This window comes from Eleutherodactylus coqui, chromosome 6, assembly GCF_035609145.1.
Source record: "Eleutherodactylus coqui strain aEleCoq1 chromosome 6, aEleCoq1.hap1, whole genome shotgun sequence".
Classification (NCBI taxonomy): Eukaryota; Metazoa; Chordata; class Amphibia; order Anura; family Eleutherodactylidae; genus Eleutherodactylus; species Eleutherodactylus coqui.
This window is the reverse complement of record NC_089842.1, coordinates 92,765,184-92,909,362: the sequence shown is the minus strand read 5'-3', so window position 1 is coordinate 92,909,362 and position 144,179 is coordinate 92,765,184. Positions and strand designations below refer to the sequence as shown.

Here is a 144,179-nt window from a genome sequence, read left to right as displayed (position 1 = left end):
GGAGTTGAAGTGCTCAGTAGAATGCTGAAATATAGAAGGGCAAATGATGGCTTAATGGGGGGCATTCCGGTTCTCTTAGCTGGAGCCTTTTGGAAAACTTTACTAATCATGCCAGGGAAACACGAGCCGGCGAAGTAAGGTCATGTTTAAAATCTTCCTATTTATGGACTTCTATTCAGAAACTCGCCCCAATAACAAATATGAGAGTTCTATTAAGAGGTGACACTTCCAAATGATATATTTAAGAGATGCTACCTAAAATAGGAGACAGAGAAAACTCAACATTTGAGGGTAAAAACATCATAACACCAAACTTAGCCTTAGTGGTGACATCACTTAGAGAATTGACTGCTAAGGTGTACCCCAACATCTCTGACATCAAAGCGAAGCCCATAAATTGGTTATGCAAATGTGCGATTTTTTTTTTTTTTTTTAACTCCCAAATACGATAAAGCAGCTGCAGTAGTAATAGTGACCCCCCTATACTGGTCGAAATAGTAAGTGACCCCCTATAGCGGTCGTAGTAGTCATAGTGACTCTCATAGTGACCCCAGTAAAATAGTGACCCTCATAGTGGCCCCAGTAATAACAGCGACCCCAAAAGTGGCCCAATTGGTAATAGCGACCCCCACAGTGGCCCCAGTAGTAATAGCGACCCCACAGTGGCCCCAGTAGTAATAGCGATTGCCCCAGTGGCCCCAGTAGTAATAGCAACCCCCTACAGTGTCCCCAGTAGTAATAGCAACCCCCTACAGTGTCCCCAGTAGTAATAGCAACCCCCTACAGTGGCCCCAGTAGTAATAGCAACCCCCTACAGTGGCCCCAGTAGTAATAGCAACCCCCTACAGTGGCCCCAGTAGTAATAGCAACCCCCTACAGTGGCCCCAGTAGTAATAGCAACCCCCTACAGTGGCCCCAGTAGTAATAGCGACCCCCCACAGTGGCCCCAGTAGTAATAGCGACCCCCACAGTGGCCCCAGTAGTAACAGCAACCCCCACAGTAATATTAACCCCCTCAGCAGTAATAACCCCACAGTAATATTATCCCTCTCAGCAATATTAACCCCCATCAGTAATACTAACCTCCACAGTAAAATTACCCCCCCCCCCCCCTCAGTAATAATAGGTCCCCCCAACCCATATGCTTACCTCCTCCTTGCTGTCAGCATCGATCCCCCTCTGATCGTGCTTAACCCGGGGGCACTATGACGTCAGTGTGTGCGCCCGGCACTCTTCCTCCCTGAGTCCTCTCCTGCGGAACTAATGAGCAGGAGACTCAGAGTGTGCGCCCGGATGAGCACTAACAGTGTGATTACCAGTGGGGAGCTGCGTCACCCCAGCTGGTAATCGCTTCAGTGGTGAGCGGCCATTTGCACTCCGCAGGCCACATAAAATTAGGCAGCGGGCCGGATTTGGCCTGCGGTCCTTGTATTTGACACCTGTGACTTATGGCATTTTCCCCTCCCTGAGCTTCTGCAGTCACCCGGGTCACGTCTTCTCTAGCATGGCCGGCTTATTTTGAAGTTTGTATTCCTCAAATTTCTTCCGGCCGGGCAAGTGAAGGTCAGGTCCCTGTGCTGTAGTGTTCACTGGCTAGGAAAGAATGCTGATCTATTGCTGAGACAGCACGCATGAGCAGTCTCTGCAATAGCTCGTCACTCCCCTTGCTAGACTGTAAACTGTGTGATGTAACGTACATTGCCGACAGGAAGGAGAATGCCTGTGAATGTACATAACCTCACAGGAAGCAGAAAAATCAGCCAGCTGGAGGTGAGGTTACCTCCCTCCCCCAGAATGCAGGAGACCATAGAAGATAGGTGAGGTGAAGATCTGGTAAGTAGACTGACAAGGGAGGAATAGGTAAGCATAGAATTTTTTCTTTTTAATGACAACTCCTTTAAGATTAGCGTACCAGTTATGTTACTAAGTAACCTAAACCTTCCAAAATTATGTAATGGCACCAAACTGCAAATAAAAGTTTTCTATGTCGAAATGTTATCGAGGCCACAGTAATCGCTGGATGTGCTAAAGGGAAACTGTATTTGTACCATGAATACCATTAAACCCACTGAGTACCCATTTAAGTTCAAAAGACTGCAGTTCCCCCTCAATGTCTGCTTTGCAATGACCATCAATAAATTGCAGGGGCAATCGTTGAAGATAGCCGGAATAAACTTGAGGAAGGACTGTTTTTCACATTGTCAGTTCTACATGACTTGTCCCAGAGTGAGTTCCGCCAACAGTCTGGTGATCCTTGCACCTGAAGGTAATGCTACGAATGTAGTGTACAAAGAGGTCCTTCAGTAATCAGGATTAGTGAAGGACCTCTCATGATAGAGGTATGAGAATGGTTTATATAATAAAGAAACACCAAAGACATATGATAAAGAAAGATGACCGTTGATAACAAGTTAATTAGCGATGGGTTAGCAACATAATTATGAAGATAGTTACAATTTGTATTATCTAGAAAGCATAATATGAATTTCAAGCGGACGAAGTCATGGGAAAAAGCTAGTCATCCTATGAGAATAGAGTCTTTAGCGACATTGTGCAGGAGTAAAATGGTTAAACTCTATTGCACACTTTTTTTTAATAAAGTTGGTGCATCTTTGGCCTCTCTGTGCACCAGAAAAAGCAAATCTGTGCCAGTTAGAAACTGGCACAGATTTATTCTGTAATTTATGTCACTGTGTAACGTACATTATAGTAAATCTGTCAGATTGTGTGCGGCCTTGCTTCGTTACACTAAGCCCTTCACAGTTTCCACAAAAGTGGTGAGCAAAGCTTAAAAATGAAAAAATGTTTTGCAAATGCTTCATGCAGCAAAATCGGCAGCTTATTTCAGCCATAGTTCTGCCACAAGTATGTTGAGGAATTTCCCCATAGAATCTAGCGGCATGTGATTGGCTCCAAAGTAACCTCCACACACTGGAGGATTCTCCAGTACTTTGATAGTACGTCCAACTTTATGTGGCCCCCTACTGGCACTGACTTACACCATCTGTCACACGCCTCATACTGGGATAGGAGGACTCAATCCTTTTATTTGCTTCTTCTACAAAGAAAGTGACTATTTGGTCTGTTTCCCAAAAAATCTTTCAGCATAGATATGCAAATTTCCTATCAATTACTGATTACTTGATTTCAAGTAGTTATAAAATCAAAACGTATTGGAATATGTTTTATGTGGTGACCACACATTAACTAAAAAAAAAAAAAGATTTTTCCCTCCTGCAGAATCTCTGCACTCCTCCAACCATCAGAGGGCAGTGAAACCCAAGCTGGTGCTCACTACACAGAAGCACAGCTAGTGCATGTTGGAATTTGCTAAAGCAAACAGTGTTGTGACTGTGCAAAGTGCTTGCAAACTTTATCTAGATCCGCCTACTAACAACTTAATTTTGAAGTGGTGCAACAATTTAATTGAGAAAGTATGAACCTGTGATCAGAGAAAGGGACATTCAGACCAGTCTCGAAACAAGTTGTTGATGGCATCAGTGAAGCCTTTTTGAGCAGCCCCAAAAAGTTAAGGTGCAAATCTAGCTGAGAGTGGCCCATCCTGCAAAGCACAGTAAGCAAGATCTTACACAGTTTCAACCTTACAAGTTGCAATTGGTCTAAACATTACACCTGCAAGAAACACAACTTGAATTTTGCAGGAATCTCCAGGAATTAATGGAAACCTGCTATCAAAGATTATTTTCAGAGATGAGGCGACCTACCACATAAGTGGAAAGTCAACAGGCACAGTGTCAGGATATGGGGGAGCGAGTATCCTCATGCCACCCTTAAATGTGACTCTCCAAAATTAAGATGTTTTGTGCCATATCGGAGCGGACGGTGTCTGGCCCAATTTTCTTTGAAGGACTTACCATTACTGGCTAAAGTTACCTGGGAATGCTAGCCTATCAGTCAATCCTACTACTAGCTGCTGAAGGTCATGACTACCTTTTTCAGTAACATAGGGCACTGCCGCACTGGCATTTTGCTGTCTGCCAATTTAACACTTGTCAAACAAATGAATTGGCCATATTGGACAAAATGGTCAGGTGTTCTGCATTTGGCCCCCGAGATCACTAGACCTAATTGTTTGTGATTTTTTTTCCATTTGGCGGTACGTGAAGAAGTGCATGGACCCTGGATGATCTCCAGGAACGCATTACAGAATACTTATTTAACTCTCAGTGCTGCAAGGAAATCCCTCTCCAGAAGGTCAGGTGTCTTGGAGACCGTGCAGCATACAAAAACACCTACAGAACCTCCAAGAGAAGCTGGCCAGCCTACGACAGTGGAAGAAGGAGGATCCTCGCCCCAGAGCTTCAAGTCACTCCACTTTGCTTCTGTTGGGTCCTTGTAGCGGACAGTGCCAATCATCCTTTCCGGGAACCACATAGCTTAGATGAGGATTCATGCCGTCCAAGAACTCTGATGGTCATAGAGCCCACCTATCACGTTGTGATTTTGCTGGCCCATTAGCTGGACTAGAAAGTACTGTCTCCTGGTGTCTCAGTAAAGACATTGGGTTTTTTTCTTAGCTTTAAAAGCTGTACATGTTTTAATATGTTATTTTTACTTTTATGCACAGACTGCATTTGTGTTATGTTATATATTGTGGGTTTCCTGGGCATGTATAACACAAGCATTGAGTATATGGGTTTAAAGGGAATCTGTTAGCTGGAACAAGCTGTCCAAACTGCAGGCATCATGTTGTAGAGCAAGAGGAGCCGAGCAGATTGATGTATAGTTTTATGGGGAAATATTCAGCATTTTATTCATTTATATCTCTGCACATCCTGAGCAGTCCAATGGGCGGTCCTATCTGTGACCCCTAGTGCATACAGGGGTAACTGGCATTCACTGATAGGACCGCTCCCTGGACTGTTCAGCTTAGGAAGTACAGAGATATAAATGAATAAAGTACAACGTATACTGAATCTTTCCCCATGAAACTATCAATCTGCTGAGCTCATCCTGCTCTATAAAGTGCTGCCCCAAACTCTGTCTCTTTGCTGCAGCCACTGTTTGGACCAAACTCTCCACTGATGCTTTGGGAGATGTTCTTCCTCTATGCTATGTGCACCAGGATTTCTGCTGCCGGACGGCGTTTGACTCAGCTGATCATTGTAGCTCTCAAAGTGGCAACTATCCTCTTGACCAACAACTGTAAATAAACAGAATAGAGGCATTAAATGGGGATAGAGTACACAGAGATAGTGCTATAATACTACGAACTTAGAAGCGAGCAAGCTCACCTTAGCAATGGTACTGTTCGTTCTTGCACATATTCCGTCAAGAAAGCAGAACTTCCAGGTGACCAAGTGAACTATTTACATGGCTAAAGTAGTGAAGTAATATCTGGCAGGCAGGTGGCAATGCCAGGTGGCTCTGCATTCACTATTACGAACGCCTTGATAGAGCCACATAGCATTGCCGCCTGTGAGACATTTTTTCTCGCCAGTCGAGAGATAGTACACTTTCTTTGAAATCAATAGAGCTGAAATGGGGATCACATACCAAGGGCCACAATAACCAAATGGACAAGTTGAAGTATCCTTCGAAATAGTGAGCAAAACCGTCTTGCAGGCATCAGCACCATGTAACTCTCCATTCTGAAAGCCTTTCGATCACCATTTTGTGGGGTACTACAACATGTTTGTTCCCTGCAACGTGGAGGTATGGTAATAGTATACAGGACGCTACTGGAGGCTACATGGGGATCGAGTAACAGAACATACAAGTGAGCAAACTTGGCTTTATAGTTTGAAGCATTTACTCCTGTGAAAATGCCAATCAAAGAAGAAGTGGCAGAACTTACAGGCCACCGAATGAAGTAGTCCTCGTTGCAACAAGCAGTATCCCTTGAAGTAGGTAAAAGAAGCGGCAGCGTCATGTGGCACTTTACAGATGATTGTAATGGCGAACGACCCTCGCGGCTTTTATGTAGTTGTGGTGTACATCATGACGTACTTTCGATTATTCAATGATTTAACAGCCAATAGTTGAGCACTTTGTGGGCGTGTTAAATACCCGCGTTTGTTCTGCCGGCAGCCTATGGCAGAACACTTCATTGTGCACAAAACTACGCCCTGACAATCATCCCTCCCCTCTGTGATCGACCACACAATGGCTGTTTAGACAGAACAAATTTCAAACGCCGAACAATTTTTCTTCCTGCAGAAAATGAACGAGGATCGAGTGATTTGTTGTTCATCATTTAATCGTTATGCTGAACGATTTGCTTTCATTTTCATTCGTTTAAACTATTTTTTAACGTAATCATTCCGTGTAAAAGGGCCTTAAGAATATTCCAATAAGGTGACTTTCTGCAATCGTCAGAAAACAAGGCCAGTTTTTGTGCTCACTCTGCATATATAAGAAATCTAGTTTTGACCACAATGGTTCATTTAAGTGAATAGGACACGCTAGAGTGGCAGACAAAGCTACCTATATGGACGAGCTGCTTGACCCCCACTGATCAAACACTGATGACCTATCCTAAAGATTCCAATATCATACAGAGGCATACAGAGTTTTGAGATCTAATTAGCCGTTGTTTTCTAATAGTGCTTCATGTAGGCATTTGTCTGTCTGCAACAGCTGCCAAATAGGTAAACATAATACAAAGTGGAAGTTACCTTGAAGTGGTGTTTTTCCTTCACTGTAAAATCACTTAATCCAAGTGTTCACCGCACCTATAACCTAAATTGATGGGCGTTGTCTCAAAATCAGGAATGTGCGTGTGTGTATAGCAATATAAATAAATATAGCTCAAATCTCTTTTATCTTTTTCCAGCTGGCTAAGAATTGCACCTTCCCATTGTTAAAGGGGTTTTCCTAGTTATCTTATAGTTTTAGGTCCCCCATGCCCAAAAGTAGATAAAATAAATATGCTCAGCATGGCAGCAGATGCTGTGGCATCTGGCAGGTGACATAACCCGGGCAGAAGGCCTGGTGACATCCTGTAAACCTGTCAGGTGGGTTTCTAATATAGTTTACAGGATGTCAACAGTGATGTCCCCGTTGGACCTTCTATAGGCTGCAATGGTCACCTGGGTAAACGACCTAAGTGACCTCTTCAGCACTTGTTAACTGAAGACGAAAGAACTAGGAAAGTAGGGCAGGAGAATATTGTGGCAGCGAGAGGTGAGTACTGAGTTTACTTTTTTTATATACTCTGCATACCCACATTGCCACCAATTTTCTCGAAAACCCCTATACATGCCCATGGGAAGACAAGGGGATCTACCAATGACACTAAATCTGGCTATAGACTTCAGACTGACCCCCCCCATATACCTTCATGTTTGGCCAAGCCGAACGCACGGATATTCTAATCCTGAATGGTTAGAGGGGTTTAGCCGGTGATAGACAGCTCTGATGTCGGCTTGTTTACATTCCATGACAACAGAGGATCTAACACATTGAAATTCAACTTTCCCCTTACATCGGGAAGTCGGGACCCCCCCATACAATAAGATGGGCAGTTAAGCTGGTTTAGACACAATGATTATCGCTCAAAAAATCTTTTGAGTGATAATCTTGTGCTTTTTACAACCTTGTGCTCTGAGCAGAGGATGCAGAAGATAAGCGAGGTGGCCCCCTTCTGCATCCAGCTGTTCTCTGCTCGGAGCGCCCAGCTGCTACACAGCCGAGAGCTCTGAGCGGAGGATGCAGAAGACAAGCAGGGCCGCTCGTCTTGTGCATCCAACTGTTCTCTGCTCGGAGCGCCAGGCTGTTCCTCAAACCCAGCCTGTCATCAGGGAGCGGTATACAGCTGAAACAATAGTATCAGCTGTATCACGCTGTGAATTCCTGATAACTGATCTTTCAGCACACTGAAAGACAATGATGAGCGACAGCTTAACGAAAACTGCACGATGTCAGTGCAGTTAGACACAACGATTATCGCTCAAAAGATGGCTTTGAGTGATTTTTGAGCGAAAATCGTTGCGTCTAAATCAGCCTTTTTACTCCTGTTGAAATCTGCAGGTTTGATCGACATTTATACAATTTGTATTGATAGCTTTAGATTGTTTAATAATATAAAGAACCGTACTGGTAGAACTCTTACATGCCTTCCAACAATTCCATGTCCGCACCTGCATGACAATACAAAGTAAGGATCCACCCTTGGAGACGTTATTCAGACTATTTAAGGCAGTTTATAACTCATATATCATACGCATTGTTGTCTTAACCTGTAAGAAATGTAATATTCTCTATTGCTGCCCTGCAGCAGATGATGGGAGATTAGATCTTTATGTTTTTGGCAGCCTATATTATTGGGGGTTGTCCCGAGGCAGCAAGTGGGTCTATACACTTCTGTATGGCCATAATAATGCACTTTGTAATATACATTGTGCATTAATTATGAGCCATACAGAAGTTATAAAAAGTTTTTTACTTACCTGCTCCGTTGTTAGCGTCCTCGTTCCCATGGAGCCCGACTAATTTTCGCCCTCCGATGGCCAAATTAGCCGCGCTTGCGCAGTCCGGGTCTTCTGTAGTCTTCTATGGAGCCGCTCGTGCCAGAGAGCGGCTCCGTGTAGCTCCGCCCCGTCACGTGCCGATTCCAGCCAATCAGGAGGCTGGAATCGGCAGTGGACCGCACAGAAGAGCTGCGGTCCACGAAGCAAGAGGTTCCCGGCGGCCATCTTCACAGGTAAGTATAGAAGTCACCGGAGCGCGGGGATCAAGGTAAGCGCTCCGGTAAGCTGTCTGTACGTCCCTGCATCGGGGTTGTCTCGCGCCGAACGGGGGGGGGGGTTGAAAAAAAAAAAAACCCGTTTCGGCGCGGGACAACCCCTTTAATGCAGCTCTGTTTCTCCTACTTATACAGTAGCACATTGACTTGTACTCCAACAGGTCTCTGCTTTCATTTATTTTCTTTGAGGCATATCAGAAACCATTGGCCATTGTTGGGAGTCAGGGAGCTGGAACCCCTACAATCCCTAGAATGAATGAGCTGTAATACTGTATTGAGCATCTCATACCTTTTGACTCAAAGCCTGGATGTCTCTAAGCTCTTGAGGGAATCTCAACATTTCTGATTGTGGGGATCTGACAGCTGGGGAATATCAAGTCTGTATCACCAAAAATAAATTGTATGGGACATTTGTGGCAGCGTCTACTTTGTGAGGGAGACTTAAAGCTCATTTCGACACAACGATCATTACTCAAAGGCAATCTTTTGAGCGATAATCGTTGTGTGCATTTATACGGTAAGATGATTGCTCAAAACTCGTTCAAACGGTAGTTTGTGACAGTTTTGAGCGTTCACTTTGCATAAACTCTTAAATAGCTAATTAGCTACTTAAGAGCTTATTATTCTGTAAATGAAGGCTCCTGCTGTATACAGAAGAAAGCTTGAGCGCTGTCTTCTGCATACTCCTGCTGCGGTTTCAGAGCTCAGCTAGTATCCCGCTGAGCTCTCCGAGGTGGGGTATGCAGAACACAACTGGAGTGCTCTTTTCTGTAAGCTCCTGCTGTGTTCTCCGAGCTGGTTACCAGCTGAAACAATAGTATCAGTGGTATCCCACTGAGAACTCAGCGTGCGGTCCTGATAAGACTCATCGGTGTCTTTGAGTTAGCTGAAAGACGATGAGCGAATCGTTAACGAAAACTGCACGATGGCCGCGCGTTTAGACACAACGATTATCGCTCAAAAGACTGCTTAGTCTCTAAATGGCACTTAAGTAAAGGAAATCTGCCACCAGTTTTTTTCTATTGGAGAACAGCATAATGTAACAACAGAAACTCTGATTTCAGAGTTGTGTCGCAATTTTATGAAAAATACTGCAAGGAAAAAGGCTATCACAAGCTGAATCTGGAGTCCTCAATATACACTCAATCACTGCTGATTGATAGCTTTCTTTCTATGTATAGATGTAGTGAGAAAGCTGCCAATTAGCAATGGGAGTGTCAGGACTCAAACCTGCAACCCTTTCATGCTTCATTAAATGCTTCTACTCATTGAGCTATTTATGCCAGATAGCTCCTCTGAGTCCTAGCACCTTGTTCCTCATCCCTTGTCTCCTATTCCATGTTCCTTGTTCCCCTGTCTAGTCCACCCCGTGTCTTTTACTTTCCCTAATTAGTCTCATATATAAACCTGGCCCTGTTCCCTCCTTCCTTGCGTGTTTACTGTGTTCTGAACCTTTAGTCCTTAAACCAGCTCCTACATCAACCTGCTCAAAGAAGACTTCTCTGTGTACCGACCACTAGCTTGTTCCCGACTACTTCCATGCTTAATCCTATGTGCTGCTTGACATCTCTATGTACTGACCACTGACTTGCTCCTGACCACATCTCTGCTTAATCCTCTGTACTGTTGCGACATCCCATGTACCAACCCCCGGGTTGCCCGACCTCACTGCCAGCCCTTATTGGCTGTGCCCAGGACTCCAACCTAGTGCTGGAAACGCTACAGGGAGGACAGGCAAGTAGAGATGAGCGAGGGTACTCGGAAAAGCACTACTCGCTCGAGTAATTTGCTTTATCCGAGTATCGCTGTGCTCGTCCCTGAAGATTCGGGTGCCGGCACGGAGCGGGGAGCTGCAGGGGAGAGCAGGGAGGAACGGAGGGGAGATCTTTCTCTTCCTCTCTCCCACCTGCTCTCCCCTGCTCCCCGCTGCGACTCACCTGTCAGCCGCAGCGGCACCCGAATCTTCAGGGACGAGCACAGTGATACTCGGATAAAGCAAATTACTCGAGCGAGTAGTGCTTTTCCGATTATGCTCGCTCATCTCTACAGGCAAGCCCACCCTTCATGCATATGAAGACTCATCTCTGCCTCCTGCTGTAACTGCTTAACAGTGATTTTATGAAAATTATTGCAAGAAATAAAATGTGACAGTAATGGAATCAGGATCTCTTTCACTACTGCAATAGTGCAGCCCAAACCTGATAATATATTCCTTTAAAAGCTAGGAAAAGGATGGTTGGAGTCGTTGTCCACAACAATCAAACTTCAGCTCTCATTTTTCAGAAGTCCTTTGGATAATGAAAGTAGCGACATGATTGGTTGCTGTGATTAATAGCTCAATTTTTCCCTATGCTAGTTCTGATTTAAATAGAATTCTGGCTGCTCACAGCTGTCACTAGGGGGAGCCAAATGTATACAGTAAGCTTCTAAATGCCCTGCAGTGGCTGGCAGGCAGCCAGAATGTTACAATTTCACTCTATAGCTTTGTAGGAGATTTAGAGCTCCATTATGAAAATGAAGCTCCAATTGCTCTAAAGTTATATTGAGTAGTTAATCTGCACAAAACACTAAACCTAAAAACAACAGGATAATTAAAGATGGACATTTACTTTAGTGCGGCGTCACATGGACATATTTACACACGCAATACACAGAGAATTGGGTTCTTTCACATTTCTGTATTTTGTGCGCGCATTTTAGTCGTGCAAGGAAAACTGCAGCATGCTGTACTTTTCTGCGCATTTGCGCACATAAAAGTCAATGGGAGGTGCACAAATGCGTGTCCAATATGCAAGGAGATATGCAATGCGCTGCATAATTCTGCTGGAAGAAGAACACATCTGGATCTCATTGGACAAATTAGCCATTTCAATTGGTGCATCTGTTTGCTGCGCACAAATGAACATGCCCCGTGGACAGAGAAAGTACAGTAAAATACGCTGATACGCACGTAAAAAAGCCTCAGTGTGCAAAAAAGTTGCGCTAAGTTACAAAGATCTCTTCCACATGCTGCGGGAAGTCCGTTACGGCCAAGCCGCGCTGAAACTGACATGCCACGTGGAATTCAAATCCGCTGCATGTCAATGGTATAGATATTTCCGCTGCCATCTCTCTCCTCTCCATGGGGAGAGATGGCTGCAGCGGAATAGGCGCAGATTTGAAGCTGCCCTCTGCTGCGGAAATCTCGTGTAATTTCCGTGCGGTCCCGCTGCAGACATTCCGTGACATTTCTGCCCCGTGTGAAGCCTTAAGCTTCGGGGTTAACAGGAAAAATACAGTATTTTTATGCTTGTAGCCTTGTAGGTGGTCCGCTTTTGGACACATGCATACAATTGAATATGACCCAATTTATTTTTTCGTACCTTCAACTTTTCCAGTTTAATTCACCTTGACTGGAGTAAATATTTGATGCTAAAATACCTTCACATGAATTATTGACATCTACCTCGATTACTGCAGTATAGAGTGAACTGGAGCACACAGTCAAATTGTATGGTGGGTGAGGTGGGTCCTGCAGGACCAGGAATCGCTTCCATATACTCTATGGACAGAGCTTTATGTATCAGACCTGGAAAGAAGAACTAGGGCGTGATGCAACATGGGTAATTCAAAAAGGATGGTAAGTGCATCAATTACTGATAGAAGTAAATGGAGTCCAGTAGGTCTATTGGTTGCACCTTCTAAGATATTAAACACGGCATGGAAGATAGAATTCTGTAGCTTATTTACTAACGCTGCATTACATTTAGAGGGATTCTAGTTGAGAGCTATCTGGTTTGGATAATCGGGGTGCACACGCCAAAACTGATTATGGGGGTTCATTCATGGCGGTGAAACTAAAGTGCAAATAATCAAAGCATTACAGTATGTCTACATGGGGCGGAATGTGTTGTGGAGTTTCCGCAGCAGCCATTCTGCAGCAGATCTGCAGCCCAATATTCACACTATTTGGTGCAAAATGCACCCCCTTGTTTGAAGATGTGGAATCCACGCTGCAAATCCACACAGCTAATTGAAATGCTGCAGATTTAAATTCTGCACCACAATTTCCACACTGATTTGGGGTGGGTTTTCTCCTCGGTATGGAAATAAGATTTTGAAAATCTCATTCTCATTGCTGCTACTGTAAATGCCGTTGATTTTGCATGCAGAAAAGTCTGCACAGAAGGTCTGCCCCATGTGGACATGCCCTTAGTAGTAATACTGTGCAGAGTTCAAGCTGCCTTACAGATTCACTATTAAGAATGGTCCATATGAGCTGCTCTGGGGCCCTTCAGCTGCATGTCAGCATCCCTTTACATGGGACCATAAGGACTGTATTAACATGGCATGTCCAATCTACATCCAGCATGTATACAATTACAGTAACTGCAGAAGTTGCCAAAAAAATGTGAGCACTGTGTGTAATCAGTTAAAGGAAGGCAAAAAAATCCCTATGAGTTAGAAGCCAATTTTCCTACTTTTAGTGGAAAAAATTCCTTCCTGACTCCAATCTGGAAATCGGAATAATCCCCGGATGACGGACATTTCTAAAGTAATCAGTGACTATAACATGTAATATTGTGGGTAAGGAACACTATCTTTTCTCCTTAGGAAGAGCACCTAGGTGAGTGAGTGAGGAGACTTATAAGGCCATTCATGCTCGACTGGGTAATTTGCAAAAAAAGGAAGATGGAACAATACCTCTGCAGCCAAGTCAGAAACCTACTACACACTGATGAGGGGCAAACACCCCGAAACAGCTGTCTGTGCATGGATTCTGGCTTGGTTTTCAATTCCCAGTCATTGTTACAAGGCTTGTATAAAGAGTGTAACATTGACTTGTTGGAATGCTGCCTTCCAATAAGTGGCACTTCAGAGGTATTGTTCCATCTCCCTTATCTGCATGTAATATTGTAACGCTCAAGAAAGGCGTCCAGGTCCCTCTTAATTCTTTTATCGAAGTCTCCATCACCACAGTCTCCATCACCACTCTCAGGCAGAGAGTTCCATAGCCTCACTGCTCTTACAGCCTGCTTGCATGCAAGGGACTTACCCTAAAAAGTTAACAAGTTGTCATAGAAACGAACTGGAAAAGTTGCACCAAAAACGTATATTATGGACCCCAACATTGCAGAAGTTTCTGATGCTTGAACCCTGGTAATGGACCGTGTTCTTTTAAAGGGAACTATTTTTTTTGGGGGGGGGGGGGGGTTTGGGGGGTGAAGACCTTGTTAGGGTGAAGTTGTGAATGGTGTTCCTCCAGCTGTTTCTTTGAGACAGTATTATTGATAATCAAGAGGCATCAAGATTATTCACAAAGTGTTGCTGTTTCTACATATTGCTCAAGAAGAGTTGTTATTCCTACGTTTTAGCTAGAGATAGAAAGGGCCAAGGCTTAGTAGGTGAAAGGCAGGTGCATACCCGTTACTGTTGTGTTCTTCTTCATCCCTATTATCTTTGATTTAAATAAATATTGTATATTTTGGTGACGCCTTCTGCTGCCTCGAATCCTGAATCCTGTCACAATCACACCACCCATGACAATTAGGTTCAGGCAGTGATTGTTATGCCGCACCCAGGAATACATGCAAGAAATAACATACTTCTACAGCGATTTATGTTCCTACACAGGCTCCCTGTTGGATCATCACAACCACCACGAAACCTGAGGAGCACTCCCTCCTACATGAGTGATCCTGCATTGAGCAGGGGGCTGGACCCAATGACCCTGGCAGTCCTTTCCAAGATGCAAATAAGGAAGATGGGGTCGGTTTTCAATTCCCAATCATTGTTATAAAGACCTGTCTAAAGGGTTGGCCATTGATTTGCAGAAATGCAGCCATCCAATAGGTGGCACTGTAGAGGTATTGTTCCATCTTCCTTATTTGCATATATTTCCTAGAAGAGCATGTATGGCCTTAGAAGTCTCCTCATACACCTTCTCGGTGCTCTTCTTTAGGAGTAATGATAGCCCTCCCAACCATAGTATGATAGATGATTGCTTCTTCTGCATTGACCCCTGGATGAGTATACAGTTGGGTCCACTACAGATGATTTAGAACTAAGCCTTAAATATATGATTGAAGTGTAGTCTTTCAGCTTTCAAGGGGTTTTGCAGGCTGCACTGGGGTCAGAGTGGATGCTGCTGCTCCAACCTTCGTGTTGTGGCTGGTGCTTGTAAATACAGCCGTAGCTCCCATTGATTACAATTATTGCTGCATCTGCAATTACGAGCACCAACCACTACACAGGGGTTGGAGCACTGGCTTCCGCTCTGACCTCGAGGCTGCCTGGGAAATCCCTTTAATTCATTGATTTAAAAGTATTTGTGTCCACTCCCAGTAAAATGACATAAAGCAGACAGAACCCATTATAGTCCATGGATTTCGTCAGGCACTGCTAGATTCCATCTTTTGACTGAGGCCTTTTTTTTCGCTCTTCTGTTCCACGACAGAACATAAGAACAAAAATGTTATATTGAAATATGAACCCAGCCTTAATTTATCCATTTACTTTTGAGCCTTTGAAATGAAGAGACTATATAAAAAATGACAGTAATCACAAATGATTAATGCTGTACTTCTGTTAAACTCCTTAGATTACATCTGAAAATTTACCCTCCTATCACATTTTGATGCTTTTTTAGGGCCCATTCCTATGGGTGTATTTTCGGTCCGTATATTTTACTGACAGAATATAAACCCATTGAATTAAATTGGGCATGTGTTTTTTTTATGTGCAAATGTTACACACGTGTAAAAACAATCAATCACATGTCCAATCTTGGCCCATATCACACAACAAAATCACCAATGAAAGTCTATAGGAGTGTGAAAAACACTGAAAACAGAAGTTACAGGTGTATTTGTTGCATTTTTTACGCATGGAAACCGTGGGAATAAGTGACATCAATTATATCTGCTCACATTTTTTTCTTTTGTGCGCATGAAAAACGCAGTGAATACGAATTGTGCTTGTTATTCATTTGTTTTCTGCCAATATATTGTTTGTTGGGGGTTTTCTCCATGCAAAGTCCTACTTCTGGGCAAGAAAAATGAACAAAGCACATACAGAATGAGAGGAATTGGGCTAAGTAGCAGCACATGTGAAAAAGACTTGGGTATACTAATAGATCATAGACTGAACATGAATCAACTATGTGATGCAGCAGCCAAGAATGCAAACACAATTCTGGGATGTATTAAGAGAAGCATAGAGTTTAGATCACGTGAGATAATTATCCCCCTCTTCTCTTCCATAGGCCGCCTGCAGACGGACAGGTTGGATCCCGCTGTGAGAACTCTCACTGCGGGATGCGGTCCCGTGCCCCTTACCCGCTCCCGGCGTCTCCTCTCTACGCTGTGTGCCGGCTGCCAGACAGCGCAGAGCGGAGTGGCCTGGCACTATTGACATTTCTGTGCGGGCCTCTGTGTCCAGTTCTAGGCACCCCACTTTAGAAAAGACATGGACAAACTGGAGCAAGTTCAGAGAAAAGTTACCAAGATGGTGAGCGGTCTGCAAATCATGTCCTATGAGGAACAGTTAAAGGATCTGGGAATGTTTAGCTTACAAAAAAGAAGGCTGAGAAGAGACTTAATAGCTGTCTACAAATATCTGAAGGGCTGTCACAGTGCAGAGGGATCAGCCCTATTCTCATTTGTGCAAGGAAAGACTAGAAGCAGTGGGATGAAACTGAAAGGGAGGAGACAGAGATTAGATATTAGACAGAGAGGGTGATCAATGAGTAGAACAGGTTACCACGGGAGGTGTTGAGTTCTTCAATGGAAGTGTTGAAACAAAGGCTGGAGAGATATCTTTCTGGACTGACTTAGTGATCCTGCACTGAGCAGGGGGTTGGACCCGATGAGCCCGGAGGTCCATTCCAACTCTACCATTCTAGGATTCTATGATATACATGAAATATGCCAACCTGGACATACCCGGATGATCACAGCGCAACAAAGACGAAACCTATGGACAACCCTACATACTCAGTCATGCCATGTGATAAACATGACTAAAGGCGGAACGGAAGTTTAGGGTACATTCAAGACATGCAGAGAAGAATGACAAATACAATGTTAAGGCCTCATGTCCACAGGCAAAATTGAATTGAGGACGATCTACAGTTTAAGCAGCCCATAGAGAAGCATTGGGCATCCGCACTTAATTTAACAGTATTTGATTTTATTTGATTTGCGGAGTGCACACGTGAAAAAGAAATCGCAGCATGCTCCATTTTTCCTCGGACGACGCACGGATGGGCTCCATATATCTATATAGGAGCGAGTGATCCACAATTCATCTGCAAATACATTTGCGGATGCACTGCAGATTTGAAGGTTAAAATGAATTAGGAAGGTGGGGAAAAGGCTGGTAGGTGGGGTTGCAGATTTTTTCCACACGGATGATCCGCTGTGCATCCGCGTAAATCCGCACGGAAAAAACAAAGAATCCGTGAACTCTCACAAGCTATTGAAAATCAAATCCGTGATCACTCGCAGTGCATTTGCATGCGGAATCCACGCGTGCCGTGGACATGAGGCCTAAAACAATTGTACATTATACGCTGCTTGCCCATTTCTTAAGCTGCTCTACTTCTATTAGTGTCAGTATTAACTATAAATCGTGTTCTCTGCAGGAACCAGGAAGAGCAGGATGAACAGTGTTTCAGGTCCTGAGTGAATCGGAGCTGTACGACATTATTATACTGCGTAGAATAGTCAGAGAACGGATGAAACAGAAGTAGAATAAAGCATGCTGATCATCAGCAAGGCAGGTGGCATCGGCAGCTCCTCCATCCTCGCTCTTGGCCCGTGTTCTTCAAGGGTTCTCCATTCTTGCTGTGCATACTTCACATCCACTTCTCATGCATCTCACATCCCGCCATGAGCTCAGCCTCCATCCCTGCTCTCTGCACAGTGACTTTGCTCAATATCAGTCCTGTCTGTCTGTTCTCTACGCTGCTGATTAATGATCTCCGACTAGCCCGGCGTAGCGTAGTGTACTGTACATTTAGGCGTCACGCATCATCCTTACCTCATCAGACATTGCAAAACAAAAGGGGGTCTGCACACCCCAAGTGCCTAGCAGCGTCTAGCTACAAGGCCATAGACCAGCAGCAGAGTCAACTCACCCCAGTCTTCAGCTTTTTTACCATAAGATCCCTTGGCAGTCACGTTCCGTGACCGCCAGCCTCTGCTGCACCCTACTGTTATAACAATGCCAAAAATGTAGTGTTCAGCATTATTCACGCAAGATTGTATGGTTACGTCAAAAACCACATGCTTTTTTTTTGCCGCTGTTTTGATGCACCAGCATCACCAAGATCATGGCAGATTGCAGCCTTAGTGATTGCAGCCTTAGGGGCCGTGCCAAAAAGAAAGCAGCCATGTTTTTCTCGATTTGTAGAACCTCTTTAATCCTAGCCAAGATACCATTTTTACAAATCCTCTTCTGGATATATATGGTATTCTTTCATTTTTGGGATACCTTTCTATGCATCGGTCGGTGAATTATAGGCGTTAAAAGCAGTGATGGTCTGAGATCAAGGACCAGTTCAGCAATGTGATTTCCTAACATGCGTCTATTTTCACAGGATTTCCCCTTTAATACAGTTTTCGGTTATATTGGGTATTTCCTTTTCTAACCAAGAGGTGGCAGTCTTTTTGCCTTTTTGTTCAGATAAAGGTTAATTTTAGATAGATTTTAGCATCACTTTCTTGTAGTGGTAGAAATTACTCTAAAGACTCATCTTCAGCCACTCTGCTCATCAATGTGTCTGATGAGAAAGACTGTCAGACCAATCCCATTGATAAACTTTGAAACTTCTGATACTCTATTAAGTTCACCATATGCCAGTATTGTCTTATTGCCCGTCCAGATGTGCATGTCAAGAATGTATCCAGATGTACATAAAATAATGCAGGGCTGGGTTATAAGGTAGACAGAAGGGACACTAACCCAGTGACCGTCCCGTTACCATCTGACCCTCGCAGCTACAAGATAATGTGCCAGAAGAGGTCAGGCATGCATGGGTAACCGGAGATGGTGATAAGGCTACCTGACACATTCAGCTGCTCTTCACTCCAGGTCCAACATAAAATTGTATATAAAAAAAAACATGACAAACCTATTTCTTCCTAACAGATATCAGGAAATGGGCTGTATTCTCACACATTAACCCCTTAAGGACGACCCCCCCCCCCCCCATCCATTTTCTTTCTTTCCTCCCCCCTTTTAAAAAATCGTAACTCCTTTATTAATCCATCGATGTAGCTATATGAGCGCTTGTTTTTTTGCGGGACGAGTTGCATTTTTTCAAACACCTTTTTTATTTTAAACTTTTGCAAATATTTTTCATTACAATTCAACAAAAAATAATAATGAAATACAGAAATAAAATACCGCACATCTTGGAAAATACAATGATATTCTTCAAGAACTTTGCATTTGCAGACATAACTTGCATTGTCCCTTTGGGAAGTAAAATATGATATTAAACATATTGATCTCTTGTACTATTTCCTTATTATGGTTTACTCGTCACTTTCAATCCTCCCATTATCTTCCTATAAATCCATTTGTTTCAAATTAGGCAAAAAAAAAATAATGAAATATATATATATATATATATACACACACACACATATACATATATATACATATACATACATATATATATTATATTTTTTTTTTTTATGTAAAAAAGGAAATAACCAGGAGGCGGTAGTTTTAATACTTCTGTCACCGTCCAGACCCTATCCTACGTCTCATATTCCATTCCGGACTGTCCCGTTATCCTGCCTCCTGTTGATTTTTAGTCTTCCCAGAGAGTCTCTAGCATCCTCTATTAGCTACCAGGTTGTATACTATACTATATATTCTCTATATGCAGCAATTGTCTTGCGAAACGTTCGGCAGATGCATCATTTTCTGGTTGAACACTCATCCCGTTGCTCGTAATGCCTTTTGTTTTTGTGCTTGAGATGTAAATCAGATGATCTTTGTCTGGGGGGCATAACGGTCGACGATGCTCGCACGCGCGCCACCTATCGTAGGATAGTTGTACTATGCCAGTAATCTTCCCAGGAGTGTACTCAACAACTTCCCAAAGTTTCATGGTGATTGGATGAATGGTGTAGTAATGCATAAAGGACAGACAGACATACATTCATTTTTATGTGAATTTGAATGTGAATTTTTATCAGGAAGTGAGAGAGTTAGATTCCATACGTAAAATTTGCAGCACAACTTTTATTCTGCCTCAGCAATATAAAAAATAGGAACCAATCACAGCGCAGCATTCATTTTACCTCAGCGGTATAATATATAGCAACCAATCACAGCACCGCTTTTATTTTACCTCAGCATTCTCAATATCCTATTTATGACATAATCAATGCTCGTGCCAAATTTTGCGCTTAGGATTGGATAATCGAGTTGGGACCCATTAACTTTTCCTATTTATGACAATCAATGCTCCTGCCAAATTTCGAGTTTCTATGACACCGTGAAGAGAGAGAATTAGATTCCGTACGTAAAATTTGGACGCTAATTATTTTGCGCATAGAATTGAATAATCGAGTTGGGACCTATTAACTTTTTCTATTTATGACATAATCAATGCTCCTGCCAAATTTCCCGTTTCTATGACATTGGAAAGTGAGAAAATTACATTCCGCACGCTTTTGCGCATAGAATTGAGTAATCGAGTTGGGACCTATTAACTTTTCCTATTTATGACATAATCAATGCTTGTGCCAAATTTCAAGTTTCTATGACATTGGGAAGCGAGAAAATTAGATTCCGTACGTAAAATTTGGATGCTAATTCTTTGGCGCTTAGAATTGAATAATCGAGTTGGGACCTATTAACTTTTCCTATTTATGACATAGTCAATGCTCGTCCCAAATTCATGTTTCTACGACATCGGGAAGTGAGAGAATTAGTGGCAATGATGGAAATCGAACAATCTACGTGGGGGGTCGTAACCGTCGACGACGCGCGCGCCATTTATCATAGAATATTTATACTATGCCTAGAATCTTCCCAGGAGTGCACTCAACTTCCCAAAGTTTCATGGCGATCGGATGAATGGTGTAGTAGCGCATAAAGGACAAACAGACACGCACACAGACATACATTCAATTTTGTATATATAGATTAAGGTTACTATGGGGATAGAAAACTGGAAGTGATTGCAAGTTTCTCCAGTGTTGTAATCAGCAATTGTAGCTGTGCACTTTCATCATATATTGAAAATAAAAAGCAAAACATTAAACTGGAACGGTCTGTGCTGGTCGTGTTATTACAGTAGGGTTATATTGTTTTGTTTTTTTAGCCCCTAGAGGGGACAACAACTTGCAATGCTTTCATCGCTCCTGCAGTATGTTGTAATGCCATGGCATTACATCATAGTGCGATTGGGCAGGCAGTCTATCAAGCCACGGCACGGGCATAGCTTGATAGGCATTCTTCCAGGACAGCCTTGGGGGCTTTCAGAAGGCCCCCGGCTGCCATGACACTCACACAGCTCCCTGCAATCTCATCGCAGGGGGCCGTACAGGACCCCCGAACATCTTTCAGGGGATTTAAATGCCACTGTCTCAATTGATAGCGGCATTTAAAGGGTTAACAGTTTCGCTCAGCCCCATGGCTGCCGCCTGGTGTCGGCTGTTAGAAACGTAAATGTACGTCCTGCAGCGTTAAGGGGTTAAGTTGTCATTGGGTTCTGCTGAAATAGGTGGAGTATGCTGACATATACCAATCAACACCATTAAAACCACCTGCCTAATATTGTGCAATAAACAGCCGTGCAGCAAGCTGTGTAGCTGTATGTTTTGATACCAGTCATACCAACATTTACTTTTTCAACAATTTTTCCTACAGTAGCTCTGTTGTGGTAGTGAACTAGATAGGCTATTCTTGCGCATTTTAGGTGACCATAACCCTTTTGCTGGTTCACTGGTTGTCCTTCCTTGGAACAGTTTTCATAGGTGTTAACCACTGCATCCTGGGAACATTCCCCTGCGTATTACAGAAGCCCATACCTAATCAACCAGTCATCACAATCTGACCCTTGTCAGAGTCGCTCAGATCCTTACAGGGGCATAACTATAGAGGGTGCAGGGGATGCGGTTGCACTCGGGCCCAGGAGCCCTAGGGGGCCCATAAGGCCTCTCTTCTCCATATAGTGAGCCCAGTACTATAAATAAAGCATTATAGTTGGGGGCCCTGTTACAGGTTTTGCATTGGGACCCAGAAGCTTCAAGTTATGTCTCTGTGCAGCATGGTTTAGGTATGGGTATGGGTACAGATACAGATAGAGGGGGGGCCCCAAGCTCACCTTTTGCATCAGGGCCCCTGAGCCTTTACTTATGCCCCTGGATCCTTACAGGTTTGCATTTCTCCTGTTTTCAACACTTCAACTTCAAGAACTGACTGTGCCGTCTAATGTATCCCTCTCATTGACAGCTGCCACTGTCGTAAGAGTATAGTCAGCTGTATGATTAACCAATTACAGCAAATAGGGGACACTGATCATCATTTTCATATGTAGGTTAACACACAGTCAGTAACTGAAACAGAAACAGCTGTGTTGGAGGCTTAAAACTGGGTGAGGAACAGGCAAACTCTGCTACAAATGAGGGGTTATGGAAGACCGTTCCATGTCAAAGGTCATACACAATGGCAAGATGGAGCACAGTAACAAGACAAAAGGTGGTTATACTACTACATCAGCAAGATCTCTTCCAGGCAAAGATTTCAAAGGGGTTTCAAAATGTGCTGTTCAAGCTCATTTGAAGAAGCACAAAGGCAACATTGAGGATTGTAGACACGGTGGTCAGAACAAGGAAACTTAGCGCAGCAGATGAAAGACACATTATGCTTTCTTGCCTTCAAAATTGGAAGATGTCCAGCAGTGCCATCAGCTCAGAACTGGCAGAAACCAGTGGCACCCAGGTACATTCCTCTAATGTTCAGAGAAGTTTGTCCAGAAGTGGTCTTAATGGAAGAACTGTGGCCAAAAAGCCATACCTGCAATGTAGAAACAAGGCCAAGCGAACCAGAGTGCAGAAAGATGGCAACAGGTGCTCTGAACTGATGAAATATTTGGATGTAACAGAAGGCAGTTTAATAGCTAGATGGCTGGAGAGCGGTACAATAATGAGTATCTGCAAGCAACAGTGAAGCATTGAGGAGGGTCCTTGCAAGTTTATGTCTACATTACAACAACTGGAAAAAGGATTTGGTTAGGATTAATGGTGTCCTCAATAAGTCTGATAAGTCTTTCGCTTTGTGTTCTTTTTTTGTTTCTATGGTAACAAATGTTACATCACATGAAAGCTTGATATAAGTTTTCAAAATTTTGTGTTTGTAGCTTATGGCAACAGTGATCTAGGCACGCGGGAAAACAAAATGGCGGAGTCTACGGCGATATTCACAGCAAATGAGAGCAGAGGAGTGATAAAATTCTAGTTTATGCAAAGAAAGTCCGCAAAGGATATTCATGGAGATATGTTGCAGACATTGGGGGATCAATGGCCTTCATATTCTACAGTTAAGAACTGGGTTGCCAAATTTAAAACGGGCCACTTCAGCAAATTTCAGCTAAAGGAACAGCAGACATCATGGGGATTTCTCGTGAACGTGTTTGTGTCATTATTAGAGATGAGCGAGCACCAAAATGCTCGGGTGCTCGTTACTCGGGACAAAATTATCGCGATGCTCGAGGGTTCGTTTCGAATAACGAACCCCATTGAAGTCAATGGGCGACCCGAGCATTTTTGTATATCGCCGATGCTCGCTAAGGTTTTCATGTGTGAAAATCTGGGCAATTCAAGAAAGTGATGGGAACGAAACAGCAACAGATAGGGCAGGCGAGGGGCTACATGTTGGGCTGCATCTCAAGTTCACAGGTCCCACTATTAAGCCACAATACCGGCAAGAGTGGGCCCCCCCCCCCCCCAACAACTTTTACTTCTGAAAAGCCCTCATTAGCAATGGATACCTTAGCTAAGCACCACACTACCTCCAACAAAGCACAATCACTGCCTGCATGACACTCCGCTGCCACTTCTCCTGGGTTACATGCTGCCCAACCCCCCCTGCACGACCCTGTGTCCACAGCGCACACCAAATTGTCCCTGCGCAGCCTTCAGCTGCCCTCATGCCACGCCACACTCATGTCTATTTATAAGTGCGTCTGCCACAGGAAAAGCAGGCACACACTGCAGAGGGTTGGCACGGCTAGGCAGCGACCCTCTTTAAAAGGGGCGGGGCGATAGCCCACAATGCTGTACAGAAGCAATGAGAAATATAATCCTGTGCCACCGCCATCAGGAGCTGCACACGTGGGCATAGCAATGGGGAACCTATGTGCCACACACTATTCATTCTGTCAAGGTGTCTGCATGCCCCAGTCAGACCGGGCTTTTTAATTCATAGACACAGGCAGGTACAACTCCCTATTGTGAAGTCCCTGTGGACCGACAGCATGGGTGGCTCCCTGGAACCCACCGGCGGTACATAAAAATATCCCATTGCATTGCCCAACACAGCTGAGGTAGTAATGTCGTGCTTAATGCAGGTGGGCTTCGGCCCACACTGCATGCCCCAGTCAGACTGGGGTTCTTTAGAAGTGGAAACAGATGCATTTATAATTCCCTGTGGACCCACAGCATGGGTGGCTCCCTGGAACCCACCGGCGGTACATAAAAATATCCCATTGCATTGCCCAACACAGCTGAGGTAGTAATGTCGTGCTTAATGCAGGTGGGCTTCGGCCCACACTGCATGCCCCAGTCAGACTGGGGTTCTTTAGAAGTGGAAACAGATGCATTTATAATTCCCTGTGGACCCACAGCATGGGTGGCTCCCTGGAACCCACCGGCGGTACATAAAAATATCCCATTGCATTGCCCAACACAGCTGAGGTAGTAATGTCGTGCTTAATGCAGGTGGGCTTCGGCCCACACTGCATGCCCCAGTCAGACTGGGGTTCTTTAGAAGTGGAAACAGATGCATTTATAATTCCCTGTGGACCCACAGCATGGGTGGCTCCCTGGAACCCACCGGCGGTACATAAAAATATCCCATTGCATTGCCCAACACAGCTGAGGTAGTAATGTCGTGCTTAATGCAGGTGGGCTTCGGCCCACACTGCATGCCCCAGTCAGACTGGGGTTCTTTAGAAGTGGAAACAGATGCATTTATAATTCCCTGTGGACCCACAGCATGGGTGGCTCCCTGGAACCCACCGGCGGTACATAAAAATATCCCATTGCATTGCCCAACACAGCGGATGTAACGTCAGCTGTAATGCAGGTGGGCTAAAAATTCATTTGATTACACTGTAGGCGAGGGCCCACAAAAATTGCTGTATCAACAGTACTAATGTACATAAAAAAAATTGGCCATGGCCAACCAAGAGGGCATGTGAAACCCATTAATCGCTTTGGTTAATGTGGCTTAAGTGGTAACTAGGCCTGGAGGCAGCCCAGTTTAACGAAAAATTGGTTCAAGTTAAAGTTTCAACGCTTTTAAGAGCATTGAAACGTATAAAAATTTTTAAGAAAAATTATATGAGTGAGCCTTGTGGCCCTAAGAAAAATTGCCCGTTCGGCGTGATTACGTGAGGTTTCAGGAGGAGGAGCAGGAGGAGGAGGAGGAGGAATATTATACACAGATTGATGAAGCAGAAATGTCCCCGTTTTGGATGGTGAGAGAGAACGATGCTTCCATCCGCGGGTGCAGCCTACGTATTACTTAGGTATCGCTGCTGTCCGCTGGTGGAGAAGAGAAGTCTGGGGAAATCCAGGCTTTGTTCATCTTGATGAGTGTAAGCCTGTCGGCACTGTCGGTTGACAGGCGGGTACGCTTATCTGTGATGATTCCCCCAGCCGCACTAAACACCCTCTCTGACAGGACGCTAGCCGCAGGACAAGCAAGCACCTCCAGGGCATACAGCGCGAGTTCAGGCCACGTGTCCAGCTTTGACACCCAGTAGTTGTAGGTGGCAGAGGCGTCAGGGAGGACGGTCGTGCGATCGGCTACGTACTCCCTCACCATCCTTTTACAGTGCTCCCGCCGACTCAGCCTTGACTGGGGAGCGGTGACACAGTCTTGCTGGGGAGCCATAAAGCTGTCCAGGGCCTTAAAGACTGTTGTATTGCCTGTGCTGTACATGCTGCTCGATCTCCGCACCTCCCCTGCTACCTGGCCCTCGGAAGTGCGCCTTCTGCCACTAGCGCTGTCAGATGGGAATTTTACCATCAGTTTGTCCGCCAGGGTCCTGTGGTATAGCAACACTCTCGAACCCCTTTCCTCTTCGGGAATGAGAGTGGAAAGGTTCTCCTTATACCGTGGGTCGAGCAGTGTGTACACCCAGTAATCCGTAGTGGCCAGAATGCGTGCAACGCGAGAGTCACGAGAAAGGCATCCTAACATGAAGTCAGCCATGTGTGCCAGGGTACCTGTACGCAACACATGGCTGTCTTCACTAGGAAGATCACTTTCAGGATCCTCCTCCTCCTCCTCCTCCTCCTCCTCAGGCCATACACGCTGAAATGATGACAGGCAAGCAGCATGGGTACCGTCAGCAGTGGGCCAAGCTGTCTCTTCCCCCTCCTCCTCATCCTCCTCATGCTCCTCCTCCTCCTCCTGAACGCGCTGAGATATAGACAGGAGGGTGCTCTGACTATCCAGCGACATACTGTCTTCCCCCGGCTCTCTTTCCGAGCGCAAAGCGGCTGCCTTTATGCTTTGCAGGGAACTTCTCAAGATGCATAGCAGAGGAATGGTGACACTAATGATTGCAGCATCGCCGCTCACCACCTGGGTAGACTGCTCAAAGTTTCGAAGGACCTGGCAGATGTCTGCCAACCAGGCCCACTCTTCTGAAAATAATTGAGGAGGCTGACTCCCACTGCGCCGCCCATGTTGGAGTTGGTATTCCACTATAGCTCTACGCTGCTCATAGAGCCTGGCCAACATGTGGAGCGTAGAGTTCCACCATGTGGGCACGTCGCACAGCAGTCGGTGCACTGGCAGATTAAACCGATGTTGCAGTGTCCGCAGCATGGCAGCATCCGTGTGGGACTTGCGGAAATGTGCACAGAGCCGGCGCACCTTTACGAGCAGGTCTGACAAGCGTGGGTAGCTTTTCAGAAAGCGCTGAACCACCAAATTAAAGACGTGGGCCAGGCATGGCACGTGCGTGAGGCTGCCGAGCTGCAGAGCCGCCACCAGGTTACGGCCGTTGTCACACACAACCATGCCCGGTTGGAGGCTCAGCGGCGCAAGCCAGCGGTCGGTCTGCTCTGTCAGACCCTGCAGCAGTTCGTGGGCCGTGTGCCTCTTATCTCCTAAGCTGAGTAGTTTCAGCACGGCCTGCTGACGCTTGCCCACCGCTGTGCTGCCACGACGCGCGACACCGACTGCTGGCGACGCGCTGCTGCTGTTGACACATCTTGATTGCGAGACAGAGGTTGCGTTGGAGGAGGAGGAGGAGGAGGGTGGTTTAGTGGAGGAAGCATACACCGCCGCAGATACCACCACCGAGCTGGGGCCCGCAATTCTGGGGGTGGGTAGGACGTGAGCGGTCCCAGGCTCTGACTCTGTCCCAGCCTCCACTAAATTCACCCAATGTGCCGTCAGGGAGATGTAGTGGCCCTGCCCGCCTGTGCTTGTCCACGTGTCCGTTGTTAAGTGGACCTTGGCAGTAACCGCGTTGGTGAGGGCGCGTACAATGTTGCGGGAGACATGGTCGTGCAGGGCTGGGACGGCACATCGGGAAAAGTAGTGGCGACTGGGAACTGAGTAGCGCGGGGCCGCCGCCGCCATCATACTTTTGAAGGACTCCGTTTCCACAACCCTATACGGCAGCATCTCAAGGCTGATAAATTTGGCTATGTGGACGGTTAACGCTTGAGCGTGCGGGTGCGTGGCGGCGTACTTGTGCTTGTGCTCAAACACTTGCGCTAGCGACGGCTGGACGGTGCGGTGCGAGACATTGCTGGATTGGGCCGAGGACAGCGCAGGTGAGGGTGTGGGTGCAGGCCAGGAGACGGTAGTGCCTGTGTCCTGAGAGGGGGGTTGGATCTCAGTGGCAGGTTGGGGCACAGGGGGAGAGGCAGCGGTGCAAACCGGAGGCGGTGAACGGCCTTCGTCCCACTTTGTGGGGTGCTTGGCCATCATATGTCTGCGCATGCTGGTGGTGGTGAGGCTGTTGGTGGTGGCTCCCCGGCTGATCTTGGCGCGACAAAGGTTGCACACCACTGTTCGTCGGTCGTCAGGCGTCTCTGTGAAAAACTGCCAGACCTTAGAGCACCTTGGCCTCTGCAGGGTGGCATGGCGCGAGGGTGCGCTTTGGGAAACAGTTGGTGGATTATTCGGTCTGGCCCTGCCTCTACCCCTGGCCACCGCACTGCCTCTTGCAACCTGCCCTGCTGCTGCCCTTGCCTCCCCCTCTGAAGACCTGTCCTGAGTAGGCGTTGCAAACCAGGTGGGGTCAGTCACCTCATCGTCCTGCTGCTCTTCCTCAGAATCCTCTGTGCGCTCCTCCCTCGGACTTACTGCCCTTACTATTACCTCACTGATAGACAACTGTGTCTCATCGTCATCCTCACCCACTGAAAGGTCTTGAGACAGTTGCCGGAAGTCCCCAGCCTCATCCCCCGGACCCCGGGAACTTTCCAATGGTTGGGCATCAGTGACGATAAACTCCTCTGGTGGGAGAGGAACCACTGCTGCCCAATCTGAGCAGGGGCCCGAGAACAGTTCCTGGGAGTGTTCCCGCTCCTGAGCATGTGTCATTGTAGTGGAGTGAGGAGGCTGGGAGGAAGGAGGAGCAGCAGACAGAGGATTCGGATTTGCAGCAGTGGACGGCACAGAACTGTGGGTGGACGATAGGTTGCTCGAAGCACTTTCTGCCATCCACGACAGGACCTGCTCACACTGCTCATTTTCTAATAAAGGTCTCCCGCGTGGACCCATTAATTGTGAGATGAATGTGGGGACGCCAGAAACGTGCCTCTCTCGTAATCGCGCAGCAGTCGGCTGCGATACACCTGGATCAGGAGTTCGGCCTGTACCCACACCCTCACTTGGCCCTCCGCGTCCTCGGCCGCATCCACGTCCTCTAGGCCTACCCCTACCCCTCAGCATGCTGTATTACCAGTGATTTGATTTCCCAGGCAGGAAAGAAATTGGCGCAAGCCTGCTGTTAAACGTAGCTGGCTGCGTATGATTTCTGTTAACGTTCTGCACCCACCACACACGTACCCAGAACGCTGAGGACTGTCAGAGGCAGGCCAAATAGAATGTTTCCCTTTTTTGGTTAAAGAAAAGGCCCACTGCGTATATTCAATCAATAATATATGTCTTCTGGCCCTGCAAATGTGTCACAGAACTGCAGGGTTGCAGAGTTATTAACTGCAGCAGAGCGGTGATTTTTCCCAGGCAGGAAAAAAATTGGCGCAAGCCTGCTGTTAAACGTAGCTGGCTGCGTATGTTTTTTGTTAACGTTCTGCACCCACCACACACGTACCCAGAACGCTGAGGACTGTCAGAGGCAGGCCAAATAGAATGTTTCCCTTTTTTGGTTAAAGAAAAGGCCCACTGCGTATATTCAATCAATAACATATGTCTTCTGGCCCTGCCTACACAATTCTGTCCCTGGAGTATTACTGCAGGGCGCAATGCTCTGCACAGCCGATTAAAAAAAAAAAAAAAAAAAAAAAAGCAACACTGCTAACAGCAGCCTGCACAGTTCTGCACACGGTTAAATGTGGCCCTAAGAAGTACCGTTGGGGTTCTTGAAGCCTACACTCACTCCTAACACTCTCCCTGCCTAAACACCACTTCTGTCCCTGTAGTATTACTGCAGGGCGCAATGCTCTGCACAGCCGATTTTGAAAAAAAAAAAAGGGCAACACTGCTAACAGCAGCCTCCACACGGATAGATGTGGCCCTAAGAAGGACCGTTGGGGTTCTTGAAGCCTACACTCACTACTAACACTCTCCCTACAGCAGCTCCGGCACCAGCATCACTGTCCCTCAGCTAACTCACAAGGCATCTGAGACGAGCCGCGGGAGGGGCCGACTTTTATACTCGGGTGACATCTGATCTCCCCAGCCACTCACAGCAGGGGGGTGGTATAGGGCTTGAACGTCACAGGGGGAAGTTGTAATGCCTTCCCTGTCTTTCAATTGGCCAGAAAAGCGCGCTAACGTCTCAGAGAGGAAGCTGAAAGTAACCCGAACATCGCGTGGTAAGAGTAACGAGCATCCTGAACACGCTAATATTCGCCCGAGCATCAAGCTCGGACGAGTACGTTCGCTCATCTCTAGTCATTATCCATGAACATTTGAACATGAAGAAGCTATCTGCAAAGTGGGTCCCCAAATGTTTGACAACAGATAAGAAAAGCATGCGATTGAAAACTTCACGGTCCATTTGTCAGTGTTTCTGGACTGATAAGAACTTCCTGGATCAACTGGTCACTATGGATGAGACCTGGATTTATTTGTATGACCCTGAAACCAAGGAGCAGTCAAAAGAGTGGAGGCACAGTGGTTCTCCTCGCCCAAAGAAGTTCAGTCACTAAGGTGATGGCGTGTGTGTTCTGGGATAAGGAGGGCATACTGCTAGTGGACTACCTTCAAAATGGTTCCACCATCAATGCAAGGTATTACATTGAACTTTTGGACCAATTGAAGGCAGCTCTTAAGGCCAAAAGGCGTGGCAAGCTGTCCAAAGGAATCTTGTTCCTGCAAGACAACGCCTCCGCTCACACTGCACAAGCGACCACGGCAAAACTGGTGGAGCTATGCTTCCAGCTGGTTGATCACCCGCCTTATTCACCAGATCTAGCTCCCTCTGACCATCATCTGTTTCCAAACCTGAAGAAACACCTCAGGGGTACCAAATTTCACACCATTTCTGATGCCATGGCTGCTACGGATGACTGGTTTGAGGCACATCTGAAATCCTTCTTTTTGCAAGAACTTGGAATACCGATGTAAGAAGTGTGTTGACATCAGTGGAGAGTATGTGGAATAAATGTAAAGTTTCATCTTCCTATCTCGTTTCTTTCTACATAAAGCCAAAGACTTAGCAGCCACTCGTATCATAAATGTCCCAAATGAAGACGTGTCTAAGGAAAACTTCAGTAGAAATTAGTTTGCCTAACCACAACTTTGTAGTCAGAAATGTCACAGACCCACTCATGGATTAGCCTTGTCCAAACGAACGGGGTGTTTATTTGCCCATCTGGTGCAGAATTCCAGGTCAAATCTGAAGAAAGATAGGCTATGTGAATGAGCCCGTACAGTCTAACAATGTGGCCCTTGAACCACAAAGATATGTACTGGGTTCTATGTATCTGTCAGATAGTGTCTTGAGGCGGGTATAAATATAAAAAATTGGGAGTGGGTGACAGAGTTCAGGAAAGTTTGACTTTCATGGGGGAAGTTTTAGCAGAACAGCTTGCTAGACGAACCAGTAACACATGGACATTATTTATAGTATTATAAAAAGATTTAATGATTTTTTAAAAATAGACCACAAAAATTAACCATAAGTCACAGACTTACTGTAGATATTTAATCACAGTACAGTGTTCATCATAAACTCATAAATTTACATACATACAACCACACACTCCTTGGACCAGTTTTTTCATACTTACCATCCCTTTTGTGCTTAACACTGTATCACACGTGTTGTATTTATGGACTGACATGTCATTATGTACATATTGGCCGATCCATGCGAAATTCCCCACCTACAGTGCATCACTGTGTGCAAGGTCTACATACTCCATATGTAACCTTCATGCCCAGTCTTGTAGTACATAGCGTAGTACAATGTTGTGCTTTACGTCAAGTTGTCCAGACAGTATATAAAAGGCAGGACAATGAGCTTGAGCTTCCAAAATCACGTAGATCCTCTTTTCCCCTATGAAAAGTCATGTCCGTCAAACATACACAGCAGGAGACATCATAAACCCATGGTCATCTCTAGGGGATTCACTTTCATAAGGGTGATATTCATTGTAGATTGGGTTCTCTTGCTCCAAGTAATCGTCCTCCAATGCTAGATGGAGCCGAGGGTCTGATAACCGCCCGGGTTTCGGGGGAGACTGAAAATAAGTAACTGAGGTTAATACTGAGGATCATGAAAATGACAATAAGTATCTATATATCCATCTATAATATCCATCTCCCCTATTGTCTATCCATCCATATTCTCAACCATTGAAACATTTCTCTACCTGACCACCCATTTGCCCACATTCTCAACCACACATCCATCTAAACTATCAGTTCATCCAAGTACACATACTTCCTGCCCACCCATGCATCTAACCAGCTATCCACCCATCCATATGTTGGGATGGGATGGACTGGGCTGAAGTCCTTTGCTCTCTGTCCGAGCCGGATGGGTCGGTGACTCAATCTGGTGAGAGGTTGGGAATGGGATACTTAAAGGGTTTATACGGGGTTAGAAAAACATGGCTGTTTTCTTCTAAACACAGCACCTCCTTTGTCCATGGGTTGTGTCTGGTGTTGCAGCTCCGCTCACATTCACTTTAATGGAGCTGAGTTTCAATACTACACACAACCCTAAGGACAAGGGTGTTTTTGTGTTTGAAAGTAAGCAGCCATGTTTTTCTTACTGTGGACAACCCCTTTAACACTGTAATACAGAGTGAGTCAGGACCAGTGTCATAGTAGCTTATCCTCATGTGTTGGCAATAGTAACAGTAAACTCATTTTCTGGACTGGGCCACTCCAAGTTAACTACAGCTCGGGCTTGTTGTTCTCTATAATAAGCATGTGGTGTTGATGTGTACCAGAGCCCACGGGGAAACATTACATAGCCAGAATCACAGTATGGATGCTCACCAAACCAGTTAATGAACTTGGCAGAAATAAATAACAACTAGAATTCGGTTTAGCCCGACAATTCCCCATTTAACGGGTATTAACTGTAATAAAAGTTCAAGTCCGGAAATGAACAGAAGGCTTGGCACTGCCGATATAAACAGTCCATTCACAATTATCCACCTGGGTTCTATTTATAGTCTTTGTATAGGCTAGACTCTAAGCTGTCCCCCTTAAGGGTGGCTGCCATAGGCATAATGCAGAAGAGCACTGGTGTCACTTTTAATGTTTGTAGGAGACAATTCTCACAGTGCTCATCCGTTGGACAGTACCAGCCCGTAGGCACACCAATCTCTCTCCAACTTCACCAGACATCAGCTTCTACTGCCCCCTTTCGGTCTGAGGTTGCCTGCCCAAACAGCCACACCCACAGAGCCTCCCAGGCATGCACTTAAAGTAACTTACAAATAAGTTACAGTCAGCCCTACACCCTACACATCCATGAAGCCATCTACCCATTCACTCATCCATATTCTTACCCAATCATCCATCAAACTAATTCATCTACCCCTTAAAATGGTGTTTACATGGTTTGCTGCCTGCACCTATTGGTGCTAATGACCATAAACAGACAACATGAAGATGCTGTATCCAAGGGATATTGTCAGTAAACACCAAAGAACTTGCCAACATATGGCTTATAATATGGGAGCTGCTTCGAAAGGAAGCTGAAATGACAGACAATTGAAATCACAGACTAAATAGTACATTCATTACCATTTCCACATCATATGTAGTTTCTTGTTGGTGTGGTTGGTTCTTCAGTAATCCCTCTCTAGAAGGCTGAAAGACAATATTACAATTTTAGGATCTTTATAACTCACCAATATGGGAAGATTGACCAGAGTGCAAATAATTCTCTTAGCACTTTTTTTTCCTCACATATAGGGGCCATGAAGTTGTTGGGGGCTGCTCCAATAACTAAATATGAGGGGTGTCTCACAACACCATAGAATCTTTATACTGCAAATATGACCATGCTTTTAATGAGGCTGTCCCAACTGGACCAACCCAATCTAACATGGTCTATTAGAACATATAAACAACCCTCTACCATTGAAGATGCAATTTCCAAAGTGACTTAAATACAACAAATGCCATTTTCCACAAAACAGTATTTTCTGTGGTGTGATTTTGAATGCCTAATAAAAACTGAAATCAAACCTGCTCTTTGCATTAAATATTTTGTACGTATCAGAGTGATTTTGGCCAATAATAGGTTGTTAATAATACAGTAGGCATCATGAAAACTACGTAGCCACTCTTTAGAAAACCACCTTCAAAGACCATCTCACATTGCAGAAACTAATATTTCTGTATTTTACATAAACAGCCTATTAACAGAATGCATGTAATTCTGAATTTCCCCTGTTGGCATTCTAGAGCAATTAAACAATTGCCACTAGGTTCCCCGACAGATTACACATACCTTGTGATCAGCTTATCATCAGGGACCCTTCTAATAAAACCTAATGAGAACCCTTTGTAAGCCCAATGTGTATAGGTCAATGATATCTAACTTTGGTCCCTTATTGACATGCAACCTTATTGCAGTTACCACAACGATACGTGGGATTATTTTATAGCCTACATGTTAAGTAGAATTGTGTCTATTAGAGTTGAGCGAACGTACTCTGCCGAGCTTGATGCTTGTTCGAGTATTAGCATACTCGATGGTGCTGCGAACGTCAAGGCTAGTTTGTGGCTGGCTTGAGGAGAGAGGGAGAGGGAGGGAGAGGGGGAGGTGGAGGGAGAGGGGGAGGTGGAGGGAGAGGGGGAGGTGGAGGGAGAGGGGGAGGGGGAGGGATAGGGGGAGGGATATTGGGGGGTAGGGGTAGGGGGAAGGGGATAGCGGGAGGGGGAGAGGGAGAGGGGCAAGAGGATAGCGGAGGGGGGGAGGGAGAGGAGGACGGGGAGGGAGAGGAGGACGGGGAGGGAGAGGAGGACGGGGAGGGAGAGGAGGACGGGGAGGGAGAGGAGGACGGGGAGGGAGAGGAGGGCGGGGAGGGAGAGGAGGGCGGGGAGGGAGAGGAGGGCGGGGAGGGAGAGGAGGGCGGGGAGGGAGAGGAGGGCGGGGAGGGAGAGGAGGACGGGGAGGGAGAGGAGGACGGGGAGGGAGAGGAGGACGGGGAGGGAGAGGAGGACGGGGAGGGAGAGGAGGACGGGGAGGGAGAGGAGGACGGGGAGGGAGAGGAGGACGGGGAGGGAGAGGAGGACGGGGAGGGAGAGGAGGACGGGGAGGGAGAGGAGGACGGGGAGGGAGAGGAGGACGGGGAGGGAGAGGAGGACGGGGAGGGAGAGGAGGACGGGGAGGGAGAGGAGGACGGGGAGGGAGAGGAGGACGGGGAGGGAGAGGAGGACGGGGAGGGAGAGGAGGACGGGGAGGGAGAGGAGGACGGGGAGGGAGAGGAGGACGGGGAGGGAGAGGAGGACGGGGAGGGAGAGGAGGACGGGGAGGGAGAGGGGGACTGGAAGAGAAAAAATAAAATAAAGCTCGGCAACCGGCGCATCACATACAAAATGCTCGAGTCTCGCATTAAAGTCAATTCGGTTCGTTACTCGAATAGAGCTCTCGAATTTTACGAAAAGCTCGACTCGAATAACGAGGTCCCGAGCATTTTGGTGCTCACTCATCTCTAGTGTCTATCTAAAGGGAGTCTGTCAGAAGAAATATGCCAAACAACTGCTTACAATTGGTAGGAAACTTTAAAACATGTGGACACATAATTACTTGCAGTTTATACATTTTGGATTGCAGAGAAAAACAACACATTTAAAGGGGGTGGGTCGGTCATCAATAGTTGATTGCCGGAGACACACCAGTCAGGATCCCCAGCAATTAGCTGATCGTTGAGCCTGCTGTTAGTACAGCGGTGATGATCATTATCATTGAGGTCAGAGTTGGAAGCGTCATTGAGGGCTTCACTACCATTGAAATCAATGAGAATGAATGCTGCCTCCCGTTACACCTCCATGCCCAAACTTTTTTTTGTAGCTAGAAGTGCCGGACGTGTAATAGGAACCTTCTATAATGCTTCCACCTCTGACCCCGATGATAAAGCCCAGTCCTACTATACTGGCAGCAGGGTCGGGAGATCAGCTGATTACTGGGGATCCCAAAAGGTGGGTCCTGATGATTAACTATTTATGATCTATCCCAAAGATAGGTCATCAATATCCCTTTTAAGTTAGTAGGTAAACTACACCCCAAGTGAGCTGAGGGTGGTCCTAAGCCAGGCAAGCACTCTGGGTTTCACTTGCAAACCCCACCAGACACCTCTTCCTGGGATTGACCCAGCATCAACCCCTAGGTCACTGAAATTTGGTGGTGGGTTGTGAACAAAAAGGTGCAGGTGCATGATTTCAATGCCAAATCTAGCAACGTCGCTAAAGACTAGCGCCAAGGAGGCTGCACTGGGTGCGGTTTACCAGTGGAGCACTTGCCAGGCTTGGAGCCACCCTTGGAGCACTTGAGATGGAATTTGCATACCACCTGAAACAACTTTACCTCTCATATCAGAAAGCTATAAACTGCAAAAAAAGGTATGTGTCCACTAAGTGCCTTACCAAGCACTAGGAGTTACTTGACAGACACATTTCTTCTGCTAGACTTCCTTTATTATAGTAAAGTATGTAAATTAATCTTTAGAATTTACTACAGCACAGCTGTTGATCATTACTTTATCGTCACTGCTGAATGCCACCACTTAATGGACAACCAACTCTTGAGTTGGGCCAAAACGTCTATTAGTGCATTGTGTTTGAGAAGTACTGCTATGATAACATCTCGGAGGTAGTATCCGCCTGCTGGCTGCAAGTATTTACACGGCAATTGTGTAATGTAAATACATTTGGACTTTGTACCTTTCGGCACGAAAAGAAAAAATTCCCACCCACTAAATTCTTTTCCACTTATATCACTAGAGAAATACGAGTCCTTCCAGACTAAAAATGGTCTATTTTCTTCTCTAACATTTAGGCCGTCACAAAGTATTTTCTGTAATAGTAACACTTTCCATGTAATGGGCGGCATAATCACATCAAATGCTCTAGATGAGTACTTCTCAACGTTCCTAAACCAAGTACTTCCCTACTCATATTACCCCTAGGCTGGAGTATCACATATCATGGATTGAGATCCTAGCTTCTAGATTAAACACCACCTATTAGGGGAGATGTCGAAATAGACTTTTTGAATACAGTTTATGAAAATTATTCTATTCCACTTGTTTCCGCTCTAATGACTTAATCAGCTGTTCACTTCATTGGACGGAGAAGTTAGTTTTCCACTGGAAAAAGCAGTGGATAAAATGAGAAAGGGAGAACCTTGGCGTATAGCAGACAGAACTGGAAATTCCTCTTGAGGTAAAGCAAGGTAAAAGCACAATTGTTGGTATTTTTGGGGGGTTCCAGACATTTGCTAAAACTGCCCCCACCCCACACAGTTGTCTGAACCTGCCATGAAATGTGTTATGGGGGTTTCTAGATGGTCCTAACAGATATCGGAGAAAAAGAAGAATTAGGCATGGTGGGTTGTGCTTGCAACAGTTAAAAGGACTGTGTCAAATTTTATTAATTAAAACCAGATAGAAAACCATTTCCCATTTTTCTAATTGGTTTTAATTTTCCGATTGTAGACTTTTTAAATCTGCACCCTGTACATGACTATGGGGGCGGCCATCTTTCCTACATTTAACAGCACTGAGAGCATTCGAAAGATATGTTTTAGAGCAGCCTCATGGGCCATTCACACAATGCACAGGAGGGGACCCACTGACGTGTATGGGAGACTGTTCTAGACATGTTCTGTGACTTGTGCAGCGGTTATTTTGCAGGGAGGTGGAGTAGATAATCACAGCTTATACCTCTCGTGAATGGTGGATCCTGTGCTATCTACATATAGGTGTTAGCTCTAAGTGTAATACTGCTGTGATGTTGGTGAGACGATGGCTGCAAAGCTTTCTTTACAGATCAGGGAGTGACAGACTAACATTAGGCTCTGTGGTCAGTGGGGAAAAAATGCAGGATTTTAGGATTTTTAAAAAATATATAGATTATGACTAGAAATGAGCGAGCATACTCGCTAAGGACAATTACTCGAGCGAGCATTGTCCTTAGTGAGTACCTGCCCGCTCGGAAGAAAAGGTTCGGGTGCCGGCGCGGGTGAGCGGTTAGTTGCGGGAGTGAGCAGGGGGGAGAGAGGGAGAGAGAGATCTCCCCTCCGTTCCCCCCTGCTCTCCCCTGCCGCTCCCCGTCGGCACCCGAACCTTTTCTTCCGAGCGGGCAGGTACTCTCTAAGGACAATGCTCGCTTGAGCAATTGTCCTTAGCAAGTATGCTAGCTCATCTCTAATTGTGACCAAACAAAATGTGATTTATATAATAGGTCATTTTCTGATGACACATTCCCTTTGAGTGCGGTCAGAAGGATCTAGCAGTGGCTAATTGCCTTTTCCCCAATAAAATGTACATACATGCTCGGCCAAGTTGTACTCCTAACTTACTATACACATAGTTTAAAGGTGACCTTCATAAAATAAAGCAATCTGAAACTATCCCCATGTGGGAATCTGAACACCTATAGTGTAATTAGGTCTTCTTCCCCGTTAAAAAAAACCTAGACTCTACTCCTGCCTTGTATAATGGTGCCTTGGGCCAACCCTACCTCTAGGCAGCTCATTTGCACTTTTAAGAAGATAATTTGAAAGGTGCAGGATGAGAGAGACACAAACAGACATGAACAATCTATGCAGTTAAAGGGGTTGTCCCGCGGCAGCAAGTGGGTCTATACACTTCTGTATGGCCATATTAATGCACTTTGTAATGTACATTGTGCATTAATTATGAGCCATACAGAAGTTATCAGAAGTTATTCACTTACCTGCTCCGTTGCTGGCGTCCTTGTCTCCATGGTTGCCGTCTAATTTTCGCCGTCTAATGGCCAAATTAGACGCGCTTGCGCAGTCCGGGTCTTCTGCTTTTCTGAATGGGGCTCCGTGTAGCTCCGTGTAGCTCCGCCCTGTCACGTGCCGATTCCAGCCAATCAGGAGGCTGGAATCGGCAATGGACCGCACAGAAGCCCTGCGGTCCACCGAGGGAGAAGATGCCGGCGGCCATCTTCACCGGGTAAGTAAGAAGTCACCGGAGCGCGGGGATTCAGGTAAGCGCTGTCCGGTGTTCTTTTTTAACCCCTGCATCGGGGTTGTCTCGCGCCGAACGGGGGGGGGGGGGGGGGGGGGGGTTGAAAAAAAAACAAACCCTGTTTCGGCGCGGGACAACCCCTTTAACTCTTTCTTTACTCAAGAGGATTTTCAATTAAACTTCAACAGTGACAACTGCAATATAGATACCCAACACTGGTCTCAACTACCTTCAATGAGAGGTGCAACAGGGACACCTGGAAGTAACTCAGTCCCTGTAAATGCAATAGTTCTTTGTAAGGGACTACTGTAGGATGGTACTCGGGGCAAAGGTCTGAAAGACATAGCTGAAGTCCACAACAATTCTCATGGGGCTTGTCTCATCTTCCCTCTGTAATCAGCCTCTCTTTGCATCAGATGCCCTAATTTTAGAATGTGGCCTTACTGCGTTAATCAGGGATGAGGTTGCGGCTCACTCTGCTGTTGTTTTGACTCTGGAAACTCTGATAATAGGTAACTCAACTTGGTTCAGTGTTGATGGCGGACCGCAGATGCTCTGTGCCTAGATTACAAGTCCATCATGTTTTCCCTCGTGACTCCAGGATCCCACTTTGACTACTGCTGCTTTTAGACTCCAAGTGAATGTGACAACACCCTCTACTGTTCTCATCTCCAGACTGACTTCACAGCTTCAGGCTTCTTTCCCATGAGCGTATATCAGCTGGCCGTTTTCACGGGCGTTTTTACATCGGACCCTAAAGATAGCCCTGGATCTATCTTTTGGGCTGGAATACGTCGGCCACTGCATGGGTTCCACGCTGCTAAACTCCCTCCCTCTGCTCTCCTTCCCCCATGCAGGCTCACCTCTGCTCTCCTCCCCGCTCATTCTTTGCAATGGGAGGGGACGGGGCGGAGCCAAGTGCAGGCCCGTCCCGCCGCCTCCTCCTATTGCTGGCTGCGGACAAGAGGCCGGACATAGATGGAGCTAATTTCCCACCTCTGTCCGCCCCTTGTCCATACCCATCAATGGGAGAAGGCGGGATGGTGCTTAGCCCCACCCCCTTCTGCCACTCCCTTTTGTAAAAAATGAGCGGGAGGAGAGCAGAGGTGAGCTTGCAAGGGGGAGGGAGGGGTAAGGGGCGACGGAATGGTGACCTTGGCCAATGCGCCGTGGCCAATGCTGTGTGAACAGGCACACAAACGTTAAATTTGTGCGCCCGCTCACGAGCTTCTACGCCCCAGATGATGGCGTATACCAGCCGGCCGTCAAAGCATCGGTTGATAAATGCTCGTGGGAAAGAGCCTTCACTCTGTTGTTCCTCTGGACTCTAGCTAGCTTCACAGCTGCCAACTTCACTCTACTTATCGCCTCCCACTTCCTATGCGGACCTAATCAATCTACCGTGGACACCCTGGAGTCCACATTACAGTACACTAACATCATTGCTGACATGTCAAATTTAGTAGCTACTTGATGAAATGACAATGCTGGTGCAGCTTTCCTTAGAACTATGTATTGTATCCTTCCTCTATTAATCCTCTTAAAAATTTATGAATAAATTGACAACAAGGCATTTCCAGTTGGGAGGTGTCCCTACACAATCTGACGCTGACCAATCAGTCCCAGATTGTGTAGGGACACACCTGTTTGACAAGGGGAATTGCAATGCCCAGTCATCAATTTATTCACACATTTCCAGGAGGAACATCAGAACAGCACATTGAGAAAAGATGCTCCAGAATTGTTACTTCATAGAGAATGCAAGTATTTACTAAAACAAGACACGTCAGTAGAGCTAACATGTCCTCTAACTGCATAATAGCCTGTGCTGTACTTATTGCTCAAACACATCCCATCATAGATAAGGCATGATGAGTTACTTCTGAATTAAACCCCAAAATGTATAGACCCCAGAAGCAAGTGATCTGCTCCAAAATCTGCTTCACTTGGGGTGCTCAGTATTGCAGTCAGCTTTAGCTTTAATTGACCAATTTTTTACTTGTGTGCGCTCTGTCTATTTATGGAAAAGATAGAACAGCCAAAATTACCTATAATTAACTCTTGAACTGATAATCAAGACGTCTATAGAAACAAAATGATCATTTCTGACTGATGAAAATTTGTTTAGATTGCGTGACGTGCTTCAAATGTTATATCAGGTGCTGCTTGTCATCACTGCTGGAGAAACCAGTCGACAGGCTTGCCAACTTCCTTTTCAAAATTTTCTGGACAGCAGGACCAAAAATCACAGATGGCCCATAATTTTCACAGACATATGTCCTGCCTATTTTTAGAGATCACGCCCCATATCACGCCCACCATGAAATGCCATTGAATCACAAGAGCTCCAAAATTAAAGGGGTTATCAGTAGTGAAAGAATCTGTCAGCAGTAGAACAGTTGGCAACCCAGACTACTCGTTGGGGTTAAAAAGACCTACAGGACACATAGGTCAAGTTACCATAAAGACAGAGCAGAACAAGGAGGTTTGCTTCGCAGCAGAGCTTTAAAGGGGGGTTTCCAACAAAATACTATTGACTTATCAGGATATTAAAAAAAAAGATTGCATTTAGTCCACAGCACATCCAATTCACCAAATGTTGGGACTCCCCATGCAAAGCCACCAGAATCCAGAATTCACAGATCCATATCAGCCAAGAAGCGAGTCAGTGCGACAGCATGTCAGGTGCAAAAGATAAAGCAGAACTTTATTCCTCCTTTACATGCAACATTTTGAATGTGTAGGTCTGCTTAATAAATACTTATGCGGGCGTATTCACAGGATATGTCATCAATAGTTGAGCAGCTGGGGTCCACTGCTCGGTACCCTTGCTGATCGGGCGCCCGCGTTCTGCGCCACTACACACAGGAGTATAGAGCGGAAGCAGTTAGCTCCAACCCCTGTGTAGTGGCCAGAGCCTGTAACTGCAAGCGTAGCTCTCATTAAAATTAATGGGTGCTGCAACTGTAGTTACAAGCAAGGGTCAGCTTCTTCATCGACCCACTGTGTATAGCAGCGCCTGATCAGCTGGTCGATAAGGGGGTTTCAAGAGGTAAACCCTCGTCAATGAACTACTGATTATCTGTCCTGAGGATAGGTCATCAACAGTATTAATGTAGAAGTATAAACCTTAAAGTTGTAGTCACTATAGAGGATGCAAACATCCCCCTCCCTAAATCTGCCTGCAGTCATGTTAACTTCTCCGTGAATCCCAACTCCGGTCAGTCTTTTTAACCCATTTCTGCAGCTTGTTGCTCCACTTATGGCAGCCGACCCTCTCATGCAGAAAGGGTTAAAGGACTGACCGGACAGGACTGTGCGGAGCCCACTATACCTCACACAGCGGGTGGGCTGCACCATGAGCTGGCTGTATAGTTTACTCTATATTAGGCCGGGCTCACATAGATGTATATTTACCACGTATTACGCAGGCTCTGTACGCCCTAACTCGAAGGCACGTTAACGCGGTAACTCGAAGGCACATTAACGTGTCGGAATTGCATAATACGCGAGTGCAAAAAAGAACGCAGCATGTTCTATTCTGCTGCGTATACATTCAATTTTCACAGTAATGTGATGCATTTTTGATTAAAAATCTGTGAAATTTCAGTCTTCACACGTGTGAAAGGACCACAAGTGTTTCCAACAGCCTTCAATGGGAAAAGTAGCATCACACTCACACGCACATCGCATGGAATGGCATGCTGGAGAGCAGCCTTGAGATGTTTATCATAGAACATAGACAAGTGAAGTCTTACTCCTCCTTTCTGCTGCCAAGATAGGTGTGCAACATGTAATTACTGTATTTTCTTCCCCAAGATCCCACAGTAAACGGGTCATGCCTTCTGCGAAAATGCCAAAAAATACACCATGCTGCGAATGTATTTCATATTCATGCAAATTTTGTGCGCATTGCATTGCACAAAACGCCCCCGCGTGTTTCTGATTCGTATAAATAAGCGTAAACCGATATATGTACAGGTTAAAAGCCCATTAGTGAGGTCCGTAAAAAGGTGTATGGGCCGTCACTAAGGGGTTAAGTTATGCTTCTCGAAAGAATCCATTTTAATTTCACTTCACAATAATTACATGTTGCTGGCTAATCTCTGCAGAAGAAAGAGGTAACAATCCTACTTGGACTATCCTTGACAGTAGACATCTAGGGTCTCGTCTGCCAGGCCCCATAAACATTCTATAGTTGGATCAGTGAAGACGACTCGTATGACCAGCTCTGCTATAAACCCAGCACTGGCCCAGACCAGTTTATCCACTATAAATGCATAAAAATTCCCAGCATTGCCGTTAGCCATTATATGTACTTTACTTCACTTATTTCCCAGAGGAACAACAACAGTAAGACTTCACTTGTCTATGTTCTACGATAAACATCTCAAGGCTGCTCTCCAGCGTTAGTGCCAACATGAGTGGCGCAACCTTTTTTTTATTTCGTCTTCTTTACGACTCACAAGGTTAAATGGAGTCTTTGTTTGCTTTCATTCCCATTGCTGCTGGGTTCTTATATCAAGGTAACATTCACAACACACTGTTGTGAAGTCACTTTTCTCTTCCCTCTTCAAGCTCCCAGGGTTCTACACCTAAGGTCGGTCTTATCTGTATTTGCTGTACTGAACTTCACTGTGGTCTATTGTTCTTAGTAACAGTCATTTTGAGCAATCAAGCAGCTAAGAGCCCTTTTATACGGAACGGTGATTGTTCAATTAATCGCAGAATAATAATCATTTAGTGTAATCATGGCCAACTGTGGAACGGCCAAGTGTGGAACGGCCAAGTGTGGAACGGCCAAGTGTTCCCCCATATTTCACAGTTCAAGTTACAGTCCCCTATTTCTATAGTGTAATGTACAGCAGTGGTTCCATTCCTCTCAATGGTGCAGGCAGATAAAGTCTCCTATTTGAGATGAAACGTGAATTGGGGGTGGGGTGGGGTGGGGCGGGGCGGGGCATGGGTCTCCCATTCTTGGGATCAGTGGTTGGTCCCAGCGATCAGACCCACAGCGATTTATTAGTTTTCACCCATCCGGCAGACAGGTGAAAACTGAAAAAAAAAATCCCACGTAAAACCACCCTTAAAGTCAATTTTGGCAGGAATATGTATAGGAGTGTCCCAATTTTCCCCCATTACGAGATGCCAGGAGAAAGCAGGATCAGGCACATTGCACTTTGTTGTCTGGCGGCCACCTATTTCTTTCTCCCATTGAAACACATTATACATGCTTGTATGATGGAGCAATAGCTGACAAGCGTTAAGCTGACCACACACATTAAATGCATATCAACTAAACCCACCAATAATATAATGTGTATGGGGGGGCCTCCCAACTTTCCCCTGATGTCTGCTTGGACTCAACTGCCCAATCATTTTGTTTTTAGGGAGCTAAGCCACCGCCAGTGATGTCTGACAGCAGCTTTTTTCCTTCTCTACATTCAGAATACATGCATGCTTGGCCAAACCAAGAGTGCATGTGTATGGGGATGTTGGAAGAGAAACCAATCAGTCGAACAAGCATTCAGTCGGTAGCTATGTAAAGGCGCATTTAGACACAACGATTATCGCTCAAAATTCGCTCAAAAGCCATCTTTTGAGCAATAATCATTGGGTGTAAATATGCCCATCTTTCACTGTCCGGCCGAATAATGAATTTTAGTCCTGCTGCAAACCATAGTTCAGCAGAACAGCTAATAAGCAGTACCGCACGCTGTGTTCTGCCGGGGGAGAGCAGCTGATAAGCTTTGCCTCAGTTTTTCTCAGCTGTCAGCCCAACAAGCAGAACAAAGCGAAAGTAATCAGTGAACAGCGGGAGGTCTGTTCCCTGAATACAGCTCCCTGCGGCTCACACACTACTACTTGGTACCAATAGGCATTAGTACCAAGAAGTAGTTTATGTAAAATGATCGCTCAAAAGCCATCTTTTGAGCGATCATCTTTGTGGTGTAAATGCACCTTAATGTGTAAGGTCAATCTTGGGCCTGAAAGGGAGTGGTGGTGCCTCCTACAGGTAACCATGTGCAATAAAGTATCTGATGCACACTGCCCATTAGTATGCATCATTAGTCATACTACACCTACTATGATTAAGGGATGATGCCCACATGAGCTGTGCTGGCCAGTTAGATCAGTATGCAGTGGCTTAGACTATCAATGCATGCTAATACACATTGTGCATTAGGTAGTCAGAAAAGTGGCGTGGCCATCTTAGTTTCTCCAGAGCTGGAGGGTTGCTTTAGTAGATCTATGTTATTTATGGTTTGTTTTATAGGAAAAGATTTCTGCTTTAACAAAATGTTTTTCTCCCTTCCTTCAAGAGCTGTTGTGCAATGGGGACCTGCTTCCCTGTATTTGCAGTCATTGGCTCTCAGAGGGTTTGGTAATTCATGCGTTAACCAATATGGCATGGAGAGTTAAGTCCTTAGACACCGTATTGGATGGGTACCCAATGGGTATATTCAGGCAACATGAGCATGCAAGGTCATAAACCACGATGAGCACACTCACATGAGCATTAGTAGTATATTTAAACTTTAAATAGTGTTATTGTCGCCTGACTCCACCCTTGGCAGGAAGTCACTACCAAGGGTGGAGTCGGGTGATAGTAACACTGCTAAGAGCGATAGTGATGATCCATATTTAGTTATGAGAGTGATTCCATGTAACCAAGAGTCATAGTGATTGCCATAACCACTATGGGCATACCCCTTTCATAAACCCTCAAGTTTCACTGGTGTGGAGCAAAGGGTGGAACTGATACCATGACTGAAAGACTTCTGAAACATTGCGAGAGCTAAAGGATACCAAGACTGTAACAACAGAGGGTCTGAGACAGCGGGGTTGAAGAAAGCTACCAACTAACATCAGAGTGGGTAAAGTGAAAGTGAGCCATGTTCTTTTAAATATTCACTCCAAGAATCACAGCAATGTGCATATGTAGCAAGTATAGTGTCTCCCTGTCAGAAGTTAATGTTCTGCAAATTTGTTGCCACAAGTGACTGTACTCTACGTGTAAGTATTAAATTATATTTTATGCAGTATTGTCGTGTACAAAAAACATGTCTTGTAGATGTAATTTCACTAACAGGCACTCAGATGCTGAGAATGCAGCCTTGTCATAATTAACCTTTGTAATGTTTTGCAAAAAGAGAAGTATCACACATGCTGTAGACTTTGTTTACTTTGCATATAACCTCTTGCACAATAAAACAGAATAGCTTGGAAACATCACTTGAGTGTTTCTCATTGTTTTCTTCTCAGATGCATTGACTAATAATTAGGCATAACCAATTGATAAAGCTACAATACCTCTTGAGTATCACCTAAATTAAGCAATTAGTTCAACACTTTATGTGGCCAAAAGTTGCAAAGAGCTGAAAAAAGGCTGATCATTTGCAGGCCTAATCAGGCCTAAGGATGGTTTCCAGTTTGGCAGATTTATATTGTGCTATAAGTTCAAGTAAAGTTGACAAGAAACTAAATACTGCGAAGCTCTGGACAGCCTAAAAACGAAGTTATTGGTATTGAGAATGACTTTGTCATGTTGGCGTAGCACAATCTGCAAGAGGGGGGGGTCACACACCTGGCTTGTGGCAGGTATAGATAGCCCTGGGAAGCTGGAGATATAGGGGGGGATGAGGGAGCCTAGATGTGCATGCTCACCTAGGTCATGGGCTGCGGTGGAGCATAAGGGCAACCTCCAGTAGTTAAAGCACAGTTAGAGTAACTTGTGTGCCAGTTTAAATAGGGGGCTGTCAGTTGACTTGTTGAGCAATGCTTGAAAATGTTGGTTTGGCTTTTGATAAATAAACCTGCCTTGGCCTTTTCAACCGAGTAAAAAGTTATGGTCTCCTTTATTGGATGGGGTACAGAATAGTATTCCAATATACGAGTCATATTTCCTGGTGTGCGAGCCCCCCTTTTCATAGATATCCCTAGAGGTTGACCCCTCTCTCTTATGGTACCTCCTTATACTCCAACAGCTTATGCAAGTGTGTGGACAACTTTACTGTCAGTGTTCTACAATATTAAAATCTAAAAAAAATAAAATATATATATATATATTTTAGTTGCTATTTTTTGGATTGAAAGGTGTTGTATTTCCCATTGCCACTCTTGTTCCATTTGTTTTACTTTCTATATAATATGTGAGCACTTAGGAATTCTGTAATTATCCCTATGTATTCAATTTTTTTCAATGCTGATTCCTGATTCTTTCTTTCCTGCTAATTCTATGCAAAATTGTTTATTTTCAAAAAAAGTTAAAATCTAGCAAAATTCTTGCTTCTATAATAACCATTTCACTTATCAAATAGGTAGATTAAATGTTTATACCAAGGGAAGCTGTTGGCACAGGCACAGTTCCCTTTAAAATATTTGGCAATGCATGTAATACATGGCAGCACATCGTATGCCAGCGCAAAACCTTCCCTTTTTTTTTTTTCAACACAATGGCCGTTTGCTCCAACTAACAGATGGGGTCTTAAGCAGGGTTAGCCCTATAACATAGGCTTATAAATAGGTCTAAAGCTAGCAATACACTTGAGATAGCAGTCATCTATACACTCATTTGAATCCCAGCTATTCCTCATGTCTCAACCATAGTCAAGTGTGCATGTTTTTTTTTTGTTTTTTTTTCAAAGGAGTGAGAGGAATAAGCCACTGCCAGACAAATTTGGCAGTGGCTTGTCTGCTGTGGGTACAAAGGTGCAGGCATGTTGAAATCCAACATGCCTGGTCCTTTTTGCCCAACAAGCATTAAGATAGGCAGCAGATTCTACCGATTTCATCCAACTTTTATTTAATGTGTAGGGCCAGATTCATATAGTATGTGGACAGGGGTCATCATTTTCAGCCATGATCATGGCCTTGTTATAAAGAGATTTCCCTGATGACAGATTTTCTTTAACCCCTTAGCAACATCAACAGCAGATGTGCAGTGGTCCAATATGCTGCAGGCCCAGGAGCTGATCCCACTCCATATGAGTTAGGAACAAGCTGTGTTAGGGTGACTACCCACTACAGTTTTTTTTCACTGCAAAATTCGTAGCATTTTTTTTTCTGCAGTGGTCTATGGAACTTGTAATGTTAAAATCACGATCGCGCAAAATCGCGATTTTGCGTTAAAGTGCGATTTTGCGCGATAGCGATTTTAGCATTACAAGTCCCATAGACCCCTGCAGGAAAAAACACTGCGAATTTTGCATTGAAAAAAAAAAAAAACTGTAGTGGGTAGTCACCCTTATACAGACAGCATCCACCTACAGCGGCTGTGTAACCCCTCCAATGCCATGGTCAATTGCAACCGTGGCACCTCAGCAGCTAGGCAGGGGGTGGCTACCTTTTTCACTTGTTCACACCAATCTCCTGCAACAGAATTGCGAGTATTTGTGAGATTGACATGATAGACTGTGGTCTAATGAAGGCCCCCAGAACTGTCAATATATTCCCTTTCGGAGCATACTGCACATGCAATACACTGCAATCCGAAAACATTACAGTGTATTGTACGAGTCAAAAATATTCAATTCTCACTAGGTTGCCAAGTTAAAAAAAAAAAGTTTAATAAACCTGGTTTGTGCTCGATAGATATAATTTTTTCTACCTATATACAAAAAATTATTTTATCCTTTCTCCATTCAGCATGAAAAAAATGTGCACTCTAAAACGATGAATGCTGTATTAAAAAAAACACAACGAGGGGAGATTACAATTATCTAGGATTCATATAGTATGTAATATCTATTAGGAAAGCACTTGTTTACTGAAAAGCACATGTTATACAGGAGGACACAGATGTCATCCTAGGAGGTGACTCCCACTACACCATATGGGATGGGGGATTAATAGGAGAGAGGATTACTGTTAAACGGCAAGTACCTTGAGCATTTTTGTCAATGTGTTTTGTGAATCAGAATGCGTATATACATAAATACTTTACCGGTTCCGTCTGCAGCTTTAAGGATGGAGGTGGAGGTTTATATGTAGGTGGTCCATCTATCCTAATAGGAAATAAAATAATGGTGAGGTCCACGAAGTATAACAGGAAATAATCAATTAGAGAGCACACAGAAAAGACCGGATAGGAGCAAACAAACATAATAAATTATTGCATTTTAGGCAAATTAAATAAATACAATTTGCAGAACTAGGTAGGGAGGACTGTCAAGTTATAGAGTACAGAACATAATATAATATATAACACTGACATACAAATAGAGAAACTGAAAAGAGAAGTGAAGGGATGGATTTAAGAAAAGTGAAGGGGGTATGGGAAGGAGAGCACCTCACGTGGACTCCGTGGCATCTGCTGTACAAGGTGAATGGACAATCAGACTTTCCATGAAGATGTAGTGTAGGGCTGTTACCATCAAGGATTGACATAAGAAATGTAGCCACCTATAGGTGGCACTAGAGAGACAGTTTTCTTCCCAAAAATTTACAGAAAATTACATCGTGTTCTCACATGTTTCAGTAGGAAAGGGCGCCCTTCCTACAACTGTTTGTCTGGTTATACTGTACATCCACTGAAGGTTTCTCAATGTGCTTATTAGAGTAGCCTGTTACATTATTGTTAAAGAAAGGAGAACTGCACGTTCCATTTTTTTTTTCAAGGTCAATGTGCAGATGGATTGTATGCAGCATCCAATTGCATTCACTTGGGTAGTTCCATTTGAAGGAAAAAAACTTCACTTTAAAAAAATACACTATTTTTTTGTCCCTTCATCTTCGTACTTATAACCAAAATGTGGTGTGAACCTAACCGTCATTTAGTATGCACATAGAGAATCAAGGGGTTCTTCCACGTTTTTCTATTAATGACTTATTCTTATCAATACATTGGTGGAGTCCACTGCTAAGAAGCTGCACTTGCAATACCAATTCAGGCCACTGTTCTATGATCAGCGCTTTCTGTGCTGTCTGAAAAGACAGTGGCGCCAGAAATCAGCAGATTGTCGGGAATCTCAAGTGGCAGATGCCTGGCAATCATCTATTGATGACCTGCAAAGAGGATAGGTTATCAATAGAAAAAAAGGGAGAAAACCCCTTTAATTAAGACTGAAGATTAAAAGCTCAGATACCAGCTTTGCACAGGGGAAAATGGTGATTGGTTAAAAAGGTCCTACTGATAGTCAGATTTAGGGAATAGGCATCTAATGGATGTGGACAAATATTGGTTTTACTACCATACCCCGTTATGGCATGTAACTCAAATATGCTGTTATCTTAATCCAGCACCCAGCACTCCGCTAACGAAATCAGAGTGAGTGCCCCTTTAATTCGAACCTCACTCCCGGCTCCAAGACTTCTCCCGAGAAGCACCTGTCCTCTGGAATGCGCTTCCCTAAAACTATCCGGGCAATCCCTGACACACAAAACTTCAGGCGTGCACTAAAAACGCACCTCTTCCGTATCCCGTAAACCAAACCCCTCTGTACACCCGCTGATAACATGCTGCCTGTCCCACTGACTGCAACCTCTGCTAGCCGTAATCAACCGCCCCTGCAGTCATATTGATTCAGCCACCACACGGCTTATGTCTGACCTTTATTTATGTGTATAGCATCCCTCACTCTCCACCTCGCCATACCGTGCACATCTCCAGCCCCTTTACCTTCTGTATCACCCCATTATCTGTAGTATGTAAGCTCGCTATATAAATAAAGCTAGATCTGCATTTTCTGACCTCTACTGTAACTTCTAGAACCATCATTGATCACCAAAGGAGGAAATTGGGACTCCAGCCCTGAAACTTTACCTTGTCACTAGTTGGTAGGAGGATGAAGATGTATATGCAAATAAAGTACATTCAGCATTGTAAAGATAAACTTGTATCATCAACACCTAAAAGGTCCTTTTACACCGTCTGATAACAGCACAATGACGAGCATTAATCAACAAGATTGGTAGTCCTTTAACTGAAATGCACACAGGCTGATTCAGAATGTATGGGGGAGGAACGACAGTGATGAAACTGTACGGGAGCCAAACTGTCAGAAGCACAACTGCAATTTACATGAGATGTGCAATCGACAAAGTACAGGGGGCACAGGGGGCCCTACATGACAGGGTGGCTAGGCATTAGGAGTAGATAGAAGGGATGGGGGAGGAGGTGACAATGGGGGTAGACAGGGATTGGTGGAGAGCAGGATATGTTAATTAAGGGGAGTAGGGCTATAAAAGTAGGGGACTTGAGCGGGAGAGCCATTTTAGAAAAGAGAAAGTGAGAAGAGTATTTCAGCATCTCCTAGTACTCCGATGGATTAGTAGAAACTAGAGATGAGCGAGCATACTCGCTAAGGACAATTACTTGAGCGAGTATTGTCCTTAGCGAGTACCTGCCCGCTCGGAAGAAAATATTTGGGTGCCGGCATGGGCGAGCGGGAGTGAGCAGGTAGAGAGAGATCTCCCCTCCGTTCCCCCCTGCTCTCCCCCGCCGCTCCCCGCCGGCACCCGAATCTTTTCTTCCAAACGGGCAGGTATTCGCTAAGGACAATGCTCGCTCGAGTAATTGTCCTTAGCGAGTATGCTTGCTCATCTCTAGTAGAAACCCAAGCAGTTTGTGCTCTAGTCTCCATTCAAGAAATAAGACCTAGTTTTCTGCTCCGAACAATGGAAAAAAAAGGATATTCAGTGGTACTGTACTTCATTTTCTTTGGTATACGTTGTATCCAAGGAGCGCTGGCCCTATGTCTGTTACATTTACAGTTGCAGATATGTTACCAGAAAGAAGTTTGTGCCTACAGGAGCTTGACATATAAATCAGATACGGTTTGTAAGCAATTTAGAATTTACTACTATTCAATTAGTTGATGCTAATACTTTCAGCAAACTTGCATTAATTCTGGCTGACAAACTGGAACCATGTTATCCAATGAAACCCTTGCTACAAGCAAATAGATTATGATGGTGGTTCTTAAGCAAATGATATATGGGCTCTCTAAATATCTGGGAATACATCCAACCGCTTGAATTTCTCATGCGTCAGCAGGCATCTTATGGTTAACCATAACAAAAGATCCTAGCATTGTATAACCTCTGTCTAAAATGACGGACGTCTACACTTGTACCAGTGGTAGCATCCACTCCTAGCCTAAAACTACTAGGATGACCACAGTGAAACTGAAGGTAAGGTGGCTCCCAAAGGGAAGTCCCAACAAAGAGGTTGTAGCTATAGTAATATGGTAATTAGTGGGGGAAAATAAAACCTTGTGAATGGCTTGACTATCTTTATAGCTGTATGATATGATTATAATTGGAGGCCTTCTGGTTTTGTGGCCAGTAGAAAGTGGTGGGTCCTTGCCGTATGTAGTGTTAACTGCCTTAAAGGTTTTTTCAGTATTCTATTGGGGGCATTTTTAAAGCTAGTACTACTGTACAAGTTATACTGTAGATACCATATCCCAACATTCTACTCAGAAGAATCATCCATCTACCTGATTGAATGACTACACCCTACTGTGATAACCCATTACAGTTCAATATACCAGCGGAAGTCAGGCAGAACAAATCTTGAGACTTTTTTTTTTTAATCCCTACAGACGACCATCCTACCTCCTTTCCTCTACGGGAATGACTACAATCAACCAATCAACGTCCCTAGGAACGTCTAAAATTTTATTTCTATAGGGTATACAGTAGCTTCTTAAAAACTCTAGCAAAATGTACATGGTGGAAGACATAGGGGCAGATGAATGCAACAACCACCTCATGATACATCTCAGTGCTGAAGAACAAAAATATAAAAACACAAGATCAACTGTTTGCACTTACTCTTCCTCATCTTTGGCAGTCTCATTTCTTCGCTGTTGTCGGCAGATCATTGCCACTGTGGTAGCTACTGCTACACCAACTATACCAGCTATGATTCCCCCAATGATGCCACCTGTAGTACCGGCTCCAGATGTGTTTGGTTTCGCTGTGTGAATGAAGATGAGAGATTGGTGACGACGAGGAGTTTGAATCTAGTAGTATAGCGACAGTCGAGATTATACTCTACCCATATATATAATGATATGAGATGGCTAGACTGCAGTTGCGTGGGTCGTAAATTACATTATGAATCACATACATAAACCTTTTCACATGGCATTTGTCTGTAACATCCAAATGGTAAGATCTCCTGACCAAGCCTTATACTAGAGTGCAACTGCTAGACAAAAAAAGCATAAGATTGTTATACAATAGTTTTTATATGACCATCAGTTAGCACACTTTAAAAAGGATTCTCTGTTGAGATCAGATTTCTGCCGACCAATATCACCCAACTTCCCCATAAATAGTCACGCTCATCTTGGCTGAGCATACAAGTTCATTTCCTTTCATTGGAAAAGAGAGGAACACCAATGAGGGAAACCACTGTGGAAATTCAGTATACTCCATCCTGCTTTCCTTCAATATCTTCCATCAGAGATTATGGAGTTCTTCCCATGCTTCTTTGAGCACTAGCCAATTCTGGCAAAATTAAGGAATTTGTCCAGTTTAATGTATATAACCAGTTTTATACTTAGATTTCCCATAAGCAACTTAAGTGGATCTCCCCAATAGTAGGATCCACCAATAATTGCCGATGCTGCCAGACCAGACCGTCCCTAACAACAAATATGAAGTGGACAGTAACTGGATAAGCTGATTTTTTTTCTGCCCAATTCCATTGTCTCTACCAAGATATATTGTAAATGCTATTAGAGGTACAGGGGTCAGCTACTGATCTGCACCATCCTCCATAAGCTTAAGATATCACTTCAGCCATTTCAAATGAATGTATTAAGGGAGACATCTGAAATCTTTACTTGCACTTTGGCCTATAGTCATTTAAAGAAACACAAGAGATGAGCGGTCTCATTAATCAGAAGCTAAAAGAATAGTAGAATGAGCAAATTCTTCATACTGTATCTGTGGCACTGAAATATGACCTTCTTGTTAGATAAGAACTCTTGATTCAAGAAGATGACTATTTGAGCCTTAACCCAATGAAGGTGCCTTCTGACATTAACGGACTACTCTTGACCTCATTGATATGCCCTAACTTATGTTACTTGGTGGCCAAATTGGTCAAGACTATTAAATGAGTGTATACAGAACCATGGCCATTCCTTGTGCACTTAAGGGACTCATGCATCCTTTTGGAATTGTCTTACCTTTGAGAGGAGTTAAGTTCCTCTTAGTCCTCCACAAAGGAGAGCAATTAAAAAACAATAATTATCATCAATATCTACAATAAACACTATCATGTGTCAAATCAATACATATAAAATTTTATGGAATACATTTTTATTTTTTGACGACAGTTTGCTACATCCTGTTACCTGAATCCTAGCATAAGCAAGAAAATAAAAAGAATCCATGCTTGATTAGCCAAAAAAAGGCACTAAGAAGTTTGGCAGCTATGGTGGTAATGCTAAGAGGATTGTTCTTGACTCCAAATCAAGATATTCCATTTCTTATTCCAGCTAATTATCAGCAAGCTAAACTAGTGATGGGCACCGAAGAGAAGCGGCATATGGCTGGTGAGAAGAGACTGAGCTCTGCCCATTAGCAACTTAGCAAGATTTTAGCTCTTCACAAAGAACTCGTCTCAGCAGATGTCTTTAAGATATTAGTTCCGCAAAGAGTAGAACTCTGCATATTGATGTTTTATCCCTGTCCAGGAAAAAAATTAAAATAAAATCACAACTCAATGCAAATCCATTATACCTAAAGGTCAATGAGAGCAACCCTTTTTACATTTAGAAGCCAGGAGAAGCTACTGTACATGTAGCATTGCATCCTTGCCCGTCGCACAGATGGCCATCCATGTAATACATTCATGGGTCAGGTCCCCTTATTGCTACCTGCTCTCCGCTCTGGCTAGTAGAGACGGGTCCCCATCTACAACTCTTGCCTAACTTAATACGGTACATGGAAAGGAGTTGCCTCTTGAAAAAACTACTTTAAAAAGTTTTCATATTACCTTGAAAATAAGACCTACCCTTAAAATAAGCTCTACTCTGATTTTTGGAGTGGGAGGCCCCTTTAAATATAAGCTGTACCCCAAAAATAAGCCCTAGATACACTCCATGAAAAAAAAAAAATCTTACCTGGTAGGCACCGTCTGTGTCCCTCCCACTGCTCTCCACAGTTCCTGCAGGCTTCCGTGCAATTCTCAGTGCTGAAAGAACATTACTTGCTGGTAAAGGGGTTTTTAGACCCCGCCTCCAGCAAGCGATTGCTCATTGTTTTTTTTTGAGGACCACGGCTTAGCCAATCACTGCGGCTCTCGATGAACCAATCACAGCCATGGCAGGGACCCAGACGTCACCTGCTAAGTAAGTATTACAAGACATCCCCCGAAAAGAAGACCCTGTGCCTCTTTTGGGGCAAAAGTTAATATAAGACAGGGTCTTATTTTTGGGAAACATAGTAGTAGAAACAAGCTGAACTACATGGACATTGTCTTCATTCAGCCTAACATACTAGGTTACTATGACACCATCTTCTTAGCCTCGGACTATGTATTTTAAGGTTAGCTTTTCCATGTCATACCAGTGAGAAAATTAAAGGGGGTGTACTAGAATTAGACGTTATCCCCCATCTACAGGATAGGGGATAAACTTGATCAATGAGGGGGGGGGGGGGTGCTTACTACTTAGACCCCACCAATCCTGAGAATGTGGTTCCTATGTCCTCCTCTGCCTGTCACTGCAGGGATGCTTCTCCCACCCAAAGAGTGACATCCCAATGGATGCAACTATGTATTTTGTTGTATCATAACAAACATTATGAAGGACATTTTCAGAAAGTAGCTTAGTTCAAGAGTGCAAGTATAGCAAAGCGTAATGTAGTATTTAACTCTTTGTGGATGCATCTTTTGTGCATAGTGAGAACCTGCAACACAAACTAGAATTCATCGTAAAATTGGTTCCATGATATGTCAAAAACTCTGCTACATCTAGAAATGTGGAGCTAGCACCTCTACCCATATCTATGTCTATTGCCTGTCTTAGTCATCAATGGAATCAGCAAGGTGCAGGAAAGGTGACAGTGACTCATGATGTTCAGAATGTCTGTACCATGCACCGATCTTTAGATGTATTCATCATATAGGCTACAATATTTCAGGCTTTCATCCAAACCACAGAGACGCTTGAGCAGTATTAACATTACCACATATAAAAGCAGAGCATCTTTTCCCCAGAGATCAGAGAAGTTCATCACAATGGATTTCTAAGAGCAGTTTTGGTTGAACAGTGTGACACGGACTCATGCTGGGATTGTCAGTAATGTCGTTTGCCTGCATTTATGTAAATTATGAAACAGAGACTCCGTCATTTATCCCAACTCATCGGATCTTACTTATGCGTCCTGTTTAAAGTGCATTAAGTTTTATGTGAGGTTTAAAATTTTTATGAAGGTTATTTGATGGGCTCTTAAAGAAATAGTAAACCTAAAATTCAAAGTCAACTTTTATAGTGTCACTAGAGATAGATACTGAACTTCAGCTCGTTTTAGGGGACTACAGAACAGTCACAAGATGCTGAAATTCTCCCCCTTCCCGTTGGACTGAAATAAATCAATGATAGATCGCGTGAGAGTTCTACAGTGACCTAGACTCAAGTTCAATGGAGCCTCAGGGGGTTGTCCTTATACTGGAGCAACTTTAGTATAGAGTAAAGCTAGTTGGTCCATTATTGCAGCATGGAAGCCCCTACATTACATGCCAAAGATTGTAAATAGAGAATGCAAATCAGACAAAAGAGATCCCATGTGAAATGTACGCCGAGCTCGCCCTGACTATCGTGTCATTTAAGCATCCTCAGGCAACTCTAATGATAGAAACAGTTAATACAATATTGTATGTATTTTTGCTTGTCTACTCGCTTTTTGAGGATTGACTACAAGTTCTCACTGGGATTCAGATCTGGGGAGTTTCCTGGCCATGGACAAAAAAATGTCAATGGTTTTGCTCACCAAGCCACTTAGTTTTCACTTTTGCCTTGTGACATGGTGCTCCATCATTGTTCATCACCAGATTGCTTCTGGATGGTTGGGAGAAGTTGCTCTTGGATGTTCTGATACCATTCTTTATTTATGGCAGTGTTCTTTGGCAAAATTGTGAGTGATCTCACCCTCTTGGATGAAAAGCAACCCCACACATGAAGGGTCTCAGGATGCTTTACTGTTGGCGTGACACAGGACTAATGTTAACGCTCATCTTTTCCTCTCTGCACAATCATTCCTCCATATATCCCGAATAGTCTGAAGAAGGCCACATTAAAAAAAAGCAGCAAACATTGTGAAAACCAAAATTTGTGTCACTCAAAACTTTTGGCCACGACTGTTGTGTTATTTCTCATGTACACAAGGCAGATTATTCTGAAAAGTCACATAAAAATGCAGGTATGTTTTAAAGGAGGTATGTCTACTTTCGTCCACAAACCTTGTTACCTTTGTCTATGGCTTACATCTGGTATTGCAGCATTCACTTAACCCCTTCAAGAACAAGCCTTTTTGTGCTGTAATGACCAGGCCAAATTTTGGAAATCTAGCATGTGTCACTTCAACGGCGAATAACTTAGTTTTAGGGCTCCTAACGGAGATTTTCTGCGGAATCTGTGGCGGGCGTCTGCACCCTGGATCTGCAGCAAATAGCGCTCATAGCATGCTATGGGAAATTGATTCTTCCTCCACACTTACGGAAACCAATTGCGCTTTCCGCAAGTGGAGGAGAGAAAAAAATCACGGCATGCTCGATTTTTCCACAGATCCTGCACTGATAGCATGACCATTGAAGTCAATCCACAGCAAAACCTGCTGTGTGTGAACACACCTATAAGTTATCAAAAATAAATCATACACTATATAATCACCTATACTAACTAAATAGTACAGATGATTGTGATAGAAGGGTTAATTTGGGGTTAATGTGTGTGTGGAGGCTTTTAAAGTGCTGAAATGCCAAAAAACATTTGTTACTACAACAAACTTTACCAGCCAGGGCTACATCACTTGAATGACATCACCAGGACCTGAACCAATCAGATCCTGATAATGGCACCCATATTACAGGCTATTAGTAACAGGTGTTTCACCCACTCAGGGGGAAAGCGATCACCCACTAAGTGAGGAACATAAGTATACGTTGCAGCCCAGCAAGCAGAGAAGTAAATTTACAGTGGGCAGTCAAAGTGGTAAATGAGGATGAGCTGCAGTATCACATGTAACCCATGGCCAAGAGGGGCACCGTTTCTAGAAGAAAGCAGCCTTATTTTTCTAATTGCACACAACCCTTTTCAAGGTAAACTATTGATGACCTATCTGTAGAAAGGGCCATGAACAGTAAATTAGCGGAGTTCTATCACCCAGGACACAGCCAATCAGCGGTTTCCTGGGACGTGCACTTATGCACCAAGTTGAATTCGGCAGGAAGCAGAGAACTGTGACCAGGCTTGGTATTACAGGCAATGTTCCTATTGAAATGAATGGGAGCTGTACATTTAGTACGCAGCCTGACCATTGTAGTGAGAACAGAGCTGTCCACTTCCTGCAGAAATCAGCTCAGTGCACAAGAGCATTGGCCCAGTGAACAGCTGATTAAAAATGGGTCCAGGATGGAAGACCTCTTACTGATTTACTATTGGTAGCCTGTCCTATGGGTCCTTTTACACTAGCAATGCTTGTTCCTGTGAAAAAGCACAAGAATGATCATTGCTGGGATGAACCATCCCTTTAAGGCTTGGGGATCTAGACAAGAATGCAATAGGTAATCTTTCTGCACCATCGAGACAACCGGACAGTACTACAATCCATAGTTGTGTTGCAGCAGGTCTACTTGCCCATGCAGTGTTCCATAATGAACATTAAATTGATTTCAAAAACATTTGACTAATTATGATACATTAAAAAAGTCAATTTTATATTTTCTAAGAAAATGTGGTCTTCACAGTACATTTCTAACAAGTGCTATTTCCATCTACTTAACTTTTCTTAATCGTCTAAAACATGAAATCCTCTCTAAATACAGCAAGAGCTCAATTAGTGGTGGAGCAAGTTACAAAGAAGAAAAATGAAAAATAAAATAGCACATCTCCCAAGTTGGTGCTGCCAATACAAAAGCATTTTTAGTTGTATAGATATTTGGCAAGGATACAACAAAGCTCTGCTAAATTAGAGCAATTATGGTTTTTTCCAGAAGTAAAGATCTATAAAAGGCCCAGAGCCTGCAGCACAGTGTATACTTGGCAACAGTTACCATAGACATTAAGAGGGCACCAAGCAGCCATCCAAGGAGTTTCTGCAATGGATCAGAAATTCTTACTCCGGAACAGACACTGATATTCACTAAGAGAATATTGAGAGGTGACATTTGTAGTTCTAATGACTGCTAATAGCTTTTGGTCTCCGTTGCATGAACCGGAGGTTATTATGGTAGATCACCAAGAGATGGATAATTGATCCAGGGATTTCTTTTGACTGAATGGAGATTTTGCTTTCTCCATCACATTAAGATAATTTGGGTGTTTTTTGTAACTTGTCATAAACCCTTTTAAGATGCGTCTTGACAGGCGGAAAAGATGAAGTAATGAAGGAGCAGTGTGAGGACAAAAAAAAAAAGGAGGAGGAGAAGGAAGAATAAGTAGGACAGAAGAACAGGAAGACTTGAAAAGCACAGAGGGAGGAAGATTGAAAGGGGAAAACAATAAAATAGGTTTCATGCTCCTGGCCTTATCACAGCTCTGTACAACCACCAAGTTGTATGGAGCTGTGATATGGCACCCCTGAAAAGCCTATGGACCCCTACTGAACTCTGTATGCAGCGGGTTTCAAATGGAGGCATCAATAGGTTCTGTTGGACCAAAAAAAGGAAACCGCAAGACGACGACCATGACAAATTAGACTTTAAAATGTCTTTTAACCCTTTCCAATCCACTGTCTGACGTCTAAAGACATTATGATTTAAGGCTGTACAGCTCCGATGTTGGAAGACGTCCGTCGGGGTTCTCTTACTGTATATTGCCAGCCTCTCTGCTGATGGAGCCTATCCAACCTGTCACCTCATGCAGTACTGGCTTTAGCCAGCAGATAGCGCCATTGTATAACAGCAGAAAAACAGTAAGCGTCCTAGGAAAACCAGAATACAAAAATTGGATTGGAAAGGGTTAAAAGGACAGTGCAGGCAAAAAAATAGATTTACCAATAAATTAACACTATTTCTAGAGCTAAATGAAGAAGGTTCTTCTTGAAGTATAAAATACCACCTTGAGAAATGAACACCTCAGATATGATCAGTTTGTGAAAGTGTCAGTCCTTACAAGTCTTAGACCACAGCATGTGATCCTGTCCCTACGCAAGGCCGGCACAGAAAATGACAGAGATATAGCATGGTTAAAATACGTTGTCTAGGAAATGGAGAAATATGGCTGCCATTCGTGCAGCCTTTGAGAAACCCATCCTAGTATGGCTGAGCCTACAGCCACAATGCTTGTTCCTATCCGGCTAAACATTGGGTTGTTAGTCTCCATCTCCACCTCCTCAGGTCTCATCATGCAGTTCTTCGTTACACTGTATAACTGCAGTGACCTGAAGTGTGGTACTACAGTAAATGTAACAATGCAATTCCAGTATCACTGTCCTAACTACCTTAGCAAGAGTAGTGATGCAGGCTTCCATTTAAAACAAAATATGGGGCCTGAATAGGAAATTAAATAGTTAATTTAGCTTCTGTATGCAGCAAAAGGACCTTCCACTGCCATTGGGCCACCTGACCAGAAGAATGAAAAAAACACAAACAACTCTGACTGGTCAGGGTGGAGCTAACCAAAGTAGATTTTGTGAAGAGAGCCTTGAGTGGAGGAGACTGGAGAATTTCCCACTCTCTTAGATATGTCACAGCAGAAAAAAAAAGTGCCGAGAGGCAGGCGGGAAAAGGTTGAGTGCAGGAGGTGGAGCTGGACAGTGACTAGGTAGAGAGACAGAAGGAGGGGGAAAAGAAGCCTGCAACCATCTTGCTGGCTTTCTTCCCTGTCCTGTTGCTGGAGAAGTTCTTGAATCTTCCTGCAGCCCACCATTGAGTTGATTGCGTACCCACTACTCTGAGGGAAGCCTGCGGTCGTTTTCAAGACCTGAAACCCTTTGAAGCCATGCCTTCACTTCATGCTTGCAGCAAACAGCTTAAGAAGCAACTGCCCCACAAGCTGCAGACAGCAGAAAATCTCCATAGCACCAAGTGAGTGAGTACTGGGGAACTTTAGCTCGTGTTTCAGGTTGGCAATTACTGTTATTGGGGTTAATAATGGGTTTTCCACTCTGTCAGTCTCTCTACAGCTTTTCAATATCTCAGGTGCTGAATCCCAAGGGCTTTCTAACAGTGTATCAAGGTTTAAATTGGGTATGAGAGTTCTACAGTCTAAGAGGTTTTCAGACTGCCATGTTCAATAGTAAATGGTGTGCCTGCAGTTTACGCAAACACGTGTTAATCTAATTTCTCCACAAAAGTTTCTTTAAATCAGGCACTCGCATCACAACTTTCTAACCACACCGCCAAGTTCTGTTCACCTTCTTCTGTGTACAAGATTTCATAGAGCAAATTTCACTCATAGTCACCATGACACAGCTTCTTAGTCCTCCCTCAGAAACCGCTCAGAGTGTGCAGGCCTCTGCCCGCAGGTTGTATAACAGGTTTCGGAGATACACATAGATCGCAGCTATGTTTTTCCATTTTCTAAGGCAACCCCTTTGAAAGGGGTGTATATGAATTCAACAAGATGACCGCTGACCACACAGCCTGTAAATAACCCATCGTAGGACAGGTTGAATGCATCTCTAGACCAGAGTGCGAAGGGTGCATGGCCAGAAACTAACACTACACTGTTTGGTCCCATTAGACTGACTGGTACGCTCAACAGGAACAAACAGTGTGGTTTTCCAGTTTTATCCAACCCCAATCCACAACCTTAGAACTACCCCATTTGCCTTCCTGGTATCGATGCATTCAACTCAAACAGGTTTCTCAGACTCAATGGCTGGCAGCCATTTTGTTGAAGTCTTGACAACCCCTTTAAGCAAAACAGGTGTTTACCCACAATGAGCCAATGGTTGGTTACAGTCTCTCAATGATAGCAACACACTTAATAGTTACATGTGCAAGCTAGTATCTAGCGCTCCACTCCAACTGGCAGTTGCCAGTAAGACTTGCTCTTGCCTCCGGTCTTCAGTTTGGCTCATTGCAGACGAGCAGGCCTCCATACACTCTCCACAATATGGTTCCTTACGCCTTGGACCCATATGTACTCACAGGGTGACAAACTGACTTGTCAGCAGAACTTGGGTCACACTTACAGGGCATCTTTTATAGATCACCCAGAACCTTCTAGGTAGTGATCCAGAGCCACTTGCAGGATTCCTCCTAGATGTGGCTCATCTGTTCTTACAGGACATGGTCTCGCACTAGTCAATCTCTAGGGCTGCTTTGTGGGCAGTCCAACATGTCCAATTCTCACAGAACTCTTTATGGGTCATCTACCTCCTCTACGATGGTGCTGCACTTTTCCACGCACTTGTCACAGAGATGGATCTTAATAGCATGCGCTAGTTTCCCCCTTTCACTCCATCTACTGCCACAGGGTGTTGTGGGGGCAGGGTCAACAAATCCATACGCGAGACCACATACCCAGGCAGGATGCTTGCCCAATGCTTTAAAGTTATAATTCTACACCCATATACATACACATGTACACAATATTTTATTTACAGTCTTGCATGGTTGATAATGTCCTTACTTAATATGCATTTTATTTACAGGCTGTTGGCAGAGAAATGTGCAATTCTGCCCTTTAAGGATTTTGATTGTACACTGCCTTTAAAGCGTTGGACGAGCATCCTGACTGGGTATGCAGTCTTGCATGTGGATGCACTAAGCAATGTAACACAAAACTAAATGTCAAACAGTCAGCTATTCATAGTTCATGGATCCAATGATGGGCTGTTGGCATACGGAGGGCCACGTCAGTTTCCAACTCTTACAAGTTACTGATCATGAGAAATAAATTCACTGCCCTACACTCACTGTATATTGCATGCATCAGGTAAAATCCACCACCAAAATAAAGAAAAAGTCACACTGAAACACTATCCAAGTAACATTAACCGCAAGAAAGAAGAAAAAAAAAACAAAAAAAAAAACAAGCTTTTACTTTCGAGAGAAAAACTTTGTTTCTTGTAAGAGTCAGTATGACGTCAGCCAGAACAATGGTCCGAAGCCTCTCAGGAACTTGGTGTCAGAAAGTTTTCTTTGGCAGTGAGTGATCTCCTACAAAGCAAGGGGGAGAAGATCCAGTGACCCCTTCCCATTGGAACCTCTTGCAGATCTGTTTCTGAAGGGTCAAGACCTCTAGGGCTTGTCAAGGATTTCTAACCATCCACTCATCAGGCCCAGCCAGTGCTGGATTAAAGGAATGTAAGAATGCCTTGTATATGTGCATTATACAGAAAAAGGGGTTGGGGTTGGGGGGGGGGGGGTATGCTTAGAACAATGAATTTCTAATTCATGAAACATCTAACCTTTGCTTTGAGAATTCATGGGCAAAATACCAGTAACCATGGGGGTCAGGATGGAGCTAAATTAAAAAGGGTTTTCCAAGACTTAAAAGGGAGCCATAGGCTTGTATAAAACAGAAGAATGCTCCTTAAGCCAAGAACGTCTAATATTTTGGTGCTATGTATGCCAATTGACATGCCTCGAGGCATGGAGAATAGCCATCAAAGTCTTCAGTCATGGCATCATCACAATATACATGCCCCCTAAACTGCCTGGCCACCCCACCCTGCCGTTAGCGCAAGCGGGAGCGAAATCCCACACTTGCTCTGTGTGGCCCATTAACCCAGTCAGAAACAGACATGCGCACTGAAGGATATCCGACACCTAGGACCTCAGCTGTGTATTGCGCATGCACAGTTGAGTATTGCGCCCAGCGCTCACAGGCACTGCCCTTGCTCTGGGAGGATCCATTGTGCGCGTCTTACATGAAATCCTCTTGAAGGGAGTGCAGTGCCTGTGAGCGTTTGGCTCGATGCTATGCCAAAGGGCAGCTTACAGGGGCCCATGTTTACCATGTCTTATGCGGGCTCTGTACGCCCATATGATGCGCAGTAATTCGCAGACAATTACATGGCCTTACACAGTTCCAATCACATTAGCGCGTCAGAATTGCGTAATATACGAACGCAAAAAAGAACACAGCATGTATTATTTTGCAATGTATATACACAAGAGAAGGCTCGTTCTCTATGGGCACATATATGCAGGCGCGCATATGCTATTAAATTGCGCCTGGGCGGTGTGTATATGAGCTGTCGCTTCGTGATGGCACAGGAAATATAAAACAAAAAAAAGACAGTGGAAGCATAAAAGGTGTAGCCATTTCGACTTCATTGCGCATGTCCACTTCGGACAGGAGTAGAGGGACACACAACGCAAGCGCAGGATTTCATTGCAACTTGCGCAGACATCAGCAGCAGAGAGTGGGCGCCAGGCAATGGAAGACGCATGTGTGATGTGAGGACGCTGTCACTCGGGCAGTCAGTGGCCCACCTCCATCACTAGAGGCATGTCTATTAGCCTACATGGCATCACAATATAAATAAGTTTTTGGTGTGAAGAGCATCCTTCTGTTTTATACAAACACATCACTGGGGTGCGTTATGTGTGATTGATAGCACTCTGCTGGCAGTTTAAAGAAAACCTGTCCGGATTTTTGACTATAAATTGATAACCTCTCTTTGGGTCATTAATGTCAGATCAGTAAATCTGACTCCTGGCACCTCTGCCAATTTAGTTCTTTGAAATGTCTGCAACACATGGGCGAGTGTTGGCGTCTTCACTGTATACCAGGAACAGCACTGTACATTTTGTAGTGGCTGTGCCTGGTACTGCAGCTCTATTCTAGTTGGCCAAATATTGCAGCCCTTAAAAAACAGCTGATCTGCGCTGGTACCAGGAGTCAGAACCCTATTGATCTGACATTAATGGGCTATCTGAAGACTAGGTCAGCAATATACAAGTCTCAGATATCCCCTCAAAGCTCCCAGGGATCTAAGCAAAATGTGTGACATGGCTGGGGGTCCTAATGGATCATCTATAGTAGTGGTCTACTAAAAACACAGAAAGACCTTTTAAGCCCTGTCAAGCTTTAAGATAGAGCTCCCTCTACCATGTGCCACATATACTACTTGTGCCTTACATGGCACCAGCTCCTAATTATACCACGAGCGTTTAACTATTGGGGGAGCAGAAGTAACTCCAAAAAGTTAAAAACTGTTATTAAAATCACTGCCAAATGATAAAAAAGGGGAGAATGTAATAAAGAAAATAATGTAGGCCAAACACTGGGAAAGTCTGGGAAAAGGAAGGAAGCAGGAGGTGGCAGAGTGAATTATAATAATCATTACCAGGTATCCCTTCTGAGTATGGGAACACCAAGCTAGAGTATAGCTGCATTCCCAGTTTTGTTATGGGTGTCCTTAAATACTTCTTAGCACATGCTGGATTGCAATTGAATGAGCGATACACCCTGCTTTCATGAGTCACCGGCTCCACCCAACCTTCAGCAATTTTTTTTTTTATTATTGGTTTCTCCTTAAACATTTGCCACACTTTGTGATAATGTGTCCACTAGGTGGCATTGGTGTCTATAAAGACATCTAATATATATTAAAAAAAAAAAAAAGCCAACTCCATTCTAAGTTCAGAAATCCTCCTTTCTGTATGTAGTTTACTTGTGGAGCTGGTTATATTCTAGAGCATGTGTTCCTGACACTTACAGTATCTGCCTTTTACTATTACTCTTGCATTATTTAACCATTATGTCTTTCATCAAGAATGAAAGGTTGTCACAACCGCACCCTGCATTTTAATATAATTTATACTCTTGTAACATTACAAGTAGAATTATTAGATCATAGTACAAAACCATTACCTTTTCTATTTTGGGTAGATAAATATGGATTGAGCTGTATGAGATTAATACAAAGTGGTCTGCTTCTTAAAGGGCCCTTCCACACGGAACGATTATCGTAGAAGTCATCAGCGACCGAACGAACGATAATTTGTTTTTTACTCATGGCGCAGTTTAAGTTGGCATAAAAAGCCAAACAATCGTCATTCATCTATGAATTACTGCCTGTTTAAAATTCTCTTCTCTAACAAGGACCCTAAGGAGATATCTATCTATCTATCTGTAAAGGGTAGTCTGAACCAGCCAATTTCAGTTGGACTGGCTGATTGTCAGATGTGTATGGGGACCTCCTGCCACTCTCTAGACAGAGGATATCAGTGGAAAGTAGTATAGGGCACACCGAATTTCAACACTTTTGTTTTCCCTGGAGCAAAGGCATTGCTAGAGGTCTTCAGCAGTGTGCACAGAGAGAAGTAAGCCAAAAACACCCCATGTTGAACCAAGCATTCATATGTATGGGCGAGTCAGGGACACAGCTTTCATCCAAAACATGCGTTCGACTAACCACTATTAAAATGCATCAATCTTGTCCATAGGCTTGGATATTGTAGCCTAGTTCTAACCAAATGTACAGGGCTGAGTTGTAATACCAAATGTAGCCTATAGTGAAAAAGTGGCACTGTTTGTTGAACATGGACTCATTTTTTCCTAATCTTGTGTATTTGTCATGGTATAGATGTATATGCAGGTTTTAAAGGCTTTTAGATACACAGAAAAAGGGCACAGGTCTTAACATTGAGGGAGGAAATGCAAAGGCTCTAAGGAAGGAAATCAAGATGAAGTGATTCCTAATTAGAACTTTGCTACAAATCTCAGGGTCACTATATAATTAAATAGCACATTTATAATTAAAGGATATCTGTGTCAGACTTGGGAGAGTTGAGGCACTGATCGCCGGGTGCAATAGGTTGTATTAGACGGTACATCACAGCTAGATTTATTGATTTTTAGGAATAGTAATTTTTAATGCAAAGTAAATCTTCTATTAAAAAAGCCCCACTTATCTAAACTGTCAGACAGAAAAAAAAAGTGCCCTTGTCTATGGCAGCCAAACATACCCAGAGTTCAGCTCAAGCAGCTGAGTAAAAAAGGAAAGCTGCACTGCGATTAGTTACTATGGGCAACATGGACAAGTTTTCTGTCAGATCATTTTGATAAAAGGTGACCCACATGTCCAACAAGGCTGCCATCATGTAGCTTTCAGTATAACAGGGTTTTTTCCCCCCCCTTACACCACACTTTAAAAAAGGGTTGTCCGGTTATTTTAAAACACATGTTCCCCCATGGCATTGAGTAGTAGAACAAGCATATACTCTCCTCTACTATCATGTCCGGCGCCACAGCAGCATCCTAGGTTTCCGGTCTGTGTTTACAAGCTGCAGTCACAGCCTGTGTACCGAGTATTGCAGGCTGCTGCAGCCAATCAGATCTCAAATGCTGAGGATTCTGATTGGCTGCAGCAGCCTGTGACATCCCGTACTCCTGACTGCAGCCTATAAGCATTATGCCTTAGGGAAGTCCAGGAGCTGACAGTGCCGGAGATGTGGGGACCTGGGAGGGTTGCCAGCTGTCCAGAGATGTCTTAATGACCTGCTCAAGTATCACCAGCCTATAGACATGCATCTTATAAGAGGAAAAGATTATGGTTTGCCATGGTCTGTAAAAAATATTTGACGTCTGATTTTTGGATAAGCTAAAAGAAAAAAAATAAATAAAAGAAAGATTCAGGTGATCAACACTGGGGAGGGTAAAAGAGTATAAGACGATTTTCTATCATGGGGAAGTGGAGTTTTAAAAAAAAAAACAAAAAAAACATTTTTTAGACAACCCCTTTAAAGAGCAGTTCTTCAAAATAAGGGGAAAAAAATGAAGTAGTCCTTGTGTAACCAAGCTAAATTTGTTATTCGCGAGTCGAGGACAGCTGGCTGACAACCCTTGAAGGAGCAGTAATAGCGGCCATATTTGTTGTCACCCTACTTTCCCCAGAAACTGATCAACAGCAAGCTGCTACTATTAAACTAACATGAGCAATCCTCAAAGGCTTCTATTAAAACTGTAGATTTTAGGCAGAAATGGTTTTAAAAATAAAAAAAATCTGATTAACAGATATGGAAAAGACACATTTTTACATGTTTATTAAAATGTTTTCTTCTTTTCTTACAGAAATACAAAAAAAATAGCATAAATGTAAAACAAAAATCCCTCCCAACCCACCACATTATCTCAAGGCTCAATCTTCATAATACTACCTTAGAAATTCAACTTTATTTCCATTATTAGTGCAAACCCCTTTAAATCTCCAGTGCACACTTTGCAGAAACCCCCAAAAGACTGCAAATGGCAACTATATTCTGGCACCACAAAAGTTCATGTGTAAGGTCAGAGTGGCTCCCCTATACCTTACCCAGCCCCCTGAAATAATTAGGGGTACCCAAGATGTCCAGCAAGATAGGGAAGTCCATATTTTAAAACAGTCATATGTCTTAATAGTCCTGGATATTCTGAGGGAGGAAGAGCAGAAGATCTTTGATGTCTAGTGGTCAGGTGAAGATAATAGATCTACCTGTTCACCAGTGTTTAATGGAATGTGTATCTGAAGAAGCTGTAGCTTAGGCAACATTGTACAGGAGGTGTTATATATTTGTTTTCCAGAGTGTAATGGGGATTGCACATACCTGACTGTAGAGCAAAGGTTAAATGAAGGTAATAATTCCTAATGCATATATACATTGCAGTCCAAATGGCTCATCGTCAAGGATGGTAGAAAAAGTTCAGGGAGGGACAAGATAGGTAGAGCTTCACATACTCTACAATTCATATCACAGGGACGGATATAAACACTCTGCAGTCCAGGTGTTTAGTATTGGGCATGTACTCTGTTCTCAAATAGAGTAGTCACACATACACAGCAGTCCTGGAGATGATAGAGCCATCAGTCTGAGACTCCATGTCATCATCCAGGTAAGAGTCAATTGGATGATGGGGTCTAAGTTGCAACATTGGCCCCACCTCATTGAATCGTTCGTCTTCCTCGTCATCTTCAAGAACTTTGTATTTCATCCTTTCCTCCTCCTCATAGTCGTCCTCATCTCCCAATGAGGGGCTTAATCCACTGTCTCTCATAGGGACAGGACCTTTGAGGGGTTTATGCAACTCTCCGTCATCTTGGTAGGTAAATTGTTCTGATGGTGAGCCAGTACCAAAGGCTCTGGGCTTTGAATTGTAAGTTCCACGATCCTTTTTGTTCTTTAGACGTCCTCTGTTGATCACGATGAAGATGATGGCAGCCAGAAGGAGTAGGACCAGAATCCCCCCAATTACCCCCCCGGCGATGGCTCCTGCGTTTGTCTGCGTCCGCATTGCGTGTTCTGGGTATGAGAGAAACATAGCAGTTCTGTAGCCTACCATTTCAGTCCATTAGCCCCCCAAATCCCAACATTTTTATACTGAAATACATCTGCAACTCAAAAAAACATGCACAAAACAAACAGTGTGGGACAGTCGAGGAGCAAATCAAAACATGCATGGCCGAGTGCCTCACTTTGTCTCCTTGTATAATGAACATGTCAGAATGATGGAATTTCTCAATCTGTACATGCAGGAGGCCAGATAGCAGCATGGGGTTCACCATGTACCATGTGCCACATGCAGTTCTCGGGGGGGGGGACAGCCTAAAATATGTCTCAAACATTCTCAGAATATATGGAATATATCAACAATGATACGGAAAAATTAGACCCTGCAAACTTCAGCCAGAGATAGATGCTCAAGATCATATAGCAGAAGACATAAGGATAGAGAAAGCTGTAGGATGCATTTGCATTGACCTGTGTCATCTGAAAGCAAAAAAGTAGGAAAACCAGAAGAAAGAAAGAAGAAAAAAAAAAAAAAGTTTCAATACTTTGCTTCAACAGGACTAAAGCCATGCAAATGAAGTAGCAACCAGAAGCATACAGCCATGGGAATGTGCCTGTAGGCAGAGGTGAGAAATGAATTATTCCATTCGGATTACGAGAGAAGTTTCTGACCATATATCTATTTAGATGGGTATAAAAATCAGCCAACGTCAAAAGCATAACAATGTCCTCTACCTAAAATGTCCAAAAAACAAATATAGCAAAAAAAAAAAACAACTGTTTAATGTAGATTGAAATGACATCATGGTCTGAATGTAGCCAAGCATCATGCACCAACAACCAATCTGTTCCAGGTCATTAAACTAGACTGAGGGCCTAGAAATGGCAAGGACACCTAGATGAAAGGTCTTTTGTAAGTAGTTCTAAAATGGTAAGTTCAGAACCTTTGATTCTTTTAATTGGATAGGCAACGTTGCCCATGTCTTGAACAGAGTCTACAGTTTAAAATCTAAGATTCTTATCTTTGATCTTTCAGATTACTAAAGCCACTATTAAATGAATGGCCTTACCCCTTAGGCCTATGTGATAGATGGCTCATTCCTCTAGAAGGCATGATGGAAGGCTCATGCCCTCTATAACATAGAACCAGAAGTTTTCATCCCCCACTCCATTTTAAGAATTTGATGCATTAACCATTTTAATTTGAACATGACCCAATGTATCTATAGATACTTGTATGGAGATTTTTTTTCTATAATCTCATAGCTCCTGAGTTCAGCCACACTACTGTATTAATATGTCAGCTCAGGGATTTAGCGCATTACGGAAAACTGAATGATTATAATACAAACAGGAGGCAACCTATAAGTAGAACGAATCATTCTGCTTATAATTTTACCTTCATTATTTAATCTGCACTCACAGTTTGTAGTAATTATAGCACTACGAGCTCATTCAAAAGGAACAGCAATGAGCGCCATTATTATTATTAAACAAGAACCGGTTCCGTCTAATGTGCTGAGGCTGAAGAATAGAAGACTCAACGGGAGAAATGTTTGTGCTCAAGGATATGATTGCAAAAATACCATTTGGATTATTGAACATTAACCACAGAGTGTGGAATTGAGCAATGTATCCCGCAATACATCAAAACACAGGAGTATTTATCATCCGTACAGAAACTACTAGACCATAAAATGATGTACTGTGAGCTTCCATATAGAGTTGGATGAACCAGTCAAAAGACGTCAATGCATTTCCAAGTACTGCACAGTCTGGACAAAGATGGCAGCATCTTTTTTTTTTTGGCTACCTACCTGATGCACATTTCGTAATAGTATGCATTGGTAGACTAAAGGCCCATTTAGATGGGACGATTGTCGGGCAAACTATGCCCAACACTTGCCCCTGAACATACTCTCTCTCGTGCTGCTGCACAGGAGCAAGTATCGCTGGCTAACAGCAGGGTGGCCGCAGGAGATTTCTCTTCTTGCTCTCCCCCACCCCTCTCAATTGACTTAACATAGCGGCCGTTCAGTACTGAATGGCAGCTATTTACACTGAACAATCAGCATTCAGCTCATAGTCCATCGTTTATGCTGCTTAAACGATGGACGATTAACTGAACGCTGATCGTTCAGTGTAAATAGCGCCATTCAGTACTGAACAGCCGCTGTGTTAGGTCAATGGAGAGAGGCAGGGGAGTGAGAGAAGTCTCCCGCAGCCACCCCGCTGTGAGCCAGTGATACTTGTTCCCATGAAGCAGCACGGGAGAGAGGATGTGCGGGGACAAGTGTCGGGCATACTTTGCACGTGAGCGGTTGCAAACAGGCGGAGGCGCGTTTGGAGTGTGATCTAGTCAATCTTCACTACTTCCATAAGTAAATTGTAGGTCCCCATTAGGATGAGCTCCATGCCTGACAATGCCATCCAGTGTGCTACTTGTGCAATATATGCGGTCCTCGATCAGCCGATCGAGGGTGCATACTGTTGCGCAAGATGCATATTCATCACACATTTGAAGCCCAGATTCTGGATCAAAATGAGCGACTGGCAACACAGATCCATTGACAACATGGAAAGGAGTTTGCGGCTCAATGAGCATGCACTCGCTGGGGTAGAGCCGGGGGTGGATGGTAGTTGGGGAGAGCAGGGTGAGAAGGCGGCTAGCTGGGTAACCGTTAGAAAGGGTAGAGGGAAGAGAACCAGGGAGGCTAGTCCTGTACTGGCACACCAACAAGTTTGCAAAGTTGGCAGATGAGGGGGATGCCATTACAGAGCCAGCACCGACGCAGCATGACATGCCCTCTGAACGCCAGGGAGATGACTGCTCCAGTGAAAAGGGGACGGGGAGCGTAGGGCAGGCTAGACAGGTCCTAGTGGTGGGGGATTCAATTATAAAAGGGGATAGATAGGGCAATCTGCCACAAAGACCGGGATCGTCGAATGGTGTGTTGTCTTCCTGGCACTAGAGTTCAAAACATCGCGGATAGGGTTGACAGATTACTGATAGGGGCTGGTGAGGATCCAGCGGTCATGGTGCACATAGTCACCAATGAACAAATTACAGGTGAATGGAGGGCCCTCAAAAACGATTTCAGGGAACTAGGATCCAAGCTTAGGGAGAGGACCTCCAAGGTAGTTTTCTCAGAAAAACTACCTGCACCACAAGCCACATTAGAAAGGTAGCAGGATCTTAGGGAGGTAAACAGGTGGCTCTGGAGTTGGTGTAAAAGGAGAGATTTGGGTTCCTGGAGAACTGGGCTGCATCTTAATGGTGAGGGTGCAGCTGTACTGGGGGAGAAGATGGCTAGGTGGATGGAGGAATGTATAAACTAGGGACTGGGGGAGGGCAAACACAGAAACAGGGGGATAGACAGTGTAGATTGCGACCTGGGACCAAGTAATGGGAATCAAGTAGGGGGTGGGGTTAGTACAGTTAGAACAGAACAGCCGATAGTACAATTAGTAGCAAAATTAATATAAAGAACAACCACCGTATAACAAATGCAAGAAGTCTGATCGGTAAAGTGGGTGAGCTTGAAGTGAGAATGACTGATGAAAATTACGATATAGTGGGAATAATGGAAACATGGCTTTATAAGTGCGATTGGGCGGTGAATTTACAGAGTTACAATCTCTTCAGAAGAGACCCTGGGAACAGAAAGGGGGAGGGGTATGTCTGTACGCTAAATCGTACTTCATGCCAAGGCTACAGGACGATAATTGGGGCAGGAGATGAACATGTGGAATCTGTGGGTAGAAGTACAGGGAGAAAAAAAAAAAATACTGATAGGGGTTTTCTATAGGCAACCAAAAGCAACAGAAGAAACTGAAATATTATTAAGGCAAATAGAAGAGGTCAAAACGCAGTGAAGTAATTATTTTGGGGGTCTTTAATTATTCAGATATAATATGGGAAGATGAAACCTGCAAATCTCACAAGGGTGATAAGTTCTTGGGAAGATAACTACCTTACCTTATCTAACTTGAACAGGAGCCAACTAGAGGGAAGGCCACTCTGGACTTAGTAACTAACAAACCAGACCAAATAATGGTGTTGCAGGTTGAGGGACACTTGGGAAATAGTGACCATAATATAATTAGTTTCCAGTTGTCATTCAATAAGAAACCTTATCAAGGAGCGACAAACAAAAAAAAAAACAACTAAACTTAGTAAAGTAAAATTTGATCAGCTCAGAACTACTATCGGTAACATTAATTGGGACAGCGTCCTCAAAAATAAAAAAATGTTTAAACTAACACAAGGAGGTAGCGAACAAGCACTAAAATCATACAGGGAAGAAAAACTAAATATGTAAAGGAAAGCTCAAAAGTGCTAAGAAGGAGGCAGAAAGACTGATCGCCAACGAGAGCAAGAAAAACCCTAAACTATTCTTTAATTATATAAACAGTAAAAGGATTTGCACTGAAAGCACTGGAGCCCTAACAAATAATGCAGGATAAACCATAGAAGATGAGGAGAAGGCAAATCTAATAAATAGTTTATTTTCAATTGTATTCACCAAAAAAAAAAAAAGAAGATCCAGGGGAATAAAATGAACCCCCCCCTCGCTAAATATTGCATGGCTAACAGGAGGAAGTGCAGAGTCGGTTAAAGAGGATTAAAAATCAATAAATCGTGGTGCCCAGATGGAATATACCTATTATTCTAAGGGAGCTAAGTGCCGTGATAGCTAGACCGCTATTTCTTATATTTATGGACAGAGGCTGTACCACTGGATTGGCGCATGTGGTTCCAATATACAAAAAGGAGTCTAAAAGAGAGCCTGGTAACTACAGGCCGGTAAGTCTCCAATAATTTGAAAAAAAAATTGAGGGGTTTCAGAGAGACGCCATCCTGGAATACCTCAAGGAAAACAACAGAGCATCATCTCATTAACACTGGTTTATGAGGAGGAGTGGAGGGAGGTGGTTGGTCGATCAAGTCGGACCAATATGATCAGCTTCTACAATGAAGTAAGTTCTAGGCTGGACCTGGGAGAGTCTATTCTCTTATATCTTGATTTCTCTAAAGAATTTGACACCGTGCTGCATAATAGGTTGATATATAAAATGAGACAGCTCGGACTGGGCGAAAACATGTGTATCTGGGTAAAGAACTGAATCAGAGATCAAAAACAGAGGGTGGTAATGAATGGTTTATACTCTGATTGGGCCACCGTTGCTAGTGGGGTGCCACAGGGCTCAGTGCTAGGCCCAATTCTGTTAAATATATTTATCAATGACCTGATAGAGGGACTGCACCATAAAATATCAATATTTGCAGATGATACAAAAGGAGGACAATATACATCTACAAAAGGACCTAGATAAGCTGGTGGCTTAGGTAGAAAAATTGGCAAATGAAGTTCAATATTGATAAATGTAAGGTTATACACATGGGCAGGAGAGACGGATGCCAGCAATATACACTAAATGGGGTACTGCTAGGGAAAGTGAGATGAAAAAAGACCTGGAGGTACCAATGGACTGTAGATTTAAGTGGAGCAATCAATGCCAATCAGTAGCTGCAAAAGCAAATAAAGTCTTGGGGTTGCGTTAAAAGATGTATAGGGGCGAGAGACAGGAACATTATTCTTCCACTATATAAGGCACTTGTCAGGCCTCACATGGAATACTGTGTATAGTTCTGGCCTTCCTCTGGACCAACAAGGGGGAAGGGGGGGGGGGGGGGGGGTTGAAACAGGCTGAACTAGATGGACATTGTCTTCATTCAGCCTAACGTACTATGTTACTATGCATTATCGCTGACAGTTTTAGCAATTGTTTTGCATAATCTTTCAATTGTTTGAATGATTGTCTCTGTGTAAATGAGCCTTTAGTATGGCCATCTTTGTTTTTTTTACAGGAATGGAGGGTTGCTTTAAGCCCAAGCCGCAACCAAGAACAACTCCGCCTGGAATACAGTCAATCACCCACTACAGAGTTTTGCTTTTTGTTTTTTTCAAGTAAGGTTTTAACATTTCATATCCTGCAGATGGGGTGATATTTCAACATTTGTTGAAAATCTCACCAAGACCTGAAGACCCGAGACCCCAAACTAGGTTCTGACAGAACCAAAGTCAAATTTGCATTAGTTTTATTTGGTGCAGAAATGGTAATTGCACTTGTACCCTTGGTGCCAGAGATGGTCTAGCAACCCCCTCCGCTGCAGATTCTGATCATATGATAAATAGCACTTACCGTGCACAGCCTTGGTATGAATATGTGTATAGTGAACCAGCTCGATAAGCTTTGTGAAAAGGGACCTTTTAGTTCACAGCACACTAGAAGCTATAATTTACTACAGGATGGAAAACGTCTGATCACTTGGGAGATAGGAATGTGAAGAAAACCTTACTGCTGAAAAAGTTATTAAAAAGGTTTTCTATGTTGGAAAATATGACTTCTACATTGAGGCTGAAATACTGGAACAGAATACTGAAAAAAAAACAACTCACTACTAATTCCCAACATCCTGATCAGACCTACTGAACAATTTGCCCGTCAAGTTTTCCAGAGCTTTTTACTGGAACGCAAATTGAGATCCTCATCAAAAGCGTCAATGTGCAAAAAAATAGGATTCCTTGCTCGAGTCCTGGTACTTACTCACATTTCCCAACCCCTCTTGGCACTTGAGTAACTAATGGTAATTGATTGCAGACTGAGCACAACGTGGCAGGTTCTCCTTCTAGCAATCACTGTAGAGCTGGGAATGATGGCAACAGGGAGAAGGGGGGTGGAAATCACCTCCCTGCTGCCTTTTTAACAGACTGAAACCAGAGGGTTATAATTCTATGAATTGTGATGAAGACCTCAGAACATTATTGCTTGCCGTTTTTCCACATTTATCTGAAGGGATTACAAAACTCCCATAACCATTTCTGTGGTCGTATTAAGCATGTGCATAGATAATGGGATTGACTTTTTTCCCCTAATTTTTGTATTTAGGCCATGAATGTGATTGCAAAATACATATGGCAAAAGAAAATAGAAGATTTACTAGCTTCAAAAAGATGAGTTACGTTAAGCTCCCTTCCCCCAACTCCATCTTATTCAGGGTCTTCCCAATAATATTGTAGCCCCTGACATGGATCAATGTGATTCTCCGCTCGTGGGCGGCAAATCACAGCATGCTGCGAATTGCCGCAATTCTCCAGGTTAGCCTGTCAGAAAGGCTGACCGTGGAGATCCGTCTGCAGGCTCCTGCTTCTGGGCGGCAGCCCCCATGGGATACCCCAACACCCGTGGACAGGCAGCCTTAAGGCACAACTTCAGACTACCTAATCCCCACTGTGTACAGATAGTCCCCTGCGTACGAACATTCGAAACTTCGCAAGATGCGAACAATCTGTCTTGCACAGTATGATGTAATGCTATGGCATTACATCATTCTGTGCAGGGACCATCAGATCTCAGGACACTATGTGGTTGCTAGGCACCTGGGGGCCTTCTGAAGGGCCCTAGAGCTGGCTATGCAGAGCGCCTATCAAGCCGTGCACTTGATAGGCACTCTGCATAGGCAGCCCTGGGGCCTTTCAGAAGGCCCCCAGCTGCCTAGCAACTGCACAGCGTCCCGTGATCTTATAGCGGGACACTGTACGGAGCCCCTAAACGTCGGATGTCGGCTGTTTCTTACGGCGGACACCCGGCAGCAGCAGTTCCGATGAGCCGTGCTGCTCGTCGGAACTGTGAACGCTTTAAATGCCGCTATTATGACAGTGGCATTTAAAGTGTTAACAGTTCAGACGAGTGGCGTAGCTCATCAGAACTGCTGCTGCCGGGTGTCCGCTCTAAGAACAGCCTGCACCCGACGTTGTATGGAGCGGGATCTACCCGTGATCCCCCTCCATACAAGCATTTGTTCGGATATACTAACAAATGTACTTGCGAACAGGCTCCTGGAACAGAACCTGTTCGCAAGTAGGGGACCATCTGTATTAGTAATGCTAGACCATCAATACACTATACCTGCTGGTTGGCTGTGTGATCAAAGCCCAGTACACAGTGTGCATTCTAAGTATTGCAGTGGTTATCTTCGATGGCTGAAATAGAAAAAAAATGTATCCCTAACCAGCAGTTTGGAAAGAAAATCAGTAGCGAAGAATAATATACCCTACTTTGGTCCTGAGACAATTCTATACCAAAACTGGAGGATTGCTTTAATTGGTTGCTAGGAGTCTAAATGATAGGTGAAGGACACTGGGATATTTTTCACATGTGGATAAAACAGGGTTTTAGCTGTGATAATTTTAAAGGAACAAAAGCCAAGTAGGAAGTGGAAGTTTCTGGGTTTCTGAACCAAACCAAAAAAAAAAACATACCCCTCAAGAAACTAGTGTCATGGAGCAGTTTATTTTTGTGACCATCACTAAGCTGAATAGATTGAACATGAGTCAACAATGTGATGCAGCAGCCAAAAGAGCAAACACAATTCTGGGATGTATTAAGAGAAGCATAAAGTCTAGATCACGTAAGGTAATTATCCCCCTCTACTCTTCCTTAGTCAGACCTCATCTGGAATACTGTGGCCAGTTCTGGGCATCTCACTTAAAAAGACAGACAAGCTGGAGTAAGTTCAGAGAAGAGTTACTAAGATGGTGAGCGGTCTGCAAATCATGTCCTATGAGGAACGGTTAAGGCCTCATGTCCACGGGGAAAATCAGGCCCGCTACGGATTCTACATGTAGAATCCGTAGCGGGTCCCTCCTGCCCCGCGGACATGAGGGCTGAAAATAAGAATTTAAAAGAATTTACCTATCCGTAGCGGGCGGGGAAGGTCTGCTGTTCCTCACGGCCGGATCTTTTTTTTCGGCCGGCGGATGAATTCGTCACGCCGGCGGCACGTCGACGTGCCGCGCGCATGCGCCGGGCACATCAGCCGAGCCGAAGCAAGAAAGATCCGGCCGTGAGAAGAGAAGACCTTCCCGGTCCGCTCCGGATGGGTAAATACTTTTAAATTCCTATTTTAGGTCTCCCGCGGATCCGGATGGCTTCCATAGGCTTTAATAGAAGCCTGCGGGAGCCGTCCCCGCGGGAGACCCGCACGAAAATGGAACATGGTCCAGATTTTTTCATGCTCCATTTTTTTTAAAATCCCTTTTATTGACCATCCGCGGGTATTTATCTACCCGCGGGTGGTCAATGCATCCCTATGGGATGCGGATCCGCATGCGGGAGATCCGCTGCGGATCTTAAATCATATTTTGCCCATGGACATGAGGCCTAAGGGATCAGGGAATTTTTAGCTTGCAAAAAAGAAGGCTGAGAGAAGACAATAGCTGTCTACAAATATCTGAAGGGCTGTCACAGTGCAGAGGGATCAGCCCTATTCCCATTTGTACTAAGACCAGAAGCAATGGGATGAAACTGAAAGGGAGGAGACACAAATTAGATATTAGGGGAAAAAAAAAAAAAAAAGGAAGACATTTCTGACAGTGAGGGTGATCAATAAGTGCAACAGGTTACCACAGAAGGTGGCGAGTTCTCCTTCAAGCGAAGTGTTCAAACAAAAGCTGGACAAATATTTGTCTGGGATGATTTAGTGAATCCTGCACTGAGCAGGGGGTTGGACCCGATGACCCTGGAGGTCCCTTACAACTCTACCATTCTATGATTCCATGAATAAATATTTAAAGTAGAAAATTTCTAAATGTCTCCTACTTGACCAAATTCCTGTCTGCTAAATTTTGAGAGTTTTCTAGTCTAAATGGTTTTGTTTCTGTTTTTTTGCCCCCTTTTCCAATACATTTTATAGTATGGAATGTGATTACTTGGTTTCTCTTACTGAGAGCAATCTTGTAGATCTGATACATTTTTATGGCTAACAAAAATACATGATGTTATAGCGAGCCTTCAAACCGTCGCAGGGTTTGTCTCTTACTGAGAACAATCACACTTTGCTCTACTGGCTAACACAGTACTAAACTTTTTTCATTGCAATATCGAATACAACTTTAGCGGCAACTCCCGAACCCACATGACTCTACTGAACCTGGATCAAAGCTCAACTCCCCACCCCTGGGGGGGGTTTAATGGAAACAAAAATAAAGCCCCCACGTCTCCAGGTTTCTTGCTCAGACCCTGAGGCTTAAAACAGAAATCTAAGAATGTTATCTCAACTCCGCAACTGGAGCTGCTTTTTATCTGGTTTTCTCAAGAATCTCACAAAAATAAATAAGGGAGGAGTTTACATTCTGTTTCAAGGATGTGTAAAAAAGTATGCATTTTCACAATAGGAAGCAGTTGAAAAAAGGTTGTACGAAATCACATTGGTCAGGACAATAAATGAAGGCCAAGTCCAAAAATAGCCCAGTTACCCAAGTCTGTAAACAGATTACAAAGAGAAATACAAAAGCCATTCATTGTGGGGAAGGAGAGAGAATGATTGGAGCGCAGCTGCGTCGTGTACTCGTGTTAATAATTGACCTAGTTGCTTCAATAGGCATGAATATAGGGAACATGCTGCTGGATGCTGGTTGCTCAAAATCTCCATCTTGTATGATCCCCTTCCCCCCACCCCTGATATTCCCAGTGCAGCCTGGGTGCTTGCAGTGTCAGTCGGAGAGCTGCATTTGAGCACAATGCCTGCCTGTTGATTGCAAACTCGCCTTTTCTATGCAGGCCTCTTCTTCACAGTGATCAAAGAAGCCTCGGGTAATTGAAAAACAAGAACAGGATGCCTGTCAGACTGAACCAAGATGACAATGGCTTCCTGAAATATACTGGTTATTGTTACATTGTGCTGGATACATCATTTGCTTTACCTTTTGGTAGAATTGACTTGGCATTTTTTAAATTTCAGTGTATAAATATGAAAGCTATAAAAAGTTTGAAAAAAAAAATAAAATCTCTCATTCCAGGTTCTCACCTTTGAAAAAAAAAGTTTTCCCAAAAAGTTACAGCCTTGCTATGAGATAGTGAAGTAAACGCTACAATTTTAGAGATGACAAAGTTTAATGAGTCTAGTTACTGTATGTGCCTAGTGTTTTTTTCTTTTCTCCTCCGACATATCAGATACATAAGAAAGCAGAATCTGAGTGGTGCAGGTGATGCCCCATTGAGCGCTAGAACAAAAAAGACGCATCCAACCTCATGGCTCTGCCCCTTCAATAGTTTCCATTCCTCCATGTCAGCGGTGTAATTTAAAGCTCCTGGGTCCCAGTGGAAGACCTCTGAGTCAGAAGGGGTAAAGTTTCTCCTTCGGGAGAGCACCTAGTCTGGGTGAGGGGACTTCTAAGGCCATGCATGCTCCTCTGGGAAATGTATGCAAATTGGAAGATGGTCCAATACTTCAACAGCACCACCTACGGTATTACAAGGCAGCATTACTGCAAGTCAACACCAGTCCTTTCAACTAGCCTCTAATACAATCTGCTATGCATTACACTGATGTGACTGCTGCTTCTGCTCACCCCCTTCAATATAGTTATACCACTATTTGATGCCATCGGTCTGACTAGACACAGGACATGGGTAGTGCCTTACAGAAGCACTATATGCATGTACCTATAAGCACTTTTTGTATTGCTGTACAGAGTCTGTATATACAATACTGCCAAAGTTCTGAATCAATGATTCATATTACAGAAACAGATGATCGATCTTGAACCTAGTTTCTACCATAAAAGAATAAGAGAAAGTACCAAGCCAGTGACTGGATTTTACTTTTTACAATGCTACTTTTAGAAATTAGTTTGAGATTGCTGCCCAATAACCCCTGTAGGATCAGTAATGGTGGCCATATTGGATTTCACTCAGCTTTTCCAAACTACGGTATGTATAACTACAGTTACACTTCTCAGAAAACAATTTATACATAAGAAACTTAAAGGATTTTTGTTGCATATAGAAATACAATATACTGAAGTCACGCAGTCTATTGTACGAGCGATCAAACAGAAAAACCAAAATAACTTAATTTACTTCTTCAAAAAAATCTGGTAGTCACATCGATAAAAGTCCAACTAATTAAAATGACGTTTCTCACTGCGAGGCTACATTCACACGGGCGAGTGTGACATCAGACCAAGAAATTCATCCCGATATCGCACTTCTTACTTACTACTAAAAACTACATATCACGGTGCTAAAAAAAACAGCCCCAAATAGGCATCTATAACAAGGAAGAAAAAACAAACAAACCAAACCCCCAAAATTTTGTATTGCTGCAATTACACTGATCCACAGAAGAACGTTATTTTTTTACCATACTACGGTATGAATGCGGAGACCTCCAGTGTAAAAAATGGTGTGTTACCTCCATTTGAGCCCATGTAAAAAAAATTTAAGAGATTTTCCATTATATGGTATACAATAAATACTGAAAAACTAGTGTCCCACAAAACATGCCCTCGTGTAGCCATGTTGGGAATTCTATAGGCGCGCGCGCACACACACACACACACACACACACACACACACTTTAAATAGGAATGGAAAAGTGAAAAATCAAAAAGAAAGAAAGGCTGCAGTGGGAAGGTTGTGCCCTTTAAAAGCCAGCCATGATAATCCATATCTATGTAGGGATCAGCGATTCCCATCTTAATAAACTCATACTACTACACCAATTAAACAACTTACCCATTGTGACATGTTCTAATTAAATCCGATATGGATATTGTGTCACACAGCATATAATCAGCCTGCTATTCCTATAAACAATTTACAACAGGTTGTACACTAAACGTGAGATATATACACTAGGCCCAACATCTCTTTAATTGCCCTTCGAGTAAAACAATTATAGAAATTCTCGTCACGCACGGTCAATGACTCAACACCTTGCAGACAAGAGCTGGAAAAACAGGACATTTAAAAATCACTGCTTTGAAAAATTCATTGCCCTACCGTATTGCCTTGGGTCATAGTCATGTGACCTCATCCGGCAGGATAGGAAATGAGAAACTCTAAATCCATCACCTGGCTGGTTCACTGGGAAAAGGCAGAACACGGAATAACAAAGGGCCGTTGACAGTGCCGGCACAGCCTCCTATGAGGTTACTTTTATGAAAACCTCCAAGCTGTTAAAGAGACAGTATATCATTTTAAAAAAACTACTAAAACAATAAAAGCTAAGGATTTCCATGCTCCACCCTGAGCGCAGTTTACAGCAGTTTTTAGATTCATACTACACTATAAAGTTGTATGGCAGAGAGAGTCAAAAGGACAGGAACCACCTGACTGTCATGCTAGCTCTACACAGATATTCACCTGAACCCCGTGCTCACAGAGATGGGTGCAACAACCACCTCTACACCCCCGATGCGGTCACGTCCTACAGCGGCAAGCTTATAGGCGGTACCATATGCTAGGGAGCAGCGCAGGTCGGAGGGGTTGCATACACAGACTTGGGAAGCTCTCATGAGGACTCTGTCATTTCACAGTAGTCAGCAGCTGTACGGTAACCTCCCTCTCACTCAAATGGTATTTCCATCTAAAAGATCCAAAAACATTCAGTCCACAAGTTGTCCTCAGTTGGGAAATATTTCACTCAGCCTTTACATGGTTATAGATTATGGTGGGAACATGGGGTAAGAGCCAATAAAGCCATCATCGCAGTACTCACAGGGGTAGACACTCAGTTTCCCCAAACTTCCAAATAGAAAATTTACCTAGGTAGGCAATACACGGTTATGTTTCGCCACTCAGGAGCCTGGAAAGGCTAAGATACAACCCTTTTGGGAGCGATACTGATCACCCAGCTTTTTCAGGAGTAGAAGTAACTAAATTTCTTTATTGAATTTAACAAAATTTACGGTATTTTTTTATTCTTTAGTAAAAGGGGAAAATGAGATCCCAGCAAAAATTCACATGCGATATGATGCTATAGTAGTAGTTAGAGGGGAGAGTATTCAATTATCGCAAAAAATCCAACACTATTGGATTTTTTTTTGCCAATGCAATGTGGCATATACCTATGATCAAAGAAAAAAATAAATAAATAAATTAAAAAAAAAACCAGTACATGCAAGGTGGGGGAGGGGGGGGGGGGGGTACAAGAGCTAGCAATGCATTTTCCATGTGCTAGTTTAATTAATTTAAAAACACATCTAAAAATGCCATAGGGCCTTGGCCCAACTTGAGCCATTTTGGTAGAAACTAGGTAGAGGGTGAACGGCACATTCATGTACATGCAATGCATGTGGAAGGCCTTCAGACCCTGTAATTTTTTCTTCAATTTAGGTTATATTGTGGCAGCGTGCAAATTAAAAAAAAAGTCTTTATGAAAAACTAATATTTTGCATTAACATAAGTAACAGAGCCTTTGATGCAAGACTTTAAATTCAGCTCTGGGGGCCTCCCGTTTTGCTTTACCATCTAGAAGATGTTCCTACATCTTAATTGGAGTCACCTGTGGTAAATCTGTTGATAAGAATTAAAAAAAAAAAAAAAAATCTTCTACACTGAAAGTTTTCAAGAGCACAGTGGCCTCCATAATTCTTGTATGGAAGAAGATTGGGGCAACCAGGACTAGACAAGGTGACCAAGAACCCAATAGTCACTCTGGTTGAGTGTCAAACATCCTGTGTGCAGATAGGAGAAACTTCCAGGTGGTCAACCATCACTGCAGCTCTCCACCAATCTAGGCTTAATAGCACAATGGCCAGAAAGAAGGCTCTCATCAGTAAAACACACATAAAAACCCACCATGAGTTTGCCAAAAACCACCTAAAAAGACAGAGAAACAAGATTCCCTGGTCCAATGAAACCAAGATTGAACTTTTTGGCCTCAATTCTAAGCATTATGTCTGTCAGAAACCAGTTACTGCTCTTCACCTGCCCAATGCCATCCCTACATGGCAGCATGATACGGTGGGGATGTTTATCAGCGGCTGAGACAGGCAGACTGGTCAGGGTTGATGGGAAGCTGAATAGCCCAAAATACAGAGATATTCCTAACGAAAACCTGACCCAGAGCGCACAGTTCACCTTCCAAAACGGCCTTGGCTGTGAGCTTAATGTAACACAGGATGGCTTAGGAGCAACTCAATGTCCTTGAGTGGTTCAAGTCAGCTCTGGCTGGGCCAAATTGCCCATCTATGGAGAGACCTGAAAATGGCTGTCCAAAGATGGCCCCCATCCAACCTTGTGGTGCTTGAGAGGATCTGCAGAGAAGAATGGCAGAAAACTCTCAAATCCAGGTATGCAAACCTTGAAACATCATAGCCAAGACTGGAGACTGTAATCCCTGCCAAAGGGTCAATGCAAAATGTTAATTTTTCCATTTTTAAAAAACGTACAAAAGACTGCTAACATTCCGTTTTTACTTTGTTGTCATTCTGGGTTACCGAGTGCAGAATGAGGAGGAAAAACTTGATTTTCTTTAGTTTGCACAAGGCTAAAACATAAAATGTTATGTGAAAGGGTCTAGAGACTTTCCAGATACAATGCATACTTGTACCATTATTCTGTGACAGACTCCTCCACAAGTATAACACAGCAAATCAATAAACTCCATTATGGCAATAAGCCACCATACAATTGAAAACTAGAAACCATAAAAACAGAAAATACAATACAAAATCCGATTGTTGTTTTCAATTGTATGGTGGCTTAGTGCCCTTTAAATGGATTTTGAATCGTGGCTAGGTCAATCATTGAAATCGGCTCATATCAGAAGCATTAAATCGTAATCTTTACTAAATATCCATAGAGTCAGCCCCTGGTCTTTGCCAAGAAACACTCTGTACAATTTAATTTTCTTCTTATTAATACTGTCAACCTAACATGGGTTTTACCACAGAGTATACTTACACATGGTCTGGAAAATTCACTATGTGGTGCAGATTGACCAAATATCTACAGTAGACTTCACACCTTCAATTGGAGGGATGAAGCTTGATGCGGATTTTTCCGCTATGGAAAACGCACACCAAATCAGCTATGTACGAACATACCCTTGGGCACACATATGGTGTGTATATATTAAATACATACATCTAGTCTTCTAGAAGTACAGACCATTATTCCATACTACTGAATGTCAGGGTCATTACATTGATTAAGATTAAATGGCAATTGCAGTAATCACCGATAATGATTGGGACTCCATTTTCCTCTCCACTTGGGAAAATACAAGTATTTTACGGATATTTAAAATTTGACAACTTGATTGTCAGAAAAAAATTAAAGTAGCTCTAAATCAATTCACCTTTACATCCTTAGGGAGAATTTAAAGGGGTTCTCCAGATTTCAGTGAACATGTATTATGGCCATACAGCAGTCTGCCATGTATAAGCCTGCTTTAGTTACGCTCTTGGGCACCATGGACATTTAGGCACTGCTGATGGTTGACAGCTCATGCTCTCAGGATGAGGCGGTATACATCAAATACATGGCCATATTAAATGCCACCGTTTTAGAATATTTAATCAGACTTGCTTCTCTTAGAGGCAGGAGTGAGTATTTTTCCAAAAAAGGCGCAGAGTAGCGACAGCGGAGGAAGTGGCATTATTCCCTTTTCAGTCATTTTGTATGCCTACCAACAAGTCTATGGTTTGCAGTTCGGACAATTACTACAGACTGATGGGCAAAAGTTAAGACAGGGGAAAAAAAAAAAAAAAAGGCCAACATGGGTTATATGTCTTAGGGACTCCTCGTTTCTAAAGACATCCATGTATGTAAATATTTGTTATAAACAGTTTAATTGCTAATGGATATTTGTTAGGAGGTCTGTGGTACTAAGAATTGGAGCACGTCCGGCTGATAGAGATCTGTACTATTGATCAGAAAATTTTTTGATCAGGCTTCATTTTTTTTAATCCAACTAACCAATATTCCTTGTACAATACCATAGTAAGGGAGGGAAAAGTATCAGCTTTTGATTCTATATCTGATGGAGAGGGTCATCTTGTAAGTACATTTATAAAGTAAAACCTATTACTTCAATTGAAGAAGTCATGTACTTGTCTGCATTCTACGCATACACCATATACATACTGTATATAATAAAAAATATCCCAAGTATATTTAAGAAAACACACACCAGGCAGACTACTTCAGCTTCAATTTAAAGGCAGGATTTTGGAAACTCTACGGAGGACTATTGTTTAATGTTTTGCTCGTAGACTAATCCAAGATCTTTGAGCAAAAAAGTTCAAGAAGATCAGAACTATTAAGCCAATTTATTATGACCTGAGAACAGACAGAAAGTGATAGTCTACCAGTTCCAAAAAAAAAAAAAAAGTCTTGGCACCTTGGACAAGTATATGGGGCATGGTATTTTAATACGCTGGACAAGAAAATCAAGTTTTAGATGTGTGGTGGTGCACAGTTCCAGCCAAGTTAGTAAAGAAAATGAACATTAGCAGATGATTGGTGAACAGAAGGAAAAGCATCAAGTATGAGAACCATCAACAGAACTTGGTCAGTATCTGGATGATCGAATGTATGAATGGTTCATTATGGTGGCTAAAGAGATCTAGAAGACTTGTAATATTTGTGAGGCTGGATAGAAACAAGGCAGTCTGCTGGATTAATGTTTGGTTCAGTCACACAGGCACAGCATACCAATCATACATGCAATAGTTGACATCATGGTAGTTACCTCGCACGAGGACATCCTGACGAGAAGCCCTGCTACCAAGAGCATTGGTGACTTCGCATAAAAAGGATCTGTTCACACGCTCGTCTACCTCATCCACGTACAACATGTTGTCCTTTATCCGGACAGATGAAGGGAGTGGAGATCCATCCAGACTTTTTTTTTTTTAAAGAAGGGAGGGGGGTGGGGGGGGGGGGGGGGGAGGGGGGGACGACAAAAAAACGACATGAACTAAACATTAGTAAGAATAAATCAATGGCATACCAAGAAAATATGAATAGGTCAACTTCTATACATCGTTACGTCTAATTTGTACAATTTATGCATGCAATACTGAACACCAATTTGGATCATTACAAACCAACAGCCAGACTGGGTAAATTATACTAAGGGGTGCATATTTGAAACCCTCCTCATGTTTTAATAGACTGAAAACCTAAATTTGAGGACTTACAAAACCAACATCATTAGGAACATAAAAAGTTATCCCTGAGATTCAACAAGTTAACCCATTATGTTCATGTAGTGTTATTGATCGAAAGCAATCAGAAGCCAAAACCCACTAGAAAGTACAAAATTTAGAAAAATTACCATAAACTCATTCAACAGAAAAGGTTAGGTGACTTTACACAGGACAACTATTTGGGGGTAGGGGAGAAGCTTAGGTGTACGATTTCCAGTAATAACGGTCCCATGTAAACTCTGGATACGACAGGGTACTGATCGAGAAATTGCTCAGAAGTTACTTGGTTTCAGAGAGTTGAAACAAAAGACTATTGAAAGTCCTTGCTCAGTGTAAACAGACATCTTTGAATGACTGCCTGTTGACAGTGAATGGAGGTGGACAGCCAGAAGAGCTCGCCGGGGTGATCCGCCCCCCATTTAGTGAACTGACTATTGCCCCTGTGTGAAAGCAGAGTAGTGATAAGTCACTGGGACAATTGATAACCAACTGGCAGGAGTCAGAACACTGGCTCAAGAGGCCAATATACAGAGCTGCTTTATTGCCAGAAGCAGAAACCTCCATACATTGTGCAGGTGGCAGGTGGTACTGCAGATTCCTACTATAGTCATGTATACTTACGTCTTCCAAATGTATGATGTGGGTGGTGGGTTGCCTTTTCCATTGCAAGTTAGATAGACACCATTGCGATGCAAGTGCCAATTATCATCAAAACCCTCAATGGTAACCACGGGTTTATCTACAAGAATAGGGAGTTAAGAGTTTGTTTAAATAGCTCTACAAACAGGAGTAAAGCAAAGTGTAAACTACACTTTTTCAACAAAATAATGTGAGGGTACTTACATTGCACAGAAAATGTCAGTGGAATAGAGTAGTCTTCTGACTCATAGTTGATTACACAAGTGACCGCTGCCCCGTCAGCAGTCCATATGGGCATCATGAAGTACTGACTAGTTACAGTGTACGTTCCATCAGGGTTATTAGTGATCTTGGTGCTCCAATTACCAGGAACCGCAGTGTGCCATGTTATTTGGGATGGAGGCCTTCCATGGGCTGATGTACATGTAGCTCCTACTTGTTCTCGATCATCCCCCACAACCGTAGTGTTGGCTAATGCAGAATTCTGTGGCTTGGCTGAAAGTGAGAATATAACCAATTCTTATCTCTTATGGTTTTCAAATATCATAACTGGAAGAACAGAGTTAGATCTGCCTTAAAAGACTATAACATTTAGTGATGCCCGTTAATAGACTCTTTTGGCTAGCCAAATACATTAAAGAGAGAAGGTACTCTAACAAAAAAAAAAGTGGCTACTGGCCAACAGGTTGTTTATGCAACAGTCAACACTTAGACTACATTGTCTGTTGTGGAGCAATGATGCCATGCAAGTATTCGTACATCTCCATAAACAGACGGTAGCTTCCAAGTAACTATCACAGAATATCAAGTCCTAATTGCATTTAGTTCAATAGCAGTCAAGATATTAACATCCAAAATGTTACATCAACACTGGCCATTATGGTCTAAGTGATTATCTGAGGTTTACGGTTACCTGTAAAGAAAATAAAATAGGGTCAAGTATTTGATTGGTTCAATCAATCCCATAAGAGAATCATGCAATAGGTTTATATGTATATTATTCACCTTTGACAATCACAGTGGTGGTGGCTCTGGCATTACCAGCAGGAAAGGAGGTTACTTCACATATATACTCTCCTTCATCAGAGTACTTGACCGGTGAGATCTTGAGGACTATGCTAGTGTTGGATTGCTTCACTAGCTGGTAACGCTGTGTGTCTTTCACATAGTCACCAAAGTGTCCACTACTAGCCGCTAGACTCTCTGTACCGTTCAGCCACATGATCTGTGACACACGCTGAGAAGGATCTGTGCTGGTAAAACTGCATGGCAGAGTGATTTCGTCACCAATGTAAGCGGTCACCTTTTCCATTACTGAAACATCTTGGGCCTGCAAGACTGAAGAAGATAGTGTGATGAGAAGGGTGATAAGGAGAATGGAAGCAGAGAAGACATGCATGTTGAGAGAACACATACAGCCATTATTATGAGGAGATATTTTATAGTATGTATGTATGTATGTATGTATGTATGTATGTATAAGATACTCCCTGAAAAATGGTAAGCTAATAGAGAAAAGTGCATATATCCCATCCAAACCGAGGAAACACTGCAAGGCACCTGCTAAAACTAAAGCTGTGCCGCATTCAGTAAAGAGCTAGAACATAAAGAGCACTGTGACAACTCCATGCAACTATACTGCGTTATATCAGTCAGGAAAAGAAAATTGTTGCTGAACAATGTACACTCCATATAAAAGAAGCATCTAAAGCAGATCTACAGTGCCAGGACCCCATAAAAAATTAAAATCTTTTCATTTCTCTGCTTTGTCAACCCTGGTGTTTACAGTCTTGGTTCTTGTAATCTTCCTCCTATGTCTTGTTCATACAAACTTTTAGGTGTTTTAAGGTTGGTTTAGACAACAGTTATCGCTCAAAAAGATCTTTTGAGCAATTATCGTTGTGTGCTTTTACAGCGCATGGTGATCGCTCAAATGTTGGCCCCGCTTGTCTTCTGCACGGAGCGTCTGGCTGTTTTACAGCCGAGTGCTCCAAGCGGGGGATGCAGGAAACAAGCAGGGCTGCCCGCTTGCCTTCTGCATCTAGCTGTTGCCCGCTCTGAGGATGCAGAAGACAAGCGGGGCCACTTTTCTTCTGCATCCAGTTCTCTGCTCGGAGCGCCCGGCTGTTATACAGCGGAGTGCTCCGAGCAGGGGATGCAGAACACAGCTAGACAGCTGTGTTCTACATACCCAGCCTGTCTTCAGGGAGTGGGATACAGCTGAAACAATAGTATCAGCTGTATCCCGCTGTGAATTCCTGAGACAAATCATTGTTGTCTTTCAGCATGCTGCAAGATCAGCGACGGCTGAATAAAAAAAACTGCAGAATGTCAGTGCAGTTAGACAAAGATTATCGCTCAAAATGATGGCTTTGAGCGATTTTTGAGCCTTTACTGTTGAGGCCATACACAAGTTTAATCAAATCACTCAATGGGTATGGAGCCAACCTAAACATATACACTATGCACCTTATAAGCAATTATGGGGTTTTAGTAAACAAAGACAAAACTGCCTCAACTGCCAACTTGCGGACTAGCTTTATTCATTCTCATTTATAGCGTGCAAACAAGAACTTAGAGACATTTCCCCCCACCCCACCCAAAGTAGGTACTTTCCACAAACAAGATGCAGATCAGATTTATATGCATCAACCTTCTCCTGTTCTACCAACCAATACAAAATGTAATTCTCTAACCTTTAAAACACAAATGTGATGGGATTTCCCAAAGATTCCAGCATTTTGTCTTGGGGCTTGTTTACATGGTGACAACCATCGTTAGCATACAAACAACTGTTAGTGTCCTTTTACACAAAGCGATTGTTCAGGTTTGCAGTCGCTGAATCACACATGCCCAGCATATCTTTCAAGGACTAATGCTCAGATTATCGGTCAGGATTTTATGCAGTTTAAACGATGATCGCTCAGTGTAAACAGCAGCCGGTCAGTACTGAGCAGCCGCTGTGTTAAGTGAATGGAGAGGGGTGGGGGGAGAGCGAGGAGAGAAACCTCCTCCAGCTGCCCCGCTGCGAGCCAACGATACTCGCTTCTGTGCAGCCGCACAGGACAAAGTACACACCGGGACCAGTGTCGGGCATAGTTTGCCCGACATTCATTCCGTGTAAATGGGTCTTAAGTTAATGCAAAATTTAATCGGGCAAAATGTATTCAATGTAACGAAAATGTGCGTTAAATCGGTGCATCTGAATGCAAACCCATCGTGCACTATTAGTTTTCTTTTCGATTATTAGTTTAAACCAGGATAAAATCACTGATTCGCTACCTTTTCGCTGCGTGTAAATGCTCCTCACTCAGCGTTTCATATAGAATGAAACACTGAGCGATTCTCAGCAATGCTCTGTCTAAACATTTTGCACAAGCAAGTAGTAGTGACATCACCTGGTCGTGCGCTTGTTTAGGCAGTTGCCCCGTGTAAATTGACCTTAATGCCACACTTTGGCAACTGATCTTGATAAATTGTCTAGAATGTCACACTAATAATTTATTGGGCATTTACACCATTATATGCTATCAATACGGCAGGTGATTACTTCCTGACCGGTGGGCATCCAACCACCGATCCACAGAATGCAACCCCATTGTGTCCTCAGGTATGAGCAGTGAAGGATGTGCATGCCCACTCCATTTACTTCAATAGGACCTACGAAGATAGCTGTGTTCAAGTACTTGGCCATCTTAGACAGTCCCACTGAAGTGGCTAGAGCAGAGATGCACAGAAATACTCTCTGCTGCCCACACTTTGAAATGTGCCAGGACTGCATTCGTTGGCAATGTTCCAAGTGGTCAGACCCCCACAGTCAAGTTATCCCCCATCTTCCTGTGGTGGGAATGTCCCTTTAGGAGAATTTTAGGCGACTAACCCCTAATTAAAGATAAAGTAACTTCTAGAACATTTGGGGGTCAGTTAATGTTGTATGTATTGGCTGAGAGGTCCCGGAGCTAATTTGCAAGGTTTAAAGATATTCCAGGAAAGTTGAATGGCAACCAATACTTTTTAAAATGGGAGAAGCTCAAAGTTTTACCCCATCTTGAGAATGTGAATAATGTTCATTCGTTAAGTGTCTAAATTACAGAGTAGGTGCTTTAAATGCCTGATTGTAATGTCTGGACTAGAGACTTAGCACCATGTGGTTGTATACGTCTGGGTGGGCATGAGGAACACTTGGCGCCCTTGGTAAACACTAATTGAGCTCCTAGTCATTTCAACAATTATAGTTTTTGCAGAACTTTAAGCCGTCAATTTAAAGTTTGAAGCCACTTTAATAACTATATTAGGGAATTGCATTATGAGCAGTTAACCTAATATGATTAATTTGAGTCAACCCAGAACGCAATTTCCTAATTTGTAAAATTGCTCTAAAAACATGCCATCATTTTGCATTTGGCCAAGCACTGAGCGGCTGCCAGTGATTAGAACATCCACTTTTCTCAGCTTGGATAACCTTCTATATTGCAGGTTCCTTCAGTGACTCATTAGATGGTGATGGTTGCCCCTCTCCTCATCAAGGCTGAGGGCCCTCAGCGACAATCACAAGCATAGATAGTCACTCAGACTTGCTGCTCTGATCAATACTTTAAAATTGGCAATATGGTTGCCAAAGAGCACTGTACATACAATGTCACAACCAGCTTGCTCAGTGCACAATGCAAGACCGCTGCCAGGCCTCACCGAGCATCAAACATCTGGAAAGTTGCACCCAGGTTTGCATTTTTTTTTGGCCAATTTTTTGACAGAAACTGCACTGCCCTGTGGTCTAACTTCTGTGTCTCATTAAGACCACCAACATTTATATTGAATACCTGGAAAATATTCCCCACGTGTACCTTTACCAGGCTAAGCAATGACTTCTCCATAGAAAAAAAATGGAGTCACATGCAACTTCAAATGTCCTTGTGGCCATTATTCACCAAGGGGCAGACAGTCTATGCGAATGCCATAAGCAATCACGCAAAGCACTGGTATTATGTCCCATCTGTGCATATCCTTACGCATCCATTTGTGGATGTTATTGGTAGTTTTCCTGTAAGACAATTTGTATTTTAATTCCCTTATATCAAGACTTAGATGAGCACATCTGGACACACAGATAATCTTGCATGTATGCACATGTCTACATACAGCAATTATGCAGCTACACAAGCGGGCGAGGAGACATGTAAATGTACCCCCTCAGGGAACAGATCTGCATGTTTTATAGCATTCAAGTATTTAACTAAACCTGGCACTTGAACGCAATCGACTGCAGTGGGGGAAAGGGGAGGGGAGGGGAGGGGAGGGGGGGCACAAGCAATTAAAGGTTTGCAGAAAAGACTACTACTTTCTAGTTACCTTCCAGACTGCAACTCCCATCATGGTTAACCCTCCAGGAGGTGTTCTAGCTGGATCATAAATCATCTGCAAGGCTGCATGGTTCTAGTTACAATACCAGTCTAAAAACCTTCCAACACTTTCCTCTCATTCCAAGATATCATTTTATGACTATGCCACATGCCCTGCCCATAAGGCTGAAATTTTGGGACTCAACTAGATTTCTTGCTAATCTGGCACAATGCAAAAAATTACATTAACGGTTTTAACCCATGATCTCTCAGAAGTTTGTGTGCAGAAATTCTGTTGCTAGAGTCAGGAGGCTGCAGGTAAAGCTTTGATGCTCAAAAAAAGAACATTCAAATCGATTTTCCCCTAGGCCTACAACTTTGAGTTTACTATCTGACTAAATCACAAGGATAAGCCAGTTATCAGACCTTTGGAAAGTTGGCTGCTAACTCTTATGTCCACCATTATATCTTAGGAGCAAGCTTTCCCAGATCAGTCTAGAAATGCAGCCATAGGCCATATGGTCCTGTATTACCAGGTTTGCAGTTTGGGACTCTGGAAAGCTTGGTGATAAAGCTGTGTGTAGATCCTTATATGAAAAGTAAAAGGAGCACATCCCTGGGTGCACAAGTCTGAGGAGACTACTGTAGATCGAATGCAATATAGTGTGAATGGGAGTTGGGAGACCTCTGGATCATTACCTTAAGCCAGAGGTGTAACTTGAAGCTTCCGGGCCCCAATGCAAAACCTGTAACAGGGCCCCCCAACTATAAATGCTTTATTAATAGTACCGGGCTCCCTATATGGAGAAGAGAGGCCTTATGGGCCCCCTAAGGCTCCTGGGCGCAACCGCATCCCCTGTATCCCTGTAGTTATGCCAGTGCCTTGAGCTACAGTATATAGATTACACCTCTTTTATACACCCACCAGATAAGTATTTCCCGTTTCCTTGCCAGCATTCCCTAGCCCATCATCACTCAAGTCCAATCAATGTGCAAATCTACATGCTCTGGTTGCAATCAGTCACTGACCACAGGTCCAGGCAGAGGACTAAGCCAACTTATCTTGTGAGGTGTCCACTATGGGGGTTCTGCATTCCAAGGCATTGACACAGCCCAGGAATGCTTACATGACTCAGACTTTATACCCTCCTAAGTGCCCCAGCCCATTACCAGATTTAGAGCCTGCAAGTCATCCACTGCCAATATATATACTGATAGGTCATAAGAGTCACATAACAGCTGGCTGTAACTCATTGCTTGTCAACTATTTAGACAAACTACAAGTTCCAGCAAATCTACAGCTATCAGGACATGATGGGAGTTAAGTTTCCTCCTAGCTGTGGGCTCACAGGTTACAGAGTGCCATAAAACATAATCATACTTAAGCTTGGTTCACATCTGTTAGGGCTTCTGTCATAATTCTGTGTCTTTCTGTTTTTAGAGCAGAGAATTAGAAGAAAAAAAAAAAAAGTTGCTTTTCTCCCCACCGATTTCAATTGGGTGTGCTTTTAGTTGTTTTTACTCAAATCCAATTGAAATCTGTGTAGGGGAGCTTTTGTTTTTCCCAGAGCAGAGAAACTGAATTTAGGCCGGCTTCCCACGGCCGCGACGGTCTCCGCCGCGGAATTCCGCAGCGGAGGCCATCACAGCGCCCCCCAGAGACCCCAATACTTACCTCCGGATCCGGCGTCTTCCGTTCCGCATGACGCTTCGGCGCGCATGCTCAATAAAGCGCGTGGCGTGACGCACTGGACGCGTCATATGACACGCCCACAGTGTCACATGATGCACTGGCCGCTGGCGGTGGGCGGGGAAGCGGTTTCACGCCATCTTCCGCTGTGCTACAGCGTAAGATAGCGTTACGGACGGCATCCATTGACTGCAATGGAAGCCGTCAGCGCGTACACCCGCAGCAAATAGAGCATGCCGCGGGTGAGGTCGGGTGATTTCACGGTGCGGAATTCCGTGAAATCACCTAAGAGGTGTCTGACAACTAAAATGGCTACTCTTACACATCACCCAACTTTTCCAGATTAGGAAGAACGGTTAGAGGATCTGGGAATGTTTAGCTTGCAAAAAAGAAGGCTGAGAGGAGACTTAATAGCAGTCTACAAATATCTGAAGGGCTGTCACAGTGCAGAGGGATCAGCTCTATTCTCATCTGCACAAGGAAAGACTAGTTGCAAAAGTTGGCAAATTTGCCATTCATACTCAGTGGAAAGCAAATAAGATTTCCAGTATTTCATTCTGTGCAACTTAAGTGCAATACAAAAAGCATCTCTGTGATACATGAGCTCTGTACGCTGCATACATTACGGCATTTCATGCGCTCTCTGCTATTGATATGATAATGGCAGAATACGTGTGCTGAAAATCGTTCACAACACCACTTTATGTTCATAATGACTGGAAGATGAGGAGCATGTTACAAAATGTGTCTTCTACCTCTGATGAGTACAATTGTTCATGTAAATACAGAGGATCCGAAATGATCGACGCATCAGGCAGGTGCTTGCAAATGTACAAGTGGGGGATATCAACAATACAACAAACGTGGTTCATTGATACAAGCTCTCCAGCTCCCCCTACTACAGGAGCATGTCGTCTTGGGTGGAGCGTCCATATAGGCCATTCACTGAGCAGATCATGCTGGGAGAGATTTACTAATGCAATTACGCCTGGAGAGTTTTTTTTTTTTTTGCGCACAAAGCCAGATTTAAAGGAGGGTCACCATTAAGGAGGACTCGTTGCTTGGATTGTCCAGTGATGCCCACGTGGGCATTAGACTGCAATACCAAACAAGTGCAGTGTCATACTATTGCATAATGTGTGCCTGGTAGTCTGAGAAGCATTTTGGTCATCTTTGTCCAAGCCTGGAAGTCACTTTAATCTAGTCTCATGACTAGATGATGGAAGCACTTGTACCCTTAAAAGGTCATTTTTGTAGTTATTCATGCCACATTCTGCCTGGGATGACCGACTCTCCTTCCCCCACTTCCCAAGTGGTCAGATTTCATAAACTTGTTCGTTTCAAGTTCAATTCTTGAAGAAGTCATGAAAAAAAAAAACAAACAAAAAAAAAAAAAAAACAACTATTGGCACTGGCAGATTGGAGACTGGTTCAAACTTTTGAAATCTTGGCACATAAATGGAATAGTAGGACCAAATACTGGAGCACTACCCCATGAGATATGATGTAAAGGCCTCGTGTGCAAAAAAAAAAAATCTACATCCCCTTGCTCTACTTTTGAAAAATTTTCCCAATGTATTTTGTCTGGAAAATAAATAATAAGAGTAGAATATGGCCAAGTATCGTCTAAGGGTAGAACAGTTACATTTGCCACAGGGAACTGCCACACAACTACTTTCCATTGAAATGCATTAAGTTGCCTTCTCCCGATCCAAGCAATACTACCCTTCGAATCCCACCCACAGCGATTACTGGAATGAACCAAGAATGTGACGTGATGCAGTTTTTGCTTGCTGATGGGATGTACGACGATTGCCACTTTTAAAGTCAGATGGGGCAGAGGGGGCATTCTCTGGATCTCCACCTGCAGCAAGATCATTCTATAGCCCTAGTCTTGATGTGCCTGCTGAATATTTTAGCCCTAGTCTTGATGTGCCTGCTGAATATTTTAGCCCTAGTCTTGATGTGCCTGCTGAATATTTTAGCCCTAGTCTTGATGTGCCTGCTGAATAGTTTTGCTCAGTCTGTTAAAAACAAACAAAAGACCCAAAACATATAAGGCCTCCTTCGCCCTGTGTATTACACACCTGGTTTTCAATGCATGTGATACGCAGTGCTGACTCCCCATTGGTTTCCATTAGGGTATTCACAAGAGAACTTTTTTTTTTTTTTCCAAGCAATGCCTATTCACTGAATATTTGAAGAAAAATCAATGGGCTCCTCTTTTTTTGTGTGTGCACATAAAAAAATGCAAATATGCTGGGAATCGGTAGAGTTTTCAGCGAATACATTGCACATTCATGGTCGGTAATGTGTATATGACCATGTAAATGAGCCCCAAGGGCGGTTTTACACGCAAAAAAAAAAAGAAGAAAAAAACACATCATTCGAGTGAGAGTTCTGTGTAAATATAGCCACTAACAGGGCAACGAGTGAGAATTTGTTCACTAGTCACTTCATTTCGACCCATGTATAAAAACAGTCACTTTTTGATAAAATCTCCCCCCCCCCCCCCCCCCCTACACCAGACTAGAATTAGTCTTTTCACGAGTAGCCATAACTTTGCAGGGAGGTGTACGCTTCAGTGACCACAAACAATCGCCCTGTGTAAAAGAGCAGGAACAGTTTGTATTCTACAACTTGCAGTAGCTACCATTTCTAGTGATAAAAAAAAAGAAATATATTATAAAAATAGTTGTGCCTAGGGGGAAAAAAAAAAAAATTCAAGCACAACAGACCCTGAGGTCTGGAAGGAGGCTTAAGGGCATAATAAAGTCCAAAACCTCTGACCTCCCGGCAGCCAAGTCTGCTTGTACTCCAAACATCTGGTTTCTGTCAAAGGCTTTGAAATCCTTACATGGCATGAGATGGAGTTACTGTACAAACATGCCACAAGTCACTGTGTAGGTGAAGCTTAAAATGATGGCTAAAACTAAGTCCATCAGGATCCTCATACATTCCTTCAGGTTTGTTCCTGAGCAGGATATACTGTACCGAAGAGCACCTCATAACTCAAATATCTACCCAAGCAAACTCCTACATTACCAAATCATAAAGTGTAAAGTAATCAAAGTCCGCTTAAAAAAAAAATATATATATATATTTTTAAATATGTATCAAATTAGTATCCAGTCCTAGCCTTACAATCATCTGATGCAACAAAAATGCTGCTAGACCTCTGGAGGTCAACTCCACATCCTGATCCGATGGGCTCAGCTAGCTAGGTCCAAAACCATAGTGCTGTATTTATCAAACAGGAAAGCTGAAGGAACTGGTCTACTGCATCCCCATAAGGCTCAAAACTTCGGGGGTAGTTTATTAAGACCAGTATGTCATACATATAATCCCTGATGGAGTTAGATGAGATTAAATGAAGAGGTACAGGCCTCCTATCCTCATACATTTTGCACAACTTGGCCCAACTGTGCGAATACACAAAAATTTACGACGGCCATGAGCTGAAGTAGATTGAGTTTAATTTACATTTTATGGTTTATACTACACTTCAATTTGTCAAACTGGGTGGCCATGCTGCTTACTAACAACCACATTTTTTTTTTACATGGCATCAGATGTTTTTGCCATGCAAGTCTTGTGCCTAAAAGTTGTGATATTTATATGTAACTTTTGCCTTCACAAATCCCCTTTCGTCTACCTTGGCTGCCTCACACCACCGAGTGCTACATCTCAACAAGTTCTCAGTGAGGCACGATGCCCAAGCACTCTGCAGCCATACACTTGAACTAATAATCGCGCCGGCGTACGTTACAGAAGTGGTACAGTAGTCTGTGGGACAGCTGTCAGGTGCTTATGTATCCAGTCATCCTGTGTAAAGGGACCCCAATAAAACCTAGAGAGGAGCGAGTGTCCACACAAAGCACAGCCACAATTACAAGCACGCTACTTCTCGCACCACTCGCCTGGCCGACACCTGTAGAATATTAACACGCTCTCTTTTCTCTCGCAGTGAAATCGACCTCTAGATGACAGAATGACCATGGAAACACAAGCACTTCAGCACTGAAAAGCTATTTATAGGCAAAAAACCCTCCTAGATGTGGCCTACATGTCTACCTGCCGCACAAAAGAAAGCCAGGGCCGACAATGCCATTCAGAGAACACAATGAGCCCTTTATACACACCGGCTGACATTAGTTTCTGCTTTCACTGTCAAAAATTTAGCAAGAAACAAAAGAGATAAAATGAAATGTGTCATTGAAAAACAGCCAAAGTTTGTAATAAATTACTAGTCACCCGGATGTTTTGCAACAGTGCTAAGAAGCATCAAGAAAGAAGTGGCGAGTTTTACTCCAATGTTTCAATAATCTTCATTGTCCTGCATCTTCACTACAGAAAAAGTGCAGTAGAGAAAGAGTCAAATGACTGATTTCCCCAGAGATAAGCAGCGGCTAGAGGATGGTGGGGTTGCTTATCACAAAGGATTGCAGTGTTTTCTTGGTCGCCCTTAATAGGCAGTTTTCATTCGGGGGACACACAATGGAGTTTCTGCAGAATTTGGCAGCATTTAGGAGGTGTTCATATGGGGCGGAATGTGCTGCACAGCAAATTTGCACCATTTGGTGCAGAACTCACCCCCCTCCATTGAATCAGCACTGCAAATCCGCTGCTGTAATTGACATGCTGCAGATCCAAAAAACTGCACTGCAGGTTGATTTTCGCACAGATTTTGTGTGGATTTTCACTATAGCATGTGGATGAGACAACCACCAGCCACAATCAACATACAGTTGTGTATTCACTACAGACTTTCCGCTGCAAGAAAGCCCACAGTTAATATGGCGTGTGAAGGCAACCTTAGGAAGAAGCTGCGCGAACCAAGCAGCAACACTACAACATCATCTGTACATGCAGGGGATAGTTGGGTCTCAACAGCATACCACTATGATGACCAAGCCATAGCACAAAATGCAGCGTAACGCACTTTTCTGTAATCAGTCTAGTTGTACAGAGTGTAAAGTTTAAATCCAGACCATAACCAGACAGCTGTGGAGTAAATCAGCAAAATGTGGTGGAATGCAGCAACTTTCCATAAGATCAGGTAGAAGCAGCAGGTACTGGTGCATCTTGTCTCCACCGGAAGCTAGGGGTTGACCAGGTGTAGCTAGAGGGTACGCCCTGGTTACGCCCCTAGCTGCCGATTGACTGCTGGTGGCTAGTGCTGTTCAGTCATCTCCAAGACAGCAGTGGCGTAGCACAAAAGACAGCAGCACAGACCCTGCAGGGGATGGAGATGCGAGTCAGCACCCAGTCTGGCGCCGTGTTGGGCAGCTGTGGCGAGGCCCCCGTCCCCCCCAGCGGGTCTCAGGCACTGTCTTCATCTGGCGACACAGTAGACAATTGCCAGCTGTGGGCATTCCCTATAAATTCAAGTCACACAAGCCATGTCTCCACCCATAGTTCCAATGGAGTACTGAAGCAGCAAGCCTGTAAGTCGGTAACCAAGTTCTCCTTTACTAAATTTGATTAAAACTAGCACAGAAAATGAGTTGAGGCTCTGGGACTCTTCATCGGTACAGCTAGGGCTAAAGACTGGTGCCCTTCTTTTCAATGTTGCTGCTGTTCATCCATTCTGCAGCCCATGTGCATTTCCACAAAATGGCCACCAGGCAACTAGGCCTCAGAATGGATGAACAGCAGTCGCACTGAAAAGGGCACTAGTCTTTAGCTCTAGCTGTACTGATGAAGCAGCCTGAATCCTTGAAACACGTTTGTGCTGGTTTTAATCTCATCAAGAAGTTGGTCACCGATTTACGGGCCTATTCCTTCTGCTTAACATTGTGGAAGTTGGCGCTATTCCACCAGATTTGTACTCCTCTATGCCACATACCAGGCCTGTGAGCAAAGCATGATCTGGTTGGGCAGCACCTCAACACCATTGAATTACCATCTACCTTTCCATTCTAAAAGCCCTACCTATATCATGTCAGCATAACGGTGGAGCAAACCAAATGGATATCAATTTCTCACATTATCATAGCTGAAATTTCATTTCATGCATTGCTGTCTGTAACATATATACACACAGCAGAAACGATGCCCCTACAGGCCCACATCAAATTGCTTCCCTTACCCCATTTATTCCTTATAAAAGGACAATGAATGTATGACCCAGTAATTCCTGCCTTTGCCAACATAACTGCCAAGTGGTCTCCAACCTGTGGCTGAACTTAAACAGCCAGTATGCTGTGAATTGTAGTCCCATGACTAAAGACCACTACTCTACAGATTCATACTGTCCAGCGTAAAGGGCGGTCGGTTGAGACCCTATAGTTGGGCTGTCTTTGATATACAGAAATCAAGGTATGCATTAAAAATCTCAAATCATAGATTATATAAGGTTTCAGTAACTCCTTCACTAATGCTACGCTAATTACCTGTGCCTCGTACTAATGGCTTGTGCAAATTACTTAAAAATGTGAATAATCTACTAAGTCATAAATCTAGCCACTCATTCTAAAATACACACCCCAGACACAAAAATTCTCATAAAATCCCTGCCAGTAACTGCTAGGTGGCTCTATAAACTGCTATGACCTGTCTCTGACACAGCCGAGATCCCAGCAGTTACTACCCAACAATTATGTGTAACCACTGAAACTCCAGTCTGGAATAAAAGGAAATACAAAGGGCAGGCTCCACTAAGCCGAGGTGCGAGTCAGCCACTTAACAGTAGTAACAAGTCCCAAAAGAAACAAAGAACTACTGTACTAAACCTGTGAAGACAACAGAAAAACTGTGTACACTTAGTTGTCACATAAAGACTCAAAATTTAAAGCCCTGAAGGACCACCAAACAAGGCAAGAAACCTGTCTACAAACTATTAAACAGTTCATAGCAATGTCCTTGTAATAATACTGAGAGCTACTGGCTCTCCATGGTCTACTTATTACTTAGTATTATGTTTAGGACTGTCTCAGGAAATCACTCATAAATAAAATCCCCCAAAGTCATATCAAAAGGACTATTGTGTGGGGAGGCAACAGTCCAGATCTAAATGTAGAAGAAGGTCACAGTATTCGTTGGACCAGAAAGACCAGCATGTACTGTACGACGCTTAAATGCTGTCTTAGGCGTACTCAACCGAGACCTGTGAGATGTTTGCCCAGGAAGAAGACCAGACAAATCATCTAATCCCATTACACAATTAAGAACAGAAGATTATAGGATGGACAGCCCTATAAAAGGATGGTGGTCACCGAGCCAAAAAGACAATGTCCGGTTTATACCTTTCAACTTCTTCATCCTCCACCATGTACATTGTCAAAAGGAGAGCAATACGGGAATCAAAGGTTGGCCATGGCTTAAGGGCCTTCCACACAGCATAATGATCGTGCAAATAATCATAAGATTGAGTGGTTTGCACAAACTGCAATAAACTAAGACTATCCCTGACTGGATCTTTCATGCAGTCCTTAAAAGAAAAAAAAAAAAAAAAAAAAAAAAAAAAAAAAAAAAAAGGCCCCAAATGGGACTTCATTCATTTTGGCTTGTGTTAAAAGGGGTTGTTTGACCTTCAAAAAGTGATGGCCTCTCCTCAGGATAGGCTACCACCAGTATATGACCGGTGAAGGGAGGGGTAGCAGCCAATGATCAGCTGATTGAAGGGGCTGCGCTGTTCCAAGCTTGTTCCATTGAAATGAATGCGACAAGTCTGCAGTACTCAGTGGCCAATATAAGTATAAAATAGGAAATAAAGGAGCACGTCATGTTTAGGGAACCTAGATAATTGTGGCGAGAACGTAGCAATAAACTTACCCGAGGCGGCTGTGCTTGTAGTATGGCACGCTAAAAAGCCAACTAGCTCCAGCCACCTCTACTGGAGATACCGTAGCTAGTAGGAAACAGCTGTATGTAGTCCCAGATAGAAGGCGAAAAAGGAGGAACACAGCATCGAGGAAGACATTTCTCCAACGTTGAAATGCGTTGCCCGTTTCATGAAAGCCATTCATTCTTCTACACCCAGATCTGCTGCCTCATTCAGCAGTGCCATGTTCTTCCTTTATCTGTAACTGTAAATACGCCGTTCTGAGTATGAACGTCATCATGCCCAGATGTGAACCTTGATGAGATTGCAGCACTTGCATGAGTCCGGCAGCCCCTTCAGCTGATCAATGGGAATCCTGAACAGAGGACCCCCAATGAGCAGATATTGCTAGCCCATCTTGGGACTAGGTTATTATCTTTTAAAGGTTTGATAACCCCTTTATTGCAGTTTACTACTGCAGTTTCTAATAGCAGTCCCATCTGGCCGTCTGCCTCAGGCTGCCTCATTTGTGTCCAAGCCAACTGCCTGTGTTCACACTAGTCAGTTACTACAGTCTTCAGTTGTAGATCTGGTACCACGAGTCTGCTTTTCGTGATGTTCCACTATCCTGTCCAGACATGGTGTGTAAAGGGACACGATTTTTAAACATTACAAAAATCACGGAGACACTTTTTTTTGGACTGCCACCAAAAATGTTCAAAGCCAGTGCTCCATGCCATATATCTACACTACAAAAACTATGAATGTCACAGTCATTATTTCTTTCCCTTGTCACCTGAAACCCATGCATCATGGGTGATTGTATACAATGAGAAAAGGCATTTAGCAAGTTGTCAGAACTATTCCAAGTGGAATGCTTGCTGCATCAACTGCTATTAGTCACATGACTGGTTTCGTACATACAGGGATGCCCCAAACCTTCATGCTGTCCGATGAAGGTTTTATTAAATACACACACCCCATCGAGACTTGTCTGAAGCAATAGAATAGTAACGCCCTCACAGTAGCCCCATTATTAATAGTAACCCCAGTATTAATAGTATTCCCCCACAGTGGCCCCGGTAGTAAAGTGAACCCCACAGTGGATCTGCACAGCGGCGTAGCTAAAGGCTGAGGGTCCCCCTTCCCATCCCAATACCCAAATCATGCTTCAGAGAGGTGTAACTTGAAGCTTCTGGGCTGTAATGCAAAATCTTTAACAGGGTCCCTAACTATAATGCTTTATTTATAGTAATTGGCTCCCTATATGGAAGGAGAGAGCCCCCTAATGTTCCTGGGCCCGGGTGCAACCGCATCCCCAGCACCCCCTGTAGTTACAGCAACCCAACAAGTATTTCACTCACTCCATTTGTAGCTCCACAAGTCTGACACCTGCCCCCATTCCCAGTGTCTGTGGTGCATACAGGAACACAGACGTCGGGTGGAGAAGTCAGGAGTCCCAGACTGATGATAGCAGCAACAGACTCAATGAGTAAAATGCTTGTCAGGTTGCTGCCCAGGTAGCTTGTAGCTGGCCAAAAAAACAAAAAAAAAAAAGAAAAAAAAAACACAAAACACTGTCTGTTGCTCCTGAGGTCATTGTAGGAGTTCCCTTGGCTACATGCTCCTTCAGTCCACTCTTCACTGAATACTTGATTAATTTATAATGACTTGTATGCAACTGATAGTATAAAATAACTCCTTGATCTCCAACATGCCCTCACAACGAACTCATCCCAACTTTATAACAGACCAGGTTAATAGGACAACCCAAGTCCATATGCACTGCAAACAGGAATCTGTCCTCTGAAGGGTTCAGCTCCACTCTGTATGCCGTGGTCTCTAAAATTCAGTTGGTACCACTCAATTCATTTCCCTTGCAGTTTGGTAGGTGCTGACAGCATTTTTTTGATTCCAACAGTGGGAGTTAGAGTAGTCATGGAAGTTTAAACTGTGGAGTTAACAGTTCTTTTTTCAGTTGTCCTTAAAGACCGTAGTTAGGCAATAACGTGGGGCTACCATTCAGAATCACTTATACTAATTAAAGCCAAGTACAACCTCAACAAAAGGACTCTCCTATTCATCATGTACCATTAATTTTACTGCTGCCTGCTTATGTGACTATTGGGCCCTCTCAGGTATCAGGGCTGTAGTAAGACATTAATGTAACACAAAATGGTTAATTTAGGCAGAAATGGTCATTTAAAATTCTGCATTAGCTCATTCTTTCTATTGTATACAAGGTCACAGTAAGAAATATACTGCTATAATTCTTCCAGGACACAAGATACGTGCAGGTTGTATGGTCGCATTGGGCTTTCTATTCCAGCTGCAGACAGGCCTCGTTCATCAAAATGAATCAACAAGGTGAATTTGTATGCCGTGTGTGTCCAGCTTTAAATGGATTAACTGGCAACTTTTGGAGGAAAGGTTTCAGCCCGTTCACTTAGCTGGAGTTTCACAGCATAGTTAAAAAGCAGGCTAGGCCTTAGCCATCCCACCCGTGTGTAGCCTGTTCCATTCAACCTATAAGTGCATATTTCCATCTGTAAAAATAGTGCTACACAGAAGAGAGGGGGCACCGCACCATAGGCCAAAGTGGGCCCCACTTTATGCTGCTGGTTTTGCCAACCAGGATAGAAGTCCTGCACGGGTTTCTGCCAACCAACACAAAACGGGTTCTGAAGAACCACACCCTATTCAACCAGGGCACAGAGGTAACATAGGCCAATTCTATATTATGTATGCTTGGTGCTGCATGGCTGGTACAGAGACTCTACAGCACTGTGGTAACGATAGGAGTGAAATCTACCCGCCCTACATGGCCCTTTGCCCCATAAGAGGTCAAAAGGCAAGAGATCTAAGACGTCCCATTATAGATTTGGCATAGGGGCCAAAAAGTTTCAATTCCATCTTTCCCCTCAAAGATATACTTATTTATCATCATAAACCATATTACATTGGGATTTTTGCACAAAACACACTGAATTATTAAATACACTACCAATATCTGATCAGGGGGAATCTTCTTGGACACCCAGTATATAAGAGGCTATTGCAGTCGTAGAGGTATACTGGCCCCATTGGCTGTTCTGACGCAGTGCAGATTGATTTATTTTACAGGTAAAATCCCTTTAAATAATCTGGAATATAAGACGGCGCAATGCAGGTGCGCACTATTGTTGTATCCGCTTTGTATGAGATTGCTTTGTCTTGCTGTGTGCATACAGATGGCCGTACACAAACAGATGCATAATTCTTTACTAATCATTAGCGTTATGCGGGGAGCACGCTTGTATTAAACGCTCATCTAACTGTTTCCGAGTGGGGTTAACTCTCGCTGGCATTTGATAATTTCTCCCTTCTATCTACCCCTCTTTGCTGCCGCCGACTGTAACAAGGATGAAATCCGAGAGCAACAGAGCGTAAACCAAGAGCAAAAAATAGACGAGGAGAAGAAACGGAAGAGATTGTAATAAGAGCAAAAAGATAAATGAATAGGAAGAAGTAGAGGAAGGGGAGAACAATGAGGGATGGACGAGTACAGGACAAGTAGTGAAAATTATATAAAAATTTAAGATAGAGGAAGTACTGTGGGAAGACATGGTGGCTAATAAAAGTTAGAAGAGGGGACATCAGGAGTAATTACAAGGACAATGATGTACCCAGCACACTAGAGGCAACTATACATGGCAGTCACCAATTCATTCATTGGAGTTCTAATGTTAATCATTTGATAAATAAGTGAAGATCATAGAGGAACTGGAAGGTATAGTTTTCTGGGTATTAAAAAGGTAACACTTAAGGCCAATACATCTCAATATACTAACAGAATGCAATAGAGGCTTGTATAGCCAAATACATATTGGAAGTATTCAGTCTTCTCTATGTTAACACCATTTACTGCAAGTTTGTTTCTTTGTATACCATCAGGCTGCACTGGAGGTATATACAAGGGCATTCCATAGAGGTCTAGTCAACGTTGGTCTCAATGTCTTTACTATTGGTTGTTGACAAACTGACTACCATTTCCATAGACACTGCAATGTAGGAGCAAACTTAACCCAACGGTTCTGAAAAGTTACTGGATGGGAGTAAAAGAATGACACCAAGCCTTACTATCCTGGTTGGCATAGGCAAGATACTATACCACATTGTAAGCATATATTCAGTTCTAAAGCACTCGAGCCCCCTTGCTTACTCACAGGTTGCATCGAAGGCATGGAGTTCACCATATATTGACAGAAGTCCTATGGTATACTGCTTTCTGTATGTTATGGACAGGTTTTATTGAAGCCTGTAGTTCTCTGGTGCAAAGCTGCCTCCAGCTAGGGATACCTCAGGCAGGCTTGTCAGGGGAAGACCACAGGGCTCAGTGGTACCGCTGTTCGCCACACTACTTTATAGGAAAGTGACTGGTGATGGCCCAGTCATAAGCCCTTCCAAAACTCGGCAACGGTTTGGCACATTTTTATGGACAGACCACATGTTTGCTTAAACTCAGTAAACTTGACTCAGCGTTAAGCACACAGACAGTTTTCTTCATAATAAGTCGGTATCCCCCGGTAATAGTCTTTGGTCACAGATGCTGCAGGCTCTTGGGTCATCCGTAGAGTTGTTCTCACTATGGAAGCTTTCCATCGCACCAAGTGAGTCAGTGATGCCAGTCTCAGGAGCGCTCTAGCAGCCCACAGGAGATTAGCGTGCTCCCTTCCGCCTCGACCACTATTGATAGGCTGCCTTACCAACATAGCCCTCTTGGTATAGATTTGTAATGTCGATTTACATCATAAGTTTCAGCCATTTCAATTTAGAGTTGTGAAATCCACAGCAAAGTTTGCACTTGGTCTTTTCTGCAGATTCACTGCAAATTCATGTCGAAATCCACTGGTGAATTTGAGGCCAGTTTTCCACCATGTGGGGACATACCCTTAAGATCCATAGTTCCTTGCATATTGACTGTTGCTCAGCTTGAAATTCGTGGGTCCCAAAGCAAAGCCTGTAACAAAAGTGCCCACCCATCATATGCCATTAATACTACATGTATCTTTCACAGCAATGGGGCTTTAGGCTCCCCCTTCCCCAAGCACCACAACCTGAGTGTGCCCACTTCTAAAAACTACTTCTCCACATGTTGATACACTGCATTGGGGACATATTGTCTTACATACATACAATAAGGATGTGTATCTCATTTGCTTCCAAGAAGTAGTCGAGGCTATAGGCATTTGTGGTCATCTCTTCATTAAAATTTAGTTACAAACATTCAGTCGAGTCCCATCCATGTCTGATCGTCAAGTCAAAAGACTTCTGGAAAACCTCTTCAAAGTTCTACTTCAGTTCACAAACGGTATGTCCAGCTCCTGGATATTCCCATGAGTCACTAAGGGGGGGGGATGGAAGTGATATCAAGTAATGGCAGCCCAAGCCAAACTCATGCTTTTTGAGTGATGTCTTTAATACTCGCATTGCGCGGGGGAGGAAAAAGAAAAGAGAAAAAAAAAAAACAGAGCGGATGGCAGAAGTGTACTCTGTGTTCTTGTAATCTCTGCCAATCCTTGGCAATTTCTTGTGAAATAAGGTTCTCTTTATTTGCAGTTATGTTTTTCATTTTTGTTCAACCTTGGGTTTGTAGCAGATTAAATCAATAAATAACATTTGTCCACAACACTTAGAACAGATTGGAGATGATGAAGGAGAAAGTACAAGAACTGTAATGTTTTAGAACTTTTTTTTATGCAGTTCTAATTCTTTTGTATCAACCTAGAACCACCCAAAGCTAGAAAACTCTGGTATCTGTATTGCAGACACGCTAGCTCACCCAGTTCTACAGGGAGTTACCCCATTTTCAGCCTCCCTCACCAACCACCCTATCACATATATAATTTCCACCCCATTACCTGAACGAAAGCTAAAAATAGGGGCACAGCACTAAAGCAAGATGACAAAATCATCCATACCCATTGTAGTAAATCTAATAGTGGCATGTATACTACCCTCCCTCGCTCCTGGTTCAGCTCTGGGCACACTGGGTTCAGATGCCACCCAGCTTCAGTTTCCAACATAAGTAGGTGTTAACAACATCCTGATGCTGGATGGCATTAGATAACAGTGCCCAAAGCTGAACAAGAGCTGGCAGTGAAGAGGCCGAGTAGATCATCTGGTCTGGGGACTGAATCAAGTTCAAAGTCTAGTATAGAGTTACTGTATTTCAGGGGGGTCTATTTTGGGGTCTGACTTTAGTGTAAACACATTTGAATATATTTTTTGGAGTCTGAAATTAATTAAGGGCTCCTGTCCACGGGCGATAGTTCACAGCGTTATCCACGGTGATAATCCGGCCGTGAGTAACGCGGTGAACGCTTTCTATAGTGTCGCTATGGAAAGTGCAGCCCCCGATGTCCTCGAGCAGAAAATCATAGCGATTCTCTGCTCGCGGGATTCAAATCGCGACATGCCGCGATTCTCCGCTGTGAGCCCATGTCAGATAGGCTTAGTGCGGAGATCTGACAGCTCTCCCCTGTGGCAGAATATTGCTAGCGATATTCCGTCACGGCCATGGACAGGGGGCCTAAGGGGGTCTGACTATAGATGCCAGACCTCCTCATAAGGGCCATCCCCTTTTACAGCAACCTGCTGCTCAAGCATCACCCTCTCAAGGGCTCTCCAAGGTTAGTCAGTATTGTATACAACACAGTATGCATATATTCTTATGCACCAGTCATTTTATCTACAAAAGCATAGAGTATGTGAAATATTGCTATAACCCAGCAAAACTTAGTTTCTAAGCCCCAAAGCAAAGTCTCTAGCAGACCTCCTTACATATAAGGTGGAATTTATAATGTGGGCATCTTATAGGGCAGAGGAGCTCTTGGCCCCCTCAGGTACCAGAACCGAGGCAAACTCTATACCCCTTAGCAAGTTCGCTTCAGTAGATGAGCGCCAATCAGTGAAACCGGCGTGCATCTACCTGGCCTTTACATGGGCCGATTCAGACTCTATGCAGGTCAAACAATTAATTTGTCCTGGACAGCCAACAGCACATATCCCGTTCACACGGGGAGAGGATGTTCACCTTACAATTTTTCTCAGCTGCACAAATTATGCAATCAATCAATGAATCAGCATTTCCTTGTTCGTCGGCTGGATGGGTGCAGCTTTAAACAAGGATTTATAGGAACATTCAACCCCAACTGTCTGCTGGTAAATATACCCCTGTTTATACTGTTACCTATAGAACTAGAACTGTGCTGCAATGTGAAGGTCCTTTTAGACAGACCGCATTGTCACCCTGATGTATTGGGCACTGATCAACAAGCTCGTTTCATTTGCTTACCTGGGCTGCGTGTACAATCATTCGTCCCCATATGCTGGCTGTATAGCTCCCTGGTCACATGTGGAGACGTACAGACAGTGAGTATTTTTATGAAAAATTAATAATCAGCTGACGAACAAACGCTGGGCGTATAAATGTTCGGAGGAACGTCTGGCCTGTGTAAAAAGGACCTTAAGCATAGGAAAAGAGAGTAGAGGAGGATGTTTTTTCATATAGACACTAACAGTTATTCACTTTTGAGAACATTTTTTGGTTTTCTTTCCTGAAACTAAATAATAATATTGTCATCTCCTTTTCGATAAGCAGCCTAAATTTTCAACTACTGTAACATAGTATGTTAGGCTGAATGAAGACCATGTCCATCTTGTTCAGCCTGTTTCAACCCCCTCGTTGATCCAGAGGAAGGCAAAAAATAAAAAAAGGCAATTAGCCCATTCAGGGGAAAACATTCCTTCCCAACTTCATAATGGCAGTCAGAATAATCCCTGGATCAACCTTTGATAGTTCCTACCTAAATGTCTATATCCTGTAATATCATAGCGCTCTAGAAAAGACATCCCTCTTAGGGCGACTACCAACTACAGTTTTTTTTCACAGAAAAATTCGCAGCTTTTTTTTTCTGCATGGGTCTATGGGACTTGAAATGTTAAAATTGCGATCGCACAAAATCACAATTTTCCGCGAAATCCAGATTTTGCGCAATTGCGATTTCAACATTACAAGTCCCATAGACCCCTGCAGAAAAAAAAAATGCTGCGAATTTCGCAGTGAAAAAAAATAAAAAAAACTGTAGTGGGTGGTCACCCTTAAACTCATCAATGGATTTTGCCATTACCATGTCCTCAGGCAGAGAGTTCCACAATCTCACTGCTCTTACAGTAAAGAACCCCCTTCTGTGTTGGTGATGAAACCTGCTTTCTTCTAGACGTAGCGGATGCCCTCTTGTTACCGTCGCAGTCCTGGGTATAAACAGATCATGGGAGAGATCCTTGTATTGTCCTCTAATGTATTTATACATAGTTATTTGGTCGCCCCTTAGACGTCTTTTTTCCAGGGTAAATAATCCCAATTATGATAGCCTCTCTGGGTATTCCAGTCCCGTCATTCCATGTATTAGTTTAGTTGCTCTTCTTTGAACCCCCTCAAGCACTGTAACATTTCCTGAGCTCCGGTGACCAGAACTGTATGCAGTGTTCCATGTGAGGCCTGACAATTGCCTTATATAGTGGGAGGATAATCTCATCCTTCGCCCCTATACTTCTTTTAATGCACCCCAAGACTATTTGCTTTTGCAGCAGCTGACTGACATTGGTTAGTCCAGTTAAATCTACAATCCACTAGTACTCTCAGGTCTTTTCCCCATCTGACTTTTCCCTAGCAGTACCCCATTTAGTGTGTATTGGTGACATCCAATTCTCCTGCCCATGTGTATAATCTTACATTTATCAACATTGAACTTCGTGTATTTCTACTGAAATTTGATAAGAGGCTGAAACTCATTTGACTAGGCCTTTCATTGGAAGTTTCGTAACACAGTATATATTACGGCTTAAACTGTTCAGTTTTTCTGGCGTAAAGAAAAAAAAATGCATTGTGTTTATATAAAAAAAAATAATAATTTATTACGGTGTTTTTTTGGTCAGATTTTTTTTCCTATACAAATCGTTATTGCAAAATGGCCAAAAAAGTGCTAGAGTATGCTGCAATTTTATAATTAAAAAAATATATATTTTTTTAAAATATGAACACCCACAATGTTTATATGGCTTTTTAGATTTTTCTACTGACCTACAGCTTGCATCTGGGTCTAACAGTTTAAGGCTACATGCACACGGGCAAGAAACTCGCGGGTTTTCTGAGTTGAGTTCTTATTCGCCCATCTCGCAATTCTTTTGAAAGGAGTAAGGCTGCTTTCACACTGGTGAGAAAATCTTGTGATTTTTGAGTGATGCATGAAAACGCAGAACGATGAGACCAATGATCTTCAATGGCTTCACTCCCATCTACGATGTTTCCTCCTTTTTTTCCCTCACCAATGTTTCCCTATGAAGCCTCCGCTTTATCACATCGCAATGCACGAGCTTGCGATATTCGTGCAATGCGTTTTTAACATTAACAACTCCTGTTTTCATCTATCGCATGAGAAAAATCGCAAGCGGCAGGAATGTGATGCGCAATGTTTTTCCAGGAAAAAGCATCGCTGAGGCTCAAATATCGCATGATCACATATGCAATATTGCCACGATTTTCTTATGTTGATATCGCGCTTGCCAGTGTAAAGGAGCCCTTATTCACATTAATGATTTTTTCCCCTCACGGTGATGCTATGAGGTTAAACATTTCCACATGTCATTTTTTGGGCGCTCTTGAAACGCCTCACCCATTGTACTCAACAGGACCTTTAAAAGAGCACTGCATGCAGTGCGATGTGATGTGTCCTATTGAAAACAATGGGAAACACTTGCGATCCTCTGACGCGCGTGAAACGGAAAAGTACAAGTATAAGGCAGAAAGTATAAAGAAGGAGAAGTATAAGGTTGGTGGCACGCAGGTGATCCAGATTCCGCATGCAGAAGCCGCAGCAGATTCTGGCTCTGACCCCAGCCGGCGACCCTGTGTACCCATCATTTTCTGTATTGCAAAGGACCATAGACGCTTGATGTTGGTCATGTGCAGTACAGATTTTTTGCAAATCTTTGTTTTTCCCGCGCCATCACTAGGAGAGGACGTGGGTACCCGCAACCTATTCGCAATGGCAATTGCAGATGGTCTGCGGGTCGGACAGCTTCCCTTGACTTCCACGGAAACCGTCCGTGCGGAATCCTCACTAAAATAGAACATGCTGCAATTTTATTTCCACATGTGGAAATAGCAGTTACTGTCAGCTCATGTGAGCGGACATGCGAATGTTTTATTCTTTGAATGGATGCAGAATAACATGGATCATCCACGCGGGTGACTATCGCGGATTCCGCAATTCAAATCTAGTCGTGTGCCACCAGCCTAAGGCCTTCTTTTATATTTTGAATCCACTCTTAACAAGCTCGCCTGAAACTGGTCTGAAGAAGGTTCTGCACCATTATCATTTTTCATCTTTGCAGCCAAAGTCCACATCAAAGCCTCCTAGGAACTTGAAAGGATTACCCTGAACATACCATAGTTGTGTAGGACATCTCCAAGGAAGACCAAGGTCCGTGAGAAGACAAACAGAAGTAAAGGTCCTCTATTTGTAGATACTACCAGGTATAGCAAGCAAAGAGGACCTCACAGCAAAATCCAAATGGGGTTCCACTACCCCAGTAATGACTGTCACAACTCTTCCTACACACCCATAGCCCATATATAGAGGCCCATTTACTAATAGTTTGTGAAACCATTGACAAATATTACTCATCACCACAATTATCCTAAAAGGTACGCCACCATATTTCTAACTTCTGTTTGAATGTCCTAACAATGTCTCTCTATAGGCAAACGTTTTGTAGCCACTTTATTACTATGGCAAATATAGGCAATCAGAAAGGTCTACATATGAACGATAATAGTTACATGTGAAATAACCTTGGGAACTAGACATACAGAATGTTTATGCAATATTCCGAATGTGTTGTAACCAGATGCCATCTTGTAAGCTCTGCAGGGAGGAGTTTCTACGACCTGCCAAACCAGATATACAAAGTTTCGGTTTAAACTGTAACTGTTAGCTTGGCATCATACTGCTTGTTATAGGATGTTTAGAGGTTTTCTGTGGGGTTTTTTTTTTAGATGTAATTTTAATGGCCATTATAATGTCACTAATCACTATTTAAAAAATACCAAACATATGTAATTTTGGATACAATTTTCTATAGACATGAACATTTTGTAGACCTGTTCTCATAAGATACCTATCCATCTCCCTTCTAGATGACAGTTATCACTTGTGGTTCTCTCCTATGTTTGAACCCAGACAAGTTGTCACCTGTTGCATTAGTATAAAAGGTTTTTCATAACTAGTTCTGCAACACTTTCTCAGACATTTTTAGATAAAAAGGTTGCCATTGTGACCGAAGTCCTGGAATGGCTCATCCCTACAATAACTTGCTATCAACAAAGAAACTCTAGTATCGGTGAAAGAGCCTGGCCTCTGGGGGATGGGGCACAACAATCGCTTCTCTAGGCTGGGTGTGACAGACCAAGTGTATACAAGGGACTGTGACCTCAGTTTTTTTTTTCTTCTCTCTCACATATACAATACACTCCCCTTGGAGATAGAGCCCAGACCCCCCTCCCCCCCTATTTATTATCCATGCATTCCCAGAATTCCAGAACAGCACAAACCAGCCACTTTATACCGAGTAGAGATGGTATAATGAGGCCAGAGCTGTAAACTGCAAGAAGCTACAGAGGATATAAAATCAGGCAGCCCAACTACAGGCTTTAATGGGTCTCTAAAGCTTATTGGGTGCTTGGTTTTATTGCATTATCTTTTCATTTCTGACTCCATGCAATCCTATTACCTGATGCCATCTGTTTGAACAACCCCTAGAACTAATATATTCACTACATTCTAATTTCACTTCTATTTACAAGCTGCAGACACTGTCTCCTTAAACATTTGGCTCTGGCTTTGTCAAGTGCCCTAGAGTGCTTATAGGGGCTCTACTTTTGTCCATTTTCTGATGAAAATGGATAGAAGTAAAGCCCCTTTAAAAGCTCTACCTACTTTCCCATGGATGCACCCTGCAGTTATACTCATACTTTCTAAGAACTCTGCATGCAACGTGAAAGCATTACTATGGACACATTTAAAGCAGACCCGGTTGTTCATTATAGCTGTAATTAGAGGACTTCTAACTTTCTGTCATGCATAAAACTATACACAATTGTCCATAAAGGATGGATGCATCATCTGGAATGCGGCAGCTCACAAATAATCACTTCCACATCTAAACCGATCCTTAATATCTTGTGACCCTAGATCATTTGACCCTATATGACCCAGCAACTACTCCCCCCCCCCCCCCCTTCCCATCCATACCTAGACATATACACACCCTACTCAGATTCAAAAAAAGGAAGACAATCTATTTCCTCTAAAATATGTTTACAAGGAAACGCAAGTCAGGTAGCCACCATGGAGAGGAAAGGTCAGTGTGCAATATAATGAAGGAGTTTCACAAGCAATAATAGTAATATTGAGGGTGTGTATAGGATCTGTCAGTAGAGATGGGTAAGAAATAACTCCCAAGACGACTCAGTCACTGGATATACAATATGTATTCATATTGACTCCGTTCTCTCTGTACACATTTTCTTATCTTACTACAGATCCTATAGGTGCTCCAGTTTACCTATAGGATCTACAGTATACTAGAAGGAAGGTTATACTGTACAGTGGACGTGTAAGAGGTGAGAACAGAAACCTAATATAGTAAAGGAATACGCAAGCAGGCAAACATCAAGGAGAGGACTGTATACAACCGGTAGGTACATAGAGAATGCAGCCATACTAATACACACCAGTGGTAACAGAGTAACAATTGGAAGGGATAATACATAAATATTTGTACTACAGACAGTCAATACTGTACTAATCCTGGGGTGTTGTAACAATGTATAATAAACAAATACAAATTGCAACATAACCTGTAGCATAAGGCACACACATAATAGAAGAACCAGTGAAGGACAGGCACAATAGGAGTCTATAGTGTCTTAGCAGAGGTATACAGATACTAGACAGGAATGGCAGGGTAAAGCTATATATTAGACCCATACAGGTAATACAGCATCTCAAGGTTCAATGAGAGGCCATATTGCAAGTGGTAAGTTTAAGGATGTATATTAGTGAGTGCAGCAGACAAGGGGGTCACCTATATGTGTATTTGTGGGGTGTAGTATAAAGTGTAGGGACCATGGGAGCTGTCACTTTACCTGAGCATAGCAGTCCCAGCAGAAAGAGAACAAGCTGCATCCTGCAGGCACTGTCTCCAGCAGTCTCTTAGCTCTGCCTGCTGTCTCTTCCTCTGTAGCTGTTACTTTCCTTGCCCCTCTCTCTGTATCCTCTTGGATGAGGCTCCTGTATAGCTCCTATAGGAGAACTGTGTGCCTTCTCTCTCCAGTATCAATCACCTCTCCCTCTTCAGAGCTTGCACTGTGGAACTGCTCCCAGCTGCTGACGTCACTCTTTACTATTATCATACTAGACCCCTCCCCTTTCACCTGTTCATCCAGGGATTAACCCTCTCATTACTGGAAGGCTGGAAAATCTAGGACACTGCATGATCTGACATGCACAGAGAGGACAGGCCGGATCTAATGAAGTCTACTACTGCTGCTGCTCCTGGAATTACATGCAATGTATTAGTATCCTGGAAAAAGCAGGAGGGTGGGATCCAGTGGATGGATTTAAAGAGCAAGTCCTCTCTATAGGATTTGGCTGGGGGATTTTAAGCTATATCTGTTTCTAGGAAAGCTGTGTGACAGCTAATATAGGCAGATGCTAGTGGTTTCTGCTTCTGTATGTTTCAGCTTCACAGACAAATGTGAACAGAGCCTTATCAAAGGTCTGGCAGCAGTCTGTTTATTTGGAATGGACTTTGGAACCAATACTCAGATATCCTATTAATCCTTAGGGCTTCTTCAGATGGGCATGGCTCAGTCCCATTATGGGGTCGTGATAATCACAGCCCCATAACAGGACGAAAAAAGTGATTTATTTCAATGGTTTCATTTACATTAGCGGTATTATTGCCCGTTAATAGTACGGACGAGTAAAGATAGGGGAGGACCTATCATCCCGCAGTTTTTTCCAAACTCGCACGCTATGGCGCAGAGTTAGAATGGCCCAGAAAAACAACAGAAAAAAAAACAATTCATGTACAACTATGCTCCATAGCAGTGAGCGTAGTTGCGCATACGCCCATGTGTTTTTGCCCTCACTGGCGATCAGGCCTGTGTCACACGGACATATGCGTATTTGTGTGCACATTTGCAGTGTATTTTTGCAGAATGGACATTGCGTTTTTGCACACGCAAGTGCGCTTTTTTTTACATAAACCGTGCATATTTGTGTGTGCAAAAAAATGCGCAACAATGCTCGCAGCCTTTGAAGTAGCCGATCAGTGTAATGAGTTCAAGATGTCTTCTTTTCCTGCACAAATGTGAAGGAAAATAGAGCATACTGCATTTTTAGCGCAATGCAATTGCGTGCGCAATATACGTGCTTGTGTATAAAACCATTGAAATCAATGTTTTTTTTCTGTGTATTGTGCGCTCAAAATTTTAGTGCGCAAAAACACATGCAAATACACTTGTGACACAGGCATCCGGTCGGCTTTACACAGGCATATTCGTGCATGTAAAATTTGCGCGTGCAATACGCAGAGAATATTTTTCCTGTGCATTTCGGATGTGCAGAAAAAAAAAATGCTGCATCCTTTATTTTCCTGCACTTAAAGTCCCCAAAGAGGTCAATGAGGACGTGCAAATGTGTGCGCTACAAGTGTACCCTAGGAACTGCGTAATTGTGCAGGAAAAAGCACTTAGTTCACAGCACAAATATGCTGCACTTATGCAAGCATTCTTGTACATACACTCGTGTGAAGGGGTGCTGATTTTTCTTAGGGGATTGCATTGAGTTGCATTGGTGTATTCAGATGACTGTTTTTTTGTGTGGACCAATCTTGTTTTGAAAAAAAAAAGTGACATAAATGGGGCCTTTTCCCATTTTTTTTTTTTTGTGCACATGAAAAACGCAGTGAATACAGATGAAATATAGAAATAAAAGCCATACACGCATCAGCAATGCATGCAACATATATACATCAGTGAAAAAGATGTATTTTTCACGGATGTGAATTGCATACACCCATGTGAATGAGTCCTATGGGTATGTTGCACGGCGGAACACAGGGTCTTTAGTATTGCAGTATATAGTGATTTTTGACGTGGCCTATTCAGCTCTGCCATGAGCAGGGCGTGATTGACATCTATGCATGGCAGACCTAGCTGCCTTCAGTAGGCTCCAAGTTGCAATGCTAGCCTATCTGCACCCCCTAATTGCATTGCAAGTGATGCCAATGGGGCACAAGAAGGGGATCCCCCCTCCCACCGACTGTTTCGAAGCTTCACACTCATCATGACCACCCAACGTAAATTTATTATTGGGCAGTCACGAAGAGGTTAAAGGTTTTTGTCCATAGGGTGGAAACCCGCACACAAAATTCGCAGCATTTACAGTACCAGCTTTGTGGATGAGATTTAAGAAATCCACAGCAGAAAGGACATCCGGTGCAGATTGTAATTTCACTGCATGGTAATATATTCTGCAGGTTTTCAATGCAAATTCCACCCTTTCAAAAGAGGGGGTGAAAGCCGCACCAAAATCCATGTCAAAATCTGCACCAATCGGTGTGAATTTGGTGTGGATTTTCCGCTGTTAAAAATGCATATCATTTCCGCCTTATGGGATCATACCTTTAAAGTGGATGTATTCATTGCCTGTATACACAAGGATGGTCCTCAGAATCATTTTCTCTAGTGAGCCCCAGGAATATCTGTCCAACATTAAATCAAAGGGACAAGTAAGTTGGGGGTCAACATGCTGAACTGGAATGATGTAATAGATGGCAACTTGAGGAGTTCTCGTTGTTATATGTTTATACATTTTATATGAAAATGCCCTTTAATAACTGTAGGTATTCGGAAAAAGGCGAGGGCAGGGATATAGCTGCAAGGGAGGGGGGGGGGCTTTATGTTGTATGATGAATTCTTGCTGAGTGGAGGAAGGGGGGGCAGATATTACAGCATCTGCAATGGTTTATTGATTGGTTTCAAAGTTGATCTAAGTATTCAATAAATCAGCCTGAGTTTTATCAGCTAAGTGTGAGTGGCCTTTCCTTATCCATCTATCTATTACCTGTCTGTCTATGGGGCTGTCTGACTAGTGAGTTAAAATCTATATGGAAAGATGAATGGGGGTTATGAAGCCAGAGAGAGAAATATTCCTTATTATGTAGAATTGACAGGGTGAGCTTTATAGTTGATGATTCCATATGCAAACTGTACATATGCAGGCTCAAGCCGGAGCAAGTATTATGTCATGGCAGGTAAAGGGAAAAATATGAATGCATTTGTCACTATTCTGTTATCCCCAAAACTGCTGAGCATGTGATGTGGATGGGATTCATGACTCCAGTCCTGTCTACTGTAGTGGGCCAAAGCTCCCATTGAATTCAATAAACTGGCAACACAGCAGCTCTTTGCCGTAGCACATCAGCTCCATGAAGAGCTTACTGCTAAAAGTCCTGCATATACCAGGTTAGATAAATATGAGATCAGGACAGGTAGAAATAGTTGTACACACTAACTGCGGATCTGAGAGCAGTGTGGGTGCAGGAAGCTGAAACTGTGAAGACAGCCGCTCTCCGACAGCTAAGAAGATGTCCAAAAGTCCTAAATAGAAAAATTAAACAGTAAACAAAGTCCATAAGATGGGTTCACGTCTCCTATATTGGTGGTGAGTGGGGGCTTGAAATATAAGCCCTACCACAAAAATAAGCCCTAGCTGCATAAAAAAAAAGAATACATCACCTTCTCCTGCATAGCTTCCTGGTCGGGTCTTGGAAAATCCCCGCCCACAGGAAGCTCTACCACTGGTTGACTGAGTCAGCGCTCGAGAACCAATCAGAGCCAGTGCTCAAGGAACCAATCACGGCCATTCAATGAATGGCTGTGATTGGTTCCTCGAGTCCTGGCTCTGATTGGCTGAGATGTGCACTTGGGAACCAATCAGAGGCAGAGCTTCCTGGAGGTGGGGATTTTCAAAGTCCTGACCATGAAGCTCTGCAGGAGAACATTTCATGTGATGCGATGCAGCATATAGGAAAGCTCCATAGAGAAACATGGGCTTTAAAAAAAAAAAAAAAAAACGCAAATCGCAGCAGTATAGAGCATGCAACGATTTTGTAGTCTCACAAAACATCGCTCGTGTGGAAGAACCCATAGGAAAGCATGGGCTCTAAAACATGCTATTTGTAGCACTGTCGCATTACGATAAAATCACGTGGGAAAATCGCCCGTGTGGAAGCGGCCTAAAACAAAAAAATACATATATTACAAGATTGATGAGGCCAGACAGGCTATTAGATGAGTATAAATGGTTTGAAAAGTTAGTGTCCATTTTAGGTGGAACTTTAAGGTGAAATTTCTATGAAAGATAAAAACTACATATCCATCAAGTCCTTTTCACAAATCATCATAAGCAATGACTATAAAATGTGACATTGACTTTTTCTTCTAAATGCTGTTGAGCTGTCGTTAAATGAATGACTATTATAGGAGAGGCGGATTCATTGTGCTTTTTACCAAGCCTATAGTCATAACATACATGAGTCGCAGAACCGAGTTTTCCATTTCTGTGAAATTATAGTGGGTTATCTGCAACTTTACATGGGACTGCAGGTAAGTCTACATTGTTGTCTTCAGAGCATTATATAGTTATGCATAAAACTACAATGTAACAGTTTAATGAGGAATTTAGCTCTGCTACACATATAAATATACTAGCATATAGCTCGTCCCAGGATATTTTATGATTAAGGCCGTGTGAGCACGGCCTAAGGCACATTATATATAATTTTATATATATATACTGTATATGGCAATGTCTATGTTGGGCTTGGCAAGGACACAGTTGCTCACACAGTCCATATAATGTTCATCCCGCGTTATTTTATTCCAGCACCACAAGATCAGCTGATAAACAGCCACTTGCAGCACATAAACTTTGTGCAAACAAACAGAGATAAAACACCTGCCCGGCTGGGCGCTAACTACACAGTGCTTTGCCCACCTAATACTAACATGCAGCATTTATCAGCAAATAATCAGAAGTTCACAATGGACTTGTGCTCACTCTCAAACTCTAATCCAGACTGCCTGGAATTGCAGTCTTTTCTGTTGCAGTAATGACCTGAGACAGCTGAGCTAACTCTCAATCCAGTACAGGACCCAAGAAGAAGTCCTGTACTGGATTGAGAGAGGGAATGATGGGTTCACCACCAATCTACCCATCATTCCAGTAAAATCCAGCCAGTAGAATACTCGGATAGACGCTCAGTAAACTTTGATTACTGAACAAAACCATCATTTCTGGATTTTCATCTTACCCAGGCTGTACAGCTGGGTGAGATATATGCTCTCTCCAGAAACCTTTCTGTCGGGAATCAAACCCAGGAACTCCTGTACTCCAAGTAGCAGCTCTACCGGATGAGCTATCCAACCATTTGGATAGCTCCCCTGCATGACCTGGTTCTGGTTCCCTGCTCCTGTTTCCCTGATTGGGCCCACCCTGTCCTTTGATTAGCTATATTATGTAAACCTGTTCCTGTCTCTCTCTCCATGCAAGATTATTGTGCTCCAAGCCTGTAGTTGAGCTCCAATACTTACATGCTCCTTACACAGCAAATGTATAGACTTGTGTATCAAACACTGCTTTTACACTGACTACGCTACCTGTTGTCTGTTCCTATACTACCTGTGTACCGACTACTAGCTTCACTCTGACTATGCTACCTGTCTGTTCCTATTGTACTGCAACCGATACTACCCGTGTACTGACCACTGGCTCCCCTGACTATGCCATCAGCCTGTACTGGTCGCAAAATGAGGCTCCAACCCATTTCCTGTCTAATGCTTACAATATATATTAGATACTGTTTTTTTTACCTTTTTATCCGGGGTAATACAATATCAGAAGATGCCCAATAGAAGGCTCAGTGAAAGTCTGTTTGGTAAAGAAAGCATGCCTCTGCTTAGTAATTAGGAGCTACCTGAGGAATTTTTGTAAAAAGGAGCTGGCACCTCCTGAGCTTCTAAGATTCTTGGATTCTGGTACCCAGACTGTATGGAAGAGATGCCCTGTGTACTGTAGCACAAGTGTTGGTAAAGGACTTTAGTGTTGCTTATGTGACGTCATTAAAGGGGTTGTCCCGCGCCGAAACGGGGTTTTGTTTTTTTTAACCCCCCCCCCCCCGTTCGGCGCGAGACAACCCCGATGCAGGGGTTAAAAAAACAAACCGGGTAGTACTTACCCGAATCCCGGCGGTCCGGCGTCTTCATACTCACCTGCTGAAGATGGCCGCCGGGATCCCCTTTCTCTGTGGACCGCAGGGCTTCTGTGCGGTCCATTGCCGATTCCAGCCTCCTGATTGGCTGGAATCGGCACGTGACGGGGCGGAGCTACACGGAGCCGGCATTCTGCACGAGCGGCCCCATTGAAGACAGCAGAAGACCCGGACTGCGCAAGCGCGGCTAATTTGGCCATTAGAGGCCGAAAATTAGTCGGCACCATGGAGACGAGGACGCCAGCAACGGAGCAGGTAAGTATAAAACTTTTGATAACTTCTGTATGGCTCATAATTAATGCACAATGTACATTACAAAGTGCATTAATATGGCCATACAGAAGTGTATAGACCCACTTGCTGCCGCGGGACAACCCCTTTAAGCCTACTAGACTGGGCCAAATATAATGTATAGTTAGAGGCCGGATGGCCAGGTGTTGATTTATTTACCGGTTTACTGTCAAGTGTGAAGTGCTATAAATCATTGTGGTGATGCAATAAAACTGGCAGGAGTCAGATATAAAGAAAGTTCCGGTTGTCAAGTGAGTTTCTGAGAGTGATGCCAGCATCATGTGAGGAAAGATGGCAGTCCTTAGGTGTGACTAATCTCCTAGTATTACATATCATGTTGGTGTAGGCAGGGTTCATCGTATATCTATGTTAGGGCAGGGGAGATAGGTCAGTCAAAGCTGTGGGTGCTACCTATTTGTCTGTTATGTCCATAAGCTCTCTCTCTTCTGAGCATATAGTTAAACTGAATTACTATTCCTTTCATTGTTAGCGCTCATGCACATGGCCAAGCCATGTGCGTAGAGCCTGTACAGCAATGCACAAGGGCATATGGCTTCTTAGCACAGAGCCGTACGGTCTCCATGTGTTGCTGTACAGACTCTGCTGTACTAGAGAAGAATACCTCCATATATACAGAGTCTGATGGAGCGTGCCACAATGTTTTATGTCAGATTTGTACGTAATACAATAGAAATCTCCATATGCTTGTGTATGAAATCAGAGACATATGGAGGTACTGTTGCACCTACATATGGATCCTATTTCATCTCCTACCCAAACAGAGCCAGAATACAGCTATTTATATGATAGCTCCATTTTTCATCATTATGTTCTTTAAAGGGAATTGCGTCAGGATTAGAGATGAGCGAACGTACTCGGATAGGCACTACTCGTCCGAGTAATGTGCTTTATCCGAGTACCGCTGTACTCGTCTTGAAAGATTCGGGGCGCTCCGCTGCTGACAGGTGAGTCGCAGCGGGGAGCGGGGCAGAGCGGGCGGGAGAGAAGGAGAGAAAGATCTCCCCTCCGTTCCTCCCCGCTCTCCCCTGCAGCTCCCCGCTCCGCAGCGCGTCCCGAATCTTTCAGGACGAGCGGGGAGATACTCGGATAAAGCACATTACTCGGACGAGTAGTGCCTATCCGAGTACGTTCGCTCATCTCTAGTCAGGATGCTTTATATTATGGACTTTTCAGGGAGAAAGTTCACTTTTAACAACTGGTACCCACTAAAGGTGGAAGAAGTTTCTAAAATGAAGACTGACAGATTTATGTATAATTTACACCAGAATCTGTCGTAAATTATTCAAGAAATGTACACTAGGTCGGACTTAGCGTACGTTTCTGTGTATGCGCACAATATGCAGAGAACAGTACCAATTGATTTCAATGGATTCATTCTTATTTCCTAATTTTGTGCACACATTCGGCACTCATGTTAAACAATAGAACAAGCTCTATTTTCCTTTGCATGAAAGATCCCCATTGAAGTCTATGGGAGGGTTGCGCAAATGCACACGCAATTTGCAACAGGAAGCGCTATTACATGGAAAAAAAGAACACAACTGGAACTCATTAGTGTAAACAGGCACTTAAATCAGGGCGTGTTTGTCTGCACCGCGAAAATGAACATGCCTTGTGAGCTTAAAAAGTACAGTGAAATGCACTGATACATGCGCCAAAAAGAGTCGTTCATAGCGCATAGTACAATTCCTCCATAGTTCTTTGGGTGTTCAGTGTGAATTTTCCCCGCAAAATTACCATAATGCCCTTAACTTACAGGCACAAAATATCTTTAACAGAACCATTAAAGGCGAGCTGTAGCTACTGGGAACTACCCGTGTATGTGTCCTGGGTGTTAGGTGCAGGAGGTAATGCAAGCAAGATTTAAAGGGGTTGTCTCGCGAAACCAAGTGGGGTTATGCACTTCTGTATGGCCATATTAATGCACTTTGTAATGTACATCGTGCATTAAATATGAGCCATACAGAAGTTATTCACTTACCTGCTCCGTTGCTAGCGTCCCCGTCGCCATGGTTCCGTCTAAATTCGCTGGCAGCTTGCTTTTTTAGACGCGCTTGCGCAGTCCGGTCTTCTCCTTTCAGCACGAGCCGCTTCAGTGTGCTCCCCGCTACAGCTCTTCTGCGCATGCGCAGACGAGCTGTCACTACTCGGGAGCGCGCTGGAGCGGCCATTCTGTACCATCCTCTGTTAGAGGAAGGTGCAGAAACTGGAGCTGCCCAGCGGAGAAGCCCAGCCCAGCAGCCCCGAGAAGCCGCCCAGGTAAGTGATGGGACGGGGGTGATCTTCTCTAACAGGTGAAGGCCCCGGAGCCCAGCGCTAGGTTCCGGAGCCCAGGTGAAGGCCCCGGAGCCCAGCGCTAGGTTCCGGAGCCCAGCGCTAGGTTCCGGAGCCCAGGTGAAGGCTCTGGAACCTAGCGCTGGGCTCCGGGGCCTTCACCTGGGCTCCGGAACCTAGCGCTAGGCTCCGGGGCCTAGCGCTGGGCTCCGGGGCCTAGCGCTGGGCTCCGGGGCCTTCACCTGGGCTCCGGAACCTAGCGCTGGGCTCCGGGGCCTTCGTCTGTTGTCAGGGTCTAGCGCTGGGGAGCCGGGAGCGTAGCGCTGGGGAGCCGGGGGCGTAGCGCTGGGGAGCCGGGGGCGTAGCGCCGGTTACCTGCTGCCTGGCGGTGGGTGACTGGTCGGCGGCTGCGGGGCGTCTGGTTGCCATGGAGACACAGCTGGTAGCGTCTCGGGAGCGCGCACGTCGGGCTGCAGCAAGCGACGGGAAAAGAGCCGGCGGCCATCTTGGGGAAACTTTTATAAGTTGCTGAAACGCTGGAACGGTAAGTACGAACCAGCTAGAAAAGTCATTTACAGGGGGGCTTAATAATGTATGCTTAATTAGGGGGACTGGGCAAAAAAAAAAAAAATCACTGCTTCCTCGAGACATCTCCTTTAAGTCTTGCCAAGGGGATTTGCCATAGAAGGCAAGCCTAATGCTCCTTAGTCATACAGTAGGGGGTGTAGAGATTTAAGTATGTGGAGAGGAGCAGCTCATTAGTGAATTCTCAATCACTTTGAAAGGCACTGTAGATGACATCAGACTGTACCCCACAGTGTTTAGCAGTTGTGTCACAGTCCACAGTTCTCAGTGGGATGTCTATGTGAACTCAGATACTCATGGATGCGACTGTCAAGTGAGGTTAATGGGAAAAGTTGGATTTATGCAATATGATTGTTTTCTCCCTTTTTTTTATTTAAAACTCCCGCTTGGAATCCCACCTGGGCTGGACAAGGGTTCCTGTGAATCCACCATACTTAATATTTGCTAGACGCAAGTGATTGGATCCAGAGTCAGCTCCAAATGGGGTTGTCTTATTGTGCCAGGGTCTGGCCCCACTGGAAGGCCCTTTGGTACTCAAGTACATCATTAGCAGAAGAAAAAAAAAACATCTTTTGGCCAGTGATTACTTATATGGTCAGTTTTAGGCTTGTCATATGGTTGCAGAAGGTGCCAAATTTAGCACATACAGAATGGGAGGAATAGGGCTAAGCAGCAGAACATGTGAAAAAGACTTGGGTATACTAATAGATCATAGACTGAACATGAGTCAACAATGTGATGCAGCAGCCAAGAACGCAAACACAATTCTGGAATGTATTAAGAGAAGCATAGAGTCTAGATCACATGAGGTAATTATCCCCCCTACTCTTCCTTACTCAGACCTCATCTGGAATACTGTGTCCAGTTCTGGGCACCCCACTTTAAAAAAGACATAGACAAACTGGAGCAAGTTCAGAGATGAGTTACCAAGATGGTCAGCGGTCTGCAAATCATGTCTTATGAGGAACGGTTAAAGAATCTGGGAATGTTTAGCTTGCAAAATAGAAGGCTGAGAAGAGACTAAATAGCTGTCTACAACTGTCTGAAGGGCTGTCACAGTGCAGAGGGATCAGCCCTATTCTCATTTGCACAAGGAAAGACTAGAAGCAATGGGATGAAACTGAAAGGGAGGAGACACAGATTAGCTATTAGAAAAACTATTTGACATTGAGGGTGATCAATGAGTGGAACAGGTTACCACAGGAGGTGGTGAGTTCTCCTTCAATGGAAGTGTTCAAACAAAGGCTGGACAGACTTCTGTCTGGGATGATTTAGTGATTCCTGCACTGAGCAGGGGGTTGGACCCAATGACCCTGGAGGTCCGTTCCAACCCTACCATTCTACGATTCTATGTATTTCAGATTTGGTATGGCCAATGTGTCAGTGCTACACGATATTCCAAATCAATTTTTACTTGGCCCTCCTAAATTCTAACAGTGGGGTAAAAAAGTTGAACAATGTTGCTTGACTGCAGACGGGAGGGACATGTCAGTTTATATGGGTTCCGTAAAGAATTAAATGACCAGTCAGCTTTCTAAGAGCTGGATACATCTATAGACACCCCTGTAGGCATCAGATAGATCCTGCCTGGAGCATATACAATAAATAATAACTCCCTCCCATTGCAGACAAAGCCTTTTTCCCCAAAGTCAGCAGAGAACCCCTTTAATGTTGAATTTTGTTTGAAACCTTATCTTTGATGCAAGACACGTTTAAGACATGGGTCACATGTATTACTAGTAACTTAAGAACAGCAGTTGCATATAAGACTTTGCCCACAGAAGCAACAGTTGCTCCCGAATCCCTGAAGTAAAACACCATTATTAAAGACAACCCTTTCCCATATATCCTGTTTGGACAAATGGATGACATAGAATGGGCTACTAAGTATCGGCAGCTCTGATACTTTCAGACTACATTCCCTTCTGCTGCAGGGCAAATGTTGGACTGGCTGTAACTTACACAGTATATCTCAGCCGATCAGGTTTCAGAAGCGGGACCCCTAACATTTATCTGCTTTATATCATAGTGAGACAACCACTTTGAATGATTTGTTCCTCCAATGACCCTTAAAAGAGTCTTCCTACTGTAATGATTTAGGAACTATCAACTGGATACGTAATAGAACATTCATTTTCCTGACTGCTTGGACCCTCACCAATCCTATTAGCTGATGGAGAGCAGGCTGTCCCGGCAGTGAAATGGATAGGAATTATAAATACTATTGAGTTTCAATTATTTCTCACACACTGCACCTACGGACTAAAACAGCCAGTTCTATAGTACAAAGAGGGTCCCAGCAGTCAGATATTACCGCTCAGTGCTTGTGGAAAGAAGCATAGGGGATGTTGAATTTAAACATCTGATCCTTTTGTTCCCTTAAAGATAAGCCATAGATATATGGCTAGAGCTTTAGAGGGTTGTCCGAGTTAGGCCGTCTGCATATAAGCAGATTTTTGCTGCAGAATTCGCGGTTGGCGTCCGCACCGCGGATCCGCAACAAATACCGTCTATAGCATACTATGGAAAAACACTTTTTCCTGCACACTTGCGGAAACCACAGCTGGTTTTTGCAGGCGGAGGAAAAATCGCAGCATGCTCTATTTTTGCGCAGATTCCACATGGACAGCTTCCATTGAAGTCAGTGGAAGCCGTCCGACCCGTGGCTTGTTAGCAATTAATATTGAGGAAAGTTCATGGATTCCGAGTCATTGCCTAATGATGGCACCGAAAAACAAAATTGAAGAAAAAAATCTGTACTGCGCATGTCCGACGGCGAGCTGCCAGGTCCATGCACAGTACAGAAAAAGAAGGGAAATGACAGGTACGTGCGGATGCCGCTGCTGTCAGGGCTGAATTCCACTGAGGGCTCCTGCATGCCGAAGCAGTGTGCAGGTGGTCGTAAGGGAAAGCCCTGTCACCAGGTCATCCATGGTATAAAATAACGAAAGAGCAGTTACTCACCGCTCCCCTGTTCGTTCTCCGCTGCCGGCTCTGGTCTCTGCTGATGATATCAATGGGTTCTATTCACTATTTGGAGTGCAAAGGGTGAAATCTGCAGCAAAGCTACAGCATTTCTGCACCGAAGTCTGCATCAAAAATCGCACTATATGGTGTTTTTTTTATTTTTGCTTCCGCAGATTCATTACAGATTTTCCACTACATCAAATCAGCAGCAGATCGGCTTTGTGCAAACATACCTGTAGGCTCTATTCACACTGTGATTTCTATACATGGATTCCACACTCAACTCCACATCAGAATCTACAAGGTATTGGCAGCCCATTATGTTCAATGGGAATCTGCACCATCATTCATACGGCAACGATTTTTCCACGAGTGGATTTAAAATCCTTGTTACAGAACAAAAGAAATTGTTCCCAGCAAGAGAATGCAGATATGATACCTTTTAATGGCTAACAAAAATACTTGATGTTAGTATGAGCTTCCGAACCAACTCAGGGTTCTTCCTCAAGCTTAAATGAAATCTGAAATGAGATCCCAAGAGCCATGCATATTTATACACACATACTCATGACAAGGCACAGATATGGATGTGATTGGTTTGCACTTAGCAGAAAACACAAACATTTTTAACTAGACACTGATAAGGGAGTGAAAGTTTTATGGTCCCTGAATTACTGTTGGGGGGGGGGGGGGGTCGCCAGGCCAGCAGTGTTATCTATGCTATAGATGTCTCATACCTCCCATTCACGCATGAATCCTTGTGAAGAATTTAACCCTCTATTCAAAGTGTCAAAAGTTGTTATAAATTTATATTGTCAAATTCTTCTATGGCTTTGTGACTTGAAACAACCCTTCGATATCATAACTCTCATATGTTGTATGTTCTGTGTCCATGACTAGAGAAGTGCTCCGCCACAGGTAATTCTGTCTTTCTCTATTTAATTGTGTGGCGGTGAGATCTCATCCTCGCTTTCAGTTTTTACCCTGTTTCTCCAACATAAAGGCCCCCAACAGGACATTTTCTACACAGGATCAGGTACACAACATCAGATGTGGAACATGTGAATGTCCCCGGGATCTTATAGTCCTGCTGTGTGTTGTGGATTTGTATCCTGTCTGCGGTCAGGCATATCTACAAATTTATGTTGTTTCTCTTGCTGAGAACATTCACATTTTGCTCTACTGGCTAAGGGCTAATGCTCACGGACGGATTTCTGCCGCGTTTCACACCACGGAAATCCACGGCGTTATCCCGCAGCCATTAGGTTCTATTGAATTTAATAGCTCAATGTTAATTCTATTGTGGAAAGAAAGTGCGGCATGCTCTAATTGCTGCGGGAAAATGCGCGGCCGGCTTCCATTGTAGTCAATGGAAGCCGTCTGTCACGTGATACTTCCGCTTTGAGCACAGTGGAAGTATCGCGTGATTACTCGTCATCGCCCACTGCCGCTGCATCATACACTGTACTGCACATGCGCGCCGGACCGCCAGACTGGACTCGTGTGGCGGATCTGGAGAGGTGAGTATGGGGTCTTTGGGGGCTGCTGTGGCCGGCTCCGCTGCAATATTCCCCTGGCGGAGTCCGACACGGCTTGGCCATGAGGCCTAGCACGGTACCAAACCTTTTTTTCCATTAGAACAAAATAATTAATGTCAATACATGATGCAATTTCTGCATGGAAACAAACTTGGGTGGCCACATGTGAACTTGACCCAACTGAAAGAGTTATCTTTGAATTGATCTTACACGAATTATGGGACGGCTCTCCAAAGTGAATTATGTTCGTGTGAATGAGGCTTAAGGCTGGGTTCACACGGGGCGGATTTTCGTCGGAAATCTCGCGGTTTGGCCACAGCAAAAACCGCGAGATTTCCGCCGGGAGAACCGCCGCGGTTTAAGCCGCGGCAGCTTTGAAGCGGCCCATAGAGGAGAGCGCGGCCGCAGAAAAGAATGGACATGCTGCTTCTTTTGGCCGCAGCCGCGGTTTCAAACGGATTTACCACAGCGGATTAGCCGTCCCGTGTGGACGAGATTTCTGAGAAATCTCATCCACATGGCTGGCTAATCCCGGGATTAGCGGCCGCGGGCGGTTTTGCCGCGGGCGGATCTGCTGCGGCAATACCGCGGCAAATCCGCCCTGTGTGACCCTAGCCTTATACTTATCATGTCTGACAGTTTGCTACAATTGTATCCAGTCTAAACAATGTAACTCCAGGCTGATACAGTTTACCTGCATTTATACATTGTAGCAGGTCTCAGGGCTGCAGTGGATTGGGTTCATGTTCCTGCATCTTTCCTCCAGCTGAAGCCTCTGATTACATTATACAGTGGTATAATTAAGGGACAGATATGGGGCACACAGCTGCCATGCTTATTTTAGACTGGTAAGTCCCTTTACGTAGCAGTTTCCCTGAACTTTGGTGTAGGCGTCTTCCGCATGAATGAAGTGACGATATCGGCATTAACAGCACAGGGGGTAAACTTGGCTCTGAGTCAAAAGGGAGAAAGTGAAAGCGTGTCATGTAATCGCATGAAATCTCAGTGATATGGCAGATGATGAGTTTGATATTTTTAAAGGTCAGGCTGGCAGAGGACACAGGAAATCTTATATATAGTAGCACAGCGAGAGCAGGGGAGCTCTAGATACAACAGCAATGTGCTGGGACTGTACAAGAGCCAACATAGCACTGTAGAATCAAACCTTACTGCTGGAAAAGTGGGGTCTGACCTCATTCACATCAACGTCAGAAGTTCTGCTGCTGATTTCCGCTAGAAAACAGAACGAAATAGCGCAGGGAGCTGTGCTATTTCATCCTGTAAATTCCGGCAAAATGACAGACTGATGGTCAGAAATTAAACGGACCCTGTTATAGCCAATGGGAGTCTGTTCTGCGCAGTTCGGTTTCGTCAGAAGACAAGGGATACCATTTTCCTGTTCCTTTAAAAAATAGGAACCCCCCCCGAACACTGATGTGAACGAACGCTTAATGGGGTTGTTCGGAACTTTTACTATTGATGACCTAATCTCAGGATAGTTCATCATAGTTGATCAAGGGGGTCCACCGCTCAGGATCCCAGCTGTTTGCTGGGCCGCTTTCAGTGTGGACGGTGCTGAAAGCAGATAGTGCTGTTCATATTGCTGTGGCCTAGTTTGGTAGTACAGGCATAGCTCCCATTGAATTCAATTAGAGCTATGTCTGTAGTGCCAAACTGGTCCACTGCAATATGAACAGCACTATCTGCTCCCAGCACTGTGTGCACTGACAGCATTCCAGGAAACTGCTTATCATCAGGGATCCTGAGCGGAGGACCCCCTATGATGATCTATCCTGAGATTAGGTCATCAATAGTACAATGTTCCGGACAACCCCTTTAAGGGCACAGAAGCCCAGCAAATAGCTGAGATCAGAGGGGATCTAAAACAGCAGACCCACACAGTCAACTATTGATGGCTAAGGCTGCATTCACACAAAACCCAAGCGAATATGAACTCCAATTTTTTTAATAGAGTCATATCGATGAGCGATGTTTTCCCTCATAGTGATGCTGCAAGTAAAAAAAAAAAACGCTGCATGTTTTATTTTTTCAGGTTCCCTCGGAACGCATCAGCCATTGTTTTCAATGGGACAGTCAAACACATTGCATGGCGTACAATGTGCATGCAGATGCGATGTGATGTATCTCAGCAATAGGAATACTTGCTGTGAAACAAGCGCCAGAGGTTAGGAATTCTTAGAGAAGTGATATAAGGCGTTTTTGCATGAAAAACACCAAGCATCCGCGGTTAAAATGTATGTTGACAAGTGCGATATCGAGACAGGTTTATCTTGAGAAAAGGTCATCAATAGTAAAAGTCCTGAACAACCCCTTTAACCCTTTTCCAATCCACTGTCTGACTTTTTCAGACACTCTGATTGAAGGCTGTACAGCTCCAATGTCGGAAGACGTCCGGTAGGGTATTCTTACTGTAGATTACTGGCTGCTATGTTGTTGGGGGCCTCTCCAGCATGCCCCATACCGCAGTACTGGCTCTAGCCAGCAGATGGCGCCATTGTATAATGGCAGAAAGAGAAAGCCCCCTAGGAAACCCTGAATCCAGCTATTTCCCGGAACTTAGCCCCGCCCCCGTCCCGCCTCCTCTCATTGCAAATAGTACAAAGGGATGGAGATGGGGTGGAGAGTTGGCGGAGAGGGGACGGAAGCTCAGAGCACTGCTCCTGGCTCTTCCAGCCTCCTCCCCCTGCAGAGAGAGATGCCGTATATCGGCCGGCGTGAATACCCGGCCGATATACGGTCGTCTGAATAAGCCCTTACTCAAGGATTAAAGTCCTGGAAATACATGAGCTGTAGATTGGCTCCACCCACCACGCCATTCAGCCACTTACTAATTGCTGTCTATCACTGTACAAAAAGAGAGCTGCCAGTCATTGGCTGAGAGTGGGGTGGGTGTGGCTAGCTCATGAATATGCAGGACTAGTTCTGCGTTCCGCTGCTACTAATAAAGTGCAAGTTTCTCCAAAACTACTGCACAACAGACATGTGACTGTAATCAGTGTGACAGGCTCTACCTTGTGCAGCTCTCAGAGAGGATTGCCAAATCCTGGTGACAGAGTCTCCTTAATATAAAAGCTGTATCATTAGGAAGCAATGTCAGCTCACAGAATAGACCTGTGATATATAGTTTTATGATCTCATGCATCCTGCTGTGCCCATAGACTCTGTCCCTCTTACACACTATGTAGGATTGTGACCTGCTGAGATAAGAACCTTCCCTGACTACTTCCTGTATCACCTACCATGACGGCAAAACCCATGACTCACACTATTACTGGCAGAGATTCATTTGTGTTTACACAGTTTGCACATTGGTCATTGCCTGTGCTTGCGATACTCCGTTTTATCTCACTTTCAGTATCGCTGATCAAAACTGGAACGGTTCCAACATCTATCCCTCTTCAGACACTATGTGTTAAAGGGACGCAAACTGCAGGGTATCTGCAACAATGGGAATACGTTTCTTATGTGGTTTATGTCCTGCTAACACTTTACCAATAACAGTAATTCACCTGATAGTTTTCTGCCTGACTTGACAACAAATATTCACATTAGGCATTTTAATAATAGAGGATAAGTGGCTAATGTGCATCACTGATGCCGATTATCTCAATGGGAACCACCAACTGCTAGCCTCATAGGTATTAGATCGATGTCTGATTCCCCTGAACATGGTAGGATTCTTAAGAAATCTAATATTTCTGACCAGCTTTCCATTGTCCCCAGCTCCATCATTGCGTTGTGCTGTGGTTATAGCGGTGCAGAAATCGGACCTCTCATGTCTGCTTTATTTGCATTCTGGATCCAATGAAACCACTTAGAGGCTGTAATAATTATAATACTTGTCACCCAGCTTTTCCAGAAATAGATAAAACATTAATACAAATTTGCATAAATAAACTAAACTGGTGTTTTACTGGCCCCATTAAGATGCTTTTACACAGGCCAATGTTCATTACAGCGTTCGTTCACCCCATCATTACCCCAACAGGGCAGAGATCAACAGACAAACGTGCAAACATCCATCCGATTTTTTCTGCCCCTGAAATATCGCTGTTGGCAGCACATCCCCCGATGGCTTGTCAAATGGCTCACATCAAGCCCTTCTCTGCAGAGGCACAGATGCATAATGGTTGCAGCTGACCTGCAGTGTAAATGAAACATATGTAGAAGAGCTAGTATTAACATATCCTATCAACATTTGCCTGTAATTTCTCTCTGGGCATTCTCTATCACAAAATTGATGAACCTGGAGCTTTAATGGTCTGTATCCTGCAGAGCTGGATAGTGTCACATTTCCAGAATGTCACCTTTCCTCTGTGTGGTCCACTCATTCTAATCACTCATTCCTGTCTGAAGGGTGTATTGTATTCCCATCTTAGAGCTGTATGGCATATCCACAGGGTATGCCATAAACATCTGATAAATGCAGGTTAGTTAAAGAAGTGTTCTCATCTTAGACTTTCATGTATGATACATGGGGTCCCACCTTACAGACTGTGAATTCTCCTTCGTATAGTATACAACATGGTGCAGATAGTGTAGGGGAGATCAAGGTTGGACTGAGTTTTCCTGAAGCTGACAAAGAAAGTGAATCTAAATGCCATTAAGTTTCATCCCGGTGGTTATGGCTGCCAACTATGGAAGGTTCATATCCTCAACTCCCATTCCTGCTGGTCATGGCCATTATCATCTTCAGGGTCTTCTGTATAGTGGACACTGCCCTGTCCCCTCCCGTCTATCTCCTCTGCCCATAGTGTGCACCAGCATGTTCGGTTCACCTCTTAAAAGGCCAGCACACTGTTTTCCTGTCCCTAGGCTATTCAGGCACCCTCAGCCACTGAGCAAAAGGTTCTTAGTGTTTCAAGTGAAGCTGTTCCTATGTTCTGATTGCTATCCAGTTTTGACCCTTGCCTGTATACCCAGCTTTCCCATACTCTGCCTGACATGATCTAAGTATGTTGTTTGACTATGATTTGCCTGATTGCTATCTACCCTGAACGTCTGATTTACTCTATTGCATGAACTCTACGTGTCCTGACCTCGATCTGTTATACTATGACTACATTCTTGCCTGTCCCATTGGTAGCACACTCTGGTGCCTTTCACCCATTGATGTCTGCTGCCATTACACCAAGACTACTCTGGGACAGGGAACCTAGAGGCACCCTACAGTAAAGACCAGATTTCTCTAAAAAAAAAAAAGAGTTAGAGGGTGAAGGCCAGACCTCGTAGAGCATTCTTCAGGAGTAGCCCAAAGCCAAATCAGTCAGTGGCACAGTGGATCCATGGCCACTGTGTCACATCCATCAGTTTGTGGTCACTTTTGATTGCAGTGTAATGTTTATTATCATTGTACATACATGAAACGTCATTGGTAAAAGCCCATTTACAAGCAAAGACAATCTTTCAAACGATTGAAAGAGCGACAGTTTTAGCGATCGTTTTGCATAAAGTGTTAATAGACATTAATGTCCATTAGTGCTTTATCAGCTTAATTTGTGTGTAAAACAGCCTCCATGAGCTGTTTGCTGAGCTCTGCACACAGCTCCATTGTTCTTGCATGGACAGTTGGAAGAATACAATGTAATCTCCAACTCCTGTGCAGAACACAGCTTGCGGTCCCTGTTATCTCTCCAGTTGAACGATAGATTTTAAGCTCACCTTAAAATCATCATTCAGCCGAAGAGTTAGCGATGGCAGCATTTACATGCAATGATTATCGCTCATATGCCATCGTTTGAACGAATTTTGAGTGATAATCGTTGCGTGTATATGGGCCTTAAGGTCTAATAGGTGAACCAACTCATAAAAAACAGGCCCTAGTGACAAATGATTGACTCTAAAGTTACCTGGGTCCAGTGAAGGATTCCCTGTACACGAATGGGTTATTCTGACTCTAATAGAAGCCTGCAACTGGCAGAATCCATAAGACATTTGCCATTTTGCCCAAGATATAATCCAGCCCTAAACACTACCATAGCCCTAAACAGCTGGTGTGATACATTTTCTTAAACATTGAATGGATTCCCATTAGTTCTAACCAGTCTACTTGTCCCCACATACAGCGATTATAACTCCAATTGCTTCTCACCAGATCAGTTACATTATTGGTAGGTCTATGGCACCTGCGCAGTATGCACAATGTGGATTATGAACCGCTGCCGATATCGATCTCACTGCAGTATCTGTCAATAGTTTCAGCCCAACAATCCCCAGTGATTGGAATCTCCCTGTGAGCCCTGATCTAATGAACTTCATGTATGCTCATTTCGTATGCAGGGCCGCTGATAGTCTTGCTTTATACTCAGAGGGACCGAGACTGGACTACAATGTCCTCATTGTTTGTTCAATTAACACAGGATGCTGTAATGAAATGGTGGGAGGCCGCACTATTTACTTCTCATTGTAGGCAAATTACAAGCTTGTTTAATGGGACTTTTGAATTCATGTAATTGACTGATAATGGGCACTTCCTCGGAGAAGATGTTACAAAAGTTTCCTTATAACGTTTTTTGATTAAAAAGTGTTAATGTAAGTTGATGACTTCAAATTTTCTTTACATTTCTCTACCACACCAGATCTCAAGTATCCTCGAAAACAGAGAATCATCCAAATAACTTTGCAAGCAGCACAAAAAAATATAGAGAGCGCCTCAGGGGTCTGGTGTCACAAAGGCTCAACCGGTGCTTTCTCCCAGGGTGAAGTCAAGGAGAAGCAGTGGGAGGCAACGATTATTCTCATATGGTCATCACACAGGTCACTCCTATCCTCTTGGGGGTACAAGGAGAGCTGCAGGGACACTGGGAGGTTCTTAACAATAAGAGCACCCCCAGATGAAAAATGACAACAAAAGAAAACTATCAATAAAAAATGTCCTGCACTCCTGGAGTGCTAGCTTATAACATGTCAATTGACAAGTCTCAAAATGACACTTACTTTGGAGGAGGGGGATAGGCAAGACAGCAGCCCCCTCCTTGAAGTGTCCAGTCCAACGGTATAGTATAGATCCACACAGTCAGTCAGGATCCAATGTTAAGTAATCCTTTATTCAAAGACAGAGCAACGCGTTTCGGTTCTCCACGACACCCTTCTCAAACCAGTGCATACAATAGTACAAACAAAAAACATATTTTCAAGGAGGGGGCTTCTGTCTTGTATATTCCCTTCCTCCAAAGTAAGTCAGTCAGTCGTTTTGAGACCTGTCAATTGACACTGCATTTCATGTTATCAGCTAGCAGGCCAGGAGCGCAGGAAGTTTTTTATTGATAGTTTTCTTTTGTTGTCATCCAACTAAATTTGTCACATTACAGAAGATAACGGTATTATTGTATCTTGACACCTCCGGAAGCTAGGGGTTTGACAGGTCTTCCATGCAGGAATGCGCCTGTCACGTCCCTAGCTCCCAATTGGGTCAATTTCGCAAGGTCCTGGAAGCTGCAACACAACATACAATAATACCCATACAGCCCTCCACCAGACCCAATACTTTCCTCCACTATACTGCGGGTCTGAGCACCGTGTGCAGCACAAATACTAGGCATACAGGCCGCCTCTTGTCCCAATACAGTTCTTCCCCAATGCTGTGGATGTCAGGAGTGTGCACGCCCCACCACCGCTCAACAGCACTCACATGTGGGGCCTGGCAGCTGTCTTGCCTGCCTTGTCCTGCACATGTCTGTGACATGTGCCAACCGCCGGCTGTCTGTGCTACCTTCGGACCGCCGACAGCGGGGGAGCTACAATGAGCGCACTTGGGACTGTACAGCCGCCGGGGAATAGGCACCAGCAGCTGGGAGCCTTGGACAGGGGTCGCAAGCAGGGAGAGCGCAAGTATAGTGGCCTGGCACCGGCCCTCAGAAGCAGCAGCAGCACAATAAAGGCGCCCAAGAAGCAGCAGCATCGGGACCTGAGGTGTGCCTGTACAGGCGGCGGCCAATACACAGCAGCAGCAGAGAGCCCGGGGAGCCTTACACAGGGCCGGCCCTGCAGCGAGGAGCTTTTATCACTGGCGGGAGCCGGGATGTTAGCAAGTAGGAGGTTGTATAACTGCCGGGAGCCGGGACGGGAGGTAGGAGCTGAAAACTAAATGTTAGCTGGCTGACAGGACCTGCTGGGGAGCCAGCTCTGCAGCCTATCAGGTTCAGGGGGCGTGACCCAGCTGTGAGTCTTGTCTCCACCAGGACTTACTGGTGGCGTCAAGATACAATAATACCGAAGATAACATTGGTACAGCACTGAACTAAGTGATTTTACACTCCATACAGGCACAGACTAGTCCTGTTCAGTGTATCATGCATTGACTGATCATAGACGGAAACCCACTGATTTGAGGATCAAGTATAGAAGAATGTGATGTCAATAAAGAAATAGGCCCAAAATTCTTGGCTGCGTATATAGAATTAGGAGTTCCATTTTTTTATAAACTGAGCCTCTCATCCCCTATGTAGACATATAGTAAAATGATAATATGTTTTCTGCCTGCAGCCATCACTAGGGGGAGCTCATGATCTTACTGCTTACTGTTTATATATGGAACTATATAATAAAACAGTATACAATAAGGTAATACGTTCCCCCAGTGGTGACTGCAGACAGACAAAAGTGTATCACATATGTCTATAGAGACGAAGTATTACAAAAACCGAGCTGTGTCCACTATAAAAATACATAAAAAATAATTAGCACAGAATGTTGGCCCCTAAAGTAATATATGAAGAGGACATTCCTTTCTTAAGTATATTAACATCAACAAGAAGTTCAGGAGCCTATTGGCCAGCAAATGTCCTCCCAATGTTGATAAATGGTAAGTAGAGATGAGCGAACGTACTCGTTAAGAGCGATTTCACAATCGAGCATCGCTATTTTCGACTACCTGACTACTCGGGTGAAAAGATTCGGGGGGCGCCGGGGGTGAGCGGGGGCTTGCAGAGGGGAGTGGGGGGGGGGGGGGGAGAGAGAGATCCCCCCTGTTCCCCACTGCTACCCCCCGCTCCACCACGCCGCCCCCCGAATCTTTTCACCCGAGTAGCCAGGTACTCGAAAATAGCGATGCTCGATTGCATAATCGCCATTAACGAGTACGTTCGCTCATCTCTAATGGTAAGACATCATTCTCTGTTGGACCTTCTATGTGCTGACACCATCTTTCTGTTTATATGGCAAATTCTATTCTATTTGCCTAATGTGAAAGGGTCCTGTAATTCAGGTGATATTCAGATGACTGGTAGTCTAGCCAAGATAGTACACCAACTACTTACTACGTTATGTCTACATGGATTATACTTATCTGGTTAAATGGCCACTCTTCTGGTGATATTTTTTTGAATCCACCAAAATTAATAATTTAAGTCATCAGTTGCCCAATATATATGAGTTTGCTACTATTATCTTGTTTAGTTATTCCTTTCTATCTGAAATTTCCTGCATTCCTTCTCTTTATGTGGTCATGGGATCTCATTTTGACTGCCTGGGAATTACTTGTCTTTATGTGACTTCTGTGGAGAACAATTTCAGTCACCAGAACGGCTAGTATGATGACATTTCATGGACTGTACAATGCGTGTTCATCACAGGGAGGGGAGTCCTGTCTCACAGTTATAATAAAGAAGATAAATATATGAGGTTAAGGCAATTACATTGTTCTCCCAGCAGGCGGAGATGGTACTGGTTTTAACTGGTCATATGATGCTGTGTTGATACATCATGAAATTGCTAGTACAGCATAGAGGAAGAGCAGGCGTGGATTAATCTAAAACTCAAGATGGTGTCTGATAAGTATCATACAGGAGGATGCACTGCATAAAAATGAGTGCAATGTACATAAGAGGCATCCAAAAAGTCATAGGTGCAGCGACGGAAAAATGTTTTTGCTAGAGTAGCCCTTTAATAATGTGACATTTTAGACTCGTTCACCCACTACAGCCATAAATGTCATTTTCGGTCCATTATTCTGGGCTGATGAACTTTTTACATAAATCTTTATAGAGGTCAAAACCATATTTTTTGACATTTCCATAGAGCTCTAAAGCCCCATCATAGACATAGAGTTCAGTGGTAAAGCTCAGGTTGCCTGTGGCCACCACTAGTGCACGCTTGAGCTCAATGTATAAATAGTATATAGTTCCCGCTACTGGTTGCTGGAGGCAACCAGAAATGTATCATTTAATTATATGTCTCCGCAGGGCATTTGGATCTCTGTGTCAGAAAAACAGAGCACCAATCCAGAGAAAGATATTAAATAGTACAACTATAGGTAATGAGATTTTAAAAATGGCGCTGGTGGGTGAAGATTCACTTTACTGTTAGTACGATTCCTTACATTTGGTAAGGAACAAACCAATATGATGTACTGAGGTCATAAAACGAAGTTACAGTCAAGCAGCTAATTTTTGTGTTATTACAAATGGATTGAAGAATGTGCTTAATTCAACAAAGAGTAATGAAGAAGCGAGCATATGCCAAGAGTAAACTCATGAAGTTAATTGTTTCTGGATGAGCAGTCTGATCATTAAACAATCCATAGAATGTTCCATGATGAATGGCAAAATTCATGTTGTGTGACCAGCTTAAGCTGTAGTAAGGGCAATATATTGCACTCTGTTTTCCAGTGTCTCTTGCGAGATTTCATGCTGCCTTTCCTGCATATTCTCCCAGCATGTATTACAAGAAATGATCAGATCCTGGTGTGTGCTTTGCATGTTGTACTCTACATCCACTTTGCATGCACCTCACATCCAGGCTTGAGCTCAGCCTCCATTCTCTTTCCATGAAGCCCTGTCTCCGCATAGGCTCCTGCCCGCAGCTGTGGTTCCACCCTCTGCCTCCAACGTCCTTGTGCTGTAGGTTTTATCTGCTGTAATGATTTTTTGCTGCCCGTTTCTTTTTTGTCGCAATCATCCTTCATTGTTTTTGTGCATGTCTTGGATGTGATTCACACATAAAAGACATTTTAGATCCACGGTTCGGCATCCGCTATTTATAGGATGAAGTCAACTCTTCATGGGTCTTAGAAGCGCTTATGTCATGAGTACTATTCTGGGGTAGCATACCTCCAGGGTCAGATTTGTAGAAAACAGGCAACCAGCAAAGTAGACCCTTTATTTGCCATTTTAGACTGTTTTTATCATTTCAGCCCACATCATACCTTAGTATTGCTACATTTTGCCAAGATAATACTGCCTTAGGGTGCATTCAGATGACTGTATATCCGCTGGGTATTTACGCCGGCCGATATACAGCGTCTCTCTCTGCAGGGGGAGGAGGCTGGAAGAGCCGGGAGCAGTGCTCTGAGCTCCCGCCCCCTCTCTGCCTCCTCTCCACCCCCCTGCACAATTTTCAATGAGGCAGAATGGGGGCGGAGCTAATTCATGAAACGTAACCCCGCCCCCGTCCCGCCGCCTCTTACTGCAAATAGTGCAGAGGGGTGGAGAAGAGGCAGAGAGGAGGCGGGAGCTCAGAGCACTGCTCCCGGCTCTTCCAGCCTCCTCCCCCTGCAGAGAGAGACACCATATATGCCGGCGGGATTACCCGGCCGATATACGGTCATCTGAATGCACCCTTATACTGTATGTCAAAAAATACAATTTAATTCCAACCATACACTACTAAGCACTATTTTGTGGTTTTAACCCTTTCCAATCCACTGTCTGACCTTTTCAGACATTCTGGCTGTACAGCTCCGATGTCGGAAGACGTCCGGCAGGATATTCTTACTGTACATTGTTGTCGGAGGCCTCTCCAGCATGTCCCATACCACAGTACTGGCTGTAGCCAGCAGATGGCGCCATTATATAATGACAGAAAGAGAAAGCCCCCTAGGAAACCCTGAATCCAAAATTGGATTGCAAAGGGTTAATTTGGGAATCCCATGGGAAAAACAGAGGTCCTGGGCAATTGTTCAGTTTGTTATCCCCTCAAACTACCCCTGCTTGAAGTAACCTGTCCCCCTTCCGACACTACTCTTGTCCTATAAGCACTTTAACTTAGTTTATGGCGCTTATTTGATGTTGACAGGTTCCCTTGAGGCCTTATTCACACAAACGTTTTATCGCGGCTATTTTGCCATGATAAAATGGCAGCTGAAAATCGCAGCCATCTGAAGCCTTGGATTCCAATGCATTCATTCAGATGGGCAATTTTCCGACACGTAAAATCAGCCGTCCGGAAAAGATAGCACATATGCTGCTGATTCTAGCCTGCCACTTTTGCACACGGCCGGAAAAGATAGGTCTTGCTCTATCTTTTGGCCGTGATCTGCCGGCAAAGAGAGGGAGTGAGGGGGAGAGAGTTTAACATCGCTAAACTCTCTGCCCCCGCCAATGGAATTCTAGGCTACGGCGTATATACACCACACCGGCAGTGTGAATGGGTGAGAAATGCGAGGTTTATCCATGACTTGCTCGCGGCTTTCTCTCGTTTATGCGATTTTCATCTGCGATGCAGGCAGCTAAAAATCACAACGCCCGTGTGAATAAAGCCTTAGAGAGTATGCCTCCCTTCTAACACATGGACATGTGAAAATGTTTCTTACTAGTTAAAGCTCCAAGTTGGCCTATGTCCATCTGTAGTTTGGGGGTAATTTGTACTTGAGTACTCATGTTTATCACTAATAAATACATATGGTTCGTTATCATTGGCTGACATCTGAAAATAACTGTATATGTTAGGTGTAGGTCAATTTTTAAAAGACACAATAAACTTAAAGGGGTTGTCTCGCGAAAGCAAGTGGGGTTAAGCACTTCTGTATGGCCATACTAATGCACTTTGTAATATACATCGTGCATTAAAGGGGTTGTCCCGCGCCGAAATGGCTTTTTTTTTTTCATAGACCCCCCGTTCAGCGCGGGACAAACCCAAGGGACAGGATAAAAAAAAAAATAATAATTTTACTTACCTGAATCCCGTCTCTGCAGCTTCTTTCTTCTTTGCAGCCAAGATGGCCGCCGGGATCTTCACCCACGATGCACCGCGGGTCTTCTCCCATGGTGCACCGTGGGCTCCGTGCGGTCCATTGCCGATTCCAGCCTCCTGATTGGCTGGAATCGGCACACGTGACGGAGCAGAGCTACGCGATGATGCGTAGAAGGGGGCGGAGCCAGAACGCCGCTCGTGCCGAGACCCAAGAGAAGGGAGAAGACCCTTCTGCGCAAGCGCGTCTAATCGGGAGATTAGACGCTGAAATTAGACGGCACCATGGCGACGGGGACGCCAGCAACTGAGCAGGTAAGTGAATAACTTCTGTATGGCTCATATTTAATGCACGATGTATATTACAAAGTGCATTAATATGGCCATACAGAAATGCTTACCCCCACTTGCTTTCTCGGGACAACCCCTTTAAATATTGGCCATACAGAAGTTATACACTTACCCCCTCCGGTGCTGGCGTCCCTGTCTCCATGGCGCTGACCAAAGCTGCCTTTTTCCTGGATTAGACACGCTTGCGCTGAAGTTTTTCAACATCTTGAATATCTAAGGAAGGTCCCTTAAAGTGAAATTCTAGTTTGGAGACTCAGGCCAGTGAAGAGTTCCTTGCATTTAATGTGAAAACAGGTGCTTGGAAGTGTTCAATCATCCTGCAGCACCACCACTGGCAAAATGAAGCATTACATAATGTCCATTGAAGTCCATGGAGTAACCATGTAATGCATGAATGTAAGTCTGTTATGGCCAATAGATAAGGAGCCTGAATAAATGCCCCCCACCTCCCCCTTGCTCTTTATTATCTCAGAATTCACTAACAGGGTATTTGTAAATGTTTTTTTTTAATAAATCACAATGAATATGTTAATGTCATAATTGCTTTTGTTTATATTTTGCATAAACAGGAAGTATTGTACAGTCAATTAAAGGGCCCCTCCTGTGAAAACACATTCTACCATCCCTGACCACCTTCGCCAGACTGCCTACCATACTCTGGAGGTCTCCTCTATGTATTGCAGGCACTTCCATGCACTGTAGCCCCCTGTCTGATGCTTATCAGGCACCATTTTAATGGTGAGATTTCCTTTACTTTCACTTTCAAATCTAGCCCATGATGCATCAATACAGTATAAGCTAGACGCTATACCATTCTGCTTCCTGGGGGAACAGTTTAATTATAGTTACCTTCTATGTTCATCCAAATAAGCTACAGATCATTAGTATACAGTCAGGAGGATGAGCTGTGATCTCCTCTATTATAATCGTGTAATAGGAGCTGTGTGATCATCAGCAGTAACTGTGATAGAAATGACTGTGTCCTCCTCTAGGTAGTTTCCGTAGCAGGGATCATGTAACAATATCATACAAACTGAGAAACTGACTAGAAGCTGAACACATAACCCCAAGTAGATCTGAGCTGGTCAGAATTGAACTCATATGATCATCTGAGGAAAAAGAGACCAGGAGTTTCAGACGTGAAATAAATAACTTACCAAGATAACACCAGCCCACTTATATATACTGGGTGATAGCTACAT

The 144,179-nt window shown here is 43.7% G+C and overlaps 1 protein-coding gene across 2 annotated transcripts; it reads right to left on the bottom strand.

Annotated features, from left to right (window-relative positions):
* Window positions 1-31,234: 31,234 nt before the first annotated feature.
* On the bottom strand, window positions 31,235-116,077 carry NECTIN2 (nectin cell adhesion molecule 2). Of its 2 annotated transcripts, XM_066607179.1 has the most exons (9): window positions 115,830-116,077; window positions 88,789-89,121; window positions 87,988-88,278; window positions 87,766-87,883; window positions 86,685-86,836; window positions 52,561-52,705; window positions 48,728-48,788; window positions 33,359-33,424; window positions 31,235-31,836 (listed from the first exon to the last, which is right to left on the bottom strand). In XM_066607179.1, exons 1-9 carry the CDS (start codon window positions 115,867-115,869, stop codon window positions 31,672-31,674), a joined length of 1,371 nt encoding a protein of 456 aa, XP_066463276.1. In that variant the 5' UTR covers window positions 115,870-116,077; the 3' UTR covers window positions 31,235-31,671. The 2 variants fall into 2 exon arrangements, with proteins under 2 accessions (XP_066463276.1, XP_066463275.1); XM_066607178.1 differs by lacking the exons at window positions 31,235-31,836; window positions 33,359-33,424; window positions 48,728-48,788; window positions 52,561-52,705 and adding an exon at window positions 67,972-69,145.
* Window positions 116,078-144,179: the final 28,102 nt, after the last annotated feature.

Excerpts from the sequence above, each read along its gene's own strand:
- NECTIN2 (XM_066607178.1), bottom strand. The coding sequence starts at position 115,869 with ATGCAGCTTGTTCTCTTTCTGCTGGGACTGCTATGCTCAG. Across the intron at positions 89,122-115,829 it reads GCTGGGACTGCTATGCTCAG|TCTTGCAGGCCCAAGATGTT; the intron begins GTAAAGTGACAG and ends TATCTTCTTCAG. Across the intron at positions 87,884-87,987 it reads ACTGACATTTTCTGTGCAAT|ATAAACCCGTGGTTACCATT; the intron begins GTAAGTACCCTC and ends CTATTCTTGTAG.